Below are 121,896 nucleotides of genomic sequence, written 5' to 3'. Positions count from 1 at the left end.
GAGTACAAACCTGTACACTGTCCTGACTGTAACAGGACTTGTCGTAACGCTTCATGCTTTGTTAAACATAAGGAACCCCATTACAAACCACGCGCTCGTGTTTTTAAAAGTGAATGTGACACGACCAAATTTTGTACACTCTGTAAAAGAGTGTACTATGTCCCTATGACAAAGGAGGAAACGCCACATGTCTGTGGAACAAAATGCATTATATGTAGTGAAAAAATACCTCCAGGCACAGATGTAACTCTCGATGAACACCTGTGTTATATCCAACCTGTAGCTAAACTCGGCGAATTAGATGACAAATTAATATTCTATGACTTTGAATCATTTTTTGATGAAAGCGGCGTCCACGTCCCCTTTCTAGTGTGTAGTAAAACTCTGAAAGGTGACCTATGGTTTTCATACGGTCTTGATTGCGCCCAGAAATTTATTCTCCATTTCAGAAGGCCGTTGTACAAAGGTTGCACATTTTTGGCCCACAATGCCCGCGGTTATGATGGGTATCTTCTTTTGAGTGCCATGATACAATTGGGAATAAAACCACACATCATAATGCAGGGAGGCAAAATTCTTTGTTTTACAGACCCTGATTACAGTTTGAAATTCATTGACAGCCTTTCATTTCTTACTATGAAGTTGAGCGCGATGCCGAAAGCATTAGGCTTCACTGACCACACCAAAGGTTATTTTCCCCACTTATTCTCTTCAAAGCAGCATTTAAAGTATGTAGGGCCATTCCCGCCACCGGTTTGCTACGGTGCGGTTTCCATGAATCCTTCTGAACTGCAAGAGTTTTCAGACTGGTACAGAGAAGCGTCCAAAGAGGTCTTTGACTTTGCAAAAGAAGCGCTTCATTACTGTAAAACAGATGTTGATATTCTTTTTCAAGCCTGTGTGTAAGAGATGTTAAATTCATCTCTGAATTTAACACAGGCTTGAAAAAGAATATCAACATCTGTTTTACAGTAATGAAGCGCTTCTTTTGCAAAGTCAAAGACCTCTTTGGACGCTTCTCTGTACCAGTCTGAAAACTCTTGCAGTTCAGAAGGATTCATGGAAACCGCACCGTAGCAAACCGGTGGCGGGAATGGCCCTACATACTTTAAATGCTGCTTTGAAGAGAATAAGTGGGGAAAATAACCTTTGGTGTGGTCAGTGAAGCCTAATGCTTTCGGCATCGCGCTCAACTTCATAGTAAGAAATGAAAGGCTGTCAATGAATTTCAAACTGTAATCAGGGTCTGTAAAACAAAGAATTTTGCCTCCCTGCATTATGATGTGTGGTTTTATTCCCAATTGTATCATGGCACTCAAAAGAAGATACCCATCATAACCGCGGGCATTGTGGGCCAAAAATGTGCAACCTTTGTACAACGGCCTTCTGAAATGGAGAATAAATTTCTGGGCGCAATCAAGACCGTATGAAAACCATAGGTCACCTTTCAGAGTTTTACTACACACTAGAAAGGGGACGTGGACGCCGCTTTCATCAAAAAATGATTCAAAGTCATAGAATATTAATTTGTCATCTAATTCGCCGAGTTTAGCTACAGGTTGGATATAACACAGGTGTTCATCGAGAGTTACATCTGTGCCTGGAGGTATTTTTTCACTACATATAATGCATTTTGTTCCACAGACATGTGGCGTTTCCTCCTTTGTCATAGGGACATAGTACACTCTTTTACAGAGTGTACAAAATTTGGTCGTGTCACATTCACTTTTAAAAACACGAGCGCGTGGTTTGTAATGGGGTTCCTTATGTTTAACAAAGCATGAAGCGTTACGACAAGTCCTGTTACAGTCAGGACAGTGTACAGGTTTGTACTCCTGACTAACACACGGGGATTTTCGGCAGATATAACAATGTCCCTTACACTGATGCGTGCTGGAATTCTCATAACCTTTAAAGCAGTAATTACAGAAATACCTCACACCCATGAAACCCTTCACGTTTTTAATACCGTAGTAGTGGTTCTGGTGCAGCAGTAAGAAGCAGGGGTTTGAACGATCTTGGAACCCGGTCTCAAATTTAGAAAGAACTGAATTCTTTGATGTTTTGTGAAAGACTACAATTTTTCTTTGTAATATGTTCTCAAATTTACTGACATCACTGAATGTGACAGGTGTTTGTTCACTAAGACCTGCCTGTCGTTGAAATTCTCTCCCCTGCTCTACAGCCTGTCTATCTGTAAAACTCTGATTATAGACATGTGCCAGACTGATGGCAAAACAAAGTTGGTTATCACCGTTATCTACAATATACAGGTGGCGTCTCTTCTTATTAATCAGCTCACACTCTAAGGTTTTTGTTGCCTTACGTTTAACACCACCAGAAGGATCCCTCACGACCTGAAGAACAAATTCAAGGTTTCCAAATGAAAGTAAGCCGCCATTTGATTGTATGAGTTCATCCAAAAATTGGATAAAGGTTGGTTCTATTACATCATTGTCGGTAACACGAATATTTACATTCTGTGCAACATTATCCCCAACTAGTTCTAACTGGACAACGTCGTTACGTCTGGCTAACGTGCCTGCTACATCAGCTAGATCAATAAGGACATGCATAACATCTGTATAAAATGAGGCAAGGTCTGGTACAGACCCTGGGCACGGTGGTGGGATGCTAAAGGGACGCCTTATTTCTACGTTGTTAAAACGCTCGCGCTCAACTGGTGGCTGGTGATCTGACCCATTCTGAGCGTGGTTAGGTAAAAGTTGGCTACTCAGATTACCACCCTGTTGAACACCTACACCGGCTGCGGTGACGTCGGCTGATGTGGATGGGACAGCATCATCTGGTGTAGAGGCAGGTGCAGCGTCCTCTGCATCAGAGGTAGCTGCAGCTAAAGTCTGAAAACTAGCAGCTGATGTGGATGGGACAGCATCCTCTGGTGTAGAGGCAGGTGCAGCGTCCTCTGCATCAGAGGTAGCTGCAGCTAAAGTCTGAAAACTAGCAGCTGATGTGGATGGAACAGCATCCTCTGGTGTAGAGGCGGGTGCAGCGTCCTCTGCATCAGAGGTAGCTGCAGCTAAAGTCTGAAAACTAGCAGCTGATGTGGATGGGACAGCATCCTCTGGTGTAGAGGCAGGTGCAGCGTCCTCTGCATCAGAGGTAGCTGCAGCTAAAGTCTGAAAACTAGCAGCTGATGTGGATGGGACAGCATCATCTGGTGTAGAGGCAGGTGCAGCGTCCTCTGCATCAGAGGTAGCTGCAGCTAAAGTCTGAAAACTAGCAGCTGATGTGGATGGAACAGCATCCTCTGGTGTAGAGGCAGGTGCAGCGTCCTCTGATGACCCATTTTGTTGAGTATTTAACCGTTTTATTATCTCACCAATTTGTCTGAACGGGTCTGGTGCTTCAGGTTCGTTTGAAACAGTCGGTCTTAAAGGACTGTGAGGCGGGCTATGTGTAGGACTGTTTGTATTTCGTAAAGGTTGCAATGCTAAAGCAAGACTGTTCAAAACACAGATTGAGTTCTGAATTAATGTTGTGTATTCATTTAACCCGTTTACCGCCTCGTCAATTTGACTGAACGGGTGTGGTGCTTCAGATTCGTTTGAAACGGGTGACCTTAAAGGACTGTGAGGCGGGCTATGCGCAGGACTGTCTGTATTTTGTAAAGGTTGTAACGCTAAAGCAAGTCTGTTCAAAACACAGATTGAGTTCTGAATTAATGTTGCATAATCTGATGATTCCTGTACAAAGTTTATTCCCTGGGGATCATCGCTACCAACTCGTTCACCCATATTTACCCAGATAGTGAGTACAAAAAACAATGTGAGAATTATGGTACACATTTAACGATCACCTTTTACATCGTTGGAAATAGTCGTATCAGAATCTGACTTGCTTCAAGAAGTGTTGTGGCACGTGCTTTATTAATCCGGTCCAAACGTCGTGTACGGATTCTTCTACCACTCCTGGATCGAACGCTTCCTCTGGCTGGGGTTTGATTCACGAACAGCAAAGCCTCTGAAAAGATAGAAAACAGACAGAAAAAATTAACATCTATAGCTGACACAAAGAAGTTGAAGGGAGGAGAAAAATAATAAGGTAGAATGTACCTGAAATTAATTCATCAGCGAGGTAAGCTCTGTCCAGTGCTCGTGGAGATAAGGCTGTAAAACAGAATAACATTCTTAGTACATTTAGCGTCATGGTAATGATAATTATTTATTTTTATTTATTTTTTAACAGGTTGCTAATTAAATAAACTTACCGAGACCCCTTACCGCTTGGTGGGGGTTGTACGCTTCGTTGTTCGCAGAATGTGTCCTAGCCCCGTTAGCTGGGTTGCGATGCTGGTTAGCTGCGTTAGCATCTGTAGAATTAGATGCGCGTCGCCTGCTGGTGTTGGGGGGATGGACGGTAGCGTTGCGTGTAACACCCCCGCTAGATGCGACGCGCTGCTGGGGACCCCGTGGAGCGTCCCGTTGTCTTGCGGTGGTTGGGGGTGTGCTAGCGCTGCGTGTACCACCCCCGCTAGATGCGTTGCGCTGCTGGGGACCCCGTGGAGCGACCCGTTGTCTTGCGGTGGTTGGGAGTGTGTTAGCGGCGCGTGTACCACCGCCACTAGATGCGTTGCGCTGCTGGGTACCCCGTGGAGCGATACGTTGTCTTGCGGCGGCTGGAGGTGTGCTAGCGGCACGTGTGCTAGCCCCGTTAGCCGGTGAAGCTGTGTTCGAACGAACACTCTGATGAGGTGGCAGGAAGTCGTCTTCTGAGTCGTTGACGTCTGAGTCGTTGATGGTGATTGTCGGGTTGTGCTGTGTGTTTGTTATATTGCTGAGAACACGATCATACGGTCTTGATCTACTTAGCGACAGACGATTCCTGGGCCGAGCCCTCCCCTCATCTCCGGAAACAACCCGAGGGGCCGGTGAATCTGCATATTAAAATGATTAGTCACCTTCTTTGATTTAAGAACTTGTTAAAAAAAATAAAAATAAAAAAATAAAATACAGGTATACTGACCGGTGAGAAATTGTGTTAGGAAGACGTCATCCGGTACCTCAGCAATCGGGTCTGTAGACAAATTACAATACGTGAACGTAACACCCCAAACCCCACACCTCCGCCCGGTCTTAAACATGCTTTCAGGGGGGAGAAAAAAAAAAAAAGCTGCGGTACTTACTGACGCTGAATATACAGCTGAACTGAGAATCGGGTTGGGCTAGGATGGTTGCATCTGCTGCATTGCTGGATGTATCTGTAGACAAATTACAGCGCTCGAATGTAACATCCAAACACTCCCCCACAGCTTTAAGAAAGAGATAAAAAAAAAAGAAAAGTTCTGCTACTTACCATTGCTGAATATATCGTTGAACTGAGAATCAGAAAGCACCGCCATTATTTAGATTTTATTTTCTTAGAGTGAAAATAAATAAAAGAAGACAATTAAAACACAAATGTACCTTCAGCAGGATCCCGTCGGTAAACGCTGGTAGGGATTCAGTGAAATAGTTAAGAAACTAGTACCGTTACAAAATAGGAGAGGTGTGGAGAACCACCCACCACCTTTTGTCGACCTATTAAACCACGCCACGTAATGCTACGACACCACCCACGTGGACAGGTGGGTGTGTTAGGATCTGAATAGCGGTTGAATTCAACCAATCAGCGCTAAGGAGCCAGCTAGTCTGGACCACTTCAGGCGCAAGTCGCGCGGTGAGGGGTCTAAGACAATTAAAACACTTATTTGACAAAAGGTACAGAATACACATATCAACAGCTGAGTACCGCTAGTCTGGAGCAATAAAAGACAAAAGTCCGGTTGACGAGTAAAATATTTATTTGACAAAAGGTGCAGAATACAGGTATATTGCTGTCTGAGTACAAACAATTAGAGCTAAGGTTTCAGCTTTATCCCTGGCAGGCTGTACACCGTGACGGTGATATTAGCATCTTTAAAGACCTCTTCCAGGATCTCTGACACTTTTGACCATTCCAACTGGTCCAGCCCGCAGCCGATTCTGTGGTGGGGAGAGACAAGATAAAACACATGGTTTAATAACCGCCCGCTAAAGAAGAGTTAAGGGATATTTTATTATTATAATAGTTTCTACTAACCGTGGGATTGAAACCCTGTTGACACCGTTTTGTAAGCAGTGATATTTCATATCTTCCAGACTCTGTCTCAAGCTGATGTATGTGGGCTTGTGGCTGGCTTTTTTCTTTGTGATCTGAAACGCATAACAGGCTACGGTTACAAGATGGCGTAACAAAACAACTTTTTTTTTTTTTTTTGCTTCTACAGCGTGCTATACCAGATAGTAGATGAAGCGCTGACCGTGTGTCAGGACAGCACACTGCCCTGGCAGCTTCTCTGTTAGGAAACATAAACATGAAACGTTGTTTTTTGTTATTTTATTTATTTTATTTTTATTTTTTAACAAAGACTGTTTTAGTAACTAGTCTGACTTACTCTGCTCCTTTAACGCTGAGACACGTCCAAACTTCTTCTTGAACGTCACTGCTATGCCGAGCCCCATGCGACAGTCTTCGCTGATGCAATGGGCCATGGATTCATACCGCGGGCAGGAGAACAAATCTCCAGTCATATACTTCAATGACCACTTGGCTGATCGGTAAAGTTTTTTAGTTTTGCACATCTTCATACTGTTTATTTTTAAACAACTACTTGGGGAAAACTATAAAAACTAGAGCTGACAACTTTATAACAGCCCCAGACGGGCAATTACAATAGGCGCCACCACCCGCTGCTGTCAGAGGTGTTAAATTCATTAACATATAGACCCCCACCCCTACCCCACTCACACTCACCCCCCTCCCCCCCTTAACCGGAAGTCCCGCCTACCTGTCACTTTGATTGAGATGAAGGGTGTACTTAGCTTCTCTCTATTAATACTTCTGCAAGATACTGCAGGTACAAAACAATGTTTGTCAAACATTCTTCTCAGGAGCTATGTTGTTTGATTCGGCAACCTCAGGTAGCAATACGTTTTAATTTTTACTCTAGGATGCCAAGTCAACGTTCTGTGGAATAGTAGATTAGTGTGTATTGCTGATTGTGTGCCTATTGGACTGGGTGTCTTGGATATATATATATATATATATATATATATATATATATATATATATATATATATATATACAGTATATATGAATTGCCAAACTGTCATTTTGTGTGTGCACTCTCAAGCCATCGACAGTATGATCACGCATCAAAGCGGCTGCTGTGTCTGACTGCATAAACACTGGAGCAAATCTCCCTCCCATTCACTCTCCAGTTATCACAAAGGATATTGTTTTAGCCCTTCCTCATGTAGCTTCTCTCGTGCACAGTGTCTGCGCCAAGCTGGTTGATTCATGTGTGCCACAGCTTTTTAATGCAGGCCAATAACCCTGAGTATATTTGAATTGCACAAACGGTCATACACAATGGTGTTCTAATCTAAACATATTCATGCATTCCCAGTCCATTGCAGAGTTTTATGCACAGCTTGTGATCCTGGATTTCCATTCCTCTTATTATTTGTCTTAACTATATGCACAAGCAGATAATATTTGCCGTATTTGCAGCCCTACCTTTGCTTTGTCTGAATTCCTGTGGTATCCGGTAATTCTCAGGCAGACTGGCACAGCTGGATGCCCCACACCCTGCCTCCCTCATTCAAATGCATGACCATTCAGATATTCTCAGATCATTTTTTCTTTTTTTTTGGCTTCTTTCCCTGAGCAGCACACAAAACAGGAAGATGATCCATCCCCACAAGAGTGCTCTGCATCTGGCGGCCAGATCTGCTGCTACTTCTCCTGGATATGGCCTTTTACTGGACCCCGACGCGTCCTGATGGATCACCCGCAGACCTGGATGGATGATACCCCGTGCCCCTCCCACGCTTTTCTGTGCCGTTTTTTTTCCTATCTTCGCCTCTGATCTGTCATTTTCACGGCCTATTTATTACCTCACTTGGTCTGCACATTTTACACATTCTGTGTGCCTGAAAATGCCCATACATGTGATTTCCTGACCTATGCTAGCAGCTCGTATTGTTCTGGGCTCACCCATGGGACATGCTCTCCCCACTGAAGCAATTTGTCTCATTCCTTTCCATTCTCAACAGGAAGTCACCTTACGTGACTGGTTTTAAAGCTCATCGAAAAAAGAATGTGTGAAGTTGGCAGACAGACTTTTAAGATAGCAGTAAGACCAAATCATTTGAATTATTTTAAATATTTGTGGTCTGTATTTCTTAAAAATCTCTGCTCCAGAGAGTTTTTCTAAAAAAATTCTGAAAAAAACCTTTACAGCTCTGTTTTCAAATACACCTTAGGTTTTTTTGAGTACAACTAATATGCCTCACATCTATACGGATTGAACAATTGAAAACTGTTGACGTATGCAGATGTTTTAATTCGATCAAACTGTGTTTGACCTACGCTGCAAAGTAGAACGGGAAAACATTTCAGTGTGTAGCTGGCAGCGCAATACTGGCAGAGACATACCCCAAAATACTTACAGCTGCATTTGCATTGAAATGTGAAAACCTTTAAACAGATATGAATACTTTAGATGGTGCTTCATTAGGATGAGGTGAAATATGGATGAATCATGACAGGGTACGCATAAATAGGAATGTTTATGTTTCATAATTTACATTACTTATGTGGATTCTCTGATGATTCTGTCTCGATATGCAAATGACCATCCATAAAAATTGTGATGTACTGAGATGACGTCAGCCTTTAACTAGTAGAGTATGGAATAAAAAAAACCCACTGCAGCTGTAAAGTTTGTTAATCATAATTTTTGTGAAGAAAAAAAAAAGTCTAAAATTAAAGAATTTATTGAACTCCACAAACCGGAAAAAGTACAAAGTCTACATCAGAAGTACTCCCTCTAGTTATCTGTTTTTCGTTTTGAGGCATTTTCACCTCTCATGTGATGCTCTGAGTGTTCGTAGGCAAAGAAAGACATGATGCATTGTCCAAAGGGGAACCTGTCTATCAGTCAAAACACTCAACTCTGAGCCAAGGGACTTTAGGTATCACTCCAATCCTCTGCAACAAAACATGTGTTTAGCCCCGCAGCTGTGGAGAGAGGAACCCAAATGGAAAATCAAGGAAACGGTAAACAAAGTTCAACAGATTTGTGTCAAACAAAAACCCTTTGCCTGGGGATAGACAGCGCTGGCCTGTTTTGCTCTTTGGCCTTGAGTATAAACACATGAAACGAATCGCGTGCCTCGCCCCCGTCTGCATGTGCCGAGGCTGTTTCCTTTCAGTAGCATGTTACTAAACAGTGCCTGGTTGTGATTTTAAGAATGAGCCTCTCTGTCCGCGGGAACCTTTCTTGGGATGTTAAATCTTCTCCCTGGAGACACAAAAGCACAATTGTGTTTACACAAAAGTTTCCCGGCTTTTCTCATTTTATGGGTTGTGTCAGTAGTGAAGCCCTGTTTCATTCACTTTTCCTTTGTCAGCCTCTGGGCAGTGTCCTTGCAACTTATTGGAAGCAGCAGTGGAAGCAACACATTGGAAGAGCTCAAAGCTGGAGTGCCCGAGTTTCTACCACCTAAATCACTTGGTATTTGCCTATAAGAGGGCATGGAAAGTGTGTTTTTCTCCCTTCACCAGTTTTATCAAAGCAGTGAGGACTACGTCTTCCAGTGCCTCTCTGAGCACTCTCAGGCAGAGTGATAGAAATCAGCAGCACGCAAAGCATTAATCAACAGCCAGGGAGGTCAACTAAGCATACCTGTCCCCAAACGCATCCTTCTGGTGGGTCCTTGAAAAGTAGGCCGCCACAATCAATCACAGGTAATTCCCCCATGGAGTTTGGATGATAAGCTTCTTCTGGTTGTTAGAAGAAAAGGAGTAAATGAGGAAAAGTTTAAAGCTGAGTCTTGTGCAGACTGTCAATCTTTTTTTTTTTTTTGTAAAAAAAATAGTTGGGACAGGTGGGTGGAGGGTGGGTGTACTGCTGAGGCTAAATTTCTCTTACTAGCTACTATGTAGTTGTAGCTACTGTGCAAGCTGACAAGGTTGCTAACTTTTCCTCTTAAACTGAGGTCAAAAAGCAATCTGCCAGAAGCTCAATAGACAGTACACTTGGCTTACTCTAGAGTAAAGATATTGTTCATATTTTTGTTTAAGAAAAGAAATATGTATTAAATTGGATAGCTGCAACAGAGTCTTACCTGTTTTCCTCTCTGGAGAGGAAACAGAACCAGAAACTGCAACCTGAGCGAAGCCACACACGGATTTTATTTGACAAAATAAAGATTTTGAGCTATTGTAAACTGAAGTTATAAGAGATAACGAGGATAGTTGAAACATTTTCTCATTTATCGGTCTCAAACCAGGGTAAGTAAACAGAGGTTATCACAATCTTGTTGTCATTATGTATCGTAGACTTTTGTCCTTCACTTCATCATGTCTGCATTTACTGATATTATTATAAGGAAATTGCTCTCATATTTTCTAGGGGGAAAAAAGAGATGTATTGATGTGTAATCACCAAGCTAATGTTTGGGCTGGGTCCAGGTTTAAGCCTAACAATAAGGAACCATGTTAATCTGCTGGTCTGATGATGATTGGGATCCTGGTTGATCTTGGAGATCTCTAGATCCCAATTGGCAGGTGGGAATGCTGACTGCTCACGTTTTCATGGCTCATGTCTCTTGTTCCGGTTTCCACTATGACGGTTTGAGCGGGGATTAGACGTCCACAGAAACACACAAAACACAATTTTCCATGGCTGTAGGACGATGGACCTTGCAGGCGTGAATAGTGCAGATATGTAAGTAATATTCATTTCAGATAAACACATGCTTTCTGTAGAGTAAACTGCCCTGGCACATGTAGGCATTCTTCTTTTTGTATGCCAGAAATGTCAAGATAGGACATGTAAAGAGAGCATCTTACAGACAAGGTTTTCAAGTTATGATTTTGGGGTAGTGCTTGCCAATAAGTAAATAAAGCAAAATAAAAATTATTACCTTGCCAGTGCCGACAACTGTAGTTTTCAATGTCTGTCTTCAATGTTAGGTAAGTGGCAAATGGCAAATTATCTGCACTTTTATGGAGCTTTATGAAGGCTGAGATGTCCAAAACGCTTTACATTGCACACTTTCTCCTGTCACATATCTATGTGTCCCCGGGCAAATCACGTAACCCCAAGTTGTCTTCCGATGTGAGTGCGCATGGGTGAATATGTCTGTAGTGCATTGATCAGCCCCGCTGATCAATGCAAGCAGGCAAAGCGGGTGGTGTGCTCTGTCCAAAGCTGAGACGAGATGACTGAGATGGATGGAACAAGGATTCAAACTGGCAACCCAATGGTTACTGGGCAAATCCCTACATCCTGAGCTACTGTCGCCCCCTAAGCACTTATAGTGCCAACTACACTTCATACGTGGAGTCTGGCATTGGTTCGTCCCACGATTAAATTCAAAATTTGCTTTGAAAACAAATTTTTCCATTTGCATTTTCAAATTCCATTTTTAATTTTGATACTTGCTTTCTTCTACGTGTTATTTAAACATGATTGCAAGATAAACGTTAAGTGTCTGTCAAAATGAATCAGCATGTTTCTTAAGAAAAATGTCACGGTCATTTTTCCAATTTGTTAAATCTTAAAACAAACCAAATTCTGTATTTTTTGCACATCAGCGAGAGACATAGTAGGTGTTAGTAATGCACTCAATGTACATCTATTTGGGTTTTTCTTCATGCCATTTAATTCACATTTTTTTATACAGAAGGGGTTACTTGTGTGTTATGTATGGTTGTGGAACAACTCACAGGATATTAAGACTGCGTAGGCTCCAGGATAATTCAGAAACATAAAACACATTGAAAGTGGTTTACGAAGAGGACCAGGGTGTCTGAAGCATGAAGATTTCATTCACCTGAAAACAGCTGCATGATCTCCCAAAACTTGCAAGGGCTGTCAAACAGAGAGACCGAGGATATGTCTCAGTGGAACCAATAAATCCCAACTTGACTTTGCCTTAAAGATATTCCAAGGTACATTTTTTATTCACAGCATAAAGATTGATATTCGACTGAAAGAGCAAACATGTAGATGGAGCCCCCCCACTCAGTTCTGAACAAGTCACAGAATTAAGTGCTCTGATCTACTCATGCACTTTGCAGAGTGTTTAATGTATCTAACAGTGGATTTATATGTCACCGGTATGACTGCTCTGCTGGCATGTCGCATAATTGAGAACAAGGAAATTGCCATTTCCCAGTGGCAATTTAATATGTGCAAAAATCAATCAAGTGAGCAACATTAAGCAGCAGTATAACTAGATTTTCATCCTGGTTTAGGTTTTGTGGACAATTATTAACTTTTCACTGCTTATTTCAGCCTCTGTATTGACGCCAGCATCAATCATACTTTGTGGATTATTAGAATCCTATTCTGGTCTAAACATTTCAGACTGAACTGACTGCGTACTGAACAAGATTTCAGAGAAAAAAAATAATAATCAGACTGGATTAGAACACTTCACAATCTGAGTTGAATTCTGTTCAAGTAGTATTTATGAAAGCCAACAATTCAACTTGAAAGTCACTTACATGTGTCGGGGATATAAGTTTGACTATTTTCACCTTCTATTGCGTTTTTTCTTTATGACCTCCCTTGACAATGATTGACCTTGCTGTTATTAAACAATCTATGTACATGTGTTAAAACAGAAATGCACTTAGGTCATGTAGTTTAAGCCATTGCTAATAAGTTAAACCTATGTTCAATATCCTTTGCTTCCCATTGTTTGTTGTAGCTGCACAGTATTTTCTTTTCAGTCAGTCTATCCATTGCCGTTTGTCTTTTATCTTTGCTTGACAGATCAAAAAACTCTTCTGGCAGGAATCAAACATTAGGCTTCACAACCCCATGACTGGGATGGGGGGGGGGGGGGGGGCGATAAGGTAGTCTGATGCAACAGTTTTTTTGGAAATCAAATCTGTATTCTGTAAGACTACTTTCTAGTGGTCATAAAAAGTCTTTTTCTGACCAGGTAGTAGTCATTTAGGAACTTTTCTGCGAGTTCTGTCTTAAAACAGAGAGCAGATGCCCTTCTCTTAGCTGTTTCTCGTCATTTGAAAGTTACATATCAAGCCGCTGATATACCACAAACCTGAGCTCGAGTGTGATAAAATTTTGAAAGGTTAAACACATCAGTGTTGGGAGGTTTTGTTCTGTTTTAAAACATGACATTCACTGAAAAAACGTTGCTGGTGCGGGAATCTGCACCAGGCAGTGACGTATGCAATGCGCCAGCTTGATGCTAAGAAGCTTACCGGAGATCGCCTGCGCTGCAAACAACCATCCGGCACAGCAACGAGAGAAGTGCTGAGCTGAACCAGGCACTGTTCATGTTAATTACATTTGTGAATGCCAACACGGACTGAACGGCTTCGTTCACTTCCTCTGCCGCCATTGCTAAGAAGGCAAATGACAATTCTAAAAGCACTTCAGAAAATCAACGTGATTGTTCATCATGTATTTGTTGGTTCACTGATTGGCCCAGCAGAAATTCTACTGGTGGAATCTAAGTCAATGGGAGAAAACCCAAACTGTGAGATTATAATCAAACAGAACTGCACAGGAATGGAACAGCCAGGCACAGATACGTCAAAAAGTTATCTTAATCCTGCCTTTAAGTGTTTAGTGAAAGTGCCTCCTCTCTCATTAACATGATCCTTCTTGCCAGATTATTTAGTTTATGAGGATGAATGTGTAGTAATATGATTGCATTGTCATTTAAATTAATTAGGTATCTATTTGAATATGTATGTTTTTAAAAAAAAGAAAATTATAATAAAATATGTTGTAAAAAAGTATTAAGGAGTAATAAAACTAGTACAAGCAGCCATGTTAGTAACAGGTAATTATCACAAAGGGAAAAGTTAATTTGTTGGAGAGAAATAATTCTGTCAGAGGTCAAAGCATGAAGTTATAGAACCAACAATGTAAATGTAAATACACATAATGTGTGATGCAAGAACCTGTGTGACTTCTGAACAAATATTTCTATTATTTAACTGTAATTAGGCAGCTTGAATTTATGCAGAGGCATGAAAAGCTAATCGCGCAGAGGAGGACTTATTTTTTTATGCGTTTATGAAATGTTTTTGGCTACTAAACTCTCCCTGCAAACTAAAGATAAGAACAAGCGGACATCCTCAGACACTTACCATTAATGTTTATCAGACGACTGAAGCCACTTGATGATGCTTGCCGCAGCTGCACAAGGCATTAATTAAATTCACAGAGCAGTGGTGCTTATTTGATGGGAACTGAGGAGAAGATTAAATGTACTTTTCCTTAAATATTCTGTCTGATTTTTATCATCTCTTCCCCCACCACCTGGCAGGATTCTCTCTTTTGATTTCTGATCTGTTGGCCAGATATTATCACCATCCTTATCTCAGACTTGCACAGGATTTAAGGACGCGACCCTGACGTTCGCTGTGCCAAGCTCATCTTGGAAATATTTTGGAGACACAGAGCAACTATTTCAACTTTTTTGTACAAAAATTATAATGAGCAGGAGTTTTAAATCTGTGAAATAGTCTGCGTTCCTATTTCTGGTGAGGTCAGCTGGTGTTTTGTTCACTTTGCTTAACATTAAGTTAGATTGGAAGTGTATTTTTTTCTTAGTTAATGCCTAAGATGGCTGCTGTGTGTGTGACCAAAAAACACTTTTAGACAACTGTTCTCTAACAAGTTCCACTTCAGACTTCACACTTCAATTCTAAGGCTTGTTACCACTCCAGTGACAGATATTCTAAAATATTAATATAGCAGGGCCTTGACTTGTCTAGTTTGTGGATATTTTTTCACAGGGAAAAATAAACTGGCAATGCCCATTTTGGAGAAACATATGAATTGATTTTGTGTTCCATTTTTACTCAAAAGTTAATATTTTCAAGGTTCAAGTTGGATAAATAAGCAGCAAGGTCTTCCAAGGTCAGAATTCCTTGTGGAAAAGTCTGAAGTTTATCACAACCTCCCAATATTGAAGCAAAAATGGCTACATATTAGTTTTTTTTTTGTTTTTTTTTCACATTTCTGCCATTTTGTTTCTTTCGACAAAATTATGTCTAGGCAGATTTTTGTTTAACGCTTGAATACCTAAAATAAATTTGAACGCTAATAACATTTCCAGTAGTAGTTAGTTTGTAACTGAGAACAGGAAGGAACTATGATTCTGCTGAGGGCTTCTGACTTTTCTGGCAATTCAAACACTATTAAGCTCAGTTTGATGTCACTCCCTGCGTCACTTTCTGATTTCAAAAGTAAACAAGAAATCATCGAAAATTATTCTTGGCTGTTCTCGTCTACTTTCATTTATGCTGGGAGTTCTGGAAATATTTTCCACTGAACCAGAGCTTGTTCCAATCATTGTGGCGCCCTGGGGAAAACGATGGTGTGACTCTAACTTATTGGCTTAGCATAAGCTGTGAACTGTACTAGAGCACATCTGCCAGAAAAAAAAACAAAAAAAAAACAGATCTTCAACATACAACAGCTGAGATGCACCATGTTGGCTTTCCGCAGAGAAAACACAGTCCCACAAGGCTGTTCAAAAATCAGTTCACATCAGTTTCAGCTGGGAAAATGCCCGACTGAAGTTATCGTCTGAGCTAAAGCTTTCAGAAGTTAAACAAGGCAAGCTGCTCTTAGGACAACCCTTTCAGAAGTTACAAACAAAACAAACAAAAAACCAAAATGAAAAACAAATTAAAAAAAATAAAAAGGTTAGCATTTACACCAAGTAAAATATAATTACCAAACTATGAAGGAAACAATAGATACATGAACTGAATATTAATGTTCCCTTCAGGACATTGAGTGGGTAGGTTCAAACTGAAATTTTTAAATTTTTTTGTAATTCTTTGAATGGACAGAAATTAGTGTTTATTACTGAAGTGAAAGGAAAATGTGCTCTGACTTTATTTACACATTAAAGACTGGAAAGTGTTCAAACCAACAGTGTTCAGTTTGGTGGTTTTAACCCTTTAACTGCCGCACCTAGAAAAAAACTTGTGAAAATTTTTTTATTTGCATTTCTTTTACCCTAGGGTGATCCATAAACACAATCAATATTTTTTTTTTCAACAGACCCTGTGGTTTTGGAAATATTGATCTCTACCAAACGGTTGAGATGTCCTTTATGGTTAAAGTTCATCTCTACCAAACGGTTGAGATGGTCACTTAATGGTTTAACTCTTTGACAACCACAAAAAGAAAAACACTTGTGAAAATGTTTTTCCTTGCATTTCTTTTACCCTAGGGTGATTCATAAACACAATCAATATTTTTTTTCAACAGACCCTGTGGTTTTGGAAATATTGAGATGTAAGTTAATAATAAATGTAGCAAATTAAGCTAATGTAGTTGACATTTATTTCTTTAGTATAAAATCAAGTCATTTTCCTCTATTGGTGCAAATATGAAACAAGAAGTGTTATTACAGTGTTATACACTAATAATAATTATGGCATTATCTTACCAAAAGAATTTTTGTGACTTTCTGAGTTGATATTAACAAATACGGTAAAATTTTAGAATAAATATGGGGAAATCATAATTTTCACTATTACTAACTAATTTAAACTTTTCAACCATCACTAGGTTTGTACATGACCTAATAAAAATACCAAGTACAGTAGATAAATTAAAATAAAATGCTAATTTATGAAGAAATAAACAACAAAAAAATGTCTGGGGTAATGGATACAGTTTATTTCTGTCAAAATGCCACAAAACACTGATTTTAATTTCAACCAAGAAAAACATTGCGTCGAACAAGGAAATATTACATTTTAATTTTTCCTATCTTCAGTCAGTGTCAGCAATCAGGTCAAAGCATGATTCATGGTGCCAGTAGTCCTCCAGTGGCAGGAAATTGAAAACACCCATAAAAAGAAGGATCACTAGGAAATGCCGTATTTCTTCAGGGCTAGTCTTGATTTTATCCCCCAGCTCTTGAGCAGAGTACAAATTGGTGTGATGTGTGATATGTTCAATCATCTCATTAGTGAAGAACATTTTTAAATACTGAAAGGGTTAGGGCCAGGATAGGGTGAGGGCAGAGCTTCAGGGGGTTCAAATTTTGAATTCAGAACCTGAAACTCATCAATGTCTTCCTGCTTCCAGATTCTTCTTGGGCTTTTGTTGTAGTCTGAGGTGTAATTTGGGTCTGCGTTGTCATTTTGCTGCTCCAAGGGAACTTCTTCTTGGTCATCATTGCTCAGAACACCATCAGATTCTTGAGGATTTTTTGGTAAAATGGCAAGAAGACTGCGTGGTCTCACAACTTAGAAGGATTTATTGTAAATAGTGGTGGTTGAAAAGTTTAAATAGTTAGTAGTAGTGAAAATCATAATTTCCCCACATTTATTCTAAAATGTTACCATATTTGCTAATATCAACTCAGAAAGTCACACAAAAAAATTTGTAAGATATTGTTGTAATTATTCTTAGTGTATGACACTGTAATAACACTTGTTGTTTCATATTTGCACCAGTAGAGGAAAATGACTTTTGATTTTATACAAATGTCAACTACATTAGCTTAATTTGCTACTTTTACCATTAAGTGACATCTCAACCGTTTGGTTGAGCATATTTTTTAAAAATTATTAGACCTTTAATTTAGTTTTTTAGGTGGTATAAAGTAACATAATTCTGTTTAATAGGGTCTATAACACTATCATATGCCAGAAAACTATTCCTACTTCTCAAAGTTTTACCACAACCAGTCGATATTTGTGACAGAGTTTTTGTGTTTCTGACTTCCTGGTTGGAGAGGGAAAGAAGAAGAAAGCAATTTAAAGAAACAGTGCCCTCTATTTAATTTCTTTAGCATATCATACTTCAAGCAAGTGGCAGAGATGGCTCAATCAGGTTAAGCTAAGTTAGGCACCCCGCATGTTGAGATATAGAGACCCAAAATGTGCTCAACCAAATGGTTGAGCGGGCAGTTAAAGGGTTTTAATATGCGAAAAAGTTTAAAGAAAGGCACCATAAATTTTCATTATGTAAACCTTATTTTTTTATTATTATTATTATTTTCTGTTTTGTATGCCAAATGGCTCCTAAAACATTGCTTAAAATACTGCAGTGCTTTCGATTCCCTGCTGGACTCCCTGCCTGAGTTCCGGCCTCCTATCGCAGCATGATATCACATGTTCTAAAGGCATCAAACCCCAGCTGCACCTGTGACTGACAGGTCCAAGCCATCCATCGCTGGCACAGAGAAAGAGAAGGGGAAAAAAACCCCAAAAAAAACATCTAAAACATAAGCTGGCTTCTCTAACTCACTATCCAGAGCTGGATGATGGTTGTGTTTTTTGCAGCAGCAGCAGTGTGCTGGATGTATCTCTTTGCTTTCTGAGCGGGATGTGGGTGGGGGAAAAAAAATAAAAAATGGAGCGTGCAATGCTATGCTGCTTTCTTCCATTAATCAGTTTGGTGACCCCCATCCTCCACCTCCTACCATTTCCTCAACCCTTTCTCTCTCAACACCAGCCAGGCATCTAATGAAGATTCAACGCATCAGACACCCATGGGCTCTGACTGATGGCAGAAATCTTTTGCTTTCCTGAAGCTACTGATACCAAGAAGGAGGACAAGAAGGGAGAGAAATATAAAAAAAAAAAAAAAAAAGAAACTTGCTCTCATTTCTCACTGTGATCGTCCATCTGTGAGCCCACGGTGTTGGCATGATGCCCTGACCCCGTTGTGGCTCAGTTTCTTGTGTTGTCAAAGGTCCGAAAGGTCCGGTATAATGTATTCGTGTTAATGTAAGCAAGACTAAATAGAGCAAGAAAACACACAACAAGGTCATCACAGTTGGGCTGTCAGATCAAGTGAGAGAAGGAGGCTTGGAAAAAGATGAAAAAAGACGAAGAGGAGAAAGAGACGCTGCGTTTCTACTAAAATAGCTTTTTCCTCTCACATCATCCTTACTTCCCGCTTCCTTTCCCAACAGCTGCTTTGATAGATCATTTTGTCTCCTTAATAGTGCCTCCAAATCCCTGGATGCTCTCCGTTTATGTTCTCTCACATACTGTAAGAATTTAGCTGAATCCATCCAAAAGATTAGTGCAGGAACTAAGGAAACCGAAAGACAAAAAGTCGAAGCTTTACCCAAGAGGAAACCAACTTACACTTTATTTAGACTTTCTCTTTCTCTTTAGTTCTCTGTCAATATTAACTAAATCCGATACTTCCCTTTTGATCTTTTTTTTTTTTTTTTAAGGAGCATGATATAAATGTTGCAATCCTTCAGGCTTGCAGATGCCTTTCAATCATGGATGAGTGGCGGATAAGTGATGGAAGCCGCCATGGCATGCCGCTTTCTCTTCCTGCTCGTCTGGTTGCCATCTTAACTGCAGGGAAAGGGATGAGAGAGATTTTCTATCACACCCACCACTTCATCACAAGTATCAAGAATGGAGAAGAAAGCGAGTGATGTCTCTGCCAGTTTTGCAGATATATACGTACAGTCCCGGAGACGTACCGGATCAGTCGGAGAAAATCATGAGTGATAACTTTGGTCTGTCAATCAGCCAAGCGTAGATAATTCCTTCCTTGTTCTGGGCTTTTCACAGCACATTAATAAAATGATCATGAGTATTTTGATCACACTCTCTGATTGTTTAATATTTATAACATCCTAAGTGTGCATTTAGGAACAAAACTGCATATTGGAGTAGAGTTTTTCCCAGAAAAGGACTAATTTAGAATCTTCTGCTCTCTGATGTAATTGACAGGCTTCTGGTCTCTGTGGTGGGCCTTTGGAAAGTGTTTCTATTATTTATCTGACACTGGTGAGAAAACACACTTAGTGGTATAGTTTATCAGGACACTTCTCTGGTAAACTCCCCCCCCCTCCAACAGCATTACATTTATTATTATGCCTTTTACATTGTCACAATATGCTTCCAATTGTGTCATGGAATGGCATTCAAATTGTGTATAATGTTTCTAGAAATTTTCTTCACTAGCTGTAGTATGATAAATATTTTTGTTTCAGGCTATGGAGTTATTTTTTTCTTTTTTTCTTTTGGGATTCAGATGTAAATCCTTCCACCTAATGTGTCCTGTTTACTGGAGGTGGACATATTAGCTAAACTGCTAAACTAGGGAATCCAAGTCATCTCTGTCTCCCTAATAACCATCTCTCATTCATTTTATGTCAGAAGTGACAGGTGCATATCACTATATTAGGATATCATCAGAAAGTTTGTGTTTCACTAATTCTTTTTAAAAACTGAAACTTATGCTGTAAAGCTCTATTGCAAACAGGAGGACTACATTTCAAGTGTTTATTTTTCATTTAATTACGATGATCTTGGCTTCCAGCTAATGGAAACGCAAAATGTGATTCTCAGAAAATTTGAACGTGACAAATGGAGAAACAAAATACAGAAGTGTTTGGCAAAGGTATTACTTTCGCAACTGACTTGAAAGTTATGAGACCCTCAACAAGGAGGGTAAGTCATAAAATGCAAAATGTCACTGCTAGAAAAATCAAAGTGATTAGTCCAAGCATAAAAACAAAAAAGGTTCAGTGAATGGTGAATTTTTAAGGGTATGGCGTTTCAAATAGATCTTCTTGTTTGTTGTTTTAGCTCGCCCTGATTTTACACCCCACCCAGACAAATCATAAAAGAAAAGAAAATGATGTGACGATGACTACCAGAGGACTGATAAAAATGGATCCCCTTCTAATTGTGATTTGGACATCCCTAGGCAGCAGCAAACTGTAGAGTGGAATAAAGTTCTCTTTTCACACAGAAATATATTTTGAATTTAATTTGCAGAGAATACAAATTGCTTAATGTACAGTAGAGCGTTTCTACACCCAGTAATGATTTGGGGAGCCATGTCATGTGCTGGTGTTGGTCCATGTGTTTGATGAAGTCCACTGTCAGCTCAATCCACTACCAGGAGATTTTAGAGCACTTAATGCTTCCCTCTGTTGGGGAGCTTCATGTAGACACAGCTCCTTGTTCTCACTAGTAGGAGCCAAAGCATGCGCCATAGTTTGATTGATTCAGACCAATCAAACTGCGGTGGATGCTCATTACAATTGCTTGCATCAGGAATCTTGTTCTTTAATGTAATTTGCTGAATTAACTGTTGGGTATATACAACACTAAACTTTAGTGAGTTGTGTGTACTAGTTGTTTCTTGGTGGGCTTTTTTTTTTTTTTGAAAAAGAGAAAGATGGGAACAGACAGAAAAAGACAAAAAGACACAAACAAGAAGAGGTCACAGACACATGATACCAAATTGTTAGCATATCTCTAAATTCTAATCTAAATCCAAATAAGTGTGGGTTTCCTTTCCTGTAGTTCAGTTTTCCAAGCCACATAATCACAGCATAAACAGATTTCTGCTAGACGTCAGGAATGATAAACACAAGCTAGAGGATTTTTTTTTCTTTTTTTCATCTTGTTTGTAAGTCTGTTTAGTTTTTTTTTTCTTCCATGAGTCATCTTTCTCCTCTCGATATGCATGAACTCAATCCTTCAATGAGACATCAGTTGAGTTATGATTGATATAAACAGATAAGTTTATTACGTTGATATTTTTTTTATAATAAATACTAGGATACCATAGCATTATTTACTCAGTTGTGTTGTCCTCTCTGAAATGGCTTAACACGTTTTCTATTTCATTCTGGTACCAGGTACATTTATGTCCTTTGGTTTTTCACAGCAGCCTTCAGTTTGGATGACTCAGCTTATCATCAAAGCAGCACAGCGTGAAACTGGTGCGACAGGGAGACAGGACAGCATACTTCTGTGTGACCACTTCGCTGAGGACTCATTGGACCGGATCAGAGTACAGAAGCCTTGGACAGCTCTCTGTAGAAAAGCTTAACAACGTTGTGCTCCAAAGCTCACCTCGGGTCAGCCGTGGGGGAAAAAACATATTTGTCCCGTTCGCCGTGCTTTTCAGGTGTTTGATCAACATCAAAGAAAACTTGTCACTTTTTTACCGAATTTCATTGACTACCAATGGCAGCTTGCCTGACTTGGTTGAACCCAAGTGGGTTCCATGCAAAATATATCCATACATGGAGGGCTGCGTAGACGTTTGACATCAACAATGGAGCAATAATTTCCATTTACAAATATCCTACAATCAAAACAAACCATATAAATGTCTTTTGTATCTGCAGCTACCTCTACCTTAGCTTAAAGGAAAACTCATGTAAAAGGGAGTAAGCACGATACGTGATTAAAACAACCCCTTATGGGTCAAATATTGCTCATACTGTTTTTGTACTCTTTGTACTCAAGAACAGATGAGCTCATGTTACAGGACGATCAGTGATCAAACTGGAATGGAGCTTTAACAGTTACATTACTTCTAGCCTCACCAACACTGTGCTCTGGGACCTGCTCCATTCAGAACATCTGTGTCAGGATTCATTAGCTGCTGTGGCTAGCAAAACACTGTCCAGCAATGAAAAATAGACTTGGAATAGGGCGTCTCACCTTTGGTCTGGAAGGCAGCCAGCATCAGTTGTCCACAGCAGTCTGGTGGAACCTGCATGGTTTTGGGGTCCAAAGCTCCCAGATAAGGAGCTGCCTTCCTCTGCCTGTGAAGAAAGAGGTTCAAATAGCACACCGTCTCGCTGATGTCACCATCCCTGTCTGCTATCGGCTTCCACGACATAACGGTTTTCATCGTGAAACAACTAATCTTCCTTCTGCTGGAATCAATCAATAGTTATCATACCGGTTCTTGGATTCAGTTTTGGCCCATGATTGGATGTCCAACACATTTTACTGTTACAACACTTGTTACTAGTTCGACAGCTCCCCTACTCAGTACTTTCAATCAGCTGTTCATTAGTGCTCCAATCAGACTCACCTGTTTTCAATGCTACTAATCACACCGTGTCTTTATTTAAGCACCCGGATTTTCTCTCTTCTAGAGTTTGCTGGAGTTTTTCATTTTGCTCACTTCAGTTTGACGACTGCAGTTTTGATCATGTGATTCTTTTTCAACCCTTGATGCTTTTGGTCTATTACATTTGGATCAGTAACACCAAAAGAACAAAATTATCGTTAAATAAAAATGCTTTAAATAGTAAAGCTTTTATGCGTTTTATAAATATAAATTGAAAAAAGCAGGACTTTAACTGTAATGGTTTGACCACCCTGAACAATATAGTCATTCTTCTCTGGTTGATTTGGAATGGATATGATTTGAAGTGCAGCAGAAAAACCGTGTTGGTATACGGCTTTGCTTTGGAATTCCGCTGAAAGAATTGTTTTGTCAGTAAGTCACATTTACACAGTCCTCTTTTTGAGTTCCTCCAGGACGGTAGACCTAAACACAAAAGCCTAACCAGTTCAGATGTTTGCTCAGCAAAACAACACAAATAAAGCAGGAACAGAAGGTCACCGGGCCAAATCCTTGGTTTGGAGACTCAGGTCCTTTTCCCGCAGTAAGTGTCTTCGTTCTCTCCTCCCACAACTTCTTCCAAATTAGGCCATTACCGTGGTAACCCGGGGAAACTGCCAGACGATGGGGGGAACAGTGAGACGTGGCAAGACTGACTGATTGAGGTCAATGGAAGGGGTCAGCAAGCCATTTCCAGAGGAAAGTTCCTGTTACCTTTTGGCAAACTATTTTCCCGTCCCTTGGCTACCAATCAGCCGTGTTTGTGGGCTCTCTCACTTCCTCTCAAAAGAATTTCAGGATTTCTCTCAGCTGAGCTCTTAAAATTTAATTAGAGCAAGTCGGCTTGTGATATTGACACTTACATTTCACCTCAAAAAAGTGACTTCCTGGGCTTTATGGGTCTGCTTCATACCCTCAGACCTTTAAATCTTATGGTGTCCTTTTATAGAAAATAGAAAAAAAGCAGACTAGGCATAATTTCTGTCCCTTCATTTTTAAACGGTCTCTTGGGAGGGTGACAACATTTCTGATGTTTTTAAAAGGCAACATGAGTGGCATTTAAGAGTATCGTCTGATCTCGTCACTGATAGAGCTCTCTTTGTACCTGTTTATTGAATTGAAACTGCTGTCAGACAGTTAAGTGGGTCCAGCTTGTACAAAACGGAAGCCATGATGACTGGTTAATATTTCATAGCGATAGGTTAACAGGATGTCAGGGTTGGTTTTCCTGTGGAATGGTTTCTTGATAAGGAGGTGACATATTCAAAGCACAACAGGACCACACTTGTAAGTATGATTTTTCTCCAATAAACTGAACAGGACAAGACAAATTCTGACTTAAGAATTTTAACTGAGGTAAACAACCTAAGAAAACACACCCACCATCATATTATTTTGCTTTGATTGACCACTTTATTGTTTGTTTTTTTTTTTTTTCCTCTGTGCAAATCCTGCAATCATTTCCTCATTAGACTTTCTTTTCTGCTCAGAGGTAAACTGGTGATCTGGAAACACACAACTATTATAATTTATGCAGGAAGAAAAGTCTTTGTTCCTAATCTTTACATCTCTACATTGCTGTTGCCTTTGCAGAAATAAACATAAATTTCACATGTGCAAAATCAAACATAACTTGTGATACAGTGGGTGTGAGTAGCCGTGTACTGTTTCACGCTAAAATCACTTGAGAGTTCTGCAAAACAGGTTGTGTACCTGGGGAACGTAGAACCGTTCTCATAATAAAATGTACAAAACTGGCAAAAGCTTTTAAAAAACTGAAATTAACTTCATAAAGGATAATACCATAACTGGCTTCCATGTTTGCTTTTATTTCATTTTAAACAAATAATTCAGGAAAATTTGACAAACATTATTACATATTTTCACATATGGGAATATCATGTAATAGGTGGAATACCTGTTGGAAAAAAAATTGCACATGGAAATTGTTTTTCATGTGAAAATTATGTTGTACTGTAATGTGAAATGTATGGAAAACATTTTTACATTTGGAATGTTTTGCACGTGTAATGGTAAGTTTGGCTCATTTTTTTATTTATTTAATTGAATTCATGTACGTCAGGAAAAAGTTCACTATTTTTGTCACTTATTCCAGAAAGTGAAATTTACTTTATGTTCATGAACGATCATGCTATTTCTTTTCATTTTAAGTCTTACAATTGAGACTGAAACGAGTTACAAAAACAATACAACTTTTTCCAGACCCACTTGTTTCTCTTTCTTACATAACCCCTTTGCTAGTTAGATAAAATAACCACCACCTATAATTTCGTGACAGTGGGGGGCCATGCTGAGAAAACGAGACGAGAAGAAGATGAATGGAAAACAAAAACTCCACAGAAGGAAACAAGCGTTCAGTGTCCAGCCAAACCTTTTAATTTTCCGCCTCATTAAGAGCTCCATTGCAGGTGCTGCGAGCCCAAGGCCAGAGGCCGCTTGAGACATGGGCAGACCTTTTTAATAGCCTGTTTACAGCCAGTCTTGGGGAGCAGAGGGAACAAATGGATGGATTGGGCTTGTTAACAATAATGGCTGCAGCCACTGATTTAAGGATTTACGTGCTCACAAAAGGTCATATTTGTTAATTTCTTTACTGGGCAAGATTTAAACCTGCTGGAGCTGAGGTTTATGATCCACACTGATCGTTGTCAGGGATGGTTAGTCGGAATGAAGCATAATTGTAAATTGCTTTCTTCCTTCCTGGTCACCTGATAGCTCAGAAATGTGTGTTTTGTGCAAGAAACCAAGGTGTCAGGGCTTTACATGCTGTCATGCTTAATTAGTTGTGCTCAATTGTACTTCAGTGAATACACATTCAGAATACAATATTCAGATTTTTTTTTTTTTTTGCAGTCACACAATCACATAAATGATCCAGTCGTTCCAGATGTTGCCTACATGCTAAGTATGTAGCATCAATCAAAATAGCTGGAGTTCCCCTTAAGTCACAATTCAGTATGGATTCAGTAATATTTCAAATTTAAAGTTCATGGTTCTGTTAGCTTTTACATTTGAAAAGATAGAGGTATTATTTTTATTTTATAAATTCATTTGTAAATGTAAACAGGTAATTTGTGTTGAGAGATGCGTCATAGCAAAAAAAAAAAATAAATAAATAAAAACACAGCTACTGAAGGATTTTTCTTTCCTGATAAAATTTACAGTCCTAAAAAGCATATCTGCAGTTCAAAAAGCCCCACCATTTTGTCTAAGCATTTTTTCCCCCCTATTGGCTTTAACGAATGATAAAACGAGTGACTGTAATTCATTTTTCTAAACACAATAGTTTTTAAGACTTCCTGGCTTTAACATATTATTATATTTGCCCTCTAGTGCAAATCAATGGTCTTTGAGTTCTAGTTTCTCTGCACTGTTTTGCTATGGTGATGCTTTCTTTGTGTTTGTTCAGAATTCTTTACATGCGTGGTTGCAGCCCTAAAAGTATAGTTAAGAATAATTTTGTTGCATGGGTAAATCCACAGATACTGTAATTTGTCAAAATGTATGCTCACTATACCTATAATATGGTTTTGTTTTTTTCTTTAAAGATAAACCCTGACCTTCAAATTGAAATTGTATTTACATAGCAATCTGAAAGCTTTTCAAGGTAAATGAGAAGTGACCTCACACAATTGTGACACCCTAAAATTGTTTCTCTTGTGGAGTATTTTGTGATCTGCATAAGAAAACTAATGAAATAATGACACCGTGACTCAGAGATCCATGCACCTCTGTGACTTCTGTCAACTCTCTTTTTCTCTTTGCCTTCCCCTCTTACACTCAGCAAGAGTCCGTCAGAGCATGTAATACATGCAAGGTAACAAGTGTTCTAGACGAGGACTAAGGGCATACAAAGTCAATGGACCTTGACTGAAACGAGTGTGAAGTTTTAGCAGAGTGGGAAAACCAAAGCTGACGAGTGGCCAAGGCTGCTGCTGCTGCTGCCGCCGCTGCTGTTGTGATGTGAATTTATGGCCGGTGAATGTGTGGGCTGAACCTGCAGACAAGAAAAAAACAGAAAAACAAAACAAAAAAGAAACAAAGGTGGAGGACCTGCTGAGAACTAACACACTCTGACATCTGATTACATACCTAACCTGAGGCACAGGTCGACCCATGGAGGTGTTTCAAGGGGGTGGGCACGCAAGCCGCATTATTCCACCTACAAATGCATGCCCTTCATTCTCATTACTGTCAGATTTGCTTTATTTTACTGTCATCAGCCTCATAATCATAATTTTAAAAATCCACCTCCGAACATAGACCTGGGATGACCTGAAAGTGCCGCTGCTCATGCACAAAAGCTGGTGCGCTTGTGGGCTCTTTGTGACGTGCCTGCTCGATATTTGTTGCTTCTGACTGGCTACACGCCTCTGTGAGCATGCACTGAAATCTCTTTAAGTCATTCGTTATGACAGGTTTTGCCTTGGCTCTTCTCTTGTATGAACAAGTGGGATTGGAGGCCCAAGGAGGGCAGAAGATGGAGGAATTTGTAAAATTATTTGTCTCGCTGGAAGCCAACGGAAGTGGAGAAACCATCACACAAATGGACACAGAATTGCTGCAACATGGTTTCAAAGGTCAAGGCAGGGAGCTGAACCTTTTCCAGAGTGCCTGCTAAAAGCATTCAGTGTCTTTAAACTTTTTCACATTTTTCCACAAAATGGATTTTAAAGTACATCAGTCCATTTTAGCTCAGGTTGTATGTTTAGGGTTTCTGTCCTGCTGAAGGTGAACTTTAACTGTGCCTTAGGTCGTTCTTTTAAGTTTGGGCTGGTTTTAGCTCCATCCATTCCCCCCCTCCATCAACTCTGACCAATTTTCCTGTTGTTGCTAAAGAGTAGCACCCCCTCAGCTTGGTGCAACCACCACTATGTTTCTCAATGAGGTTGGCGTGTAATAACTAGATCATTTGGAAAAAAAATAAAAAATTCAAAATGATCTTCTTTTACATGTGAGCTCTACCTGTTTTTTTTTTGTTTGCAAACTGAAAATCTTAACCTATAAACAGGTTCTACCACCTGAGCTCAGGATCACTGCAGAGTTACCATGAACCTCTTGGTGGATTCGCCGTCTGTCAGTTTGGGTGAAAAGTCAAGGCTTGGTAGGTTTGCAGCCTCTCTCAAGCTTTGTCCATGGCATATTTGGTACATTCTTTGGTTTCCATAATGTCCATTTGTACGCAGAGATACCTCAGAGGCAATAACAGAAGCATTGCTACTGCAGTGTATTATTATTATTATTAAATGAGGGCAACAAAGCTGACTCATCAGGTGATCTACAAAGGCAGCTGGATTACATGTAGACACATCAGAGTAACAGGAATTGCACACCAAAACTTTCTAGATTCCCCTTCTTTGTGCATCTATGCGTTAGTCTTCCACATAAAATCCTAATAAAATACATAACTGGGTGTTGGTTGTTGAATTTTTTTTATTCTTTTCAAAAGTTCCAAACCTATTTATGTAGTCATTGCCTCGACAGTTGAAACTATGTTGCAGAGAGACCTCCGTCTCCCAGAAGGGAGAAAATCTTCATGTCCTCCAGCAGCCAGCCCTTTCAGTAGCCCTTCCCATCCTCCCCAGCACAGCAGCATTGCCATCTGGAGCAGCACACTCTGGCCCCTGTCTTTATTGTGCTCTGCCGTGTGTTTGCACAGAGACTGCACAGGGGCGCACACTGAGCAGTGAATATTTTATCTGAACCACAGTGGACAGATGAATTCCTCAGATGCACACCCAAACAACTGGAAGAAAAGCTCATTTGTTTTTATCAGGAGATGAAAGCCCCATGTGTGATAGTTTAGAGTCTGCACACAAGACAGTACATATTAATAATAGATATTTATTGAGTAATGTATTCTTTTCATGGGCTCAAAGAGACTATCAGACGGTATGAGGGATTTTATTTTAGAAACCTGGGAGAGCAGGAGCTTTTCACAGGTCAACAGACTTTTTTTCCCCCCCTGTTTCAGCTGTGCCAAGAAAGAAACGGTTCAATGTAAATAAGACGCATACATCCTCCTGTTGTAGAACATCACTACATATTTATATTACCATAGTAAAGGTCAGTGTTTCCGTGTTTCGCAATTCCCCCATCTTGCTGCCATGACTCACTTGCGCTAAGTAGATTTTTGTCATACATTTATGCTACAGGGCATTTGCATTTGGCCTGAGGTTAGCTCTTCTCTTCCTTCTGTTTTGACATTCTATTTAATACTCCATATTTTCATATTATGCTTACTCTGCGTAACAAACTGGCTATGCTATCACTCAGGAATAAATTCAGTGCCTAACACCTGACACACCTGACTGGCTGATATTATTTCCAGTAGCTTACGGCGCAGAAAACATGAAATATGCGTTTAATCCCCCTACAGAGTGATCACTTTATACAGCTTGTACTCTTTACTGTGTGTAGTGTATAGGTGCCAGTCCTTCAAATCCAGTGGGTGGGTGTAACCATTCACTGCTGCACACAGAGTCTTGAAAAGTATTCAGTGAATATTTCTTATGATTTTTGTCATATTAAAAATATAAATCTTAACGAGTTTCATTGGGGTTTTATGTGATAGACCAACACAAATTAAATGGAAAGAAAATTTTACGCATTTTTAAGTTCTTTGGGATGTAAATTCGGAAAGAGGGACACGCATTAGTATTCAACTCTGTAAGTCAAACCTTTGCAGAACTGCTTTTTTTTTTTTTCCTGCAATTATGGCAAAAAGGTTTTAGAGGTGGGTTGCTTCCAGCTTTGCACATCTAAAGATAGACATTTTTGTACATTTTTTTCTGTTCAAAACACTTCAAGCTCAGTTAGATTGGATAGGGAATGACTGGGAACATACATTTTAAAGCATTACCACATATTCTTAATTGGACACTGTGCGATTGTTAGATCCAAACCATCCTTTTCTCTCTGGCTGTATCTTTCAAGTTGCTCTCTTGCTGAAGGGTGAACCATCAACCTAGTACCAACACTCTGGCACCCTCTAACAGCCTTTCTTCCAGGATTGCCCTTTATTTAGCTCCATCTATTTCCCCCCCCCCCCCCCCAACTACTCTGACCAGCGTTCTTGTTCCTGCTGAAAGAGGCAATGGCACAGCATGATGTCAACAGACCAGAAACACACTCTTCCACGTGTTTGTCGTCTTCTACATGGCCTGTGGCAAACCGCAAACAGGATTAATAGTTTGCCTGACATCAGATTCTGCTTCTCCTTTTGCCAATCCGCTTCTTGCAGCCGTCATCATGCAAGTTTGCGCTTTTCTACTTTTGTTCCATTTTCAAAATAATGAATCAAGCAAAGAAATGTGCATAATTTTGGTCATCGTTTAAGAATAAATTTAAACTTCACAACAATTTACCTGACCTCCCTTCTAAATTCATTGTAATTAGATGGATAATTGGATTGTAATCAGAAAAAAGACAGAGTATAAAGGTTTGGAGTGTTTTTGCAAGGCACTGTGGTGATGCATCAGGTATGCAAGCTGTTGCTTTGCTGTGATTTCATCAGAATTCAGCTGCTTGTATCTTCAGTGTATGAGCAATGGTGGGATGCCACAGGAAGAACAAGTGGAAGAAAGAATAATTACTGGTCCTATTTCCTCCCCAACTTATTCACGCACCGGCAGCCCCAACAAAAAAAAAAAAAAAAAACACTCTCCACCCTCCATTGTTACTACCAAATGAAAAATGGGCAGCGGATGAGTACAGTGACAGGCTGTTTGGTGTATTCACCTGTCATTTGTCTCCTTTTGGACAGGAGTGGACGCTTTGCAGGTTGAGGCAGCGCAAAGCCAACTGATGAGATCGGTTTTGCAGGCTCCGCATGCGCTGGAGATGGATGTCCTCCGCTGTAAGTGCTCGGTGTAATCAAGCCACATGCTGCTGTTGCACACAGAGATGAACAGCGTTTTCCAGATTCATTTGAACACTGGCCTAATTAAAAAGCGACCAGGCACTTGGCAAGCTTTGATGTTTGTGTACCTGCACGTTGAGGATAAGGGCAGAGACCATTCCGCTGCAAGGATGCTCGGTCTCAGGCGTGGAGAGAAAAACAGGGTCTAGATTTGAACAAGGGGGACATGAGTTTTGAGGCATTGTCATGGCTGCTCCTGAATTTCTGAACCACTGGATGTCTAATTATTGACCATGAATAACAAGCGAATGAATAAAAAGCATTCACCTATGCAAAACAACTAAACCCAGGCTGTTTTTATGAGGTGGACAAATAACGGCGTGAAGTCATTTTGATTTTTGTGTCGACTTGGTGAGTTTACACCGGCTCTCACCAATAAGAGACCTAATTAGAGCCGCCATGCTGAGTTAGTTAATGATCACAGAATTCTGTTTTTCTTTTTTATTCCTTTCGGAAGTTTAGAGTTATTGACTTCTGCGTATATTCAACAGCTTGAATATTCATTCCACAGATTTTCTTCTATAAAATGTGTCCACAATGACCTTTTCTTTTTGCATTTGTAATTTTAGTTAAGTTAAAGTGCGCAAGCTGTACATTAAGCACAGAGATAAAGTGGAGGACAACTCTTCAAGGAGAAAGAGTATGTTGGTGGAGACAATGTGAAAGCAAATGGGGTTGAATAACAGACAGCAGCTGTATAGTAAAAGTACTGATGCAGTAAAACAAAGAAATAAACTGTTTTACTCGCCAGTGATGTCACTTGAAAATGAAATCCAGCCTTCTGTCCATTTAAATGATGTGCAAATAATCTATGCTAACGTTTGGAAAGGCTTAATGATAATCATTGCTTTAGGACTGCCCTTGGGGTTCAGTGATTCTGTATAACTTTGGGAGAGAGGCAAATATTTTTGGTATTTCTGATCTTAGCACCATTCAGCATTCATGGTCTAAACAGCATCAAAACACCCCTGAGGTGAAAAAAACCTCCTCGAGTTGAGAGAATTGTTTCCCCATTGCTAACCTGATAACTGCAAATAAATTCAGGGTTGAAAAAAAGCTGAGCAGATTTTTTTAACCAATGTTTGTCTTTTAGTGTTGTAGCATGTAGAAAGGAGGGTAGGATTTTTTTATTTTATTTTATGTCATGATTTTACATCCACCTATTGCCATTTTCACTGATTCTAAAAGTAGTTGCAAACTTCTTATTTGGAGACATTAATAAATAGAGATAACTTATTACTTCTCCCTATATTGTGCCAGTTAGTGGATAGAAGTTATTTTGGTTATACTAAGATGAAAGAAGAGAAGGTTAGCATGATTTAGCTTTAAACAGTCAGAAAAAAAAGTTGTGTGTCTTATAATTCAGGATATGTAAAAATATTGTTTCAACTGAATATGCTTTAAAACAACCACAAGCTAAACACTTTCATGTTGATTTAGTCGGCGCGACATACTTTTATACACTGTCACTTTTGCATCAAACTTTAATTTATTTCATCTTCGTTTTTGTCAAACACTTAACATCTGCGTTGCATGGATAGAGAGAAGAATCAGGTGGAGATTATTTACATCCGATCAGCTGCAGTAATATGCAGAGACAACATGTATGATTTTTGGTATAGAGAAAGTTGAAAAAGGTAAACAATGATTGTAAAAGTGACAAGTGGCAAAACTGCATTCTTACTGTTAGGCGATGCCATAGTTTGAGTTGTTTAGTATGGAATCCATTTGTTTTGTAATCTTCCGATCAATGTTAGCTTAGCTCCTCATTCTCCGTGATTACTCAGACTGAGGAGTATCCTTAAAAAAATGAACATTTAGATAAAAAGACTCCTGGACTACAATTCCAAAGTGTCGTTTAAATATTCTTCACATTGGTCATTGGTTACCAGTAAAGTTGGCACAAAGAAAATCAGGTTCTGACACATTTTTAATTTTATTCTCTCAACTATTAGCGTGATGTGAAAGGCTCACAATGTGATCCATCATCGAGGCCCTTTGAAGGTTCAGGATATCAAAGAAATATGTAAAGCAATTATAATTCATGTCCGTTCTGCTGGTTTTAAAGTTTCACATTAACTTGTCAGGATTTTAAGGGTGACTCTACTTTGTGCACCCACTGACAGTCTTTTGTAGTAGAATGTACGAGGTCTCACAGTCTGAGTAGGAAAGGGCAAAGTTTCAGAGCTCCTGTGGAGCCTTTTGAGTCAAATAATTTGATATGTATAATTTTAGCCTCAATACAAGTCAGTAAAAGGACTTCGATAACATTTACCAAATGGACGCAAGTGATTATAGGGCCTAACTCGAACTTCCTTCACAAAGCCACCTTTACTTTTTACATTGCAGGTTTAATTGCTTCTGGAAATTACTTTGGGTTTTAGTAACAGACTTTTGAATGTGTGCTTTAGGTGTAGTTTCTAATGCAACTCTCAGCAGGTAAGCACAGCTTTAGTTAGAAAACTGGCTTTATCTGGATATTCATGTCAAAATCGAGTTGAGAAGTGCCAGATGGTAGTCAGACGATCATTAAGAATAGATGAAGTGACGTCAGTGACAATAATGAGCGCCATTGCCATGAAGCAGCAGCACATTATACATGTTACACCATTCTTCCTAGCACACATGCACTATAAATAATGAACCTCTCACAGATGACTAACTTTAAGACTCCCAAAATGTGCTTAGTTTGTTCATATTGCATGCATTGAGATAAACCAAATAAACATGGCAAGATATGTAATAGTGTCAAGCTCACTGAACCCATAGCCTACACAGGACTTAGCTGATTAGAAACAAAGAACTTGACCTGAGATGATACGACAGTAGGCATCTGTGAAACCTTTCATCAGAATTAACTTCACTGTTATCAGTGCATGGCTATAATTAGATTAGCATCCAGATGGGATTTTCCTTCTTTTTTTTTTTTATGCTTTTGGCATAAATTGTCGAAATGATCCTCACCATTTCAAGAGGCAAAGGGAAGTCATTCTGACCAAGCAATTTGCAGAGGCAGCTCGTTCCAGTCGCAGTGTTGACTTTGATGTCCCCAGTCGCAGCCGCCAGAGCCACATGTTCTGAACTCTCTCCTGTGAACTCTGCGGTTAGCGCTTTTGAGGTTTGCTCTCTCTCTTCCCTCTACCTCCTCCTGTCAATACGCTCCGAGCACACATCCCGGGCGTGCTCTGCTGCACTTAGCTGCTCAAAACACAGTCATTAAAAAATAAATGCCTGATGCTGATGGCAGCGAAGCAGGTGGGAGCGGTAGCAGGGTGAGCCTTTTCGAACGTCTCGAATTGACTTCCACTTCTGCCCACCGACTGAATGCATTTACTCAAAACCACCGCTGACAATATAGATTCCGGGCATTGATTTTCCTATTTTAAAACTTAATGAACTGTATGAACAGGAGGAAGAAAAAGACATCATAGAGTTCGGCATTTCCTATGTGGCTGAAGTTAGCGAGTTATTTTGCCATGCATAATTAAAAGCGTTATGATTTAATCAATTTAAAAGGAGGCTCCATAAAATCCTGTTGTTTTTATATACACTAAATTACCAAAAAATGACTAAACAGTAATCCATATCTGTGGTAAAGTAATTAATGACCACACACTTATAAATTGAAGTCATCCTTTATTTGCTGTACACTGTATTTAATCATTGCAATAGATCAATCATTTCTGGCTTTAACTTGCTTTTAATTTGCAGTGATCTGTGAAAATAACATATTTATGAGTTTATACATTTGCAAAAGTATGTCTCTTTTTTTGGGTTTGTTTTTATCAACTGCAACTGCAAAGTCCAATATATCAAAATTCCTGTCTTGTACCGCGACCATAAACACCACTTCAACAATATTTAACACACTAACACGGCCAACAATCTTGAAAATCTGACCCAGCATTCTCACTTCAAGGTTCTTTGCTCTGCTAGCAGATGGAACTTGGCAGTTCTCATGAAATATACATTTTTAAACTCCTCTTTTTGAGCCCTTTTCATCTTCCCTGGCTAAAAGGTTCTCTCAGAGCTGATCTTCAATACAGCCCATCAAACAGTCTTACCTCAATATTTCAACATAATGTTTAACTTGAATGAGATGACAATCACCAAAAACTTTCATTCGAAAAGGCTGTCTTTGGAAAAAAACAAAAAACAAAAAAAAAAAAAACTTTTTTTTTAACCTTCTTTTGTCCGACTAAAATAATTACAAATTCAAATACAAATCCATTGTTCAATTACGTTCTAAAGCCGGGTTTTTTTTATGTTTTATCCCAACGATGAGTTCTTTTAATTTCTCTTTTAGAAGTAAGACATGAGAGAAGCTTGTGGAATATCTGTCTTTAGCATTTTTTTCAGTGAGTCTTTTTTTTCAGTCACATAGCAGAAATGGTTACTTAAGTTTTAGAATCCAACTCAAGTCACAAAAAAAAACAAACAAAAAAAAACAACTTCAGATTTAATTTAAGCTTGTGCCTAAAAGACTTGAAACTTAACTTAGACTCGGCCTAAGATTTAAGTCGAACTGCCATCTCCAGCAGTCATTGAGCAAAAGGCTGGATACAACCTGAACACAACGCCAGGCGTAAATATTACACTGAACAATTTTCAAAATCACATGAATCTGCTTCTGGTAGATTTCTGAATGGTAAGTAAAATAGTAAATGATAATCATTTGAAAAATTCCAATATGATAAATGTCATATAAAAAAATATTCATGTAATGAATGGCCGAGGGACAAACAGTGCTGGATTGGAATCCCAGCCCAGAGCCGTGCAGGGAGAGCTGAAGTAGATGTGATGAGAAAATATTTATTATTTCAGTTGTTGGTGACTTAAGGCTTTTGGCTCTGAATTGGTCCAATAGGCTTGAGGCTTGACTTGCACTCGCTTTTCATAGGTCATTTAACCTGATTGGCCAAAACAGAGATTGTAGCAGACTAGGCTTGTGTCCTGGTTGTATCATGAATGTTGTGGTTATTTTTCTATTTCAAAGAGAATTACTTGTGCTTCTCTTTCCTTTTGTTCTTTGCTGGCTGCAAAATAAATTGCTCCTTGGGGACAAAAAAAAGTTTATCTTGAAAGATGACCTGGTGCTCCAGCTGGTTGGTGTGGGGCACAACAGAGTTATGTTTGCTATATTCACTGATGAGAAAAAATTTGTTTATGCTGTTCTTTCTTTTTGGCGAGTTATGTAAGGTCATTTAGGACAAAATGTATTCTTGGTTTCCCATTTTCTTTTATGAGGGCATACACAAAGGTCTTTGATATGATATGTGAAAGTAGAAATAAACACTGTCCTAAACGTGCCATAATTTTCCCATGCACAGTGTACAATTAAAGCAGTAGCCTTTTTTTCCTCTGCAAATATTGGTAGTGATGGCAGAAAATGTGTGTCATACACAGGGTGGAAATTGGCTATAGAGGCAAACTATGCTTTAGAAAATTGCTTTTACAATTAAAAGAGTTTTAATTGTAAATGCCCACAGCATATGAAATATGAAAAGTTAAAGTAAAATTTTGCATCTTAGTTGTTTTACTACTCAGTATTTTAACAAAACCTCACCAAGATGATTTTCTCAAATTACATTAAAATCAAGATAAAAAAAAAGACAATGCCTCTGATTAGTGAATAGACAAATGTATTGCAAATGCATTTATTGTTTGTTTTGTTGCATTGCAAAAAAAAAATGTCAGCAATGAAGGTAGAAGCAAATTATTAAAAATGCCCGATTGTACAAAAAATAACAAACGATTACATATTGTTTTTCATCGGCAGGATCTGTTGTGGAGGCTGAAGTAATCCGACGCTGCTTTTTCTTTTAAGAAGTTTCTCTCTGAAACTACAGCAGCTACTCCCTAATTATTGTATTTCAAACCGTGCCGACTAGACAGCCACAGGTTCACTTCTGGTGTTTATGCAAGGGGCTTCCAAATGATTTTGTTCTACTTGGTTGCACACTTTAATGAAAGTGTAAATGCTTTCGGAATGTTGGAATCAGCTGAGTCGGGCGGATTAGCACTTCCCCTTTCCACACCCTTGATGTTTAATTACCGCAAGTTTGTTGTTGTTTTCTTATTCGTCTGCTCTCCTTTGCTTTTCAACTTCCAGCTCGCTCACATTCAGCTGTGAGCCTGAGGAGCTGGCAGATGAGGGAGGGACAACGGTGCACGGAGAGCGAGAGCCTGTCGGGCTTCTGCTCGACTGACAGCAAGTTTGCTGATTTTATAATGCCGCAATGTTTCATGCCAAACTCTCAAGTGAGAGGTATCGATGGAATAGTATGTGAAGCCACTCTACCTCCTCACCATCTCACTCAAACACACCTGTGCTATTAACAAAAGAAAAAGTACGCTTCGCCGGTTGATTGATTTTGACCGATATTAACATTTAAATCAGTCCAGGCTTGGTGTTGATTCCCATTACAGGACACCTGGCTATATATTTGATGTAAAGCTCGGCCAATAACTAAGATTCCTCCAGGATTGGTCGGGGTGAGAAGCTTGTCCTGCAGCTAAGGTAATTTACTGCAGCAGAACAAGATAGAGAGATTGTGTTATTATAGACTTGATCGCTCGGCAGGCCAGCTCGTAATTGATCAGTGCTCTGCAGAAGTGCTCGGCAGTGATGGAGGGTGTGGTTGAGGAGGAAGAATTCAATGACAAAATGTAATACATACTGTAAAACAGTCAGGCCGATCCATATTTTGAAAAGTGAGAGGGCAGGCTGAAGAGGATTAGACGAGAAAATATTGATTAAAGATATTCCTCGTGACACACATTTAGCAAATGATATAACAAGATTTATGTTTAATTTTTTATTTTTTTAAGGTTTGGCTCCTGCTCATCTTTGTTCATCCAAAACATCACTCTCGTAGCAATGCCAAATTTAGTTGCCTTGGAGAAATGAGAGGGAGGCGCCAAAATATTGCCAGACTGCAGTAGATTTCAATTAAGACTGAGGTAATTTGAGTAGCTGATGAAGTGAAAGATGTTAAGTAAACCTAGGCAAATGCTTCACTTTCTATGTCAAAATTCCTGAAAAACACTTCATATCTACACACTTCTTTTGTGCACTTTGCAAGTTATTGTGCGGATGCGTTTTTAGGGAACATAACGTTGAAGAAAGAAACTGTTGATGGAAAGATAAATTAGGTCACCCTGGAGGAAAATATTGTATGTACTTCTCTGTTTTACTTCTGTGTTTATTGAAATCCCGAGGGTCGTCTAAAAGGCTTGGATAATTTTCCTTAATTATTCTTGATGTCCTTTACTCATCATTTATACAAGCAAAAACTTCAAGCCACGAAAAAGCACAAACCGGTAGGTGACATTACTTGATCCAGATTGTTTAACATACAATCTATTCACAGACTAGATTGCGATGTTAGCTTTCTCATCACCATGGCGACAGATTTAAATATACTAAGTAGAAATGCTAAAATCCTATAGCTCTATTACAAACCAGAGAGTAGAACGGACTACACTGTCCATTCTTTAGTATTTGTAACAAGAATATTGTATTCATTGTTGTGCTTGACGATGTCAAACCTGCAACAAAAATAAAAAGCTTATCTGAGTGACTACAAAACAATTTCACTATCTTGATCTATCTGCTTACAGCAGGGCCCCTTGGGGAAGCCCATCTATTGGACACTCTGAGGTCTACTTATTGTATGCTGATAGATGGTCCAAGAATAGTTTCTAGTCCAGTGGAGTACAAAGAAGTAATTTAATATCTCAGTGGAAGAAGGCTAAAATGCCAGCAGTCTTGTTCAACCAAATCATTAGAATTGTAGTCAGTTAAAGGTCCAAAGCTCCTGGCACAGTGCTGCAGTGTGGACCTCTTCCTGCCTGAATCACCGTCTTTAGACAGAACCACAGTGTTTGAAGTAAGCCGTGATTTGGCAGCGATGTCACTTCTTATTCATCAAGATGTCTGGAATATTTTTGAGAAGGAAAAAAAAAATGTTTTTCATATCAAGTGGCTTTGGCCCTGAACTTGCCACACAACCCTTTTCCCCCCAGCATACCATCATCCGCCCTTTGTTTCCCTCTTCTTGGTTCACCGGTCCTGCTGAATGTTTAGCTGTGCAGCAAAAAGAGTAGACATCTAGGTCAGTGTGAGTGACTCAGATCTATCACAAGAACATAGAAAGGACTGCAGGTGGTTAAAAAAAAACCCTCAACACACAGGCACACAAGTTCCGTTTCAGTCGATTTGTGAACTTGTTTCAAAAATTACCCAGGCCATTGATTAAATAAAGTAAGAAATAATGTACACAGCAGAAAAAATAAAGATTGAACATGCCCATGTTTTCTCAGGTTCCCTTTAAAGTTGAGGTATTTAACGTTTATAAAAAGATATGTTTTCAACATAATTGTTAAAACTGTCAGTATGTTATGAGAGTGTATTATGACACAAATAATCTGTGAAAACATTCAATCAGTGCTTTATTCCAATGCTCCTATTGCCGTCTGCAGAAATACACTGCTGTCAAACATTCTTGTGTACACGCTGCTCACACCATCCCTCTTACTCTCTGCTACAACTACCAGTAGTTCCCGAATTCCTGTCTCAAATACTCAGGTTAGTATTCATGATTATTAGTAAGTTGTTTCTCCAACATTAGCATATTGAGCAGTGCGTACACTATACTATACTGTCATGACACAGTTTTAACAAATGGGTAAAAATCTTTCTCATTGTTGCAAAACCTCATTGTTGCAAAACATACTGAGGCTGTGGTCATAGGTCAAACTTCTGAATATTTCAGTAAGCAGCACTAGGGCTTTTGTTTAAAAGTGAAAGAAAAAGAAAAAACCCCATCATAAACCAATTCTGACACTGATTCTTGGAAGATTGAAAAGTTCAAAGAATACTCAGAACAGTTTTTGAAGAGCCAATGATCACTGAGAGAGAGCTATGCAATACCTGGACTTAGCAGGTATTTATTTTTCAGTAAGCAAATAATCCATTCCACCATAATGGTGTCACTGTACAAGGCTCCACTGCTGAAGAAAAAAAAGCATGTGTAAGGTTGTTTAAGGTTCTTTGAAGCAAAACATTTGAAAAAGAAACTGGAAGACATTTAGAAGTATTTACTAATATTCAGTAGGTCTGTTGAACACTTTTAGGTGCAATCTATGCATGCACTGGTGTAGAATGCCTGAAAGTTGCCAACATTTTGTGAAAAGCTTAATTTGAAAGATATTTAGTGAGAAAGCCATTGACGTGTTTAGTACCTTTTCCAGGATGTTTTGACACCATTACGCACTCAAGCTGTGTCAAAGACGTCGATTTAAAAAAAAAATACAATATTTCCTTTCCGTTTGTTTTGCGGAGGTGACTGTATTATACAAATTGAATTCAAAACCCCGTGGCCTTCTGTTGTTTGTCTGTGTTTGTTTAAATTCCCAATGAACCGCACAAGATGCTGTAAGAAAAATATTGTTTTATTGTTGCAGAAATTCATTAGCGCTACTGTTCCTCTGCTCTCTGCCTTAGATTGATTATTTCATGACACTCTCCATTAAAGCCCCATTAGCTGCCATTATGCCAGCCTATTTTCATTGCCAACAATAACACTCAACCAGAATGCAATTGGAAAAGAGCACAAGACACAAGCACAGGTTGACAGTTACAGGATTGTTTATCATTAGCTGACATTGTCGATGAGACAATGGAATATGTCATTCTCTAAAGGGCCGTGGCTGTGGTAACGCCACATGCGTTGTGGCTGAATGGCTTAAATGACAGAGGACATTCTTCTTGCATTTCTACAAGGTTCTTTATCAACTGTGCCAACTGGGGAAAGGGAACCAACGAGGGCTCAGTAATGACAAAAGATGCGATCCATTTAATTTTAGTGCAAAAACATTCATCCATAATATCCTTCACTGCTCTGAAGTTTTGATTAAGAGATTCGGCGAAATTGCTTTAAAAGAGAGAGAGAGAGAGAGAGAGACGGGAGGTAAAATATGGACCATTTAGGCTCCGTCTGCAATGCTTTTTCTTATTTCCCTGCTGTATGATAGATAAGCTAAGGAAGGATAAAAGGTTATTAGATAAATGAAGAGTCCGCTGAAAATAATTAACATATTAAGTTGGTTACAGTTACTAAAAATGGGGCAAACGTTCATGTTTGTGTCCATCTATCTAAACAGCACACCATTATTTTTCCGAAAGTGATTTTTTTGAAGAGATAAACGAGTCCTCCGTAAACACTGAGATAATATTGCAGATGGAGAGTCAAGCCATTTAATATCAAATAATTATTCATGTCAAATTTATGTTCCATTAAAACAAGAGGAGCTATGCTCTATAACCCAACTCCTGGAATTCATTGCAGAAGTGAGATTATGGAGAATGCAGAATTTTTTTATTTTTATTTTTTTTACATTTTAATAAGCCAGATGTACTGTTGGATGACAGCTGCAAACTTTATGCAAAACGAATGGAATCTTGAATATGTGGAATGAACCTTTAAGAATCAGGCCTAACCCCAGCGAATACCAGGGTTAAACTGAATTTGAATCAGCTTAGTATCTGAAACCAGTAGCAAAAAACCCAATAACATTGCATCATTTTAGTGATTGACATCTAGCTGTAACTACAGACAGCTTTACTGAGAGTGAAACACTTGACACTTACCACATTTATTTGAGCAAATCAATTCAAAAACTATAAAATTGTCTGCATTCATTATTTCATGCTTGGGGTTTTAGGTACATTCGGAAAAGCTTTTTGCTTCTTGACGAATGACATTGTCATCTGAAAACGTTCTTTTGTATTCGTCATGTTAAAGTTGCTATTAATGGCTATGCATATGTAATGACAATTTCACATGCGCGACAACGACCGTACCTCGTTACTCTCGTTACGTTCTAGTATGCAGTTAGGCAAGAAAATTGAAAAATTTTATCAGATGCTCTTTGCATCTCCATTAGCTATAATTATCTCAATTACATAAACTTAAAACATCTGTAGGATGGAGATTAACTTTATATTATCTCGATGGTCTATGGCACATTTTATCTTAGGTATGACTGCCAGAGAGTCCGTTGTTATTGTACTGCTTATGGATCAGAGTTTAATATGCATGCAACATTTTCTTGGAGAATAAATGGGGAATAACAATGCACAAGCAATTACATGGTGGGTGGCTCCCTCCCAGCATCTGTCATTTCAGTCAGCTTGTTGAATATCCTCATGCGTATTCCATTTCTCACCCCAAGCAGAGTTTCAGAATTTTAATTTGAATTATGTCCTGACACGGGCACTTACACTACTCAACAATAACCGAACGGAATTAAAATTTGGAGAAAGTCCAAGGGATATTCAGGAAATGTAAAGAAATGTTACAGAAAAAAAATAATAAAAATATGTCTCTTGCGATCAAGTATTAATAAGTTGCCGAATGAATTTTTATGTGTAATCGGCAGTAACTCGTGTTGTGAAACGGACTTGGAATAGATATTGACATTGTGATCAAAAGAAAGTGACAGCACAAAGATGACAAGGGAAGGAGCTGGAAAAGTGGACAAAAGGGGCTGTCAGGGGGAATGAAAGCGAATTCTTATCACTTCTCAGAATTACTGTGGACACAACTGTCACTGTGTGTCCCTCTGGTATCTGATCCCTTTAATACATTGTGATAATCTGAGTCAGACCACCCAGAAAATATCCAATGTGCATCGAAGCAATGTAAATATACATAACATTTAAGTAAGAATTAGAATTTCAATGTATTTTCAAGCTTTTAGCGGGAACTACTTAGTGGCTGTTCAGTTATGGTGTGAAATCACTTACCGTTTAAAGTATTTCTTTGGCGAATGTTTGACGCCCGACCGATACTTAAGTTAATTGTGTTTCATTATTGTAATTAACACAAAAGATTCATTAGTATTAAGAATTGGCTTTTGGGTGACTGCTGACTGACCTTATAAGGTGATTGAAAATATGGATGACAAATGTGAATCTACTAACATCCAGTGCAGATTTCAGCACTTCAGCAGCTACATGGACAAACTTCAGTGCAACACTCATGACTGTAAACCAGCTTTGATTTGCAGGGCGTGTGTGGATGGTGAAATGAATATAACCGATTTCTCTCTGTCTCTCAGAGTTGATATTGATGTTTCACATACGGTGCACGCTCTTGGAGAGTAATCAATGACTGCAGACTAAATGTGCATGTGTGGACTTTGGCAAGCGCAAGATTTTTAGTTGCTTGATGAAAATGTAAAGCATTACATTTGTTAGAATGAGTGTATAGTAAATGGCATGCAAACCCCATAGTGCTCACTCTACAGTATTGAATCAAGGTCTGACTTTAACCCATTGTACCATGATGATTGTTTTGTTTTCCAGCCATTCCATCATTGACTCAATTAATTAGTCGGTTTCACACCCGTTTTTTCAACATTGAGTTGACAAGACGGACTTACATATTGAGTCAAAATAATAGTCAAAACTCAAATCTACGTCTACATGGGGAAAAAAAAAAAGAAATCTAAATCAAATGTGTCATTTGGACAAACAAGTAAATACCATATTTTTTTTGGCTCCCTTCACATATTCTTTCTTTGATGTTTTTACCATTAAATGTCCCTTTACAGTTGCCTTATGCTATTAATGTTAAAGTAGGCTGCCACTCTTTTGTTATCTGTATTTAATTCTTTATTTCTTTTCTTTAACTTTTGATCCAGTGCTGATGGCCCTCTGCTCTTTTCATTGTTATTGGTTGCTGCCATTTATGTGGAATCCTGGTGTGATGTCAAGTGTAAGTTGTAAAACTAAATTATATTTGTTTACTAGATTCATAGAATATTGCATCGAAAATCTCAGATTAATGAAAGAAGAGCGATGTGTTGTGGTTCTGGTTGGTGAAATGATTATTAGGAATGATAAAAACAACAGCATAAAAATATTTAGAAAGTGGCATTCCTGAAGAAAATATTATCTCTAACCATTATTTTTTTTCCAATATACAACCATCATACATAACTAGGGCAGATCAAACACATTTTTCATTAACATGACTTAGTTTTTCACAAATTATGCCTCATTGCTTCATTTTTAGAGCCATGTATATATTTTTCAAAAAAGCCACCATATCTGACAAAATGCAAAAAAAAAGTGTAAAAACGGCTATAAATGAATCTAGGCATAAATAAATGTCTGTAATATTACTACAAAAATGTACTTATGGTTGTAAACACAATGACAACTTATTATATATTTTATCAACTGCAAGACAAACAAAATTACTTTCAAACTTTGATGCAATATTTTGGATTAGCTTTTAATATGATTTATTTAACAGTGTTTAATTTTTTTTTTTTTTTTTTTGCTTTTTACCATTTCTGTAAATCTAGAAATTATCATAACTATAACTATTTAACTTCTTCAGTAATGTTAGACAATGTCCAGTTATTGTCTTGGTGATGATGTGGTTCTGCAAAGACCCTCACTAAAGTGTATGGCTTTGCAAATTACACGTTTAAAAAAAAAAAAAAAAATCATTCTGTTGCGTTATGTTGTGATGAAAGATTAATGATTGAAGTTTAAAATACATAAATCTTTCAAAGCACTGGACAGGGTTAAGCTGCTCTGAAATCCAATAATTTAATATGAATATTAATAGATCACATACAAAACTCGGTTATGCACATTCAGCAACCGATGCGCTGAAGTAGGCACAGTTTCTTTTTTTTTTTTTTTTTTTCTCCATAGTTGTAATAGTGATGGCTATTCCAACTACGATAAGGTGTGACAATTAGTTGGGTCCAATTGTAAGATTGCCATCATAAGTTATTTGTGGTAACAACATGAAAGAAAGTTAAGAACAAACTTTTTAATTAGCTTTGAAAAAAAGAGATGCAGCGTACAAATCTGGTAATGAACGAATATATTGCAGTGCCTGCTGGTATCTTTACGAGAATCCACTCAGCATGCTCAGAGGAGGCCTGGCACTGAGTGGCACTTCTTCTAGTGTGGAAACAGAGATGCCAAACAGCTTTAATTACACCACAACTGTCTGCCAGCGTCGTCCTAATTTTAATTGCTCCTTACCTTTTGTGTTTCAGCTTAGTCAAATTGATTATCCCTCTTCACTGCTGCCAGTTGTGAGTTCAGTTTTGTTTAGTACAAGGTTTGCAAATATATTTTGCACAAGTTAGCAAAAGGTAAAAGGAATTTTCTATGTACTTCTATGAAAGATTCAAGGAAAGTAGCGGTCCGCAATTATAAGAAGTTGAAGCCCGTAAATAGCATAACTCGTGCATTAAACTATACGGGAACAAAAAGTAAAACAACACCCAATTACTGCGTCAGATAAATTGCTTTAACGACCCTCCTACTTTACTTTCCCTGAAAGACGAAACTTAAGCTTGCCTTGAAATTTGCCTTATCTGTTCGCATTAAGGTCTTCCCATGTTAGATACGATGCTTTAATCTTTCATGACATTTTTGTTTCAGATCTGCAAACATTGATATTGTCTGAAAGAAACATGGCAACGGCTACAAGAAGGGAAAACACTGCTTCCACAATCAACCTTGAAGAACTGTAGACATCGCCTGGATACGTTTGAGTTTGTGGAAACAGAGATAAAACGGGAGATCAGTCACGGAGGAAATCGTTGCCGCTCGTGCTCATGCAGAACGGAGGTTTGTTCTAGCCTTGTTGACTGAGTTAGCTGTACTAAAACATACATTTGTCATGCCCAGCTGAACCCGAAACGATAAATCAACTGCACAGTCAATTCACTTCAGTTCAGAAGAGGAAATCTGCATGTAAAATAACATGTCGAAAAGGTAATGCGGTTCAGTATTCGTGTTGTTTGGTATGTATGTAGCAGAGCATAACATGCCAACAGACATCAGGTACAATGTTGCATTTAATTTCTTGCATCAAAAGTATTACAAGGAAAATTAGGTTCTGTCCTAAGCAGAACTGGGTTTTTATAGAAAACCTAATGTTTTTTATTCTAGAATGTGCAGAATTTAGTTTAACCCAACACCGTCTGATACCCAATTACCTCACAAGGAATGATAAGCTGTCGTTATGATTTAGTAATTCTATTATTTCATTTTATTGTGAGATATTTCTGAATTACCCTAAGTACAGATATCATTTCACTTACTTAAACGGTGTCTCCACTTTTTTTTTTTCCCGTCAATCAGAATGAGCCATTTTAAAGGTTGGAACGCTAAGGTCATCTAAAATAAAATTACACTTTTAAAAAAGTCTTTAGAGTGCAAAGATTTTTGTTTTCTTTGACACCGTTTATCCTTACCTGTCAGTCATTAAGTCTTGCAGTCTACATTGTATGTTTAACTGAGACACAGCTTTTCTTTATAAAAATTTATTTTGTACTTTAACATGAGATGCAAACAGAGCAGAAAAGATGGTTGAAGGCATGTTTCGAAGACCCGGAGTTCAGCAACACAAACTACTCAAATTTGCAGTGAAAGTTTTATTTTAAGTTTCAAATTTTTTTGGAACGATTTTTTGTTTTGTTTTGTTTTATCATCAACCAGTTGGAACATGAAACAAACTCAAAAAAAGGTCACTAAGTGAGTCTGAAAATCATTAAATATAGCGACAAAGTTGATAAGTCGTGTTGTGGAAATTTTCCTTCAACAAGGAGCGAGGAATAACCGTTTCAAAATCCCAAGGAACCAGAGAAAGAATATATTCTTAATCAGTATTTATTTGAAGGCTCTACAGCATTCGAAGTCTCTGCTCGCTGATCGCAGTCAGGAGAAAGATCCACGAGCAAACAAAACTTACAGTTTTATCAGAAACAATCCAGAAACTATGCATGTCATAACATTCCAGGAAAGATAACGACTCCATAGATTTATTGTACTACCAAGGACAGAGGAACTGCTCTGGAAGACTCCCTAGACTCCCTTTAGAGCAGGTGTGTGTCTCACAAGAATCATGAAACTGCTATGCATTGTTTTACTCATAATCATATGGTAATCTTAAAATTTTCCACTACAGTCGTCAACAATCCTAAGCACACCCACAATCCTCTCCTTCGCTCTTCTACACACTCAGTTGGGGTTAGTTACACTAAGTGAAGTTTGCACCTCAATCTTTCTTTTATGCCTATGCTTTTCTTCGCCCAGGGTCCTACAGATACTGGAAAGTCACTTTAAGAGCTGATAAAGGTAGGTTTGACATTTGAATGAAAAATAAATCAGCGGTGAGGTTATTTGTGCATTGTTCTTTTTGACTCATGCATATTTTGGAAATCAAAATGTCTTGTTCTTATCGAGAACCAAAGAGGGGTGCATAGTGCAAGTTTTCCTTGATTTTATCACCTGGTTGGGAACATAAAAGGAGAAAGCTGATGGGCTGATTTAGTGTAATGCAGCGGAAGCACATTGTGAAATTCTCTTTTCTTAAATAAGAACATTGTGTGCTGATTTAGTTTGTGTTCAAAGCAGCGTTGCACAGAACTCCACGTGGGACGCCTCGCAGGTGTTTGTGCAGGTGTTGGTGCAGGTGCTTTTAAATTTTGTTGGAACAGTGCATTCTTGCAATCTAATCGCTCTGCCACTTCGTTGCACTGCAACTGGAAACAGCATCATCTGAACATTGCTGAAGTGGGGGAGAGAAAAAACAAATTAACAGTTTCTAGGTCGTGTAAACTTTGTTGATCAGTTACACTGCAGGACAAATAAATCACACAAAACAGAACATCCCACTGAGGAAATGAATGTAACTTCCTATTTCAAGGCTTTACTGATTTCGAACTACAGCAGTTTCAATGCGCAAAGGAAAAGAGAGGTGTTGCTGTCGACACATAAATAAATTTTTGCAGCAACATACCTAAGAATCGATGTTAATATTCTAGTCTGAGTGAGATTGCGGCTCCCTAGGAGACCCATGTGAGTGGAAAAGAGCAAAAACAACAACAACAACAACAAAAAAACATTACTAACAAACAATTACTTTTAGCACATATTAAAAACAGTGAACACATTTATTTTGTTCACTGTAATCTGCAAGTAATTTTGGTTCATTTGTTTGTAGGTTTTCAACCTGCTTGGTGTGTCTACTCTGACCACTCAGACAAATCATGGTGGTCTTGTAGTGAAAAGTGGAGTGATTTAAAGACAAAAGAAAGGAGAAATAAAAAGATGACACTGAGATGAGTTGTTGCTGCGTCTCTTTGATGGGAGCAAGCCTTTTTCAAGTTTGGGCAGAAGCCGAGGTGTTTGAAGAGGCCAAAAAACTTGACAAAGATAAAGGCAGAGCAAACATCCTATTTTTGTGATGTTTTGGAATCATAAAATTTATCCATCAATCTTAACTTACAAACTGTATCACTGTTTATTTTTATTTTATTGTTTTTTGTTTTTTTTCAAAATCCTAGTGTGCATATTTCATTGCATGCTACTATTATCCTTCATTGCATATTTTTAATATTCTTCATTGCTAACATTCTTTCAAGTGTTTCACTAAGAAGTTGCTCCTATGATAAGCTCAGAAGATGTGCAGCTCCACCAGGTGTTGGCTAAATGCTGCTACCACTAGTCTGAAGGAGTTGAGTGGGGGAGCGCAAGTGTTTATGCACCCTGAATGGTTGCCAGGGTAGAGCAAAAGATTTCTCAAACATGCGCGAAAGAATCAATTCAACAAGCCGTGTCTGTTTTTAAGTTGGTATATAATTATAACTTGATGTAAATCTCAAGAAGTCAATTTTTAATAATAATTTCTGAAACTTGGTGATTTCAGAAACATGTCTGCACTGCAAACAGAGCATTCAGTTTAGATGTTAGAGAGGCGGATGTGTAAGAATGAAGCTTCCACACATTGGGCAGAAAGAGAGCATAAACTATGTTGCTCCATATGTTCCACGTATAATTTATGCAGGCTATTAGAAGAAAAATGATGACGCACATAAAACATTTCTTTATGACTAAGGCCTCTGAGTTGAAGCAGTGCAGGAATGTGAAGAAGGATCGGGATACATTAGAACTATTTATTGTCCACATTCACCCTGTTAAAGTTGTCCTAAAAATAATTTACATGAATACCAATTAGTTGTCAGCAAATAATTTGGTATTGCTTTGAATGAAGTGTAGTGTGACATTACCTCCTGTCCTTTCATTAAGGATAGTCAATATGCCCAGAGCTAAAGGAGATAATAAATTAGGTCTCCAGCTCATTTTACTCTGGTTTCTACCAGAGCACAGGGACTATTTTCAAGGACTAATCGATCTCACCCAGTCCACGCCTTGGTATTTGTGGGGTAGGTGACTCTACAGAGGCCACTAAACCATATACACTGCTCAAAAAATAAAGGGAACACTCACATAACACATCCTAGATCTGAATGAATGAAATATTCTCAGTGAATACTTATTTCTGTACAAAGTTGAATGTGCTGACAACAAAATCACACAAAAATCATCAATGGAAATCAAATTTATTAACCAATGGAGGCCTGGATTTGGAGCCACACACAAAATTAAAGTGAAATGTTCCCTTTATTTTTTTGAGCAGTGTATAAAAAATACTTATTTCTGCTATGTGCCGCTTTGTTTGTCTGTTCAGGACTGCCATAGAAATGTGAGAGTTTCTTAAATACAAAATATCTCGTCTGTATACATGTCTTGCTCTAATGTTATGAAATCATAATTCTTGTCCTTTCAGAAATACCTAGATATACTAAAAGTATATTTTTTGGTTCTACCACTTTGCCCATGTTTACTTGTGACAGGTGGAAATGCATAGGTGTTTTAATGAGACTGGCTTCCCCTCGGCAGAGGGTGTCCTGCTGTTGTTTGTGCCAGCTCATTGTCAGGATTTCTCCAAAAGCGCGGGGCACTAATAGGAACTTGGTCAATGTCATGGACCACATTGGTGTTGTTCTTGTTGATGCAAGTCTGTTTCAAAGCAAACGTCCTGCAGATTTGCTTGAGTTCAACATCAATGAAGGGAAATTAAACGTCATAAGGTCACATTAAGCATAAATTTTACTTTTTCCTGAGCCTCAGAAGTTGGCGCTAAAACTTGAGATATTTTTGTGTGTGGCATTAACAGTAGTGAGAAGAGAGTATTTGCAAATGAAATCAGCTATTAATGATCCTCTTGCACGAAACGCATCTTCCAACAATCCATCTCAAATCAAAAAAAAAATAATTGGATAAGTGTAATGTCAATGTTGTATTTGATTTTAAAGTTAAGTTTCTGGCTTGTGCACCGTTGAATATGTTCTATAATTGGGGGTAGTAATTTTGTCAAGTATGTGTATGTATTTAAAAATGCTACTTTACAGCACTGAAGAAATAAAACAAATTTTGATGCAGATGCCATGTTAATGTGGGTCCATACAACTCCTACTACTGTATCGTGTATCTGCCTCCCATTTCTATGACATATGAAGACGATAAGCAGCTTTCAATAAATAATGCCCCAGCATTGCCTTTCTGGACATCTGACACTGCAGTATGCGCAGTGGGACCATCAGCTAAGCCAGTTTGCCAGAGATGAGTTGGAGATGTTTGAAAATACTGTACTTATTGTTATTCTTTTAAATCTTACCCTTCATGTAAAATACTCAAAGCCTTGCAAAGGTATTCCTTGTCCTTTCACATTTTGCCACAACTATAACTATTGATAAAAATGATGGAAACTATGTAGAATTTTTCTTTTGCTTCACAATTTACGTATCACAAAAAGGAATGTGCAAAGAAAATGATGAAGATTTTTCTGCTTTTTTTATTTATTTTTTTGCTTTCTAAGAAAAACAAGAGGATGGACTAAACCAGGACTGTATTTCAACACCAGAACAGAGGACATGTTTAGTAGTAAACAATACGTAATAAAGCATTCCAGGAAAGGACCCTCTTGCCAACAGTTAAACCGAGTTGGAAGTGGTATAGTTTATAGATGCAATGACAAGCCAGTTCACTATTTAAGAGTTGCACCAACTTGTTGACATTTAGATTAGTTGATTCTGGGCTCTGCAATGACTTTTTAAGTTTCAAGTCGACAAGTCGCAATCACATGATAAAACGTAATTGTTCCAAGAAAATGAAGATGAGGAATTGGGTGTGGAATGTAACAGTGTGACGTAACAGTTTGAAAAAAAAAAAAAAAAAAACAATGTGCAAAAGCTGCAAACTCCAGCAAAGGCTACAGTAGTGATATGCGGCACATTACATGTCGGGCACTTTATTACTTTGTGTGTTTTATGCTCTTACAGAAACTCTGACAACATCTGGAATTTACAGTTTAAGCTGCATTCTGAGGATCTGACAGAGTCTGTCCCTGTTGTCATCTGCATTTTGGGTTTGTACCACAAAGTCCCCAGAGCATCCCGCTGCACATCGCTGAATTTAACTGTATCAAAGATGGAACGTTTAAAATACACTTAGTTTGTAATGCTCTAACTTGCACAATGGTTGTAGACATAATAATTTGACTACTATAGCTGCCGCTTTCCAAAATGAGCATATACCATGATCATCAGTACCAGCTGGTGTGGAAAAAAAATGCGAACTTTGTGAAATGTTTTGGACCACGGTGTCAGGAGATTACTGCTCTGCTCTGCTGCTGTAGAAGAAGTCCAGGATAATGTCATGTTTTCTGTTCTTCTTATTCTGCATAGTAGAATATTAGCTGTCCGTGTTTGCTGTGAATAATGCTCATAAAGCCTGAACGTTGTTGTGAAGTCTTCTCTCTTTCTTTTTAAATGGTGTTACAGCAAATAGTCGAAGTCGACTCGACTTTTATCATGTTGACCTTGAAGTCGTGCAACCCTTAACTCTAATACAAATCACGATGAATTCTCCTGTATATTAGTGTTTGAGAGAAAATTTGACACCACCTGGAAAAAAAAAAAAAAAAAAAACCTGAAACGTAACTGAAAGTGAAAAGTTGGGAATGGAAGGAAGGATGACTGTAAGAACTGTTTTGTTGGCATTATTTTAGTTACTTTAGCTACTGGGAGGTAGGGTGTCCTCTGCTAGCAAAGTCCATATTGATAAAATTATTTGCTTGATAGGTAAAGCAAGGCTTTCTGGTTAGTTGAGTGAAATTAAATTGCTTTCTTTTCCAGTAGATTTGATCAGATCTGAATATGAGGTTTCCTTACTCCTTCACATTAGTTGCTGCGTTCCTGGCTTGGAATTTACTAACCAATCTAGCAATAAAACTTTCTGCAGCCTAGTGTTACTACAAACTCGGCTTGATATGCTAGACTAGGCAATAGGCAAAAGCTTTTACGTTGCTTTCTTAATGCCATTAATCTCAATGCGTCACTGAAATACGAGGAGATGTGCAAAACGGAGACAGGAATTTAACAATTAAAGCCGCCTCTAATGAAACAGCTGTGAATTTGTGGCGAAAAGAAAGTGATAGTCTGTTTAGGTGATAAGTCTCTGCATCCTGTTTTGACCAAATTATTATTCTAGAACTGTAAGAGCTAGGAAAGGTTGGAAAAGGCAGTTCTGGACATTCTCCACTTCTGTATCATCTTTTATTGCTCCCCTTCAGGATATTGCAGCTGCTCCAACACTTACAGTTCGGACATAAACTATCATGTCAAATAACGAGGACGAGTCACCGAACAAGCAAATCCATAGCTAATTACAGCAGCTGGCTTTTAAGCCCGACAGCTTGACGAGGACATCAAGAAAACATGTATGCTGTGTGTCGATACTGTTTATGTTGCTCCCTCTCGCAGTCACGCGCCGTGTTCAGCAAAATTGGATAAGCCTTCATTAGCCATAAAACAGACTGAGTGGACAATGAAGGAGCGTCACGCTGTATTTAGTGTCGTGATCTCAACTCTTTCCAGTGGTTAAAAAACCGTCCCTGCTGCTTACTCGTGCTCCTGCAGAATTTGAAAGTAATTTCTATGTTAGCTGATCAAAATCTCACAGCTGGGGTTGGGTTTAATTTAATATGAAACTTTATTCAAACAGCATAAAGGTTTCTTGATGTGCAGAGAAAGAAAGGGCTACTGTTACTCATGTTAATTATGGCTTATTTATTGGCTTCAGCAGACTAGGTGGATGTAAGCGTGGCTAGTGAAAAGAGGGGTTCATTATTTTAGGGAAACGGCTAATTGAATTAAGCTCCTCTAAACCTTTTTCAGCTATGTATTCAGCATGTAATGAACCTACTAACGCTCCCGTCTGGAAAACCACTCTGATCAATGTTGACATCTCCGTGCACTGCTTTGATTAGCCTTTGGAGACCCGCTTTAATAGGAACACACCCAAGCATTCAGGAGCCTCATCTCCAACTTTAATATGTGGGTTTTTTTAAACTTGGTAAGTCCAATATGTCTGAAACACAGTCAAATATTATGACAGGTCTCAGAATTGTTTCATTGCCTTGTTGCCTGGAGTCAAATTCAGAGGCTGTATGAACCTTTTCAGTCTACTCAATGAAAAATTTATACTCTCTCACCAGCTCTGATGCAGCGTTGCTCTCATTAAATCCAGATTTTCTTCAGCCATGTTTGCTATACGAGTTCATCTCCAATGCAGAAGGAAATGGTTAAGGTTGAGAAGTTTTTGGTATCTTCTGTAATGATGTTGGCCTTTCTTGTTTTTGATAAAATTAAGCTCGACATGATTTGATTGAAAAGTGGTGAAATTTGGAAGCGCTATACCAAATTCAAGAGCAGAAAAATATTGTATGTGGGGTTGAGCTGTGCATGAGTGTTACCAGACTGCAGCAGGTTGTTTACTTTGTGATTCAGAAAAAAAAAAAAAGATTTCCAAAACTACCCACATGCCTGTAAGAATGTCATATGTTACTATGTTGTAACCACAAATTTCAATTGTATTTAATTGGGATGTTTTTGTTTTTGTTTCAACAAACCAACACCATCTAATAAATAATTGTGAAGTGAAAGCAATGAGTTTTTAAAATTTATATGAAGAAAAATCTGAAATGAGTTTGTGCATACGTATTCAACCGACTTCTTCTGCCATTCTGAACAACAAATAAATTGCATTGAGAAGTAGCATAATTTGGAAACGAAGTCCACTTGCGGGTAACTTAATTTATGCAAAAAAAAATCAAAGACGACAAAAAAAAAAAAAAAAAGGTTCTTAGCAAGATTACATTTAAATGGTTTGGATCAAATCAAATAAATGTCCTTGAATGGCTTTTCTAAAGACCAGACCTGGGATACTTATGCAAGGCACTCCATTTTTATTTTTTCAATCATGTGAGTGGATTCCAAAGATCCATGTCAGGAACAGCTATGTTGTTTAAAAAGGTCTGAGCAGTTTTCTGCACAATGGCTTCATCAAATCTTCTCTGTGCTGGACAAGCAGATATGATTGCCCAAACAGAAAGAGTCTGACATAAAGTGAGACTAAACACATTTTGCCAAAGCAGCAGTCACAGTTAGATTTAGGCTTAGACAGAGTCTCGGTGCTGCAGTGCAAATATTTCATTTTCCTGGTGCTATAAAAAAAAAATAAAAATAAAAAAGCATTGGTGCTGTTGTGGATTTTACACAGAATAAAATAAAGTAGTCATAATTAAGATCTGTTGGAGGTGCAACTGAAACATTTTTCATAAATAGCAAAAATCGATGTGGAGACAGGGGGGAAAAAAATGAAGAGACGGTAAAACGGTTAGAACTTAACACTGATGACTCTTTTATTATGTAAGAAGAAAACTAAAATGAAAATTTTTGCCTCTAAACTACGGCCTGGCTCTTTGATCTCATTGCGTTTTGCACATTACCGCAGGTTAAATACAGATTTTGAAGGACACTGCAGCTAATCTGGGCCCCCGTGCAGAGAGCTCAGCTCCATCTGTTTCATTTCCCCAGCTCCAGACTGAAGAAGGGCTTCCTGTCCCTCTGCTCCTCCAATTCACCCAATGTGAGATTCGTAACTATCGATTCTGGCAGCTAGGCAGCTTCTATAATTAAAAAAATTCTATGTGGAAAATGGTAAACACAGCTCAAAGCCAGCTGTGGCAGGGCTCTTCATCCTTAATGAGATTTCAGTGGAATAGCTAAGCAACCAACCCAAAGAATCAATACTTTCTCTCTCAAATGCTTTTGATAATCTTCTCTTAGGCTCTGATCAATTAAGCTGCTGCAACTCATTAATAATACCTGTCGAGGACCACTTAAAGTGTGTTTAAGTCTTAGAAAAGGATCAGAGACAGTAACTTTGACATATCGTTTTGTTTGATCACAGCATGCAGTACATATACATTCACTTGAAGTTACTGTAATTCCTGCTGGACTACGTGCAATCGGTCTGTGATAACCAAACATGAAGCCATCAACTAACAACTGCTTAACATAATATGTTTTCAACTGTTTTACTTTGGTATTCAGATTAATTTAAAAAAAAATGTCCATGAAATACATGAAAAAAGCTTTATTTTTGAAAATTCAGCTTTTGTTTTTATACTGTTAACAGCAGGAAAAGGAGATACATCAGGGATAAAGTTGAGGGGAAGTTTGAAGCTGGGCTGTGTTGTCAGACAGTATTGCAGCTTTGAACATCTCTCAGGGCACTGTTCAATACGTCCTGCCAAAATGGGAAGATTATGGCAACAACTGCAATAATCACAATATTCATAGCCTACCAAGACATTGCTATCAGCTTTTATTTATTCCGTAAATCTTCGACTCGGGGATGCTGAATACAAATTCTACCTCAGTGCTTCACTTTTGAAAGAATTTAAATTAAAAAAAAATAAATAAAAAAAAAGATTTTAGAATTTTTCTTCCACATCATAGTTTTGTGCTACTTTGTTTCGGTCCCGTCACCTCATTTCCCCAAAAAACATATGTTGAGATACAAATCGAAGTTTGTATTTGCACAATGACAAATTGTGAAAACACACTTTAACAAGGTGTTGTTTGTGGACAGAGGACCTGTGTATTCCAGCTCTGTAGTGGACGAGAAAAGCAATGATGCTTTGGCTTTCTGTAAAGCAAAGATACCTGCATCCTTAACTCTATTCAACTACAAATGGCAAAATCAATAAGCCATTTTCTTTGTTTTGTATAATGCAGCATCGAGTATGTACAGAGATCCTGTCGGTGTGACCTGAAATCCCAGCTCGACTCTCAGTTTTAGAAAAATTACCATGAATGCAGCTAAGCAATGCAGCTCTTTTTCTATTTTATGGACTTTCCCAGCGGTAAAATATATAGGTGGATGGGAAGAAGCTTTCTCCAGAGCCATAATGAGCTGATTACACTTTTGCCTTTACTAGAGTGACTGACATAAGCTCTATGGGGTACTTCTCATCATGATAAACAGCCCTGCTAAGGCAGGAAAAGCTTGGACTAAAATACATTTGTCATCTTCGGACCATTAGTTCTCTCAAGCTTTTATTCTAAAAAAAGAAAGAATGCAGGGATTGGTTCATTATTTAACTTTCCTTCCTGAGCCATGTGCATGTTTTAACAAGGCGAGGAGCATTTCATTTTTTAATCCCCAGTGCCTGTAATGGATTTCCATCCTCACGTGCCCTTAACAATGAAAACAAAACTGTGGTTGAGATGTAATTTCCCTGAGGTTAGAATGTAACAGACAATGATTAACAAGACTCTCCTCTCATTTAATTTACAGATTGTCAGGATCTTTTGCAGAATGATAACATGCATCCATTACTGCAGAGTAGTTTAAAAAAAAAAACATGCAAAGAGAGAATATGTCATTCTTAAGAGACATATTCAAGCATTTATAGTACAAGGCTGTGAAAAAGTGTATGACCCATGTCAGACTTTTTTCTTTCTTTCTTTCTTTTTTGTCGCACAAAAGTGATTCACATCATTAGACAAATGGTAATATCAGGCACTAACATTGTAAGCAAATGCAATTTAAAAATGATGACCAAACCGAACTGGTCTCATGTGAAAAGTACCTGCCAGTAAACCGGAAAGTTTCTTGCGCCGTCTTTGATGGCAATAATTTTCATCAAACGTATGCAAGAACTGGTAGTGAATCTGTTCTTACAAGACGTTTTAATTCATCCACACTGAGGGATTTTGGGGCATTGAAAAGAAACTCAAGTGTGCTTCAGATTAAGGTGTAGTTGAGAGTAGAATTAACGGTTCCTTGCATTACAAATTGCTGCATGAGGTCCTAAAAGCCACAAAGAGCAGCAGAAAATAGTTATGCTTGTAATCTGGGCATGCTATTGCTTTTCGAAATCTTTTACTATACTTCATATTGTCAGGTGGGTTTTGTTTAAGTGAATTTTTAGTTCCACAAGTCAGATCATAACCAGGCATGAGCATAGTTGGGAAAATTAAAGCCAGATATCCAATGATATTGGTATTCAAAATTCATTTTTTGAATAGGTAGTGAGTATACTTTTTAGTCATGACCAAGTTTGTTTGAATAACTCGTACACTAAATAACTTAAAAACTTCTTTTTTGCGTTTACTCATGTTACCTTTGTTGGTTGTTTGAAATTTGTTGAGTCATCTGGCAATTTTATGTGTGGAAAAAAAGCGTAAATACATGACAGAGAGGAGATACTTTTTCAGTGTTGCATATTCCGCTTCAAATTTGCATCCCGTTTCTAGCAACTGTGCAGTAAATTGAAAATGTTAAGGAGAAAAACAACAGAAGGAGCTCCCAGTGGACCTTGAGGCTTCGAGGCAAAGAGCGGGGAAAAAAAATAAAAAAATACAGCAGTACAAGCAGCCCACAGCTGGAGATAATATTGTCAGTAATTACTCCCATCCCTACTGGGCAGAGGACCTCAGCATTGTCTGTTTCTCTGTCATATCTGGGCCAGCCGCACATCTCATTCCAGGCTGCATTGGCTCTGTCAAGCATCAGCGAGGAGTGGGGGAAGCAGTGAGGCATTAGTGGACCCTGGAGACGAGCGGGATGAGGTGATAAGGAACATCAGAGGGAATCCGCCTCATTTAACGCTACACACTGCTAAAAGTTGGCCTTTTCATCTGTATAAACAAGAGGTGTGCAATGCTTTGTTGGTGCTTCTGTGCAGAAAAAGGAGAGTTTGCAAAATTGTCTAATCGTTTCTACACCCACTTTTGTGCAAATCATCTCCGGCGTTCAAGTCGTAGGGCATATATAAAATGGCCTTAATAGGTATTATTATACTCTGCGCAAAATAGGCTGTGTTTATAGCTGCTGTTAACAAATATTGGGGGAAATTGCTCAATATATTTATCCATTATTTCTGGTGATTTAGCTTTATGTGAAATAAATGCTGTCTAGCCGATCCGTGAGGCAATAATAAGCCCCGAGAGGCTATAATTTAAATTTTCATGAGTATTTCAAGTGGCATTAGGAGTGAAGTGGATGAGTTCTAAAACTACTATCATACACACATATTATATATATATATATATATATATATATATATATATATAAAATAAATGAAGTATAGATAAGTTTCATTCAGTCTTTGAATATTAATCTACCCCATGCTTTAATCAGAACTTCATCATTTATCTAAACCTTGAGCTAAATATGTGTGAAAGATGGCAAAATTGACAAATAACCTAAAAACCAGTTCAAATGCAATGCAAATGTCAAAACTGCTGCATTATATTGAATAAGTAAATAGTAGTCACCAGTGAAACATTAACACACAAGACGCAAGAGTTGTTGTTGAGGGATTACTTAATTAGAGCCAAGTTTAATTAGTAGGAAGAGAGTTCTCTTATGTCCCAATTAATATAGCTCAGATATTTACATTTCTAAAGATATATTTGATTGTTTTCAACTAGTTCTGTCAGTACAAGGATCAATGCTCACTGATGGATCTGGAGAGCAAAGCTAAAATTGCTGAATAATGTTGATATTCCTGGAACGGTGTAAGATTACATAGTGCATCGCATTTTGTTGCATATTGGGCTTCACAGCCAAAGACAAGTCATGGCGCCCCCGATGACACTAGTCTCCTGCTGAGAAAACTAATAATGGGCACACGCGCATTTTAACCGGAATACAAAGCAATGTAGAAGATGACACGGTTTCATTAGTCTTGTTTGTTCACATCGCGTGAACGGTTGGGTAGATGCTTTCCCGGGAAACACGTGGCACCAAGATCAGCTACATGGAGAAGGTAAACCAGCCGAGACAAAATGATGCAACATTCTGTAATCTTGGGTCGTGTTTCTTAAATGGGTGCTTCATTGGCCACCTCCCTTAGCACTACTGGATCACATGTAAACCATTGCACATCATACCACACCGTCAGAAATACAACAAATCATTACAAATGTATGCCTCATATGTATAGAATCTTATGCTCAAGGAAGACTGTTTAAATGTAATAGAAGGGAAGGTAAAGATTGACATTTCACAGGCATTTTTGCTGAAAATCATTTGAGCTACAAAACATACAGTTATTTTGTAGAATTGAATGGTAAAATTTGCCTAGAATATTAAATGCAATCTATTGAAATACACCAAAGCAAATTATTTACGCCTCTGTAATACTTTTAAATCAGCTTTACATTTCGTGATTACAATAATGTTCTAGCGTTGTCTTTTACACAACAGCACATTTCAGATACTGTAGCATCTGAAATGTGCCGTCTGGCTTTCAGAACCTGGAAAAAAACCCTGGAAAGAGCAATACAAATTAGAGATGCAATATATTCTATACACTAGTACTACAGAATTTACATAAATGTAGCAGCAATAACTCGATATTAAAAAAAAAAAAAAAAGCAAAGCACAGCGATATGCAGTCAGGAGAAGCAGTTGATGCGTAGAGAAAAAACAGTTTACCTACTTGACTATCCTATTAATCCGTTTACATTTTACAATCTGACTATTCAAACATATGAAAGAACTGCAGGGCGATACAGTGCTGTTCTATCCCTCACCTCAGGTGGCGCTGTCTCACACACAGTGAATGAAGCAAGTAGTTGATATGTGCTACACATTCTGATGATACACAGTCTGCCTAATGTATTTAAGTGACATATTTGCTGTTTTTGATTGGCCATGAATGCACAGGGAAACTGCACAGTGTGTGGCAGAAATGACTGTGCTGCAGTGACAGGGGGCAGTGCTGAACTCCATAGGCACAAAGGGAAGCAGGTGTTCTACTACTTCTTCGCATTTAAGAAGCTGAAAGCGAGCAGAAAGAAATACAAAAAAATAAACCCTTAAACAGATGGAGCTCACCACCAAAATTATATTGTCAAAATACCTGTACAAAGATGGGAACAGCTAGTAAGAAGGGAACAAGCTCAGCTTTCTGTCAAGAACAAGAACACACATCTTGCATTGGTCAAAGAGAAACCAGGGAGCTTTTAAAAACATCTTCGATTCTCCATACAACCCCCACACCACCCACAAAATATACCCATTTGGTTTAAAAAGGAAGAGTCTCCTAATTTAAAATCAATGCCTTAAACAAAAAAAAACAAAAAAAAAAAACATCTGAAAGTTAATTTCTATTATGAATTTAATTGTATTTGGTTTATTTAGGTTCTGTAAAACCCTCAAAAATATTGATACTTGATCATCATACAGTTTTACTGTACTCTTCATCATGTGTATATAAACCAGTAAAACACCAACAAAGAAAAAAAAAAAAGAAAAGGAAAGTATCTTACTTGGTACCTACATAGCAAAAACCATGGATATGCAAGACTGAATGTCTGAAAGGAGAAATGGATATTCTGCACTGATTTAACCCAATCACTGATCTGCACAGCTTTTATGGAGGGTTGTCTCCTCCAGAGAACAAGGTTAACACCTACCAAGATGCTTCTTAGCCTTGTACATCCGTTTTTATACTGTTTCTAAATGTAATAAAATTTCCACCTCACAGCAATGCGCCAGACATCCTTCAACTTTAACCTTCACTATTGCAGAGGCATTAGTAGTTGTAGTTCCATGGCTGTTTCTAATGAGTTCATGTGGATTACACATTTGCAACCAATTCTCCATAGAGTAGATGATCTCGCAGATGCTTCTCTTTGCTGATAGCAGAAGTTAAGAATGGAGGATCGATAAAATTAATGTTTACCCAAACGCGTTATTGTTCCGCTATCATATGACCGAATGTCAAAATTTCAGGAGGCATTCTAAATGACATGGTGTTCCTCTACTCAAAACCTTTTTTTTTTTTTTTTTTTTAATCCACTACACACAAAAGTTTTGAAAGATCTGTTCATCAGATCATTACTCCTGGCTTTAACTAAAGTACTTAATCTCATTCTGTCGATACTTTAATAGCTGCTGCATGACCTAACAGGTGGAAGTGGTTATCTGTAGAAAATATGGCGTGAGCTAAACATTAGGATGCACTATTTAATCCCGTTCTATGAAAGAGACAACGTATTGACAAAGCCAATATTTACTTTCCTGTAGCTGAGACATTGATTTTTTTTTTTTTTTGTGGTCAGAGAGGAGGGGGCGATGATCAGGGAGCTATCGGCACCGTTGGCTTCAGCCTGCGAGTGAATCGATGCATTGACACCAGGGTAGTTCTTGTGCCATCAGTCTGCCAGCCCATCTCATCACTCTGTTTATTCATCCATGGTAAACAATAACAACCTTCATGCTTGCCTGAGGTTCTGCCGATGACCGCTCAAGCATAGAGGACCGAGATATGGCCACCTGGACAGCTTAGAAAGCAAAGGGATGTCTTAGAGCCAGAAATGAGCGATGCATCCTCAGAGAGGTGAATGAGCAGATAATGGCCTGATCTGCATAACACCGACAAAGGGTTGGACTGCGGCGCTCATGCTCACTGATGGCATGTTGCGGTGCATTAAGTAGTAGCTTTGATTCAGACTGAATTAGTCAGTCGCTTTCTCCTTAAGGCCATGGGGCATTGAGTACATATTAACTGTATTCATCAAGAACTTCTTGTAAAAGGTGGTCAAATTGTTTGGTTATATAGCATTTGTTTTTTTTTCCAGCTAGCTTGTAGATGTATTGACCATTCACCTAAAGGATTATATTTAGGTGATTATAAAGTCAGGTCTTTCCAAAGTCCCGCTCTCTGTTTGCCATCTGGGGTTGGAGGTCAGGAGGAGGAGCGGCTCGGGATAATATGTTATAATCTAATCCTGCTTTAAAGTTCTCCTCACCTTTGTCTCTAATGTCTGCTATGTTCCTTGGGCTTCATGATGTTCTCCAATAAAACAGTTGTCCTTTGAAATCACACACAAGGTATGACTTCTGATTTCAGTTTGTAAGGTGATTTAAAAACATGTACTATTTTCCTTCCACGTTATTGTACATGCAACCAGCACTTTGTGCTGCATGTCATGAAAGCTCCAAAATATGTATTGAATCTTGTGGCTTTAATGTGACAAAATATAAAAGGCCACGGGATAGGAGTACTCTTTCCGTTACACTTAAGGAAGAACCTAAGTATATACTATAGTTTGATGGGCACGGGAGTTTTCCCAAATTAGGAACACTGTCAGACAGGTGACATATGAAGACCAATTACAGAACCTGTCTTCATAAAAGTCACTCTGCAGCAGCTTCCATGCTTTCCTAATTTAGGAGTGACGTGCCTCTAGTAATTTTGCACTTCCTGCTGCACAGCAAAGGACATCGCTGCATTAAATTGACAACAGCACACAAAGGCAAATAATCAAAAGCCCTTCCACTGTAATGAGGCAGAAATATTAAACAGTACATCCTTGCCTTTGATCCACGCTACCACCTTTGGGCATGATAATAAGTCGGATGCTAATGTGTGAGGTACTAACAATAGAGACTAAACGCTGTGGAGAGGGGATGAATGCGAATGGGATTCTGGTCACACAACGTCGTTGCAGGGCATCCGAGAAGAGCTGAAAGACATTGTGGAGGAAGTCACAGAAGTATGACGCTGTCAAAACACTTCATGAGCCATTGTACTGGATTGCAGTCAATTTGTTTGGAATTCATCTGGAACATTTTTGTTCTAGCCATTGCAAAAAAATGTACCACATAAAAACTACCTGATAAACCAACCTGTAAAAACTCACGTTACTGGTCATCGAGAGTTCAATTTGTTGTTGGGTTCACACTTTGATTTATTACCAAGCCATGGATTAATCTTTATTTGTTAATCAACCAAGAGGAGCTCAATTAAAAAAAAAAAAGACATAAAAAATAAATAAATAATGCATTGTCCTCCTCTACCATGCTTGCACTAAACTAAAAAGTCATCAATTCCTGTACCTTAATGGTGACAAAAGCCACATCGTTTTCAAAATTGGCCTGTTTGTTAGATTTACGGAGTGCATATTTTAATACTCGTACTCTAATTTGATTCATAATGAATACCTGCAACATGCCCTTGGAGCTATTCGCAGTGCAGTAAAAAGTAAATTATGGCTGAGAGACAAGGTTGGCCAGGCCAATATTGTTTTTTTTTTTTTTTTTTCTGGTCAACAGCCTAATCCAGTGAGTAAAGCTCTGAGACAGCTTGACAGAAGTGCACAAATATCAGCAGGAGCATGATTATATCATCATCCCTTAATTCCATCTGCCAGCTTAGTTTTAACTGGAAAGTATTTCTATTTTTATTTAGGTAAAAACAGCAGGTCCTTTGAATCTTCTGTCAGCAGTGAGTGAATGTTTCAGCTTTCAGAGGAAAGTTCCTCAAAATAAGACCTAAATAATGAAGGAACACTGAACAGCACTTGACCCAGCAGTTGTTTTTTTTTTTGTTTTGTTTGTTTGTTTGTTTGTTTTTTTGACTGAAAAGTAAAATCTCTGAACTGAAAAAAAATTGACAAATGCTTATTAACCTTATCTTGTCCAGTCCAACCCCCTCTATATTTTTGGGCAAGTAAGGATGAAGATGAGGAAAAAGCTTTAAAATACATTTATATTTTACTGCAGCACCTTAATCTCTAACTTTTAAAATCTTTTATCACTTTTTAAAAATTGCAAAAACAGCAACTTTTTTAAATGTGAGTTTAAGTGGTATGATACATTGTTTTGTTTTGATTTTTTTAAAACATCTTGATTGGAGGTACCAATTAAGTAGAGTTGTAAAAACCTCTAAAGTATCAGTTTAGCTGTTGGATTGTAAAACTGAACTGAGAAAAGTGATGACATCTTTTAAAACAAAGCATGAAATTTTATGAAACTTGCTGTTTGGAATTGTTGGGGACGAGAAACTGCTTAGTTGTCATAAGAGGATAGTAGGATCTGCCATTTGGTACTTCAAGGAGGAACTGATTATTTAAAAATTGCTGTTTTTGAAAAAAAACAAAAAAGAACATCTATGCATGTCTTTGTCACTGAGGCCTCAGTTACCATAATCCATATCACATAAAACAGACAGCAATGATTATGGAATGTCAAAGTGATAAATACTTAGATGAACGTACAATTTCCTTACAGAACTTGCAATCATCTCAAATATACCACTAAAAACGAACGACAAGGAAATCAGTTATTTTAGAAGAGTTTGCTCAAGCTCTAGTCAGCCACATGAACAAATAATTTGCTGCATACTCTGTATTTTCCAATCTGTTGTCAAACAAGACCTAGGCCATCATTATGTACCTGGAAACAACGCGAGCGACAGCAGGTCTCTGCTTGCCGTGAGTGGGTGTGCTCCAATAAGGCCTCTGGATGTGGATATTATTTCTGTTGTTAGACTAAAACTAATTCCTCTCTAAACTTTACCTGTTGTAAGTAAAGTTTTAATATGAAAATTGAGGCTAATTGAACCTGTACTACCATGTACCAAAGGTCTCATTACTGAGATGTACGCATGCTGATAACATATATATTGTGTCAATGTTCAAATTATGTTCTTCACCACTCAACCGTGATGTAGTGGTGCGCTATTGTGCAGCGTTGCATCACCTTTGGATGTTGAGAAGGTGGATGAAAACCTTAACTCCATAATTTATTTTTGCAAAGTTGACAGCGTTGGAATTCTGATGTCTGCTCTCGAGAAAGTCTTCTCGAAACAGGATTTCTTTAGGGCCAAGCTTTTAGTTCCCCGTCAATATTCTAGGGGCATAGGTTAATACTCATTTGGGCTGGCATTAACAGCCATCGCTAGCTATCTGTTTTAAGCTTTCCATCAGGATTTTCCGCCTGATTTTGGGGAGAAGACAAATCCTGTCTGACAAGCATGAAAATAACAAATTACACCCGAAAAGCAGCATTTTAACAAAGAAAATTGAATAACTCAACGTAGATTAGTGTCATTGAGCAATTAAGTGCCCACTTACAATGTGACCCTGTAATTAGGTTGTGGATGGGCTCCATCCACTGTTAAGAATAATTGTTATTATCAGCCTGCTGCAGATTTCAGCCAACAAAGAGCTTTTAAAAGATTTACTTTGATGTTGTCATGTGACTGTTGTTTGGAGGTTTTTGTAGGTTAATGGGAGGATAATCGGGACTGTTTGATCTCAGTTGAGTAGCTGGTATTTGCATCTCTGTGTGCTCTCTCGTACTTGGTTCTGACAATAAACAGAGAAAAATGTGTCCTGTTGTGAGTAAAATGATAAAACCGGGGATTCTTACACAAACATGTTTCCATAATGTTTAGCAGGGCAGTATCTTTTTGGTTCATTTCCCAGCGATACAGCAGAAAATAATAGTTGTGGAACCAAATATCTAATTTAATTTCCATGAAAAACCATATTAAAATCATTTGAAAAATTATTAATTACTTTAGGTGGTTAAGATTGACATTTTCTGCAGTCAAGTGTTGTCCTGCCTTTGGTAAACGTAGCTTTAACAGTCAGATTTGATGGTTGTTGTTAGCAACCCAAGCAAACAATGATACACCATCGTCATTACTAAGAAAGGCCCCATAGCTACCTTAAGGCAGCACCTTGAGAGTCTGCAGAAACACAGAGTCCGAGTCAAGGGCTCCTGGTCCTTGTAAAGCTGTGTAACCATGGAAATGCACATTTTTGTAAATAAGGGGGAAACAAGCAGCGACTGCAACACCAGAAGACTAGACAGTTTTTCCACTTGTTGAAAAAATTCCAACAAAACTAAATACCAAGAAGGTTGTTGTGACTCAGCCTGTCGTGACACTGCACTTAATTTTGCGCAGCATGTAGCCAAGGCCTGCTAAGGTGAACTCTGGCATTCTTAAGCTGTCTTTCCTCCAGATCGCCTCTGATCCAGTTAAAGCTAATTCCCTGGTCATGGAGTTAGTGTCCCACGATTCAACAACACAAAATACACAGGCCATTGCTATGCTCAAGGTGTGTGCCTGAATATTTGTCCTTCCTATTTTTCTAAGAGAGAAATTCGGCACACCACAAATTGATGTATCATTAGTTACCAGTCACTGATTGTGTCAGACCTTGAAAGTAGTGGTGTGTTCTCTAATTAATGTGGATTATAAGCTTAAGATTAAAGAAAAATGGTTGATAATGTAATCAATGTCACTGTCTGTATTAATTACCATGGGTAAAATGATAGGCTGTTATATCCATGATAATATGTGCATTTTCTAAGGTTTTTTTTTTTTTTTTTTAAATCAAACATGCTGAAATAATTACAGGTGTATCTCAGAAAGTTAGAACGTTACCAAAAAGTAATTTCATTTCAGTAACTCAATATATCAGGCAAAACACAAGTTAATTACAAACACAACTTAAACTATTTTTAATTGCTTTTTTTTTTTTGTTTGTTTGTTTATGAGCATTTTCTGCTAATATTAACTAATGAAAACACAACATTTAATTGCTTAGAAGATTGGGAAAAAAAATTTAAAAAAGTAAAATAAAATTGACTTAATTAAATTTACCTGCTGAAAAGTTATTTTTAAAAGCTACTTTTCATCTGAAAAATATGCCTCATTGGAACACAAGTTCCACTTTATCGAGGTGCATGTAGCATAAAATACAGCAAGAAGGAGGCTAACTTTGTGGGCACAATCCACATGTGCTACATAATTCTGCATCTTATTGGTTTGTCACTTCCACTTGGTTAAACCTGGAAGAGCCACAGCATTTTAGTTCCTACCTTTCTAATGTCTCATCAGAAGATATTTTCTCACCTGAACCTCAAAAGCAGTTTGGAGAATTTTGCTTCTTTTGTTGAGTTAATCAGTATCAAATAAACAATGGCTGATTAGAATCAACTTTTACTTGAGACCAGTGATTACCTTTGACCAGTCTTTCCATTTGAAATTACAACTTTTAAGTGAAGAAGAACACAAAGGAACGTCTGTAGATGTAATAAGAATAATTAGAAACAAAGAGAAACACAAACTACGGTTTTGTGAGGGGCATGGTGTCACACAGAAAATACAACTCAAATCAAACCCAACAACGCAGACTACCTAAGGACCTCTGTCAATGCAAACTGGATTTAAACCTCAGCAGTGCCACAGATCGTCTCCAAACCATTCCACATTGATGCAGTAATGTATGCAAAAGAATGCCAAACCATTGCATAGAAATAAGCATTCTTTTCCATAAGCCCACATTGTTTCTTCAAAATCCCCTTTTTATTGATCTTATGTTATCAAATTTTCTACGACACTGAATTTTAGGTTTTTATTTGCAAGCCACATTCATCACATCACATAATGAAAGGCATGAAATGTTCCACAGTGTGGAATGAATCGGCACACCTTAAGTTTCACTCATAGACAAAAGATATTGAGCTTTTTAAAAATATCCCCATTTCTTGAGCTGTACTTGTTATTTTAAGGAAAGATTAAAGGGATCTAAAAGTGAATAGAGAGCAACCCAAATCCTACTCAACGGCTTTAGATGTATTATGAACTAGCTTAGGCAGCTCAGACGTGTTTTGGTGCTCAAAGGAAGACATATATAAAACATGACAAGTTGTGTTTAGCAATGTAATTGGTGTGAGATTTAAATATTTAAAGTTATAAAATGAATGTTGAAAATGATTCTTTCTTTTGAAAGTCAGAAAGCGTTTTCCACCGGGGCACTGTCTTGAGAAGCTGTCCTTTAAAAGTTACCAATAAAAAGTTGACAGTGCTGTAAAAGAAAGCAGTTGCAAAGACTGCTAACATGGATGCATAAAGTGAGGTTGTTTTTGAGCAAACCTTAGTCCAGATGAGAAAGTGTTCAAATTGACATCATTAGTAGTACACATTCTACAATTAGCCTAAAGGGGTCAACTAATTATTAACCGAATAATCAGTAAATATTAAGTAGGTTGAACTGTCTGCAGTTTTGACCACTCCAAGAATTTTGCGTGCCAAGGGGATTTTACCTCAGTTCACACTGAGCTGTGGCCAGATACTGTAGCATAAGGCTAAATAATGGAATAATTAGGCAAAATTTGGGGAGTACCTGTGTTACTTTTGTAGCAGTGGTGGATATTTATAGTATATATGCTGTTCCATGTGATCTTTGAACATATCTAAATAAGTCTGGCCCAGTTTAGATGCTAATCATAAGGTACATACTACATATCAGATGCTTAAGAAGGTCTGGACTGGAGCGTTGCCTAAAACAGTGCAACTTTTGCTGTCGTGACATTTTAATAATCTGGTGATCTTGAGAAAGCAAAGCAAATTTTGTCTAAGTAGCTATCTTAACTTTTTTATTGAAAGTTAGTGTTTGCTTTGTCAAAAAAAAAAAAAGCAAGCTAAAACTAGTCTGGTTGCCTCAGCATACCTATTTTGTCATTATGTGGCATTCAAAGTTAAAAATAGTCTTTCATCTCAACTTGGCCAGTGCTGAAAAGCATTCCACATATTTCATTTTAATTGTTTGAGAAAAGGAAAAACCCTGTGGCTGTGGCTAATTTCAGTTTGCCTCTTTATGCGAGTCCTGGTGTATTTCACATCTCAATTACCCATCAAAAAATTTGATGCAAATTGTTGACAGCAAAAAAAATAAAAAATAACAATAATAATAATGAGGGTTTTGCAGGGCCCTCTCGTGGAACTCTCATCATTATCTGGGAGGAAATTAGTTACTCATGCCGCTAGAGGTGTTTTTTGTTTGTTTTTTTATTTTTAAGTATGATTGCTCACTTGGGATGGTTAGAATATTGTATTTGAGAAAATATGGCTGTTTAACAAGAAGAAGAAGAAATATTTAAGAAAAGCTAAAGAAATTGCATTTTTACTCTTAGACAATTTGTTTACCGTTTGTTTTTAATCAGATTCTAATCAACTAATACTATGGATCACAGAAGGTTTTTTTTCCATGATATCTATAATTACAAACTTTGGTTAGAGATATGAATCTTGCTTTTTTTGTTTAGTTTTTATTATTTTCAACTTTTAGAATTTTATTTACCTACTTTTCAATTTCCTGTATCTGCTTTGATCTGTTCAAGGTTGTGCAGGGCCTACATACTTTATTGGTCAATAGTGAAAGGTCTTCATTAGAATCAAGATTCTTAAAAAAATACTGCAGTTTTTTATGTACTTACTCTACTTTAAGACCATTAAGGGGGCAGTAGTTTCTACTCTCTTTTTTTTAAGATACTCTTATGTGCTTCCATTAAGTGTTGCACTCTCATCCTATCACTCTTTTTCTCTGTTAGTGGGTCTTCAATCTGCATTTTATATGGGTTACCACACAATTCCAATTAACTTTGCCCACAGTAGTCTCTTTAGGGTGATTAAGGTGGGTGAGTGGATGATTAATGGCATGATGTTGGAGGAGAAGTGAAAAGGGAAGTGTATCATTGAGAGAAAATGCAAGGTGTGGTTATTGATGGGCAGCAAGGGGAGGGTACACTGTGTCAGAAGTTTTATGTCTTTGTTTTAGTATGTAGTCATGAGTTGAACGCCAGAGTTTACAGAGGGATAACTGTTGATACAACTGTTGTACCAACAGTGAAACAAAAGCAGCACTACTGAATACTTTTCAATTATTTTTTCATGCTCCAACAACAAACTTCAAGGATATTTTGGCTGTCCACCTAAACCAAAATCTAAACTGACAAGTTGTTCGACGAGAACGTCAGAGGTCTAGAGATCCGCAGCTTAAGAGGCTAGATTTGCTGGAACGTAGGGCTGGCCGTATCAATCTAAATATCAATAATATTGATACAAGGAAAAATATTGGTTTCAGATCGATAAGATCAATACTTCTGTTTATCACTTATCTTCCATATGTCCAGCAAATTATTCCAGGGCATATGCAGAAATTATAATGTGAAATATCAAGAGCTTACATTTTCTATACGAGAGCAGGATTTGATACCTTTGTAATATTTGCACTCAAAATCTCTGCTTTCTTTTAAATACAATCTATTTGAAAATAAAAATGTATTTCTTTCAAACAGATTTAATTCCCCCATAAGTGCAGTTGTATTATTATCAGTGTAGACAGTTGAAATGAAAATGGGTACCCGTCATGCTGAGGTGAAGGAAGTTGGCCACAGACTCTTTTTCTGACTAGATGGCACATGGATACCCTCAATGTGTCCTATAGTTGGATTCCCAAACTCATACTTGGTCACCGCAGAGGCTTTTATGTCAAAACAAACTCATGTGCTTATTCATGTCCAACTAAGAACGTGTGGGAAGAGTTTAAAAAAAGGCTATTCACAGATGGTCTCCATCCAATACGACTGAGTTTGAAATACTTTCCACCGGTGGAGGAAACATTTCAGTCTCCAGATATACTGTTAGTGATATCCCTCAAAAGACTTGCTGTAATTGCTTAAGTAGGTAGTTTTACAAAATATCGATTCGTGGTGCTCAAAAAATATACTCAGTTATATCAGAAATTAGTTGTAAAAACCTTTGAAAAACATTTTTGTTTTTCCTTTCACATGACAGCCCTTGTGTTGGTATGTAAGCTTCTTTTTCTAATGAGACAAAATGTGAGAGTTCAAGGTGTGTAGAAATTGTAGCACCATGCTTTTCGCCTTCCATCATAATTGTCATGTTCCGTGTTTCCGTATGTTTATTTTTGAGTTCTCTGTGTTCCTGTGAGTCTCTGTCCTGTCCTCCCCGTTGATTGCTCCCCAGGTGTGTCCCATTCCCCTGATTACCCCGTGTGTATTTAAACCCTCCTGTTGTCTGTGTTCCTCGTCGGGTCCTTGTCGTCGTTTGTCTAACGTCTCAGTGTTGTTCTCACTCGCCAGTAGAACTGTTAAGTCCTGGCTTGTGTTTGTTTTCCGTTCACTCGCCAGTAGAACTGTTAAGTCCTGGTTGGTGTTTGTTCCGTCTAGTCCGTTTTGTCAGTTGCTACCGGTATTTAGCTGCGTGCTTGTTCCTGCCGTGCTGCCTGCCTTGGACTGTTTGTGTGCTATTTTCACCATTAAATACATCATCTTCACCATACCTGGGTCTCAGCGTCTCTCCTCACCACCAACAACCCCACCATATGACAGAAGGACCCGACCAAGAACCGGTGAGGAACGCTTCCATTATGGACCCAGTAAGCTGGAACGCCCTCACGGAACCGGACTACATCCACCTCATGCATCAGTTCAAGAACCAACCGGCCATATTGGAAATAGTTTTTGAACTCTACGATTCTTTCATTCAAGAGAAACATACCTCAATTGTTCCAGCTCCGTCACCTTCACCGTTCACTCCACCTCAGCCCGTTCCCGAGCTCCCCGAGTCCGCTGCCGGAGCGCAGCCCCCCGAGCTCCCCGAGTCCGCTGCCGGAGCGCAGCCCCCCGAGCTCCCCGAGTCCGCTGCCGGAGCGCAGCCGCCCGAGTCTGCTCCCCCCGAGTTTCCAGAGTCTGCTCCCCCCGAGTTTCCAGAGTCTGCTCCCCCCGAGTTTCCAGAGTCTGCTCCCCCCGAGTTTCCAGAGTCTGCTCCACCCGAGTTTCCAGAGTCTGCTCCACCCGAGTTTCCAGAGTCTGCATGTGCGCAGCCCGCTGCCGGTGCGCAGCACCCCGAGCTTCCCGAGCTCCTCGAGCCAGCTCCGTCCGAGCCTCCTGCCGGCTGGCCCCTCTGCCGGCCTTCTAGGGCCTCCAGCCGGCCCCACGGGCCCGAGGGCCTCCTGCTGCGGTGGCGGGAACCACCGCACCCGCCTCCTCGTTTCTGCTTCCCGCGCCGGCGGAGGAGACCGCCGGACCCACTTCCACGTCTCTGCTTCCCGCGCCGGCGGAGGAGACCGCCGGACCCGCCTCCACGTCTCTGCTTCCCGCGCCGGCGGAGGAGACCGCCGGACCCGCCTCCACGTCTCTGCTTCCCGCGCCGGCGGAGGAGACCGTCGGACCCGCCCCGGGAACCGCGCTTCCTGCTGCGCCGGCGACGTCCGCCGGACCTGCCTCCACGTCTCCGTTTCCGGCGGAGGAGACCGCCGGACCCGCCTCCACGTTTCCGTTTCCTGCGCCGGAGACCGCCGGACCCGGCTCTACGTCTCCGTTTCCTGCGCCGGAGACCGCCGGACCCGCCTCTACGTCTCCGTTTCCTGCGCCGGAGACGCCGCCCACCGCGGTCCAGGCTCCGCCTCTGGTGCCGTGGGCGGCCCCCGGACTGGTTTTTTCCCTGTTCTGGACTGACCCTCCTTCCGTCGCCCCTCCACCCGCCCTGTTGGGTTGTTTTTGGTTTTGTTTTGGACTTTTTCTGTTGGGCGTCTGGCAGCCGCCCCTTGAGGAGGGGGTACTGTCATGTTCCGTGTTTCCGTATGTTTATTTTTGAGTTCTCTGTGTTCCTGTGAGTCTCTGTCCTGTCCTCCCCGTTGATTGCTCCCCAGGTGTGTCCCATTCCCCTGATTACCCCGTGTGTATTTAAACCCTCCTGTTGTCTGTGTTCCTCGTCGGGTCCTTGTCGTCGTTTGTCTAACGTCTCAGTGTTGTTCTCACTCGCCAGTAGAACTGTTAAGTCCTGGCTTGTGTTTGTTTTCCGTTCACTCGCCAGTAGAACTGTTAAGTCCTGGTTGGTGTTTGTTCCGTCTAGTCCGTTTTGTCAGTTGCTACCGGTATTTAGCTGCGTGCTTGTTCCTGCCGTGCTGCCTGCCTTGGACTGTTTGTGTGCTATTTTCACCATTAAATACATCATCTTCACCATACCTGGGTCTCAGCGTCTCTCCTCACCACCAACAACCCCACCATATGACAATAATAAAAATAAATTGCATGTTTAAAATCAGTTCACTTTCGGATGAACCTTATTCTAGCCTTAAAATTAAATTTGCCATTTCTCCTGGGAACTGAACGCTTTTTATGAAACCGTCTGTGATGTGTTTAATTCAAAAGTTTGTTGGACTTTCTCTTCATGTATACCTTGAATTTCATCCTGTGATAGTGTAGAAATGCAAGACAAATTCGTTGTTTGACACATTTCTTTGGAGCACTTTCAAAAGTTTGGCAAGCCTTCCCTGCCAGAAGCAAGTCTAGGAAAGAGAAGAGTTCCATACATCATTGTGCTTAGGCATTACTGTGGGTAATGAAGTGTGAACTAGGAGTAGCACTTCATTTTGTCATAAAGAGTGTGAGCGAGCTCACTGTAGGACGAGGAGATTGTGGACCGTCTTCAGGCAATCCCAGCCAAGTGCCTCGAATTACAGCTGTCAGTGAAATGAATAAAAAATGAACTCTATTACTCTATGAATGCAATTGTTTTATATTTCACCTGAAAGTGGAAGCAAACAGTGCATTCACTGAAGATATTTGCATGATAGGCTTAGGGTTAAAGATGGGTAAATCTACTTGCCATTACGTTTCAACCTTTTTTCCCCTATTAACTAGTTAAGACTTTTTCCCAAGTGAGATTGCTCCAACATGACCAACATTTCATTTTTAGGTTGGTCCAAGTTTTCTCTTGATTCTCATTCAATTTATGGCTGGACCAAGAATGTGTCTTGTAGTTTTCAAAAACATTATTTTGGCCAAAATTATTTTTTTTAAATAAATCAATAATAATTGTAATTAATTTTATGTTATGCTCTGTATGATCTCTGACTTCACTAAAGATTAACTCACATCAGCATGCCAAATGCTGAAGTAGGGAAACAGCAGGGCAATCTGAGCTACTTTTAAATTAAATCAACTCATAATGTTTTGACTAAAGGAGTCACTCACTCTGTACTGAATTGAACCCTCTTCTCAAGATGATCAGACAGTCCTTAAACTAACCTATTCTAAATTAAATATAATAAACTGCACATAGAATAGATTTAAATGTAGATATATTGACTGCAAATAATCAAAAATGTAGATCGCTGACTAGATGGTGTTAAAGTTCTTCCTATACAATCTTTGGATGTCTTTGGACAGAATACATCGTCACTGTGGCTTAAATAAAAGATATGCATTTTAGGAGCAATACTTCTTAAAGCTCAACATTTTAAAGTAGAATAGCAATGGCATAAGGAGATACATCAATAAACAGTTATTGTGCCCAAAACTCAAAGACAATGGACGATCAACTTTGAAAAAATACATTTTACAAATACAAATTTTATACATTCAAGTATTTAACGACATATTGAGTGATGTATTGGAAAAAATGTATACATATGCATTTATGTGTATTTCTAATTTTATTTTGAGGATCACCTACATAATTATGTCGGTAACAACTTTGCTATGGATTGGATTGGAAGGTCTTGGTCTTTATATGTTGAAGTTCTTAAATGTGGAGAATCATGAAATGATGCAATGGGCCACAAATATGTAAAATAAGGAGACCTGCTCTCTGAATTTACATCTGTTAGCAGGTAAACAATTTACCAAGTGGAATATATTAGTATAATCTGTATGTTTTCCTTAAAAAATGTCTTTTCTTTTCATGTACCATGGTTCCAAAGCGATTCATTTTTACTAAATGCTGCTTAAAACACAAGAAAATGTTTCCAGCAGGCCCAAGCAAGTCTTTCTGGTGGAAACATTCAGAGGCTTTCATTTGTTTCTAAGCAAGCACACATAATTTCACAGCTTGATGTATTGTCCGCACAGACAACATTGCCCCAGGATATCTTAGATAAGTGTGCAGCATTAACAACAGAAGGCCTCTGTTGTAAGCAGATGCTTGTGTAGCTGTCAGACTGGATGCAGGTGTCACCAGCTATCGGAGGAACAGTATAACCCCAGGTGTGAATACTGTGCTTGTCTCTGACATTTTAATGTGGAATGATTCAAAATGTTATGAACCTTAGGGAAATTTTCTCTTATGAAGATGAAAGAAGCTCAGGGCCAGTTTAATCATGTCTTTGTGTCTTGCGCAAAGTAAGCTTTGCAAAGATTTGCAAATGATTATATTTATTATACAGCAACAGCCAAAAATGTATGGCTGGAAGGCAACGACTTGGGGATCGTTGCGCCTGGTCATGTTGCATATGTATTTATGGGGCTTCAACTTTTATTAAACAAAATAGGGAAAAGATTCAAAGCCTGCCAAGCCTTGTTCAAGCAGAACTGCACTATATTTTCCCGTCCAAAAGCACCTCCTATCTTTTGCAACATTATTGCTGTCTGTTACTCAAAGGGGGCACGCAGATGATGTAACAAAGAGAGTCACAAATGTGTGAATTAAAATGTGATCAATCGCAGTGGTTTTCAACCTTTTTATAACAAGCATGACCTCAGTAAATATCACATTTTCAGAATACCGCCGTCTCAACAGACGTTTTAAAACAAAAGTACAACAGGAGTTTAACTAAATGCTGAAAATGATTTCTGCAATTTTTATGTCTGCCATTTTCCCCCACTGTTTTATAAGAGCATCAACAACTATCAACAGATCTGAAACATGAATAAATGTAGTAGAAGTTCATTGTTCGCTATCATTGTTAGGTTCATACTGGGTGTTGTAAAAGTATTCTGCTGCTTCTTCTCTCTTCAGTAGTTCCTCATGAAGAGCGATGAACGTGAAAAATTATCCATTTGGCTGCTGGTGCTGAGTAGCTCAGCTAGCTTGTGAATAATATGCAAAACGTCTCTCTTCAGTACTGCTAAATGCAGGTCAAGTACAAATAGCTGATCAGATTGGCATGAGCAAATTCTTTTTCACAGCACCGTACCATGATGAACAATCACTTCGACACTCTATCCATTAAACAAAAAGTTGTTGACTGTATGCTTTGTAATTTTGCTTCAAAGTTCATTGGTTTATTTAACTGTGATAAACACAATTTGCAGTTTAGTTTGAAAAAAAAAACAAACAGTTGTCTAAAGGAAATGTGATAATATATTGCTGGTTTTCGACACAGTAGAGAGAAATTTGTTTTACCTGCTTAACCAGCTTTGGCGAATGCATTTAGCTTCACAGTTCATATTATGAAGCCATTTACATAGTGATCAATACCAAATTGATTAAAAATATATTGCAGGATCAACAAATAAAAGAAAAGTAGGCTTTTTCTTATAAAGATTTCCCTACTAAAAGGGAAAAAAAAACAAAAAAACTGAAGACTTGTCGCTTATCATCAATTGTCAGAGTTATGCTGCGTTTTAGTTTTTTTCTGTTTCTTTGCCCAAGCTTAAAGGACCCTTTCAAGGCTCACCTTAACAGCTGACAAAGCAGACAGCAGCCAGGCATTACAAGTGGAACGCAGTAGGGAATCAATCTAATACAGAGAAAACAAATAACCTGAGTCGCTATGAAGACAGAATACACTGGCTCTCTCTGTGGCTCTGCCAAGGTATACATCTCTGTGGTTTGCACAGGTTCAGTGTGTGAAATAACCCAAGGTGTCCAGAGGCTCTTGTAGATCAATATAACATGATTTTGTAATGGTGCCACACTTTTGACCACCTAACTTATTTTTTCTCCCATTAATAATATTTTTTTTGGCAGGAGTTAAATCATTCAATGTTGTCCGATTGTGTTTTCCAGGGGTTTTCTGCTGCTTGTCATCTTAACATCTTTTAGAATAAGGAACCATAAAGAAGAATGACATTTTTTCCTTTCAAAAGTATAGAAATTAAGCTGTACTTCATCTTAGATTTGGGCATGTAATGCCTCCATACATGCAATGCATCCAGAGTGATGCATTGTTGTTGTATTTTTGAAAATATCATTAATGCTTAGGGTTGGATATGGAGCCTTGAGAAACAGTGCTCCATTTTTGATGTGCTGCTGCTGCTCCAAACTACCTCCACTGCTTCTTCCTTTGGGTCTTCCTCAGTCTTGTAGGCCAGACTGCCCGACTCTGCTCACTGTTAATGATTTTTATACTGTACCAGCTGCTAACCTGGACAAGGCTTGTTTTTGTTTTTTTGTGCACCAGGTTAGCAGATTAGTGGAAGTTCAGTAACATGCAGCTTTAGATACTGACACGTGTAAATGAGAGGTCGCACTAGAGTTGTTTTATTGTCCATGATTTTGATTGATGTGGTCAAAAAATTCCAGTCATATGCAATTTTTACCCATTAATTTTTAAAATGATAATGACATTTATTTCCATTAAATTTTTATTCAAGTCAATTAATATTTAACACAGTGATGATTTCTGATATGGGTGAAATGGGTGGCATCTTGTGAAAATAGCTTGAATCAAAGTTGAGAATCGTTAGGAATCTGAATTATTCAAATTTAATTGATGCCCACCCCTAATTATGCTAGCTGTGTCCAGGAATTATTTTTTTCATTTAATCATGCTGCCCCCCTGCAATATTTTCTTTTTATCACTCATCATGCTAAAACAGCAAAAGTTTTACAAATGATATTGTTGCAACAGTAAACACAGTTATTTCCCCTTTCCCCTTAGGTTAGCATTATTTTATAATAATGTATTCACAGTCTCCAACTTAGCCAACCTTATAGTGTCATTCATATTCTATGGAAGTGCGTTCCCTACTCTGTTTATAATGCATTGTCTGTCTTTTTATCTATGTCTGGCCTTGTTTCATGTTTACTGAATCAAGGTGGGTTCAGGGCAACAGCAACTTAATCTGGGGAATTACAAGAGTCATCTGAAAGGGAGCACAAAACAAATCCTTGAAAAATAACGTAGCACTTTCAATTTTTATATTGAATCTGTATTCCCTTTTGAAAACACAATGCCAGAGCACAGAATTTATGTGGAAATATGCATTTCCCTGCTCACGACTGATTCAAAGAAGACAACTAAACATCCTTGGAAAACACTGACAGATGCTATAATGACATGTTTTACATTTAAAAGTTGTTGATTTTAGTTTATTTATTCAACTGGGACAGGATTCACGACTCCTGACAGGAGCACGAGGAAGTAATGATATCTTTTTTCTGCACCGTGTTGTTTATGGTCTCAGAGGAGCTAATTACTATTGTAGAAGTGTTAGGTTGCCAATTGAAGCCAAGATCTCACCACTTTAAACATGTCTTGACACCCCTGTAAAGGAACAATCCACAGTTATAATTGTGATAGAAGGCATCACAGTTTTCAATCACCACGGCAATCGAACGCCTATCTAAAACCATGATTTCTTCCACTGAAAACTTATCTATTATTCTGTCAAAGTAAAGTGCAAATTGAACTTTCATTCAATCAGTTTGAGCTCCGAACGATTCTCCTTCCAAGCAGGATAATGAAGAAATTCCGTTGATGTGGCTATGTAGACAGGTAGCTATTGATATGTAAACAAATTTAGCATTCTGCGTTTGCCAGCACAAGACCAGATGCTGTCAGAGTTTCCAGGGCATCATAATCTTGTTCCATCTGGCATATGGTGGAGCCAGCCTCTAAAATGCATCACTTGAGGGATGTACTCTCATATGACTTGGCATACCCTGTGCCGTCAACATTTGAGGTATTGTGCTGACTGACTTCAAACGTTCGATTTGAGCTGGATGTCTCGAAATGTCACCCGTGACATCTGTACAGACAAAGCCATCTCCACCAATTGAAGTGGAAGAGACTGGAGAGATAAATGGCTTTTCTTTTTTTTTTTTTTTTTCATGGCACGAATTGCAATCTAATATCTAAAATATAGTCCAGATAGCCCTCCACGTAGCCGCGTCGCCTCTGTCCCTTTGGGAGAGCAGACTATTTTTCTCTTTTTTGGCCACAGCATAGAAGCCGAGCAGGAGGCAGGGGAGGCCAGATTGGCAATATTTATCTTGGTCTGAAAAAGGAACTGAGCACAAATATTCAGGGTAATTTTAAGCTTCGGAAAGTCTGCTGGGGAGGGGGCACGAGGGCTGTATAAATATCAAAGTGAAAGAAAGTGTTCCATTACCGTTTGTTTTGGGTAGCTATTCAAGTCATAATAAAGAAAGTGCTGGATAAAGAGATGAAAAACAAAGAAATAGTTTTTATTTACTTGTGCTACAGCTGTGCTCTGGAACATTTTAGTTAACACTTAACAGCTCCTATAGATCACGTAAGGTTTTAAGCAGTGTAGTTTCTTTTTTTTCTCTTTTTTCCTCATTTTTCTATGTAGTGATAAACACATCTGTCAAACACATACATGCATTACTTTGAAATGCACTACACTTGGAACAAAGGCTTGCTGGGAAACGGTTTGTTCACCAGTCGGAGCAGAATTGCAATCAATAAAAAAACTCAGAGCCTATTAGCCTAGGTGAACTGTTTAACACCAACTGGCCCCTATTACTCAGGTCGGTCAATGATGTTTGTCACTTTAATGCTATTAGCACTATTTTCTATTAAGGCCATCTTAGATCTGCCTGGGAATCTAAAAGAGTCTCCTTCCACTAACCCTTTAGTGGCTTTTATTTTGAGCCTAAAGCCAGAATGCCATGGCACGAGTTTGTAAAAACTACATAACATACCAACAGAGACAGAGTGTGTTCTGAAAGGGAGGCACAAAGTGGTGAAGTTGTTAGCAGTATTGCATTGAAACAAGAAGGCGTTGGGTTCGGTTCCGTCCAGCTTATGCATGAAGTTTGAATGTTCTCCCCATGCATGTCTGTGTTCACTTTGGGCACTCCAGTTTCATCCCTTAATGTAAAATCATGCAAGTTAGGTTAGGTGGTCTCTCTAAATTGTCCTTAGGAGTAAGTGTGTGGTTGCATAGTTCTACGTCTCCATGGATTATCAACCTATTCAGTGTATGCCTTGCCTCTTGCCTATAATAACACTTGAGCTAGCTGCCAGTCCCCTGCAACATTGCAAACACAAAGTGGGTTTAAAAAATAGACAAATGGATACTTTGAAAGGGAAAACAATAATAGCTTAATAAAGCCATTTTTGGCAGCTCTGAAAGATACCGATAAGCTCTTATTTTTCATCTTATGGAAGGGCCCACAATACTATGGTAGGCTCCTTGTGACTAAGTATGCTGGGCTTTCCACATCAAACACAATGTAAAAAAAAAAAAAAACCTTCATATTTAACCAAATTGCAGAATCAGAAACTCAACCAGTGATGGAAATTGGTTTAATTTATCCTTTCAGAAAAAAAGTTACAGATATTTAATAGAAAATAATATGATTTTAGCATAGTTCTTGGAATTCCAAAGTAAACAATATGGTTGTACCATTTTCTTTCTTAATAAGCCACAGAAATGTTGGCTCTGATCACCAATTTTGGGTTCTGCCACAGTTGGACCCACCACATGAAAAACTTAATTTTCTTTCAAAGCAGTAAAGTGGTTGTTTGAAGATGATAATCCAAAAAGAAGAGAAAAAGGCTACATAAACAGTCACAAGGTGGTGGTTTCGCTTAAAAAAAAAGTTATATATATATATTTTTTTCTTTATATTACAAAGCGTTCTTTCCTTTCTGTGGACACGTTGTGCTGTAAAAATCATCCTTGTTGAGAAAGTAATAGTTTCTCTAAAGTAATCTGAATCTTGAGTGACATGGTTGAAATCAGTGAAGGCAGAGAAGGGTTCACGTCTGATGGGATTAGTGCCTGTGTAAAGCTGAACATTTCTTTTTCTTTTTTGGAACTTCAGCCACCAGAAATAAATGCATTAATGTCACCATCATTTGAGCTGATGGCTTGAGCTAAAGTCACATTTTAGCCCCAGTTTTCAATTGTACCTGTGACATCAGTTGGTATCATTGTCTGTATCACATTTACATGGGCCGAGGCGTTCTGCTTCTGTAAGAGCGGAAATATTATCTAAGGAGTTGTTTGGCGGAAAAATGACACTGGCGCCTCGGCGAAGACTTTGGCTTCGCACTAGGTCAACCTGACCGAATTCCTTCCTTCCATTTGCGTGCAAAGCGCAAATGGAGCCAGAATTTACTGGAAAGGATGTCTGTTTGTGCAAGATAAAATCAACAATTTGAGATAAATTGTCCTATTCAGCAATTCTGAAATGGAGCAGATGTTGAGTTCGTGAGGTCCAAAATATTTTAAAGGTCGTCCAATACACACTCAGTATAAAGCGTGCCAGAATCTTTCTGCAAAACAACAGTTGCACGCCATTGGTTGAAACTTTCCAACACACACTGATGAAGATGAGAAGGTATAAAATAGGTTGATGTTAAGACTTCGAAGAGATTTTTTGTGACAAGACGATGATGATGAAGATTTTGTATTGAACTGAAGAAACTGTAAAGAGGAAGCCGTGGAAGTGTAATAAATCTCCAGCTCGTCTATGGCCTAGCAGCAAGAACTACGTCTCTGTGCGTTATTTCTTTTACTTAGATATTTAAGAGTATAGCCACCTTTCTAATCCTCAATAAAAATGGTGACACCCGACGTTTGAATGAACAATTGAACAACCAGGAGAAGAAAGGTGACTCGCTTCAGCCTGACTGTGGACGGGAGCCGTCTGGGCCCACTTACAGAAAGAGAGGTAAGCTTTTATCTCTTTTATTTGTTAAAAACAGAACGGTTTCCTGTCTGCTGGCGGTCTGAAGTGCTAAAAAGAGTGATTAAGTTCTTTCTGCTTACCATAGGCGAGTAATTTCTTTGCGCAAAGAACGAGCTGCCAAAAATCTGAGACTCATAGGTATCTCGTACATTCTGGAAACATGCAGCTCGGAAAATAAGCACTTTTTCAGTCTGGTCTCACCCGTTTTGGTGACGGTAACAAGGAATTTCTTCCATTATAAGTTACCATATATCAGCCAATCTGGTGTAGTTCTTCTGAGCAGGCACTTTCATTGAGCTGACTAATAAATAATATATCACGATTTGTTAAATTTGGCAGGAGGCCAAGAAGCTTAACTTTAACATTAAACCAGCTGAGCCACGAAGAGAGATTGGGATCTCTGTGAAAAGCGCTATAAAAACAAAGAATAAGAATAAGAAGAGGCCAGGAGAGGACAGTTCTTCCTTTCTCTGTGAGACCACCGAATGTCTCCATGAGAGAGACAGCGGAGTTTCCTTAGCGGAGGGAACGTGTTTTTCTCCGAGGAGTGACCACGACATATCCCATCCACGAAGAGAGCAAAAAGCTCGTCTGGTGGGAGAAACCAAAGTCCTCCATGAGATGATGTGTGGCCTGAAATAGAGTTGAAAATGAGTAAAAAGTGAATAAAGAAGTTCAAGTGAAGAAAATAGAGTTTTACAGATTACTTTGTGAGTTAAACTGCAGTAATTGTTCTTTCATTTCTTTGAGTTTTTGGTGAGGAGTTTAAGTGTTTCTGTCAGCCTTGGCTAAAATAACTGAAGTCCTAATATAATTAATTGTGTGCACACATTAAAATTGGACAGTGGCTAATTAAATCAACAGCCAACTAAATTTTATATATTTATAATAAATATAATTACACTCACTAGAATCCCCGGGGAGGAGAAGGAGTAAGGAAAAAATAAGGAGTAGAAATGCAAATGGAATGAATGTTGCTGAGATGAATGCTGAATAATTGGGAATGTATGTTGTCTATTGTGTAAGTATTTGATTGGCATGCCTGTATATATTGTAAAAATCTGAAATGCGCATGTTTTTGGCTTTTTGGCTTATTAAATAACTGACTGCTTTCAAAGTAATGTTGAGCATTAGAAGCCGCCGTGCTCTGTATTAAAGTTGAAATTTGGTCTTCATTTTGACTGCAATTGTTTAACGCTGTTTGTAACGTCTAATTTTATGCTGTGCAATATAGATAGGAAATATCCATATCTCGCTGCTATATTTCAGAAAAGTTGGGAGAAAGAAAAGAGTTTCTTGGCTGAATCCCCAGAAACACACACGAACCTTCCCTCCCACCCCTTCTCTCCCTATCCCTTGACCTCCCTTCCTCCCTCCTCACTCTCTTTCCTCTCTCACTTTTTCTCTCTTGCCCTGCCCCTATCCTATCCTCTCTCTCTCTCTCTTTTACTCTCTCTCTCTCCACAACACGTCATTTGGTCCCGGATCTGTCGTGAACTGAGACCATTCTTTGTTAACACCCATTTGTAGTCCATAGTATTTAAGACAGCCCACTTCCTATTACGCAAAGTTGGCCCCCACCTTTGCTCATTTCGGACTGAAGCAGACTGAAGTTTAGTTTTTCCTTTTTTCTCTCCTCTGCTTACAACGGTGAACAGGTCCAAGCCTAAAACCTTGCGTTGACTCACATAATACAGACTTTTATCCAAATAATCATTGTTTCTGTGACACTGAACTATGTTAAACATTTTTCAAATGTATATTTTACTGTAAATAGAGTTGAATAACTGTAAAAAACTTGGTTAACAGTTACACTTATTGAAGAATACTTAACACATGTAACAATATATAGCAACTATAAGCAATAATACTACAAGGAAAAAATATTATAAGAATAACTAACTAAAAATCAACTTATTTTTTACTAAATTGGAAAAATTAAAAAGTTAAAGGACAACAAAACTGCAAAAGACAGAATTCTAACAGACAACTGCTAAATAAGCAAGATGAGCAACATACCTATTGTCATTATTGGTTCAAAAAACCCAGAATATGCTTCTCAAATTCCAAAAATTTCTAAGAAGTGGCAAAAGAGAACGCAAGGACTTCCATGCCCATGGCCAGAAAATGGGAGCTTTGACTTATCTCTTTGTGAACAGATGGAAACTCGGATTGCAGACTACAAAGCAAAAAACAAAGGAAAGAAAAGACAAGCCAAAAGAGAACTAGAATTAAACATTTTACAACTATTCAAAGAAGAAGGTGAAAAATACCGAAAAAACTTAAAGCAGCAGCTAGCTGAGCTGAAAAATAATTATGAAAAACCAGATGATGATCAAATGAACCCTGCTGGGTTGTATCCAGCCCTGACAGGAGTTCTGAATATCACAGGTGATTTTGGATACAGGAATGATGATCAAATTAGGGACATTAAACAAGGTAAAAACAATGAGCTGGAAACTCAATTAGACAGACCCTCTACAGGGCACACACCACGATCAACAGTGGTTCAAACACCAGCTCCACCCAGAGGTGCACCACAGACGAGCACAAGTGCTACAGACAGTAGCACAAATAACAAGCACTCAAAAAGCATGGAACTACCAACGTCATATGCAAATGCAGATGGCTATAAGCCAGCTGGCAGATATGACACATCATTACCGCCAATCCAAACCAGAAGTCAAACCTCTGGTGCCGGATGCTCCACAACACGGACAGTTGGAAATATTAAAATTCTTGACTGCTATGCTGGAAGTAATAATAATAAATTTTTTGATGGCTACGCGGGTCATCTGAAAAGACGCAGAAGCGGAGATGCTTATTGGTTAAAGTTAGGCCCAGAAGTCTTTAATATAGAACGTAAAGCAAACCAAACACAGATACAGGAAATAGAGGAAGAAATTGATGAAGGCCTTGTACGATTAGCTGAAACAGAGTCAAGATGTGATAATGGTGAAGACGGAGCAATGGCTGGTCCAAGTACAAGCACTCCGGTCAAAGAACAAAAAGCCCCAAACCAAAAAGAATACGATTTGAGATCCAGACCTGACATACGCAAACCTGATCGTTATGACCCCTCAAAACAATTACCAATCATATTAAAAGGAGATATTGCTCAATATTTACCATTTGCCTCGATGGATCTGGTAGGGTTAGTCTCGCGGTTGCCGGACATTCATAATGGTGCAGGAAGATGGATAAGAGCACTTGAAGAAGAGACAGTTGGCAAAATCCTGGCACTTGGAGACATCAAAGCCATTCTAGCAAAAGTTGTTGGAATTCCCACCATGCAGAACATTTTGAAGGATCATCCCTGGATGCTACAAGAAAGAGCAGACGGGATTGAACTAAATGCATGCCGGACAATGATCTGGGCAGCCTTGAGGGCAGAATTTCCAAACAAAGTGGACCCTAAGAACATGAAAGCGGAACCAATTGGTGACTCGGAGAATCCAGCATCCTACGTCGCCAGGCAGTTGAGAAGGTGGAACGAAATAATGGAGTTTGATGTTGACGAGTACCCAATGATTGCAGGTGTGTTTCGAAAGTCATTGGTGGATGTAATGCCTGAGCCAGTGCGCACCAAACTTGAAGAGGTGGTGGCTCTGATGTCTATGCCACACAAAGAATTTCGTGATCATGTGGTACACACAATAGAAAAATACCGAAAAGATGAACAAAAACGCACTGACCAAGACAAAAACATCCAAAGGAAATTGGCTCAATTACAGCTTGGAGAACTTCAAGGAAAAAACAAGACTAAGACCCAAGCTGCAGTGGTAAGGGGGGACCAGCATCCCGCCCCAAATGTAGCCAACCTTCCTAATTCTGTGAATTCAGCGCCACAGATGTATACTCCAACTTCGCAAATGACTCAGCCTTCTCAACCAGTGGTGAATATTTATTCACAACCATGGAACTCACGTCCATTTGTGCCTCGAGGAAGGCAGCAAAGAAGCCCTTCATGGCCTAACAGGGGACGAGGCGGTCCGCCCAGAACACCCGGAGCATGCTGGACATGTGGTTGTTTTGGACATCGTGCTGACCAGTGCCGAAATGGTGACAACTCATTCCAAAGACGGCCGCGTGGCAGAGCCAGACCAGGTCCACCGACAGCCCCATACAATCACCAAGCAGTTCCATATAATCAACAGGGAACTCCATACGATCCTCAAGGAGTCCCATACGATCCACCAGTTCAACAAAATTCACCAGCTCAATACAATCCACCAAACTTTGGATACTAGGGATGCCCAGAGGACCCTAGGGGAGAGAGTCAGTACCCAATTCTAACTACAGGTGCTGACGATGAACCAATATTGAAAATTCAAATTGAAAATAGAGAAACTCCAATGTTGGTCGATACAGGAGCAGCTTACACTTGTGTAAGTCCAAACTATGCAACGCATCTCCCCATGTCTGATAAATTTGTATCAACAATAGGGTTCTCGGGAACAAGACAATTAATCCAAATGACAGCTCCTGTTCGACTTACAACAGATGACAATGAAATAAAAATACCAATTTTGGTATCTGATCAAACCCCAATAAACCTGTTGGGAAGAGACGCTCTATGTAAATTAAAAATAAAAATCTGGTGTTCTCCTCAAGGTGTGTATGTTGAAAAAGAAGGTGTGGATCTTCAAATGTTCATGCAACAACATGAAGCCAAAGTTTATTGGCTGGGAGACATTAATAACTCCATTAAAGAGGTAATTTCCAAATGGGGACAGTACATTCAAATTCAAATTCCAGAAGCTAAGAAACCATTTCTAGACTATCATTGCACAATGTACTATGACATTTCAAAAAGTACAGAGTTTGAAGAACAATGGGACAAGGAAACACAAGGTGAAGCGGTGAACCTTGAGTCCCAATATATCATTGTTGGGAGACAAGGAGCAGCGCTAAATGTAGAAATTAATGATTTCATTTCACAATGGTACAACGTTGCAGAATCTGTACCCCACATAACCTTGTTTGTAAATAAAAACTTTCATGCCAAAGATCTTGGACCAATGATGAAAATTGCAACACAGATTAAATGGGAACAGACAGGAAGCCCATTAATTTTCCAATCAGAAGATGCAACAATGATTAAAATAATAAGTGAAACTACTATGACAGCAAAACCACAGGTGGTAACAGTACCGATTAATGACACAAAACAAACAGAAGAAAAAGATGAGTCAGTTGAAAACCCATTAATGCAGGACATGTTAAAGCTAGTTCCTGAATCAGTATGGTCAAAACATGAAACAGATGTAGGATTAGTGAAATCAGCTAACCCATTTAAAGTTGAACTGAAACCAAATGCTAAACTTCCATTCCGTCCTCAATATCCATTAAAACCAGAAGCAGAAGAAGGAATCAGCAAAACCATTGAAGGATTGTTAACAGCAGGAGTGTTGGTGGAAATTGAAAGTCTATGCAATACACCAATTTTTCCAGTTCTGAAAGCAGATAAGTCAAAGTATCGCCTGGTACATGACCTTCGCACAATAAACGATGTAGTAGAAGACAGATCATCGGCAGAAATGCCCAACCCACACACACTTTTAACCGCAATCCCTGCTGAAGCAAAATTTTTCACAGTAATTGATCTTTGTTCAGCATTTTTCACCATTCCTTTAGCGGAACAATCTCGATACCTGTTCGCATTTACTTACAGAGGTAAGAAGTACAGCTACACTCGATTACCTCAAGGTTTCAAACACAGCCCTCATTTGTTCAATCAAGCACTCAGACAGGACTTAGAAGGATTGGAAATAAATAGCACATTGCTACAGTTTGTTGACGACATTCTAATTGCGTCACCTACATTGGATGATTGCCATCAGGATTCGATAAAAGTCCTTGAAAGACTGGCTGAAGGAGGGTACAAAGCCTCCAAAGACAAATTACGGTATTGTCAGACACAGGTAGAATACCTGGGTAGACAACTCTCAGAAGGGAGCATTGGCATATCACCTTCTCAACTAGAGGGTGTCAGCAAAGCTCCATGTCCACGAACAGTTGGAGAAATGATGACATTTCTCGGTATGACAGGTTTCAATGCTGATTGGATAGAAAGTTATGCAGAAAAAACAGCACCACTCAGAGAACTCATGAAAGAACCAGGTCATCAAAACCAAAAGAATCTGCTAAATTGGACTATAGAAGCAAAAGTAGCATTTGAATCTCTAAAATGTGAAATGCAGAGTGCACCAGCACTAGCAGTTCCAAACTATGACAAACCATTCTACCTATATGTTGCGAACAAAAAAGACATGTATGTCACAGCAGTTTTGATGCAAGAAACATGTACAGGTAGAAGGAAACAACCAATTGCTTATTACAGCACAAAGTTGGACAATGTAGCACAAGGCTGGCCACCATGTTATCAGGGGCTAGCAGCAGTCTACCATGCTTATGAAAAAGCTTCAACCATAACAATGGGTTATCCAGTTACAATATTAACTCACCACAAAATCGCAGAGTTAATAAATCTAGGAAAGTTTGTCGTAACACAAGCAAGAAGTTTGCAGTATATGCTACTTCTGATATATCCTGACATAACTATTCAAAGATGTATCACCAACAATCCAGCAAATGTGATTCCTTTGGATTGTGACGGAGAACCACATGAGTGTGTAGCAGAAACAATGAAATACACAAGACTCAGACCTGATTTGGAATCCACTCCATTGCCTGACGCAGAAGTCACATACTTCGTTGACGGGTCATGTTTCAGAGACCACCTAGGAAACCACGCAGGTTTTGCAGTGGTACAACAAATAGGTGAACATTTTGTAACCATCAAAGCTGAAAGATGTGACCAACCATGTTCTGCACAACTTGCGGAACTTAAAGCATTAACTGAAGCCTGTAAAATGGCTAGGTCAAAAGTCGCAAATGTGTTCACTGATTCAGCCTATGCCCACGGCGTATGCTTTTTATTTGCCGCAATTTGGAAACAAAGAGGTTTCAAAAGAGCAGACGGAACCCCAGTGCAGCACGAAGCACAACTGAAAGAATTAATTGCTGCCATGATGCTTCCTTCGAAGCTGGCAGTGATCAAGTGTCAAGCACATCGCAAAGGCAATGACATCGTTGTGAGAGGTAACAACATGGCTGATGAATCAGCAAAAATGGCATCCAGGAGCCAAATGGCCATCTTGGCACCTGTGATAGCTTTAGAACCAGCTGTAACACCGGAAGATGTCATTTTGATGCAACAACAAGCAAGTAACAGTGAACGTGATCTTTGGGCACGAAGAGGTGCTACGATGAGTGAAAATGGCTTATGGAGGTCACACCAAGGCCTACTAATAGCACCAGTAGCATTATTAACATTATTGGTCTCAGAAGCCCATGGCTTAGACCACTGTGCCCGAGGAAAAGTCATGGAAAAATTGAAAGAACAAGGTTTCTGGTCTCCATACATGCAAGACATGGTGGATGAAATTCTAAGCCAGTGTGAAATATGTGCCGAAAATAATGCTCGGAAAGGCATAAAACCAGGTATTGGACACATTCCAGTTCCAGACGGACCTTTCAAACACCTGGTGATAGATTATGTAGACATGCTCAAACCAGTTCAAGGTAAAAGGTACATGTTGGTGATAATTGATCGTTTCAGTCGATGGGTCGAAGCAGTACCATCAAAAACCTTAGGAGCAGACACAGTTATCAAATTTTTGACAAGAGAAGTAATTCCAAGATTTGGAATTCCATCTGAAATCAGTTCAGACAATGGTTCAGCTTTTGTACAAAAAGTTGTTAAAGGCATTTTGCAAAAGCTACAGATCAAACAACGTTTTGGCGCAGTCTACCACCCTCAGAGCCAGGGAATGGTGGAACGCATCAACGCCACGTTGAAAGCAAAGCTTCGGAAAATTTGTGCATCAACTAAACTAAACTGGGTAGATGCTTTGCCACTAGCATTAATGAGCTATCGCATGCAAATGCACAGAAGCACGCATTTAACACCGCATGAAATGCTGACTGGCAGACCTATGCCTGTGCCGCAATGGAGGTTACCTTTCAAGGGACCTCCCCTTGAGCAATTGCAAACTGAGTTGAAAGACTATGTTGAACAACTAACTGCTATCCATAGAGCTATCTATTTGCAGGAAAAATCCAGAAGTCCAGAGTCGACGGTGTGGGAACCACCGGTGAAACCTGGAAATTTGGTGTACATCAAGGTGTACAGACGGAGATGGCATGAGGCCCGATGGGAAGGACCTTATGAAGTCAAGAGAGCAACCCCAACGGCTGTCCAAGTAGAAGGAAGTACCACTTGGCATCATTTGACTCATTGCACTAAAGTTCAAAATAAAGACAAACTGAAACTTGAGTTTCACAAGGAAAATGAGCAGAAGCCTCACAGCGATGAGACTGATACTGATAACTGTCCAACTGTGGATGTTGACAGAGGTGGTGAACCGAGCAGCAGTGATGGCAGAAGCGAACTTACACAACCTGCAGCCGACACTATGGACCAAACCAACCACGACGAACCACAGTGACAGAGAATGGACTCAAAGACAGCCTCCAGGGGGGACAAACGGTGACTCAACGATGACTGTTCACAACACAAGATCCATCTCCAATGACAAAGATAAGTATCACACAACTTATAGAAATCCAGACAAGTACATACCAGTGTTCTTTCCAGCAAGTGTCAATTTAAATGTTTCCATAAAATTGATTTGCAAAACTAGATATGTGCACTTACAATGGAAATGGACAGCAAGTTTAACAGATACCGAATTTCTAACTAATTCATAAAATTTAATTACCAGTAACCCTAGTGTATGAAGGAGTTAAAGACTTGGTAGGAATGCACAACAATAAAACAAGGCTTCGTAGAAGCCTGGGGGATTATGGGTTGAATGAAGGAGTATATTTGAATCTTATAGGTCAACCAAGAGGAATTCCAGATGAATTCAAAGCGCAACATGAACTTCGCGCAGGTTTTGAATCTATCTTACCTTGGATCACAATTAACAAAAATGTTGAATGGATTAACTATGTTTATTACAATCAACAGAGAATGATCAACTTTACAGTTGAAGGATTTATGGCCCTAGGAGAACAACTCCATGAAACCAGTAGAATGGCAAAACAAAACAGACAAGCGTTAGATTGGATCTTAGCCAATATGGGAGGAGTTTGTCATATGTTTGCTAATGAATGCTGTACTTATATCCCTATGAATACCTCACCAAAAGGTACATTTAGAGCAGTAATGACTAAGTTGAAGAAACTGAAATCGGAATTCAAAGAAAATGCAGGAAAGAACACTTGGTCATGGAAAAGTCTGGAGGAAATTTTAGGTGAATGGGGAGCCTTTGTAGTTAAAATAGGAATAACACTGGTAGTAATACTAATTGTTATTTTTCTGCTTGTGTGTTGTGTGATCCCTATCATGAGGAAATGGATTGTAGGGACTGTATACAGATGGATGACCAAGGACGGTAAACATCAGACGGACTAAGCACAAGGCCGCCCGGACCAGTGAACCTATGACCGATTCGAAGGACTGCTGAGCTCAAGGACAATTGATGCCTGAATTAAAATGGCTTATGGAATGTTGAAAGATCAAAAAGGTTCAAGGGAAATGAAGTCGAACTTGGGTTGGAATAAACGGACTCATGGGAAAGACACTGTTTGCATACACCATTACACATACTTATTACACATATTATATACACATTAAATACAATACAACACGGGTGGCCCACACATAGTTAACACACTAGGAACACGTGTGAATGAGAATGAATGTGAGACAGTATGAACAAGAATGTGAGTATGAATGATAATGTAAGAGAGCGTGGATGAGCACAAGCATTAAGCGACCAATACTTTGATCATTATGATTAGCATTTAAATCACACAATCACTCAGATTATATGTGCGTCATGGACACTTCTTCATAATTGTCATCAAGATTATGTATCAATGTTGAAGTACTATTGTTACCATGTATATCTATGATTTTGGTCACTGTGGATCCATGATTGTGTTACATTTGTGCCAGATTATGGAATACTGGTGGTCGCCCATGGCGAGCGGGGGCCATAAGGTAATTTTTTCCCTGGAAAGCAACAAAAGGCCAACAGGGTTTTTCGACCTTATACAGATGGAAGAACAATCATGGAAGCAATGACCAAGCAATGTTTAATCAATGTATTGGAATTGTTGTATTAGTTACAGTAACTCATGAAACAATGTTGCCCCCACTATTCATTTTATTTCACTTTTAAGTGACTTCTATATATATTTCTAAGGTTTATATACAGAGTTGTACTCACAGGTAAATATGTAAACTTAGTATAGCAATTAACCAAACAACTGCTAAGGTTAATTAGGATTCCACTTGAAAGCGGAATAGGGGGGATTATGTAAGAGCGGAAATATTATCTAAGGAGTTGTTTGGCGGAAAAATGACACTGGCGCCTCGGCGAAGACTTTGGCTTCGCACTAGGTCAACCTGACCGAATTCCTTCCTTCCATTTGCGTGCAAAGCGCAAATGGAGCCAGAATTTACTGGAAAGGATGTCTGTTTGTGCAAGATAAAATCAACAATTTGAGATAAATTGTCCTATTCAGCAATTCTGAAATGGAGCAGATGTTGAGTTCGTGAGGTCCAAAATATTTTAAAGGTCGTCCAATACACACTCAGTATAAAGCGTGCCAGAATCTTTCTGCAAAACAACAGTTGCACGCCATTGGTTGAAACTTTCCAACACACACTGATGAAGATGAGAAGGTATAAAATAGGTTGATGTTAAGACTTCGAAGAGATTTTTTGTGACAAGACGATGATGATGAAGATTTTGTATTGAACTGAAGAAACTGTAAAGAGGAAGCCGTGGAAGTGTAATAAATCTCCAGCTCGTCTATGGCCTAGCAGCAAGAACTACGTCTCTGTGCGTTATTTCTTTTACTTAGATATTTAAGAGTATAGCCACCTTTCTAATCCTCAATACTTCCCACTCTACTGTAATTCATTGGTGTGTCTGAATGTGAAAACAAAAGTATTGACAACGTCCTTAGGCAAATCAGCAAAATGTAAAGGTAGGTAAGCTCAGACGCCACCTTTGCTGTTCTCTTGGAGATTAGAGACAGAAGGTCAATGGATTGAGTTCAGATAAGGCAGGCAATTCAACCAAACAAGCTGACCCTCTCTTTCCTGCTTTCCCTCGTATTCTCATTATTGCCCTTATCAACAATGGAAGAGTGGGGCAGATGAAAAGTACTTTGAAAATTGATACGCTGTGTTCTGTATGCATTGCTGTGAACATTTCATTTCTGTGATTGCTGTGAAAAAAATCAAGCTCCTCCATCTTCTCTCTGTGGACCAACCACCATCTGCAGAAATGCACTCCTTCCAGTCAGAAACAGAGTGTTGTTTTCAAGTTCCTATTATGTTTCTTGAGCAAAGGTACATCGTAGAATGATTTAAACTGCAGCAATGTCTTGCTAAATTACAATAACGAGCAATAAGCATTACATTTTGTCAAATCAAAAGTCATAAAGAATAATTATGATCAAATAGCAAAAGATATTGCTAAATGTTCCAGTTATGAATGGGAACTCTAAGAAAGTGGGTATTAAGCCTTGATTTACAATGTTTTAGCTGTTTTAAAATTTTCTGGATGTTTGTTCTAGATTTGTGAAGCATACAAACTGAATGAATCTTCTCCAAGTACGTGACACCTATAAGCGTACTTTATACGTGCATACAAAATAATAATTTTTCTTTGTCAGACATTGCAGAGACAGTTTACCTCAGCAACGATCGTCAGCTTTGAAGATTGTCTTGCCATCGAAGGGTGAATGCAGTTCAACTTTTGACCTGTAGATGGTGCATTTTTACAGGATTTAACCTGAACATTTCAAATGCGTTACCATTATATTACTTTAATTGTCTGTATTTTTAAAATGTCAAAAATCCATGTCTCCGGGCATGGCGGTAGCACAGGGGTACAGCAGACAACCCACATTCGAGGCATCAGTCCTGGACACGGCTGTCACAGCTTCAAGTCCTGGACTGCTTTCATGTCCATTCACCATCAAATAAAAGCCACTAGATCCAAAAAGATTCTTAAAAAAAAAAAAAAAAAATCCCTGTTTCTATAAATATTCCGTTCTACATTGCCCTAATGTTTTCAATATAATATGTTGGGTTATTTAAAAGCACAGGATCTAAATGTGAAGAAAGCACATTATATGAAACAATAAGTCTTGATATCTAGGACGTATGGGAGCTGCTGATGATGCGACTTCAGGCCAACGGTGTGAAATGCAATTTGCTGCTGCAGCAGAAAAGACTAAGCTACATTTTCCATGACGTCATTGTTTCAGTTTTAGTAAAAGCACCATATGATGGTGGCAGCAGGGGTAGAAGTTCTCCCCACAATTGGCGGGTTGCTGGTTCAATCCCTGCTCCATCCGCCTCTCTTGTTGTGTCCTTGGGAAAGACATTTTACCTGCCTTGGCTGCTGGTGGTGGTCAGACTGCCCCAGAACAGTTGTGGCCACTGTGCAGTAGCTTTCCACAATCGGTGTTTGAGGTGTGCATGAATGGGTGAATGACTATAGAGTGAAGCGCTTTGGGGTCCTGAAAAGATGCTACAAGTACAAAGCTATTTACTACATTGATTTCCTGATCATTTGAGGATAAAAGTATAACCCTTTTAGGTCAAATAATATAAAAAACATTAATCTAAAAATGGGTAGGCTTGCCCTACTGTTCAGTCCACTGCAAGCTTCTGGCAGGCTGTGGTGAGTGAATCTTTATCAGTGCTGTTCGATACTCTAAGTCAGTACCGCAGAAATTGGTTTATTGTCATTTATTTCTGTTAGAGTAGCATTACTCATGCTGCAAATATTTGGGGTTTGTCCAAAGAAACCATGACAGCCTTGCTTAACTTGAGATTCAGTTCAACAGTATTAAATGCTCCCAACTGTTATGCTTTTTCGCTTAAAGCTACATATATTTGCAAAACATTAAGATACAAGCTAGAAATACAATAATCCTACAGGAGACCAAAAGTAATTGTTATATACTTAGCCTTTCAGCATTTCTTTCTTCCCATACTATGTTGCTAAATGAAGGCTAAAGGCCAAGATGTGTGCTTGTCACATTAGCATGTAATTTAAAAATGACCAAAGAAAAGCTATTTAGAGACAGTCAAAAGATGGAGATCAGAGTTGGAAAAAATAAATTAATTAATTAATTAATTAGTAAATTAATAAATAAAAATAATAACTTGAGTCAGAACCAGTGCCATCCCCACATATTTTTTTACTTCCATCAAGTAAATGTGTTCTAGCTTTGAGTTGATGAAGACCGTAATTTGTCCTTTTTCATAGACATGAATTATCACATGATATGAATGCACACAGCATGCACAGTCTGAAGCCTCTGTTTCTACTGAGGACAAAAAAGGGGAAATGAGAAAAATAATTTGATGGGGGGGCTTTGTTACAGTACTTGACTCAGTCTAATTGGCTCTGCCTGTAATGGCTTAAAATTGGTTACCTCCTGAGATTCTAAGTTGTTTTTTGGGATTTGTGAGCTCAAACAACGAAAAAAAGAAAAAAGGAAAAAAGAAAAAAACATACCAGCAAAGACATTACAAAAGCCAATTTTCAAATATTCATGGGGATGTGGTGGAACAAGTAAATAAAGAGTTATAATGGTGTGAAATTCATTTGAAATTTTAAAATCATGAAAACTTACACAAAAACAAGTCATCAAATTATTCAGCTGGAGAACTTTAGAAAATGATATAGCCAGCAAGTTTACATGTGGCAAAACAAAGAAACAGAGTGGGGAACCAGAAGAGCAGATAATTAAACCTGGACATCATGTGTAGCTGACTACAGTGCAGGAATCACATAAGGCATTTTGTTGCTTCCGCTATTATTTACCAGTGATTTCTTTTAATTTGAATACAATTACAACTATGTACGCAATTGTACATTCCCTGCATGCATAATATAGAAGTGGTTACAGGCTGAGGGATGAGTGTTAAACAGAGTACATGAGGCAACATAACATTGATAAATAGGGAGGTAGCTCCTAAATTTACATCTAACAGACTGGAAATATATATGAAACTAATGATCCTGCTTTGCAATTTGAACTAATGGGCATTTTTGCATCTGGTCTCAAGTAGCTACAAACCCAAATAGGACTTCACTCTCTACAAACATTGCTTTATGGTTTTAGAAAAAGGAAAAAAAGAAACAAAGGACATCAAATTTGCTGTTTTGTATTTTTCCACACATACACTTAAAGCACAATAGATGAGGGAAATTTAAGAAATTATTGTTTTGTAATTGCAGGATTCTTGTTATTCATTGGTCAGTTTCATGTAGACATTTTAGAGGTGTTTATTTCTCGATTATTTTATTTTTATTTTTTTTCCAGAAGTGTTCTCAGTACCACACTCAAACAACCTTCTCACTTCGATTGCTTCCTGCATATATTTGCCATCTGCACACACCTGTATGTAAATTATTCGGTAAAAAATATCATGTCTTGTTCACGGGCAAAGATGCTTGTGGATTGCTCCTAAAAATACAATCATTAAAGAAAACACAGACACTTGAAATGTAACACAGTTAACAAGCAAATTAAAGCCATTGATGGAGTAATAGTTGAACAATATTTTCTGATGTAGTCAAGACTCAAGACAATCCACAAAAATACTTAAATGAAAAACATCATTGTGTTTGAAAATTAAAAAAAAAAAAAAAAAAGGTCAACTAATTTAGTGTATGTAAACATCTAGCTTTAGGTGTAACTTTGTGTGGAAAAACAGGAATACCTGATGCTTTCAAGCATGCACCCATAGTTTCTTAGGCTATAAAATGCAAGAAGGTGCTGAAGGCCACATTTTTTTGTCAGTGGGCAGATCTCTGTAATTTTCAATTACACCTTTTTGCTGATGTCTCTTATCAGTGTGTCTGATGTTATACCTTCAGTGTCTTTGGAATCGATTTTCACAGTGGCTGTCGACCCTACATGATTGGACAGTCCCACTTTCAGAAAGAAGCTGAATGTAAGTAGCTCTACAGTGAAAACAATTAATGAGATATCACTCTGAGAATCGATCCGTCTCCTGGACAAAAGAACCACGGAGTTAAGTACCAACTCCTTAGAAATCAAAAACAAAACTTTCTAGAGATCTCATTGCAGGTTAGCTTTCTCCCTTGTACATTATGAACAAATATTTCAAGTTAAGAGTACTTCTGAAATTGTAGGTAATTAAATAAAATACTTTTCCTCTTTTTTTTTCTCTCTCAAGAAATGTCAACCACTTTCTTGGCTAAGGAAAACCATTTTGTGCTGCTGCAATATACCTATAATGTCTGGAATTATTTCTTTTTTTCTTTTTTTTAACAACACTGTTTCTTTTATTCTGAAAATGATTCCTGTTAGTGAGGTACCATGCTGACAATAAGCCACAGGACTGATGAGAATACTGAGCAGATGGAGCATAGGTAATACATTTTTGATGCTCTCAATGGCTACCATTTCCCTGCTAAGGGAGCGGTTTGACTGTGCTATGAGGAACCCTGAGCCTCCTAGTCCAGCTCCTGAATAAGTGTTAAGTGTTCCATTAAAATGAATGTCCAAATCAGCAGGGAGAAGCAGATTCTCCTGCAAGCTCCTAATCTCTCTTTTCAGCCTCATTTATCTGCACTATCTCAGAGGAAGTTTTCCAAACGGGGAACAACTGGAAGTCCTTGTGCCCTATCCTTGAAAGCTAACTTCTTGCTCCCCAGATATGTAATCAAAAAGTTTAGTGCAGAGAACTTCAGCACATGTAACCTCTGATTTTCCTGCCTCTGTGTACAGTGTTGACAACAAAAAGTATTTGCCCATTGCAGATTTCTTCTGCCTTAGCTTTTCTTATGATCACATCCACATTTCACTATCAGTCAAAGACAGTTTTCAAGTGATGATTGAATTTATCAAGAGGTAAAGCAATATTCAACCCAGCCTTTCCCTTTGTGAAAAATAAACTAGATATTTTTGTTAAATTACAAATTAACTGTGACTATCCCCATTTTTGGATGAATGAGATTACTTTCACCAGTCAGACCCAGGCCTCATTACTGTGAAATAAATATAATTTAAAAAAGGGGAAGACAAACAAACAAATAAAACTTGTTTTTGATAAAGCCAAACTAATATCCGAGAAACTGCATCCCTCCTAGTTGAGGTCAGTGTTAAGGTGTCAAAATAAATAAAAAGACTGGGCAAAAATGGAATGAATAGTACAAGTTCAAAAACAAAGCATTTGCTGACTAAAATAAACATAAATGTTTGTCTCATATCTGTGAAAGCACATTGTGATGATCCCCAAGACTTTTGGAAAAATATTCAGACTTTAGAATTTCTTTTTTTTATAGCCATAAATGACTTTTCTGCTATTTTTATTAGCTCTGCATGGATATTGCCTTACACAATAGTATAGTATTTTACCAATATCTTAAAAACATTCAGCTGTTGAGATCATTGTGTTTATGCAGGCTTTACTTTCCTGCCCATGATAGCTGAATTATGGCTGTTCTTCTCCACCCTCTTCGCACTCTTTCATACATAATCACACAGCAGAAGCTGTGCTGGGTAGCAGCAGTGTTGTAGCAATAATACATTTTTATTCTCCCCCACCTACAGATGTGTCCTTATGCAGCCACACAAATCACAAAGCCGCCACCTTTTTGGTTTTAATCGCGGCTCAGTTAGATCCTTTGGGGAGGATCCCTGTCATTCAGGCATTGAGCAGGCATTATTGAGGAAGGTAATTGGCAGGGAGCCTCATCTCTGGAGGTTTCCCTGGGCCTCAGTGATCTGTCAGAGGAATGTGAAACTCTGCCATTAATCAGCATGGGGATAAGAAAAAGGAGGGATGTGCCAGCATCCTCACAGACCCACCTTTCTTACACCCTGACAGAAAAATCCTTACCTAATCAAACTGCCCACTCTAATCTACACTTTGCTCTTTTGTTAGATGTCAAGGCACATGCAAGGAGGAGAACGCCGCGTTTGAATTAAAAGCTGTACAGTCATAATTCATAACACTTTCCTACTGAGTGCTACATTTTTTAGTATATTGCTACATTAAGATCTCAAAAAAATATTTTATTAAATCCATTATCAAACAGATTTAAACTGTGCTTCTGAATAAGACTGGGATTGTCTGATTGAGCTCTCTCTGTATTATGCAGCAGGCCCGTGTCTTAAAGGGATAGTTCAGAATTTCAGAAATTAGGGGCTTTTGTTTGGTTACCAGTAATACATAACTCTCATGATCTTCATTTAGTTAAATCCAGATTAGCTAATCTGGGAGTATGAACGTGAGCAAACACAATCACAGTGGATATGCTATTATTATTAGAGGTGATTAAGATTGAGGGAAAAAAAAAAAATCAATATTTTTCCCAAAAACAATAATTTGTTGTTGTGACATCACAGCCCCCCGCCCCCCCCAAAAAACACTTCAAAAAGCTCTTTTTGAAATTGTTATAAACAAATAATCTTTGATGACTGAACAATCCTTTTCAGTGGTTAGAATAATTTTTGACTTCAATTATTTCATCCGCCAAAATAAAAGGGTGAGACTGATTAAGATATGAGTAGCATTTAAAATCACAACACAATATGTGCTTCAATTAGACATTATACTTGCATTACTTTTCAATTTAAACATTACAATTCCATTCAGAAATGAAGACTGTTTCCAATTAGGCTTTGATCATGTTTGTATGATTTACACTAAAAACATTAAGAAAGAAAAGAACCAAACTAAACATCTCCCATCCTCTAATCCCCCATGCCGTACCGTTGCTCAGCCTTGGAGAGTTACTGCACCGAAATTGTTTTCCAAGTCAATAAGACGGTAATTGTCTGCATTAAGAAGGTATGATCCCAGTAGAGGTCAGGATGGTGGAATTATTCTGTGCCTGTTTGACTTTATGTTTTGCTCAGAGGAGACGTACAGCACACAGAATGCAAAGAGGCCTCAAACTGATGAGAAAAAAAAAATGCATCAGATGTGTGACACCACCACCTAGTGAGGTTACACTTGAGTTGCTTTTCTGCTTTTCTTTTGATGGACACTCCAAAGGAGACTGAAGAAAAAAAAAAATCAAGAAAAAGTGCATCCAGCAATCACCATCAACACGATGAAGCTAATATGCTAACTCAGTTTTGGGAGCAGGGCCACGCCTCAACCACACCTCTAATTACCCGGCAGCATTCTTACACCCAGTTCAATCACTCCTCAAAGTATGCCACATTCCTTCAACCTCACCTTCCCTTACTGTCAACCAGCTGTCACCCAATCTCTCTTTCCGCTTTTCATCACCCATAACCTCATCCTTTTTCCTATTTCCTAGTGTCATTATTTATCTCTTTCCTTTCCTCTTTGTTGCAGGTTCCATCTTAGGGGTCCTAAGTGGACTCAGGGAAAGCCATTTCCTGAAAACCACACCTCCACGATGAGTCTCATCCTCCCCAGCCTACATCAGCAAGTCTTCCCAGATGATCTATTCTCGCATCCAATCAATCTATTTCTCCAAACATTTCCTTCATTAAACTTTTACACTTATATCTTTGTGTCATGGTCCTTGATTGTGAATCATTTTCAAATGGACATTTTTTTTTTTTAAACCTAAAATGTCTCAGTGATTTTTGTGGAGAACTGTGATGTGTTTGAGAGACAAATTTCTGTAAGGGACAAGGATGTCTCTCTGTCCTTTTTAGAGGTAATCTTCTAAAATGACACAGTACATATAATTTGTTCACATCCAAGATGAACAATGTAATGTTCAGAGAAACTTCAAAAACATCAGAACATAATGAAAATGCTGGAGCTGATGGGGCATTTGATCTAGTAAGTAGCATTTTTTCATGGGCAGGCATTATTATTTCTCCAGAGAATATATCTAAAGTTCAAAGAGAAATGGAAAATGTGGTACATGACGACTATCTCGGCATGCAGGATCAGTCTTTGACTTTTGAAGAGTGACCCGTAGCCCACGAGGGATGATAAGCAGGTTCACATTTCGCCTCACATCTGATGATGAATACAGATGTGATTTTTCTGATAATGATGATGGATATTCTGACAGGTCCCCTTTCTCATTCTGTTGCTGATAACAGAGGTGGAAAACTCCAAAGGGTTACAACATATTCAAGTCGTTTCTTGATCTACAAAAATTATATATATATATATATATATATATGTGATACTACATATAGTTGTTCCAGTCATCCTGCCACAGTTGGTTTGTTGGTTTGTGGATCTGATTTGCCAATTCCGACTGTCTCTTAATGTTATCCCGGACCGATTCCAGGATGTTCAGATCAGTCACATTCAATCACATTTTCCTGTGGGAATGTTAGGTGTGGCAGATTGGATTAGAAAATCAGTGACTGTAATTGCCATTGAAGAAAACCCTGGTTGATCTTCACTGCAAGGTACAGCTCGTACTGCACGTACTATGTCAGAATGATAATGTCCCACTATGTTTTGGATTATTTTATGCGACTTGCTCCTTTAGTTACATAAACACACTAAAACCAGACAGACAGTCTCTACAGAAAAAATAGATGTCGCTTCTGGAGACTCATATGTGTGGTAAAAGCATGCTTCTGTTCATCTGCGTAAAAAAGGCTTTTACAAGGTGTGACAGCACAGGGGAAAGCCTGTTTAAATGCAGAGGGGGGTAGCTGGAACGGCTGGAGAATGTTTAATCACTCCCTTTTTCCTCTTCACGGGCTGCATGATCCACAGTTTGGGGGGAAGCCACATCCTATGCTGCACATAATTAGCCATCATAGCTAACAACTCCCTGATTTGCCACACTGTGTGCATCAGAGAGATAGCACAGATGACAAGGAATTTAGTGACTTACAGCAACACAAATAAAAGCAAATATCAGGATTTCACTTTGAGGGGATTTCTTAGACAGCTCGTTGACTTGCTACTTCAGATGCGTTCAAAAACAGCGATGATTGCTTGGTCTGATAAAATGACACAGTTTATAGGAGATAAGGCTAAGGAGGAAAATGAGGCAGAGCACAAAATTCCCTTTTTTGTTTTAAGATTGTTGACAGTTAAAAGAACAAACGTGTCTGTTAAAATGTGTTGTGTCAGACAAAAGCGGTGCAAATATTTTTGAGTTATGGTTTCAATCAACAATTTCATAAACACTGCCGTCAATGGCAGTTATTTTATTTTATTTTATTTTTTATTTTTTTCCAACCTGGGAGACTCAAAGATGTAAAAAAGGATCTGATTTTCACTTCAAAATATGTTGATGGACATGTCTGTATTCTGGAGAAAATATGACCCTAAGGATGGATTATGCAGCAGGAATACAGAATATTTCTTTTGATCCTGTGTGGCCTTGATAAAGTCTTAATCTGCAGAATAAGATCCTTTTGTATAGAGATGATTTTCATCTAAATGTGCTGAAAGGTCTTTTTAGGCAATTATCTACAGTTTGTTGCATTTTTTATATTTTACCTCATACAACTATGGCTTTCCATTTCCAGTGTCCTAAGCAAATCTTTGTACAATAATCTGTCCCTTTTCAGCTCACTGCACAGTGTCTTTTTTATCTTTTGAGGAGATCAGTGAAAGCAAATCCACTCTTATATATGCAAATAAGCCACTAAAAGATTGCCGCAAATCTTCTCATTATTAGAAATGCTTTGTGAAGCGGTGGAAATATAAGTTTTAACTAAGATGCAGAAGTGGCACAAATCCCAGTGAGAGTAAGGCTGTTTGAATTGCACCGCAACTCATCCTGTAATTTACTTTCAAAGACAAAGCGATTCAGAGGAAAGCATAATAACACAGACAAAAGATTTCTCTAAGTTGCTTTGAACCAAAAATAGAAAAATAAATAAATAAATAAAAATAGCTAGATCTGCTTGTGATTCACATCTTTCTCTGTTGTTCTGCTACTGAACGTGGATCCAGGGACAGCATCAATATTTTACACATTTTTCAAAACATGAAAAGGCCGGTTGTGTCCAAATTGCAGAGTTTCTCGTGAATTATTCACAGTGTTTGCATTTCAAATTCTAAGTCATAATCGATTTATTTGTTCTGATGATTAACTCAAAGGAATAGCTGTGAAATATTTGTGTGATGCCACAACCAATAGCGATAGCAGTGTTCCTTTAAAACTACACTATACATACACACTATAAAACTATAATATATGTACATTATAGTTTTGAGATCATAAGGTATAGACAGGGTTGGAATACGACTTTAAGGATCCTGTTTATATGATACTATTAACTCTTGGGTTAACTGATTTCATATTTTAGTCACATTAAAGCTGCAGTGTGCATGGAGACAACAATGAAGTCCAGAAGAAGAAAAGCTTTTCTCTCCCATAGTATGGGCCGCTATGATTCTCCCCATGTGATAAACTTGAATAAAGATAGGGACTAAGCAAACTGAAACTCTAATCATTATTTAAATTAGCCACATTCCACTTACCCTACAACCATTGAGGAATTCACTGTATACATTTAAATTGTGACATTTATTAAATATGGCTTACTTTTCTATGAAATACTTTAAATTTTATTTATGTATATGAGTAAAGTCATTGCTTTAATATCACATATTGCAGATTAACCGCATTACCTATTTTGACCTCTCTCCTGCAGAAGGTTGCCTGGTTCCCAGTAGTACCCAAAAGGTTTGACCCAAGTGATCCACTTTTAAATACAAGTTTGCCTGAAATGGACCAAATGTATGTAAACTTCGGAATTCAAAGAAAGTTACAAAGAAAAAAAAAAAAAAAAAGTCACTTCACCCGCCCTGCCTGGTGGTGGGGGTCAGGTGGTCTGGTGACATCAGTGCATGGCATCTTCACTTATGTCAGTCTAACCCAGGGTAGCTGTAGTTTGCCACCATCAGTGTGAATATGAATGGGTGAATTGTTGGATGTAGTGTGAAACCCTTTGGGGGACTCCGGACTTGATAAAGTTGTTTCCATTTAGCATAGCTGACATGTTCCGAAGGGAGCCAGCTGTCAAAACATGTCAGGTATGTTTGGAGAAAAGCCTCGGACTTTTTGTTATTAAACACAAATATATAATAGTTTTTAAAGAGAAATCAAAATTGGTTAAAATTAGTGGCAGCAGGTCAATGTTTCAGAATTACCAAATGTCAGGGACAATATTTCTGTCTTTGACATTGGAAATCAGCCACAGAATTTTGATCGGTGCATTCCTACATATTTGGAATCCTGATCTTTTTAGAAGCATAACACAACCTGTCAGTAAAATTTGTTGGGAATTTCATTTTGTCAAAAAAAACAAACAAAAAAAAAACGTCTTATTGATGTGACCGGTCTTTGGACCGATGAGGTTAATAGAACTGACATCACACGTAGAATTAGGAAGCGTGTGTATCACAGATAGCAGATTTGGATTTGCCCCTCCATCTCAAACCATATGAGGGTTCAAAGTCGCAGCACTGTTCCAAGCAGCACATACCGATTCCTAATCTTGGCCCAGCAAAGTCAAAGCGCTGACTTTCAAAGCTGTGCTTGGTCTCTTTGCCATCATCATTACCGAAGCTACAGATGGTACCAGTTTCGACGGGGCTACTGCGAAGCAAGGGGTTTTGAGTGAGGCTGCTCCTGCAAGGGAATAGAGGGTTGTGGTGAGGATGGTTTGATGTGTAAAAATGTTGGAAGTTGAATGTTTTATGTCCCAAGAGAGTTAGATATCACGTGGTTCCCTCATCCTACACAAGACATGCTCTTCTTCTAGCCTGCACTGTTTTGTCTCAGATGTTAAAAGTCTTCCCTTAAGATGAAGTGGTTTGTTAAGCACTAGTGTTATAACACTAAGTTTTTCTATTTCAAACCTGTTATTACCCAACTTTTGATGTTATGGAAATAGATTTTTTTTGTAAAAGCATGTTCTCTTACATTTTTTTTCAATTATTTTCCATGAGCATATAATTTCTAAAGCATAAAAAATGAGACATCATAGCTGCCAATATGCCAACAACTGTCACCTGGCACTACAACAGTCCTACTCTATTCACAAGTGTGTTATGCAAACTAATCAATACACGCCTGAACAAAGTCTGTGCCATGAAGATTTAAGTAATATTTTCAGCATTTTTAATTTATAGATAATTTGTTCTGGTTAACATTTTGTGTTTCCGAATAAAAGAAAACAAAATAAAGTGTTCAGTGTATGAGTATGTACATTTGAATGATCGGGCGATACGACCTGGAGTTTAAAGTTATGGTTAGGACACTAAAGGTGCTGGGCTGGGCTGATCTCCATGAATTGTGGTGGGCATTCCCATTGCACAGCAAGCTTATCTTTTGGTTTGATGTCTTAAGAGATTACAACAGCAGTGCCCAGGTCATCATGGTGTGAATGGCTTAGACTCCATTAGCAGACTGTCTTTGCTGGTAACACCAATAATCAGTATGATCAGTGTAGAGAAACTGAACTTTTTTTTGTATTAAAAGTCTTTCCTGAGGACAGATTAGGAGAAGTTGATGTAAAAGCACACTCATGAAAGACCCTGTAATTACTTCATGAAAGAAAACTCAACATCTTCAGATTTTTTTTCCTCAAGCCAAATGCCAAGAAATCAGCCAGGAGACTTATGTGAAGCAGAACAAAATGCTATCCTTTAGCTATATTTTTGCTTGTGAACAACCTTTGAAAAACTGTAAACAACTTTAATTTGATCTGTGAAGCACCTCAGGCTTTGCAGATTCTACAAAAGGTTGAATGACTTTAAATGTCACCAAGGGGCAATCAGCAGATCTTAGACCTTCTGTTACCACCAAAGTGTTTTTTTTTTGTTTTTTTTATCAAAAGGCTGTCTTTTCATACTGTAAGCTTTTAGCACATGTAGATAATTGAACCATTGACACACCGATAACTCCCAAGTATTTATGTATTGCATGAAATACATTAACACCGAGACTCATACAAAACTAGAACAGTCTGGATGTGCTTACTTCGACAGCTAAATGGAGAAAAATGTTAATTAATTCTCCGGATATGTTTATTCAGAATGTGACATGAATATCAGCATGAGTGTGTTATAGCAATAAGGCCTTCGGAGGATGTTGACAGCCTGTTTTTATTATCAGACTGAGGAAAAACAAAAGGTCAAATGCAGTTTTCCAATGCTTTGGAGATATTGGCATTTTGGCCATCTGCAATAAAATTTAAATGTGCAGTTATTTGTTTGAAAAAACCCAAATGCCAAATGTGATTTCCTTGTTCCTTTTTTCCCCTGTTGAGGCCAACTATTATTCTGACCTATAAAACTGTAGTATTTTGGAGAAGATTTGAAGACATTTCCAGAAGGAAATGGGCTAAAATTAACATAAACTCCATTACCTCCTCAACAAATATTTCTAAAGCCTGCTTGTACAAACTAAAGCACTTTGTAGAGAACTGCAGCAAAGAGTGGCATCTTGGGAGTATCCCAGTCTCCAATAGCCAATGAACACTATGTACATCCCCATCTCTTATCTGGAAGGCAAACAAAGAGAATGCCTTTTCTGTTCCCCCTTTTTATATATGCAAATATGTGAAGACTGTTAAATCTTACTGGGGTTTTAGCTGGAACTTTGTGCTTTGGTTAAATAAATCTAAGAACAACTTTATTGGAAATAGCACAAATGTGTGTATGAAAGGCCCAACACAAATAACGAATATTTGGAAAACGTCCTCATGTCTACTGCTGAGCATGGTGGAAAATCTGGAATGGTGTGGGTCATTTTGACTTTCAGACCCCGGAGAATATGGTTTCAGCTCATGGCATCATAAACACCTTGATAATAGTCGCAGACTGGGCTAGAACTTAATACCGGATTTTGCGGTACTCCTCTCAGACTGCTAATATAAGGCTTCCGGAAAACTCCAAAAGCAAGTTGTTTTAGCTCAAAAATTTAGAGTTGTTAAATTTTTACGTCTTGCTGCTGCTGCACAATTTTCCGTCTAAGAAATAGAATAATATGAATTCAAAAGTGAAAGGTTTTATGAGAAATATATATATATATATATATATATATATATATATATATATATATATATATATATATATATATATATTATTTTTTTTCATTTATTTATTTTTTTCCAGTTTGACGATAACGTTTTTACAGACTGAAGTTGGTGTTAAGATTGCATCAAGTCCTGAAAATATTTAACTCTTGTTCTGAATCATAGATGTTAAAAGTCAATGCTTCTTAAAAAAAGAGACAAAATAACGTTCACAAATGTATTTCTGTAGATATACACCGACTTCTTCCTTCCCTTTATAACAATGTATACCATCGATGCTCATTCTGTTCCAATAGAATGGTCTGCAGGGATGCAGAGCAATACAACTCTACAGTATATTTCACATTTACAAAACACCTCTCTAAACTGATAAAAACGTTTTACACCAACAGCTGTACCACAGTGCAAAATGACAAACATTTGCTGTGATGAACTGAAAAAAAAAAAAAAAAAAAAAAAAAAAAAAAAACAGTTTTCTGTTTTAGGCCAGTGAGTATTTTGAGAAATTCTTTCATGAGACAAAATCCAAGAGAACCTGGGCAATTATTCAGTATTCCTATGGTGGATTTGTGACAATGCAATAATCATTCCAATGGTAGAAGAAACAAAACAAAACAAAGGCAAATCTGTTGTCAAATCTGCTATAACAAGATAATAAAAAGAAGGTTAGAAGTGACTGCAGTCTACATGGACCATTTATCAGTCCAAGTTTCAGTTTGTCTTCCTCTTGATAAAAGCACTAAAATATATGGATGTTGCTTTGGATTTGAGTCAACATGAATCACAGTATATGTGGACAAAGACAGCAGGAGAAAATTATACAGGTGCCAGACAATGACAATAAGATAAATGAATGAGAACTAGTTCATGTGGGAACTGTAAACTTAGTTCAAAATGATGAGATGGGGAATAATGAATATGATTAACTTTATTGTAAGCTGGTTGCACTGAAAACAGAGGATAATCTGACAACACTGTAAATGGATACATCTTTAAAGCTATACTTTTCATGACTGTTTAGACAGATGGATGTGGAATCCTTCAGGGATTTTCAAATTATATCCGAGGATGAAGCAGAATTGTGGAGGACCAGTATTTTCATCGTTATATTTTAGTTGATTTCTTTGGAAATCAACTAAAATATAACAACCACAGCTGCATCTTCTTTTAACCCTTATCAGAAGCACACAAAGCCATGACATCATCATCTAGATTTTTTAATTATTTAGAGGCAAAGTAATCTTAGTGTATGTAAATGTATGACTTTGAAAGCAGCGATAAAAAAAGATCTCACAAAAATGATCACTCGTGTTAATTTGAAAAAAAAAAAAAGTTAATTTTGGTAAAATTGAAATAACTTACATGATCTAAACTCTATTATATAAATCCAATTAAGCTTCAGGATCTGTTTATACAGTGTGTATATCTAGTTTCTACAATATACTTCTTAACAGTTCAGAACTTAATGTATTGAAATTTTGCTTTGCTCCACACGAACACTCCCAGTACAACAAATGCAAAGCCAATTTTACATTCACAAACATCAGACTGTCAATCGCTATAACAATAAACGCACACACATGGACATAGCTTGTTGAATGACTTGCATACCAGCTATTGGTATGCAATAACTGCATTTGAATGTAGTTATTCTCTAGCTTCTGTAATCTGATTAGTCATCCCCAGCCTGATGTTGCTGGAACCAACAGTAATCAGTGCTAACTTGGTCTTAGGTGCCTCCAGCTTTCGAACCAACAACAGTGACAAACTGGTGGTAATTTCTGCCAGCGCAACCTTTCAACCACCCACTCCCCACTCCAATCCTCACTTTCGTGCAGCTTCCATGCGTGCCCTTGTGATTAATGCTTCCCACTCGCCTCATGCTGCCCTTAAGAAAGGAGCAGCTTACTGTTTTCCTTGCTATGCCACAGGTCCCCCAAATGACACAGTTAAATAGGATTAGATTTTCTATTTGGGGCAGATGGTGTTTCTTTGCATCTGTTTTAAGGCACAGTAAAAGCTTCCATGAAGTAGTTTTTTTTTTTTTTTTTTTTTTTGCCAATTTATGTCAGAAAAGAAGAAAGGTGCAGCGTTTCGGGTGGGTTGATGCTGTGGCAGTCATGTTGCTGTGAAAAACAACACTGGAGGGAGAGAGATACGGATTTGAGGGGGTGATTCATTTCAATCTGCCACAACGCTGCATGTGCCCAAAGCTGAAATCTCATCGTAGGTTCAGCCTTAATAAAGCTTGCTGGCATTAAGCCTTATTAGTCAGCAGTCAAACACCAAAAGACAACTCACATCCCACAACGAGATTACACCATTGTCTTTCTGATTTCCCATTAGGAGGAAGCTGCACTTGTTTCATGGACATACAGGACTCTAATGTAAAAAATCTCTGTTACACTTAGTTTTTTCTCTGCCAGAAGAAATTGAAGCGAATTATGCAATAAAATGTTCCTACCCCTTCCCCAGTTTTAGAACGTGTTTAATTTTATGATACAAAGAAAGCAGACTATCAAGATATCAACGAATCACACTAACAAATAAAAATAATCTTCGGAGTATTCACTGTAACTGGTAATACCCATTATGACCTCTCTGCACAGAAATACAGTGTCATAGGAGAAGTTTCTAATGTTTTTTGTTGTTTTTTTTTTTCATATTAGTTTTTATTACGTTTACTATGTCCTGACAGTTTTACATAATAATCTATGAAAAAAAAAACAGCAATTCTGTCTCCTCCCTGTGATCCTACTGTCATCTACATAAACAACCAATCAAAGTCAGGAGTGTTTAGCACTGACAATCAGGCTTGTGTAGGCACTGCAGGTGCGTAGTAGCAAAAAAGTAGCCACCGTTACAGTGTAAAAAACTGGTCATCCACTGTCACTGATGGCCATGCTTACTAGTTTCACATTTATGGTTAGGTTATGTTGTGGGGAAGGAGCTATAGAATACGAGAGAGCAGGGGGGAGGGTGTGAACAGTGTGGGGTAAGTGGCTGCGCCAAAATCATCCTCCTAGCTCTGATTGGTTGTTTCTGACTGAGTCATGCAGTTCTGCAGGTGACAGAATAGTTACAGGGGGGGAAGGGGGGGAACGGATCCATTCATCCATCCAGTATCAACAACGGTCAACGGGCAAGAGGGGAACATAGCTTGATTGTTTGTTTTTTTTTTGTTTTTGTTTTTTTCTCCCACAATCTTCCTCATTTTGTCAGGACATAACAGTTTTTGCAAATTTCTAAAAATTATACTTTTCCATGAAAGCTACCTGCACTAGTGTTCAGTACTGAGTAAATAATTATAACATGTGACTTAAAATTTTACAATGATGCCATCAGATGGACAAAAAATATAAAGCTACGTAAAGCTTCCACTCAAAGACCAAGAAGTTTTCTTCATGTGTCTTCCATTTATTTATCAGTATGTCAGGACATTTCTCTTACAGTTGTTGAAGAAAATAAATAAATATTACTAACTTCCATTATTAAAGTTTATATATATATATATATATATATATATATATATATTAATTTTACTTAAACCGCAAAAAAAAAAAAAAGCAAACCACCATGAATCAATCCACAAAGTGCTTATAGTCAAATGAACAAAATTAAAGTTCTTTAACTTTCCAGTGCTACATTTCAAATTATTGCTTACATTTTAAATGTGTATTTGATAATAATCATGTTTGTTTTACAAATATATACTTTCAAGGTATTATTTATCTAGTTTAATTTAATGTTTTATTAATAAATAGTTTAAATGTTACCTTCATCAAATCCATCAGTTAAAAAAAATGACAATACAACAACAATCATCCAACCATCAAAATCACCAATTAATATGCTAGATATCACATCTACAATATGATTGTTTAAGTTCAGATATAGCCTAACGAGCAGGTAGCTAGGCTAAAGCTAATCCAGAATGTAGGCAATACATGAGGGAAATCTCACAATAACACAGTCTCTGGCTTACCAGCTGCCTCTCTGCTGCTTGTTTGTAGATGTATCCAGGTTTGCACAGGCCCGCCACACGAATACATTAGTGTTCAAATGTCACACCAAACTCCCATTTGCTTTGTGTTGCCTTGTCTGCCGCTTCTAATTTTTCCGTCATTGTCCGCCCCTCTTTATGGTCCGTGTAGTACAACCACTGTTACGCCATGTTTTCTTCTGATCGTCCATGTTTTACGTGGTAGCTTTATTTCTTGTCCTTTCCCCCTTCTTTTCACTTTATTATCTTTATTCTTTTTTTCTTCACGTTTCCCTTCTTTTCCTCTTCTTATAATCTGACTTCACAAACAGAACACCTGTTCTGTCTCATGCAGTACTGTCAAGTCACAGTCACACTTTTAACAACCATGTATAAAACATATTTTTACATAATACTGCAGCTTTGGAGGCAGCCATGTAAACAGGTTCTTAGCTCCACCAGGGTTAACTTGAGCCTCTTCACTCATAAACTGCTTTGTGTTAGGAGAGATGCAACAAATCTCTAAACATAGAGAAATCTAAAACACATTTAGATGTATCATACGATTGATGTATCAGAGATGGGAGCTATATATACCATATTATATTTCCACATTTGTGACTATGTTAGGTAATAGCATTCATACTGCTCCAAACTAACACCAATGCAAAGAAAACTGGAATTACATAATTTTTTTATTTTTATTTTAGCTCTAAATAGAGTACCTCAAATAATATCTTTTGCTACCAGTAAAATCCTCTCATGTATTAATATCTGATTGTTCGCACATGAGTAGAACAATGAAGGCCCACTTGTATTCCTCTCATTCACAGAGCGGATGTGAATAATCACAGTATTGCTCAGTAGCTTTGTATTTTGCAAATTAGAGCTTCTACTAATTATTAGCCTTGCTGATTATCATAGGCGATATTCACATTGTGTCCAATCACAACATTGAGTTCTATGTGTGATCTGATTATAGTACAATTTAAATTAAATTAAAATGTGCTCACTTAGCTGTAATACAGCCGTGAACCAGACTTCCTGCCATCTGGCTCAGTGTTACTCCCTTAGTGATACTGAGTAACTCATGTCTAACAGTATTTCTAAATACATTTATAGACATGATTAAGATAAATTTGTAATTTCACATAATTATTTTTACCATTACCATTGCATTTTGTTAGGTCCTTATTTATCCACTGCTGCCACTTCAAGCCGGATGGAAGTAAACGTAACTGTCATGAGGACATGGGTGTCCTCCTGAACCAATTGGACAACATGTAAATGTTTTCGGAGTGACAGTAGCGGTTAAATAGACGTAAGGTGTTAATGTTAGCCGACATCCCGCATGAAAACAGACTTAAAGAAACAGCACAAAGTGAAAATTACTTCACCAGAAAAAGAAACATCCTATTCTAGAATGGCACAAACAAGACTATGCCACAAAAAAGTGCTGTAATAAAGTTTGCTTGCTGTCAGTTGTTTGAATTGAATGTGATATGGTATTTTGAATTTAAGAGTTAAATAAAGGAGATAAAGGAATGAGTCCAGCTGCAATTCCAAATTTAACATGCAATGAGAACTGCACAGACAAGCTGATTATGCAGATGCCATTTATGCATCTTTAGATGAGCTTTCTGTTCTTGTTTGTTCTCCTCAGCCTTCTTTCAGTCTCAAGCACACTTCTTCTTTTTTTATAACAGTTAAATAGGCGTCATTAACCTAATTTAACTTTATTAACTGAAAACCTTAGCAAATAGGAACCTCTTGCTACAAGCTGGTAAATTGGAAATGCACTGATAATAGGCCTGACATTTCCCTAAAGAGGTACTTACTGAGAGGAAAATGGATATGGCCAGACATTTACTTCAGTGGTCAGAAGTAGATTACTCAGAAGTGGATTTTAATGTTGTTTTTGTCAACAGACTTGTTCTTGATATGTTATTTTAATTCACTTTATTTTCTACATGTACATCTTCCTTACATGTTGGGTGCTATCATCAACGGCAACCCATTTTAGCTGATGTCAGCTAGCAAGACATAAAAAAAATACTGCTGTTTTAGATAGCAAAGTGCAATCGCCTGGAGACACTAAAACCATTGATTATCTGTAAATTATGGAACAATTTCCTTCTGCTTTAAAATTATGTTCTGATGTGTGTTGGTCTTTCACATATAATTCCCCAAAATGTTTGGAGTTGTAGCTTGGCCAAATGTGAACAATTTCAAACAGCATAGATACCTTTGTAAAACATTACAATGATCTGTGTTTTCCTTTTTTGTATTGTTTTTACAAACCATCTTAAAGGAGATCAAACTACCCTATGAAAACACATCAAATTACAGTCTTTATTTTTTTCAAATCTGCAATTAACTTCAGTTAAAGTGTATTTACTGTATTAATCAAGCTCATCTGGAAACTATTACTCTAATTGCTCTAGTAGTATTTGTGGCATCGCCCCCCCCCACACACACACACACACAAAAGACGGCTCTGACATAACGTGAAGTTCTCTGATAGATGAAAGTGTTTGAAAGGCAAGGGTATTGGGTTTTTAATTGTCTTTTTTATAAGAACCTGTGAAAATTGGTTCTAGATTTATGACGGCGTTCGAGCTCTGTCTACGCATTAGTCACCAACATTGTTTGCTTGGTGTAAGGGGTTAATGCCTTATCTGAGTTTTCTTCCTCCTCTGCACATTAATAGAGCGGACTCTGAAATTGCTTTCATGGACTGAAGTCAAACACCTGCGGAATCTCAGTGCTCACATTTGCCTCTCTACTGATGGGAAAAGAAAAGCAAGATGAATAGAGATGTTTCTGCAATTTCCCTCCATACGGAGAGATAATTAGGAGTAGAATTTGATTCATTAGCCTATGGAATGAAGAAGAAAAAAAAAAAAAAAAAAACTTCCTCCCCAAGCGAACTGCCCTTCTACTTCAAAGGGAGGACAGGTTCTTTGAAGCACCACCACCAGGAGTACGAGATGGGAGGGAATGAATGGGTGCAGAGCAGCACTGACATTACTGTTCACTTCATGGCTCTGCCTCTGCCTCTGGACACTTGTTTCACTCTGGAAGACGGACGCCGATCGGCGGCTATGTTATGGGGATAGCGTTAGCTGACTTTGAGAGGATTTGGCCTCGAAGCTTGCCCACCCGAAATTGTCTAGATTAACTTTGTGTCATGTCCAGTGATGTCCACCTTCGGGTGTGGCTACTTTAAGTGCTTTTCTTCTCTTTATTTCTTTCATGTCTCCCCCTCATTCGGTCTATTTTACAGCTCACTGACCTCAGCATTGATGCAGACGCACAGTGAACATGGAGAGAAATGTGTTCGCTCAAACATTTTTTATTTTTTATTTTTTCCCCTCTCGCTCTTTCTTCTTATTCTCTTTCTGTCTCTCTTGGAGGAGAAGGACAAGGTGATATTCCAATTCACTCTGTGGCTTTGGTTCTCTAAATGTACCAGTCACCTTCAATTTCATTACAACATTTCTGCCTGATGCAAAGGTTGAAGCAGGTTTTTCAGATTTTTTTTTTTTCATTCACACCGTCCTATCTACATTTCTGTGAAAGCTTTTTCGAGTCTGCAGAGAGACAAATGCACTACTTTTTTCGGAGGACAGAATCCCAATTAATTTAAAGGTCCTTTGTTTAGTCCTCCTCTTCAGATCAATTTTATGCAGAAGGGAAATAGAAAAAATCATTACGCAGCTTAAAAGAAACCTAAGTGAAATACAGTAATTATTTAATGCTTGGTCTTGATCAAGCTAAGTGTTTGAACACACTCTTATTTATTTTCTTAATAGCCCCCTTCATCTCCCAAGGTCCCTCTGTGGACTGTGATAAAAGAAACATTCATGAACAGAGGATGTATCCAACTGTAGAGGGGGGAAAAAAAATAAACTGTGGTTTGAATATTTATACTGGAGGCTTTTCATATAAAAAACCTTGTTAGAGGATTCTCTATTCACTCCAGAGGCAATAAAATGAACCCTCACTTTCACAACCAGCATGAGAGGATATAGTTTTCTTTGGGGTTTTTTCCTACGCTGAGATGTACGCCCATCTTCAGGAGTAATCAAAGAGAGTGGGCAAATTGTACTGTTAGGGTAGATGTACATTTTTTTGTGTGGGATAAGTGTTTTGTTATGATTTTGTGCTGTTTTATGGGTGGCAGGATGCAGCAGCCGGTGAAGATTACAGCTTTTTCTGTTTGACACCTACATGTTCTAATGGTAACACCTATTGTGTCAGCACTCTCTTAGCGTTTACTTCTAGAGATAAAAAAAAAAAAAGAGAGAGAAACTCTTATATGTGTTTACAGTGCAGGTACGGAATGATACAGCATTTTTTATTATTATCATTTTTCTTTAAGATGTCAAAAACATCTGGAACAACGGGCCAAAAATGTTCGGTTTTGCATAATTTTTGCTATTGTTTCACAGTTACTACTGAATACAGTTGAAACCGATTATCAAATAATACCAGATTACCAGAAGGTAGGAATAAAACTGCATTACATTGATTGGCATGCATTGGATAACATTTTGGTGAAAAATATCAGTTTTGGTGGACAAATTATCTTGGTGCATAGAGTTTAAAGAGATAATATACTTGGTTCTGCATTGGTACCTTTTGGAATATTATTTTGCATTTCTGCCAACATTTATTTGTCCCAACAAAACCTCCAAACAAGCTGAAAATTTAAAATAAATTTTGTCAGCTGTGTTTTTGGCGGGGACACTGCGTTTTTATTTTTTATTTTTTTGTATTTGTAGGGTAAAAGTCAAAACTGGTGGATTTCTCTGTCAATACCTCTGCTCCACAGTGCACACAGCTTGACACTGCTCACAGAGTAACAAATTACCGTGGCACAAAGAGCAGATGGAAGGTTAACTAATGATTTTTGTAAGCTGTAACCTCAAGAAGACCTCTACCTTTTTTTTTTTTTTTTTAAAGGCACAGTTGGGATAGGAACAAGTTTTTATATGCTGTTTTGAGGGAAATTTTGAGAGGAGAAAAAAAATATATAATAAGATAAATTTAGCAGCCCCTTTGGCAGACCAGCCGAAGCCCACCTGTGAGTTCAGATGGAGACACACTCTGACAGAGGTGCAACTCAGAAAAGCAATTTCTCAGTGGTCTAGTTCGCAAGTTTGTGAACCAGCATTGGTGGTTCAGGGGAAAGAACAGTTTTGACCGCATAGTAAAATTACCTGGGAACAACAGCTCCTCTAAATGCTATTATTACAGCACCCCCAAAAGCAGTTCAATTCAGCCGTTAAACACAAGCTCGCATAGACATAAAAATATCCGTCATGTTTTTGTCTTGCAAAAAAAAAACAAAAAACGGACAATTGGTAGCACATGTGCAGCCATTTGGGCTTCTGGATGTTTTTTCCCCCCATATAATCTAATTTCAATTTACCTGTATTCTCTGAGGTCACAGAATCTCTGTCTGACTGTGCCCTGTGAAGGTAAACTTAATTTACTGCTATATCTCTTTCCACTGCGAAGGCACAGCATATCCAATAGTGAACCTCCTAAACATAATCAATTATCTGAGCTCCAATGGCAGAGAATGCAGAATGCTGATAAGACTTTGTAGACTTTTTTTTTTTTTTCTAATGAAGAGAGAAAAGACGATTTGGTTCAATACCCCGGGGGAGTTTTTTTTCCGTCTCTCCTGGTAAAAGAGAATTATTCATTGCATCCTCTAAGGAAAAGTCGATTACTCCCAAGAACTAGCTGAGTTGTTGTCCCTTTCTCTTTTTCTTTTTTTTTTTTTTTTGGTCAAGCAGAGAAGGACCCTAGGCAAAGTCAATTTCTTTGTGTCATATGCTTTGCTTTGCTTTTTCTTAGAGGCACGCTTGTCAGGCGGTCAGAGAATTGACTTTGACGTGGTGGTATTATGGACACAAGCGACACCAGGGGATATTTATCAAGGTGCACTGAGGCTGATGTATTAAAGCTGCTGGCGTAGCTGGAAATCAGCATCTCTTTTGCTTCCAGTGCGAAAAATTTGTCTCTAACCATATTTTGCCTTAATGCTTTTCCAGGTCTAACTATGCTGTGTTGTTTTCTTGATTTATTACTTTGATTAAGTCCAAATAGAGGTAGTATACTTAAAAAATTCCACTTTAAAAAAAAGAAATAAAAGCTTTTGGTTTATGCTTTTACCGAACCTTCGATAAGTCTTCATACCTTCTCCATTTTTCCGCGTTATTGCCAGAAACTTCACAGCAGTTTGTTCGGATTTTATGTAATAGACCAACACAAAGGGGCGCATATTGTGAAGTGAAAGGAAAATGAGACATGGTTTTCCAATTTTTTCCAATTTTTTTTTTTTTTACCAATAAAAATCTAAAAAGTTTTGGGTGCATCTGAATTCAGCTCCACGGAGGCAGCACTTTGTCAAATCACCTTTTGTTTGCAATTCCAGCTTCAATATTTGTTTTTATTTTTTGCAAAATATCTCGAGTTCAGTCAGATTGGACAGAGAATGTGAGTAAACAGCGACTTTCTTGCCATGGATCCTCAATGGCTGTAGGTCTTAATTTCGACTGGGTCATTTAACATATTAATCTGCTTTCATTGCGTCTCTGAGTGTAGTACGCAGTTGTCCTACTGAAAACTGAACCTCCACCTCTGTCTTGTGGTATTTACAGTCGTTAACTTTTCTACCAGGATCGCCCTTTATTTGGCTCCGTTTGCCTTCCTGTCCCTGCCGAATAAAAGCCTCCCTATTGTCTACGTGTATATGTAGGTGGTGCCAGTGGAGAACAATGACATCCTTTTTACAGAAAGAAATCTCCAGCAAAACCCAGCACATTGGGAGCAACCATCTACTGAACCTGCTGGGAATATGAGAAAACACAGCAAGAGAGACAAAATAATAAGAAGCTCTAGTCCAAGAATACTTTCTATGTTAAAGAAAAAATGAAGAGTTAAAATCATCTGTAACTGTTTCAGTGGCTTCATGTTAGAGGGAAACAAAGATAAACATAGCCAGTGGTCAAATCTATGAGAGGAAAATCAGGCTAGTTCTAGTCATTGACAGCAGTTGGTCTTTTAATTGATGTATCCAAAAAAAGAGACAAGGTCAAGTGGAAGAAAAAAAAACAAACTCAGGTCCTGTCCTCAATAGAGAGCTAAAGTTCAGTTTCTATAAATTAATGAGAGACAGATTTCTTCTTACAAGTCCTCCATAAAGATCAGGTTTGTGGAGAGCATGCCTAATAATTGTCCTGTCAAACATCTGAGCGATGGTTCTCAGCAGCAGCTCCAGAGCTTGGCTGCTTCTCTGTTTAATGCGTTCCATTCCTGGCCTGTAAGTTTAGGCACTCAACCATGTCTTAGTATGTTTGCAGTTGTGCTAGAGAGCTGTGCGATTATGTTCAAACCTCATGGTGGTTTCGTGTAGCCTAGCTGTGCTTTACGGTTCTCCATAACTTCCTCTCTTTCCTAATTCTATATGTTCTTTGGTCTACATAATGCCTTTTCTTTCCCTAAGGCACTCATAGAACAGCTGGATTTATCCTGAGATTAAATTGCACCCTCGTGGACTCTATGTGCTAATTAATTGCCCCTTAAAGGCATTTGGTTACCTTGGATTCTATTTTGGCTTATCAGAGTACAGAGGGGCTGAATGAATGTATGGCACGTTTCAGGTTTTTGCGATTATTTAAAACTATGTCAAATTTGTGCTTCCACTTTCCCATTATTTGCCAGTTTTGCTGATGACATCGCGTGGTAAAATCCAGCCTCTACTACTATGTTACTTGTTTCGTCCAGAGGGTTCTGGGCTCTCGACAGTTGAGAAACAATTGCTTTAATTTTACCCAATTGCTAACGTCTGTCCGTGACACATGTAATGCGTCATTTCAACGCTAAGAAGCTTACTGGAAATTGCCTGCTTTGTAAACAACCATCTTCCACTGCGAAGAGAGACGTACCAACGCGAACGAGGCGGCTGTTAATGTTAATTCAACAGCTTCGTTCACTTCCTCCGCTGCCGTTACTAAAATGACAGAAAATTGACGTCATCATTCACAACTACTTCTGTTCGCTGATTGGCCCGGTAAAAAAAAAAAAAAAAAACATCTGCCGGAGACAATCTTGACTCGAGAGGAGAAAGTCCAGATTGTGATGGGATCGAGTTTTTTTTCTTTTCGAGCGGAATCGCACAAGAAGGCAATGACCAGGCTTTTGATTACCTAACCTTCCAATAATAAAGTGTGTGGTTTCAATACAACAAAATACTGTTTAAAAAAATGAGTGGGAATCTTAGAATAAGACCACAAAAAGCCAGTACCTGATCCACTCCCTGGGCTGATTTACATGTGTAGGATTTGGAGACAGAGAAGCCAATAAATACATAAGAAATGTGAAGAATATTGATTTTTTATTTATTTATTTAAGTTTCCTCCAGTTTTAAGAACAACCTGTTGCCTCTCCTAATAAATGTGGAATTTGGGGATCCTCAAACAAAAACAAAAAAAAGGATCAGTGTCCTCTGCCTCTTCTTAACTCTTAGGAGTAAAATAATTCAAAGTCATGCTGACCTTTTACAAGCACCATTCGTCGGGGACATGGAATTCATGTTCCATGGGCCAGGCTGTTTGCCAACACACTGTTTTTCTACCATTAAACAAGAGTTATGTCACACTTCCCATTTAATCATGGGCTTTTTCCGAGGTCTGGGCTGAATCCATGCGCACTCAGCCAATGACTCACTGCGAGGGGCCCATTTGACAGATTACACCTGCAGTCACACTTAAAGTTAATGTTAGATGGCTCTTGGAGTGGGGAGGAGAGGAAGGGCCTCGGTTCCATTAAATGTTCTCAATTGACCTTCAAGGTAAATGAGTAGTGGGGTTCACTATAGTCAACAATAGTGCTTGATGTTAGTGGAGGGCCTGTTACAAAGCTGTTAATCATCATTTCTGTCAAAGTAATGTTTGTCATCACTATGGGAGGAACACGTATGCTCTTATTGAAGTCAAATTTTATATCCTAAAATTACTCAGGCCAGAGTGCGCTCTCAAGGGTAGACCAGCTGCTTTAAGGGCAAGCTTGGCAGTTTCATGGTCCAGCGGTGTGCTGTGAGCATCCTGCTACTGCAGAGAGAAAGAGTCTTCGAATCATCAAGACAGAGGAGTGACAACGGGTGGAGCAGAAACCTATGAACCTACTCATTAGATCCATGCTTCTTTTTCAGAAAGAGTGGGACATCATGCCACATACAGAAAGAGACAACTACTTCTGCTCCTGAAATGGTTGATCACATCTGTGAAATTGGAACTACTGTCAAATTTCATTAAATTCGCTGCATAAACGTCGTCTTCAGCTTTCTTTTTTTTTCTGGAACACAGTACTTGTGCTGTCTATAATATGTCGGTGAGAAGTTTCTATAATCATACCAAGTGTTATTTTTTTTTTTATTTTATTTTATTTTTTTTTTAGGGTGTTTCCACAACTGATACTCCAGTAGTCGTGGTTCAAACTGTGACCAAAATTGCAGCATGTGTTATCTTTTCAGCTGGTGCAATTCACTTTCACACTGCTGTCAGACAATCCAAAACTTTTAAAAACCTGTTTACCGCCTTGCCTGTGGTGGCGCTGCCCCAAGCGCCACTGAAGGAAACGGCACAAAAGCCTCTGAAGAAGACACTGAGCAAAACTTCCTTCTTCACAAAATATAAACAAAAATGGAGTGGTGTCAGCTTTTTTGCAGTTGTATGATTTCTCTTTGGTCTTTAGCAAAGACAAAAGAGACAGTTTGTCCCGCTAGTGCTAGACTCGCATGTTTGTTTTGGTTGCATTTACCTAGAATGCCCTGTGCTTCCTCCTTTTGTCCGCTTTGCATTCACATAATGTATTTGAACTGTGCCAGAGTTTACTTCAATCAAACTGAGATCTAGGTTTTTAGGCGAACCAGAGGCTGCTTTTTAGGTCACAATCAAGAGTTTGATTGAGAAACCCCCAAACAAACTGTCTAGGCAAATGGACTACAGTTTGATTAAATATATGTATAAAACTTGCAACCAATTCTATTTTTTTTTCATTAAAACTTGCAGCAGCTCAGATATAGTTATACAGCTCAAATGGCATCCCTGTTCATAATGAGTGTGGGTAAATTTGTCACTGGCTCTGTATGCTGCTTTAGTTTGTCAAAGTCAAGTAGGATGCTTTGGATTTAACTGAGAAACAAACTCTACTTCATGCCTTGCTAGATTAAAAGAGAGCTAAGGCCATTGAGGAACACATTTCATATGTGTTATGTTTAGGTGTGAGTTACGCAAAGCATATTGCACGCCGTTTTAAAAGTGATTTAGCGAGAATTGTGCGAACAGCTATTCTGGTCTCATGTTTGCACCCTCAAAACTGATCCCACGGTGAATTTTAACCCCTTTTCAAATTAAATATGAAAGTCTTTTCTACAGTTCACCTTCACAGTTCAGAATTTGTTTTGAAGAAGGGCAAGTCTGTACCTTTAAGTGAAATAATAAGATCACCTTATGCACATGCAGGTCCTTTGAGCTGAGCTCTACCTTAGCCAAGGATATAACCTTACCTCCCATCCTGAACATACCATTTAGTAATGGGAATTGAATACCAAATGGTTTCCACCTGCCTTCATGAGAACCTGTGAGCATGGCTGTGTGCCCGAGTTCATTTTTGTTTCTTTTTTTTTCTTTTTTTTTTCCAGGAGCTATATAAGTACGAGTGAATCAAGTGGGAGAAGAGTATGGAGACAGGAAACTATGCAGATATTGACCCACATTCTCCTCAGTGTGTTCCAAACGCCGAGTAGGAAGGAAGAAATGGTGCTTCTGTGGAGGCCACATGGGGTGAGGGTTAAAGTCTAGCTTTGTGGAAGTTTAACAGTTGTGATCCAGTAAAGCTTCTCGTCCTGGAAAGAATAAATTTTGGGCTTTTCTGTGAAATGAAGTTCATCTTTTTTTTTTTTTCTTTGAACAACCTCTCTTAAAAGTGTCTTTATTAAACCAATCCCACCAATCTATCGCTCCTTTCGGCACTTTTGTCAAAAGTTGCTTCAGCATTTTAAGCATCACTGGAAGTCAGTGATTTTTTTAAGCGGGCTGACTGCAGGGGAAAAGTGTGCAAGTGTGGGTCAGTATTCGTGCATACAATCTGAGCCAGGACTTCTTAGCATTATTGAACATTTACCACTTAGGGTTCTTAAAGACCCTTACTGCAGATAGCGTGGCACGTTAACTCAGAGATGCGTGGCATGGGAAACAAAAATGAATTACTTTTGTTAGTTTGCACAGCGTGTTGGTTGTAGCCTTTGCTTGGTTTATTAGGGATTTCGAAAATATTTAGGAGGGCTTTGCTAAATATACAGGCAAGGAGACGTTCTAATACCAGA

At 38.5% G+C, this 121,896-nt stretch overlaps 1 protein-coding gene and 2 long non-coding RNA genes across 4 annotated transcripts; all 3 read right to left on the bottom strand.

Moving 5' to 3' along the window:
- Positions 1-5,785: 5,785 nt before the first annotated feature.
- Positions 5,786-6,770, bottom strand: LOC148153406 (ADP-ribose glycohydrolase OARD1-like). Its single transcript, XM_088001446.1, has 4 exons — positions 6,437-6,770; positions 6,279-6,337; positions 6,082-6,194; positions 5,786-5,984 (listed from the first exon to the last, which is right to left on the bottom strand). The coding sequence occupies exons 1-4, from the start codon at positions 6,627-6,629 to the stop codon at positions 5,861-5,863; spliced, it is 489 nt and encodes a 162-aa protein (XP_087857572.1). The 5' UTR covers positions 6,630-6,770; the 3' UTR covers positions 5,786-5,860.
- Positions 6,771-9,505: 2,735 nt separating this feature from the next.
- Positions 9,506-22,904, bottom strand: LOC106916587 (uncharacterized). 2 transcript variants are annotated; one of them, XR_001418012.2, is made up of 3 exons: positions 22,760-22,904; positions 22,516-22,619; positions 9,506-9,831 (listed from the first exon to the last, which is right to left on the bottom strand). It is a non-coding gene; the product is annotated as an uncharacterized LOC106916587 (long non-coding RNA). The 2 variants fall into 2 exon arrangements; XR_015761661.1 differs by lacking the exon at positions 9,506-9,831 and adding an exon at positions 17,829-19,604.
- A 1,835-nt stretch (positions 22,905-24,739) lies between these two features.
- LOC148153405 (uncharacterized) lies at positions 24,740-111,337 on the bottom strand. The gene is made up of 4 exons (XR_015761691.1): positions 110,496-111,337; positions 30,941-31,017; positions 30,692-30,841; positions 24,740-26,948 (listed from the first exon to the last, which is right to left on the bottom strand). It is a non-coding gene; the product is annotated as an uncharacterized LOC148153405 (long non-coding RNA).
- Between the last annotated feature and the right edge of the window lie 10,559 nt (positions 111,338-121,896).

Source organism: Poecilia mexicana, unplaced genomic scaffold (assembly GCF_051168715.1).
Source record: "Poecilia mexicana isolate PSO_F unplaced genomic scaffold, ASM5116871v1 scaffold_20, whole genome shotgun sequence".
NCBI lineage: Eukaryota > Metazoa > Chordata > Actinopteri > Cyprinodontiformes > Poeciliidae > Poecilia > Poecilia mexicana.
The sequence above is the reverse complement of the archived record's forward strand: the minus strand, read 5'-3'. Positions and strand labels throughout refer to the sequence as shown.

Coding starts and splice junctions, on each gene's coding strand:
- LOC148153406 (XM_088001446.1), bottom strand. CDS start 6,629: ATGAAGATGTGCAAAACTAAAAAACTTTACCGATCAGCCAAGTGGTCA. Junction 6,338..6,436: donor CTCAGCGTTAAAGGAGCAGA/GTAAGTCAGACT, acceptor GTTTCCTAACAG/AGAAGCTGCCAGGGCAGTGT. Junction 5,985..6,081: donor AACAGGGTTTCAATCCCACG/GTTAGTAGAAAC, acceptor TCCCCACCACAG/AATCGGCTGCGGGCTGGACC.